This window comes from Emys orbicularis, chromosome 11 (genome assembly GCF_028017835.1).
Source record: "Emys orbicularis isolate rEmyOrb1 chromosome 11, rEmyOrb1.hap1, whole genome shotgun sequence".
Lineage (NCBI taxonomy): Eukaryota > Metazoa > Chordata > Testudines > Emydidae > Emys > Emys orbicularis.
In genome coordinates, this window is record NC_088693.1 from 62,619,855 (window position 1) to 62,764,033 (window position 144,179).

The 144,179-nt window shown below is 44.9% G+C and overlaps 1 protein-coding gene across 3 annotated transcripts; it reads right to left on the reverse strand.

Annotated features, from left to right (window-relative positions):
- Nucleotides 1-19,708: 19,708 nt before the first annotated feature.
- KLF7 (KLF transcription factor 7) lies at nucleotides 19,709-88,616 on the reverse strand. Of its 3 annotated transcripts, none has more exons than XM_065413581.1 (4): nucleotides 88,389-88,616; nucleotides 44,612-45,227; nucleotides 26,948-27,071; nucleotides 19,709-19,907 (listed from the first exon to the last, which is right to left on the reverse strand). In XM_065413581.1, exons 1-4 carry the CDS (start codon nucleotides 88,614-88,616, stop codon nucleotides 19,856-19,858), a joined length of 1,020 nt encoding a protein of 339 aa, XP_065269653.1. In that variant the 3' UTR covers nucleotides 19,709-19,855. The 3 variants fall into 3 exon arrangements, with proteins under 3 accessions (XP_065269653.1, XP_065269654.1, XP_065269655.1); XM_065413582.1 differs by lacking the exon at nucleotides 88,389-88,616 and adding an exon at nucleotides 87,193-87,309; XM_065413583.1 differs by lacking the exon at nucleotides 88,389-88,616 and adding an exon at nucleotides 87,193-87,294 and having other exon boundaries at nucleotides 44,799-45,227.
- Between the last annotated feature and the right edge of the window lie 55,563 nt (nucleotides 88,617-144,179).

The following is a 144,179-nucleotide window of genomic DNA, read 5'->3' on the forward strand; positions in this document are numbered from 1 at the left end:
GAAGGCGAGCCTATCAGCCCTGAGCTGAAGCTGAAATTCAAACATTTTTAAAATAAACTTTTTTTTTTTTTTTTTTTTAACCCGAATGGTTTTTAGAAACTAACATTTTTCAGTTTTTGGTTTTGATTTTTTTTAAATTGAAAAACAGGTTTTATTTTTTAATTTCACACAAAAAATGGCAGTTTCCTTAGTTCCCTTAGCAACTAATTGAGCAGTCCCATTCCCTCAGTTCTGAATGCCCACGCGCGCCAAGCTCCATTGTGGTCACTCTGTCAGTGCCTCACTCTAACCCAGTGGTTCTCAACCCATTTACCATTGTGGGCCATATGAGGCCCACAATGTGTTACGTGGGCTGCATCCAATACTACCTCTATGGCCCTGAGGATGTCACATGGGCCGCAGCTCTGTGTTGATTGGGCTACTGGTTGAGAACCACTGCTCTGTCCCAAGGCCTCTCTCAGCTTGAGAATCTACATGAAACATGAATTCCAGGAGACTATCACAGGGCTTCAGGTTTTGTCGGAAAGATGTCACACAGCTTCACTGAGAAGAAAACCACTCAAAGTAGAGTGAATTAAAAAACATGTCACCGTCATTGTAATGCTTGGAAAAGATGTCCTTCATTATTGCCACATGGAAATATGTGGAATAAAAAAAAGTATGTTCAGCACCATTTTGGAGCATTTGCTACAAATGCACTTGGAAGGAATCTAACTCTTGCCATAAACCATAATTTTGTAGGAAATTCAGCACACTGGGTCACCATCACCCAAGGGAGAAGTCCTTGGCGGATGTTGTTAATTTGTTACATTATTAATGCTGAGCCCTGGCGTGGTCCCTGTAGAAAACATTGCTTTCTGTCTCCAGCTGTGCTTATTAAAATCAGAATTGTGCAGAAGAGCAGAGTCTTCACAAGACCTTGCTGCTTGGGGGACCAGGATCATGGTTGCATACAGAGAGTCAAGTCAAATTAGTTGCTCTTTGTTTCTATTTTATGACCCCCCCAAAAAGCTGGAAAAGCTTGGTATGGGGAAGGAAAGTCTCAGTATTCAGCACCAAGAATTAAGGGCCTGATCAAAAATCAATTGAAGTAAACTGGAGACTTTCCATTGGTTTTTCCCCCCCCCCAGTGGGCTTTGGATCAGGTTCCAGGTTAGCAACAATTCTTACAGACGGGAGCTCTGCATCTGATTCGCACCTGAAAACTGCACACTGTAGCTAGCTGCTCAGAGATGCAATAATTGAGCTTCTCTCTCCCTCTCCTTGCAGATGGTTACACTCCTCCCTCCCCCCCCCAAAAAATAACCCAACAGAGTAATAGCTGCAAAAGTATTCCGCCTCCCTCTTCCTCGCCCATACGTGTGGAATGCCCATGAGCTTTAATACTTGCTACCCAGGATGCTCTAGGAAAGAGAAAGATTGAAGCATACACTGATGTGCTCAAGCACTCCTGAGGCAAGTATGTAGCGCACACATGCTGCAGAAAGCGACTCATCGCTCCTCACATATGTATCTTCTTTGTTACCTAGGAGGGACAAGATGCATTAGTTGATCTCAAAGCTTTTCATGGAAGCAGCCGGGTTCATGTTTTGTTTCTGGTGCAGATTGAGATTTATGAATTCTGCAAAGATCTACTTCTAGATTACAGCTACAAACAAATAGGCATCGAAGCTAGGCTTAGGAATAATGATTCTACACTTGTAAAGCATCCTCTAAGCATTGTATAGACATTAAAATACCCCTCTTAAGCAGATATTCGTCCCCATGTTGTAGATGAGGTATAGAGGCCACATGACTGGCCCAAGACCATGCAGCAGATTGGTGGCAGGAGCTGGGATTGAAACTCGAGAGCTCCCAGCCCCAAAATCAATCCACTGCTCCCTGCTGTTTGTAGCTTTCATATGAGAGGATGGTGCACAAGTAGATTTGTTATTGTGTATACAGTTTGTGAAAGCGTGCTAGGCACGTCACAGAACACACACGAAGATACTGTCACTGCCCAGCAAAGCTTTTAGATGTGATGCAACAAGTGACAGTAACAAACAATAGCGAGCATGAAATGGGGAAGGAATAAGGGTTGTTGAGTTGCGGTATTTGCATACCCTGATGTTTCCATTAACTTTAATCTTATTTTATGGTAAATTAAGTAGTTTCTCTAGTCAACAAAGGAGTAGGTGTTTAGGAGGGATATGAATGAAGCCAGGGCTTGGGGGGAGGGTGTTGCAGGCCAGGGAAAAAGTCAGAGGTGAGTGAGGTGTCATTTTGTCCAGTATATTTATATAGCTCCTCTTGCTATAGCATGTGAACACCTCATGTTGTAAGGTATTTATCCTCATGACACCCCTGTGAGGTAAGATAGTGGTATTATCCCCATTGTACTGGTGGGAAACTGAGGCAGCTGACTTTCCCAAGGTCATGTGGGAAGTCTCTGGTATAGCAGAAAATTGAATCTAACTCATAAGTCCTAGACTAACATAACCACTGGATCATCCTTCTTCATTTGCTGCAAGTAGGAGTGGGGGTGGGAGAATGAGACCGGAAACCAGGCTAGAGGTGGTGTTGCCATCTTACCTGTCTTGATATCTTCCAGGGCAACATTTTGATGCTGTGACATTGCACAATGAGTCCATGATGTTGCATGAGTTCATAAGATTATCTGTCCTGTCCTGTCCTGTAAATGTTAGGACAGATGGCAGCCCCAGAGGAGAGGTAAAAGGATATAGGGATTTTCACAACCATGTCTCCAGTCTGAATCTAGAGTTGGAATGTAGTGACCATCTGTAAACTATCTGATAGCTGATTGGTGTCCTACACCCATCAAATGGATTGGTAACTCCAGTCTGTTTCTTAGACCTTGTCTACGCTCGCCTATACTTGTGGCGGTGTGTACGGTACATTTAGCTACATGCCAGAGTGAAAGTCAGGCTGTGTCCACACTCACTTGTGGACACAAGTGGCAGTGAAAGGCTCTGGCTCAGGGAGGCAGAGTAGAAAAGCTATGGCAGCTTCCTGCTGCTGGAGCCTTTTACTTCTGGCAAGGAAAGACTCTGGCAGAGGAGAGGCAGTGGGGAAAGGCTCTGGCCGTGAGTCGGCAATGGAACGCTACACTGCTAAAAATAGCAGTATGGCCGTCCAAGGTACTGCCTGAGACTGTAGAGAGCCATGTAGGGTACACACCCTGGGGGTTCAGGTGTGTAGTGCACTCTACCCACCTAAGCAGTGCCTCACCGCCTACACTGTTGTTTATACCTGAGCTAGCCGGATGTCTAGTATAAGTACTCTACACACCACCAAAAAAGTAGACCAGGGGTCGGCAACCTTTCAGAAGTGGTGTGCCGAGTCTTCATTTATTCACTCTGATTTAAGGTTTCGCGTGCCAGTAATACATTTTAACGTTTTTAGAAGGTCTCTTTCTATAAGTCTATAATATATAACTAAACTATTGTTGTATGGAAAGTAAATAAGGTTTTTAAAATGTTTAAGAAACTTCATTTAAAATTAAATTAAAATGCAGAGCCCCCCGGACTGGTGGCCAGGACCCGGGCAGTGTGAGTGCCACTGAAAATCAGTTCGCGTGCCACCTTCGGCACGCGTGCCATAGGTTGCCTACCCCTGGAGTAGACCTTCCCTTACTGGACATGTATCTACCTTCACAATTGGCATTGCTTGGCACAGTTGTAGGCAGCCAAAGCAGCAAAGACAAGGACTGAATAGGAATGGAGATTAAATTATCCTTTCAATCCTAGAGGAGGTCGCTCTGGGTCAGGGTAGAGGCACATCGGTGGTGAGGTATCAGGAAGGTTCTTTTCTCTGGACAGGGAATCTTAGCATTTTCACCAGCAATAAATTCACACACACAAAACCAAACCAAACCCTCACAAGAGGGGAGGGTGTGTGGGCAACAGGCAGCTCTTGTTTTCAGTGTTACTTCATCATACGAGAGTTGGCAGTGTAATCAGAGAAAGAAGAATAGCAGAGGTGCATGAAGGAAAACATCCTTCAATTGGAACAGTGAGTTCTCTGTGATTATTTACAAGATCTCTTCAGAAAAACCATACAGGAATGACTGAAATCTCTCCTCCAAAACCGTGTCAGAGGCTGCTATGTAAACAATGAATCGCATTGTAATACATGTTTTGGACTAGGTAGTTAGAGGTGCCTTTCCCAAGCTGCTGTCAAACACAACTCACATGCCATGTAGACTCCAAACTTACCCTTCCTGGAATTTTGGATTCGTTAACACGGAAATAAATTAGAACAAATAAGAGCTCAAAACTTCTTCCAGGCATGGTTGCTCCTAGGGTTCCTCCCTCTCAATTGCTCAGCCCTCACCCTAGATCTTCTTGTTCTAGCAAGTCATTTCCACCTTCCTTATATTCCGGTTAGGTGACAAGCCACCTACTTTAGTGAGGCAGCAGAACCCACTTATCTGCTAGCAGATGAGATGTCTCAGGCAAATATTACCAGCTTGTGACTTTGGAGTTGTTAAATATGAGGGGAATGATTTCATTTAGCTGAGTATGAGCACGTAAATGGAGGAGGGCATGGGGAACTGAGGCAATGAAAGATTAAGTGATTTGCCAAAGGTCACACAGGATATCTGTGGCAGAGCTAGGAACTGACCTCATGTCTCCAGAGTCCTAATCCACTCTCTCACCACAAAATTCTGCTGGGGTCTCACTGTCTCTAAATCTGTGCATGATCTTTTCTCTTTAACTTTCGCTTCGTTCCTCTCCCTGGGCCAACAGCTGCAAAAAATCCTGAAGTCTGAGCTGTGTCTATTTCTCTATTAAAGTAGAGTGCCCCGTGTTGAAAGCATGCTGGACAACCTGTTCTGACACAAACATATAAGCAATTTACTTGTAGCTGTTGACTTCTTTTTAATCTATTCATACCAGCTTCCTCCTGGTTTCTTTTCCAACTGGAAATTAAGCCTTTTAGAGGGGGTTGGCCAAACCTCTTTTGACACAGACTTGCTGCCAGCGATTACTGATTGATTAGGGGTATGTTCTCCCTTTGGTATGTGCGTGATGCAATTCCTACTCACATCAAAGGGAGAAGAGCCCCCTTAGGCTGGCTGAGCAGCAGCTGCCCAGGGGCAGCTTCTGTCTCTTGATAACATATTGCTCTGCCTCCGGATGTTTTGTTTGCCCTCCCATTGTAGTTGCCCCACTCTTTCCCACACCTCCTTCTGGATCTCCCTCCTCTTTGCCTGTTAACTCAAAGTACAGCAAGGCAAAGACTTCGGCGATCCCAAGCCTGACTGCTGGGGTCTGGCACATGCCTGGATGCCATAACAGCATTGCTGAGTATTGTACAAGGCTGTATCTGGGGCACTGACCGGTCATCTTTCAACCCTGGGGCGACAGGTACTGAGGGTAATACCTGCTCACCGTGGCTCGGCTCCCCATACACCCCTTGTGTCCTCCCTCACATGCAGTGGTCACCATTAAAAGGCCAACAATTGCTTCCAATTCTCAGAATAATGGCAAGCCTGTGGAGCCGTGCAGTCCGCCAGTGTCCTGTGTGTGCCCAGCCTTTCAGTAGCAACTACTGTAACTGGTGCACCAGGCTGTGTTGCTGGATATACCAGCTGTGTCCATTGTAAAGTGCTAGCATGTCAGCATGGCAAAGAGACCAGCAGCGAAGGGGTTGATAACCATCGCGGCCGAGAAGAATATTTCCAACTGCAGCATTTTTATAATTTATTTAGTAACCAACCCTGCGAGAGAAACTCGAGACTCAGCAACAAGCGCAGCTGGCTTTGCAGTGGGAACAGACCACAAGAAACTGAGAGGGTGGGGAAGGTCATCAAATGGCTGCGCAGGGAGAGAACGGCATGATTTCCACGTTCTGTGAAAAGATTGGCTTCACCTGTGTTTCCTGTTCAGTTTCCCCTTCACCATCACAGGTCTTGCTTCCTCTGCAGCGATTTCCAGTTAGTTAAAGAAGTGTTCAGGCTTTCCCCAAAACCAGCCATCAGGATCAGGGCCAGCTCCTGCGTTTGAAGTCAGGGAGTGTTGGTTGTACAAGAGAGGCACGATCTGAGCCCCAGGACTCATGTACCATGTAGTAATTTCCCTCCACCCTCAAATTCAATAACTTGCCAGCCGGAGGAAGAGAGGCCTGGTGGTTAAGGCATTGACCTTGGGTTCAATCCATCCAGTTCTGCTACAAACTTCCCTGGCGTTGGGCAGGTCGTTTAATCTCTCGGGCCCAGATCCCCAAAGGTACCGAGGGATTGTTCTGCTCAGCATTGCAACACCTAACCCATAGTGGACTCCTCAGCCAGGTGCCCAGGCTCCCCATAGAATATGTGGGGAGAATTAGGTGCCCAAGTAAGGGATCCTCAGAAACCAGAAAGCTGAGTGGGGAGTTGCCTGAGGTGGTGGGGAGAGGCGCTTCAGCGGCCGACCTCAGATGCCCGTCTGATGGGACAGGGAGAGGCACCTCCTTTCACTTGGAATCTTCCGCCACAAACACTCTCCTCGAGTTTAGGCACCTAAGCCAGGTCAGCTACTTAGGAAGCCCATGTCCTAGCATCTGAAACAGCCTCCGGCTTCTGCTCGATACCCATCTCGCTCTCTCCCTGCATTTTCCAACTGTCTCTTTTGTGTCCGTGCTGTGCTGTTGCCTACGCCTCCTACCCTGGCTACATCTAGCCCTCCCGCTGCTGGGCGAGATAGGTGTTCCCCCCGCCTAGTTTGAGAACCCTGCTTCAGGGCAAGTGAGGGCTTAGAGCTGCTCGTTAGCTGTGGGACGGCATGGGGGTTTAGCAGCCTTTGCAAAAGCTCACCAGCAGAAACTTTCAGGTTAGGTAGCGTGAGGGGTGGTTTTGAAAATGTCAGTGTGGCCTAAATGGTGGACTTTGCTTCCTAAAGAGGCAGATACGTGCCTAAATAAATTTGAGGATCTGGGCCTTGGTGCCTCAGTTCCCTGTCTGTGAAATGGGGGTGATACGTGCCCTCTCCCACCTCTTGTCTTTTATATTTTGAGGGGTGCGATTTAGTATTTTGTTTTCTCTGCCTTTGCCCGGCCCCTGCTATGTGAGGTGCTACAAGGTGGTCCCCGTAACTGGGGAAATTCTAAATGCTATCTGGTCAGGAACATACAAAACTCCTTCCAATAGTTGTGGAGGAAGAGAAAGCAAATGAGCCCTCTCTCTTAATCACTGCCTCACTCTGTGCTGAGCTTCCTGCCCCCTCTTCCTGCCCGTACTCTCCAAGAATCACAGGAAATTAGGTTTCTAATGTGGAAAAAATAACCCCAGCACTTAGCAAAGAAAATTGTAAACATGTCCACCTAGGAGAGGCAATGCTATTTGGCTTGCTGAGAAAACAATTAACTTTATAGAGAAGGGTCTCTGAGCAACAAAAGAATTTTAACTCACTACACTGAGCGCTAGTTATTGTGGGAATGAAGGACAGTGTGTACACTTCAGTGTGGGGAGAGGGAGGAATGCTGAGGAGGGGAGAGAAGATTGACAGCTGTATCACAAATACCACAGCGGAGCAAGGCTGGTCCAGTGGATAAAACACTGGACTGATACCAGGGTTCAATTTCTAGCTTAGCCATGGGTTTCCTGTGTGACCTTGAACAGTTCACTTAAGCTACACCGTGCCTCGGTTTCCCATTTTATAAAGGGGGATGATACTTCACAACATCAGTTTCAGGTAGGGAGGATAACATCCATTAGTGACTGTGAGGTAATCAGATACTATGATGAGGATGAGGGCCATATAAATACATAGGTGGAGAGCGTAGCTGCATCGTCCTAGGGAAGTTCCTTCTAGTGATGTCTAATTACCCAGGCACTTAGAAGAACTCACCATTCATTAATGGCCCATTGATACAGTGCACGTATAGTGAAAATCTGCCTCTCCTTCATTCTTTATTTTTAGGTCAAAGCAGCTAAGTTTTCTGCTTTACCACACACACACACACACACACACACACACACACACACACACACACACACACTTAGGCTCTCTTCACACTGACTCACCAATGTATCGTTCTCTTCACTGAGCTGTGGAGACTGTGACCAGGTCACCGTGCCCATTGTTTCTTGGTGGCCCATGTGCTCCTTGTAAGTAGAGCCTCTTAAACGTGAAGGAAACAGCCTATTGAAGAGGTCAGGCCGAAGTACCAACATGTTCTTTCTCCAGGCAATATTAAAAACCTGAAATTCACTCAACGGCAGCAAGGGATGAGACACTTCCAAGTGAGATTGAGATGAACTTGAGAGAGAAGTTACGTGAGTTAATAAAACTTATTGGGCCAACTTCTGCTGCTGAAAGTGACAAGCTTTCGAGCTATCCAGAGCTCTGTGGAGCTCGAAGGCTTGTCCTCTCACCAATAGAAGTTGGTCCAATAAGAGAGAGTACCTAGCCCACCTTGTCTCTCTCTAATATCCTGAGACCAACACGGCTAACATGAAGCTGAAAAACGTTTGGAACAGATGTAGACAAGCAAAGCATTATAATCTGTTCACCTGAGGATACAGTGATGACTGAGATGATCTGGGCTTTGTGTGTTGATGGAGTTGTCCAGGAGCTACTGCCTTGAATTTATATGGAGAGGTAAAAGGAACCCTTCCTCCTCTCCAACAGCACTTGTAGAGTTCATGAACACATAAGCACTGTTCATAAACATTTCCCACAGTGCTACGCGTCGTTGCTCTGATTACCAGGACTGCTTTATCTTCCCCTTTCCAGATTAGCTCAGCTATTGCAGATCTTTTCCTGTGTCCTCTGCTAACTGTATCATTGCAGGGTCTGAGGAAGGCATTGGAGAGAGATTTGTATTTGGCCTTTCAGAGAGATTCTGTTACTCAAGGCTCTTTTTGCTAAGATTTTGACTCCCAGCTCTGCCGCAGCTTTCTATTTCCTAAGATAAGTGGAGTTTTTTGGAGAGTAAGAAGCCGCCTATTTTCAGAAATCCTTCCTGAGCATCCAAACATACTTTTACACCTCAGTTTTGAAATAGTGCTCCATTTAGCACCTCCATCTCCAGTACTTATGTGACCCTATTACCATAGTGTTCGAGCGCCTCACAGTCTTTAGTGAATTTGTCCTCACAACACCTTGTGAGGTAGGGCAGTGCTATTATCCCCATTTTACAGGAGAGAAAATGAGGCACAGAGAGGCTTTCATGACTTTCTAAGTTCCCAGGGGAAGGGTCTGTCAGCGGGGCGGGGAGGGGTAGGGGAGAGAGAGTAGGAAACTAAACCTTGGTCTCCTGACTTGCAGGCTTCTACTCTAACCACTGGACCATACTTCCCTTCGAGTACGTACTCTGCCCTGTACTATTGTTCAGTCTAGTGAGGACTGGGCTGAAATCACCATAGCTGATTCTTTTCCAGTTTAGACCAGTTTTACACCACTGTAACTCCGATGACTTAGAGATTACCCCTGATTTACGCCAGGGTGAGTGACAGGAGAATCATGCCACCAAATGTAGGCCCTGTCATTAAGCAAATTTCCATCAGTGTCCTTGTATTGGGGAGAATTTCCTAATGTTTCCTAATTATTTCTCTCCGAACCGCTGGATACTAAGGTGGGGATGTATCATGAATACTGAGGTACACTAGTAATGTTCAGAAACTTCATAATGAGCCCTAGACCAGATGAAATCTGCCTGGTTTGGGCTTTCAGCCTGAAGTCAACACTCTGCTGCTTTGGGAACACGGGCTGAGTTTGAGGCTATTCCTCCCCGCCCCACAGGGTAGGTAGAGATTTATGGTTTGGGATAGTTTCCAGATGAAATGCAGCAGCTTCTGGTGAGTTTCGTCAAGTTTCTGAGTGCATTTGGGGGAAGAAAAAACAAATGCTGAGGAGCTGTGAATCCACATGATTAGACCCACTACAGCCTGCGCTGGTACCTCTATAATTTGGACACTAGCCAAGCAGTGTAAGCAATAAAAGAATTTGAATCCGCTCAGTTAGATGCCAAGGAAGGGTCTTTGAACACAGGAAACCTCCTACGTGGTTTGAAGCAAAATAGCGTTATCAGGAAAGGAAGCAAATCAGCAACCCCTTGCCCTAAAGAGCCCCCATGACTCTCCGCTTTGATGACTCTGATTGCCTCCCTACACTGTGGTGAAGACACACACGCCAATGCTGGGTCAGCAGACATGGCTGGAGAAAGAACTGACTTAACTCAGCGATGTGGAGGGTCTTTGGAAAGACGGGGGGGGGGGGGGGGAAGTGGTCAAATTTGAAAAGGGTTTTTTGTTTTTTTATCTTCATTTTTGCCAACAATTTAAAAACGATTAAAAAAAAATCAAAATACTTCAAAACGTTTTCTTTAGTTTTGGTGGGAAAGCCTTCGACTGGAAAAAGGTGAGAGAAAATGAGGAAAAAGTAACACACTCTCTCTCTCATTTTTATAGTTTCTTCATGTTTTCTTTTGCCAAACCATCCCCGCATTTTGTTTCAACCAGATCTAGACGAATTTCTGACTAGAAAACAAATGCAAGCTGGCAGCCTTCTATGACACTTTGTACTGTCCACCAGATAGCCTTATACTCTTGGGGTCATGGCTAGGAAGAGGCTGAGTTCATTCAGGAGATGATTGGATTCCTTTAGCCTGAAGGAACAGCCTTACCAGTTCTGCTCTCACCACACCCTCTTCCAGCTGATGTGCCTTGGAGGAGTATTTGGAGGGAGGGTATCACTTCTAATCTGGGTGGGAAACAAGGGGGGACTGACCATAGCATCAATGGATGCAGATTTTTTTTGTTTTAAATGGAGCGAATGCAATACTGGAACTTGCCCCACGGCAGGAAGAGCACTGGCAGTGGAAGCTGTTGAAGGAGCTTGTTCTCTTTCTGTTAGTTGAGCAGTTTGAGGGGGAAGATGTTTCTTTATATGATCAGCTTTCCTGGCCTTAAGCCCAGGGAAGCATGTGACTGTTGTTCTTGTAGACTAAGTACGTAGCGGCTCCTAAGAGGAAACGAAATATGATAAGGTAAAGGATAGGATTTTCTGACAGTTCCTAGAGAACAAAATTATTAAAATGTTTACCTGTAAGTGAGAGTTATGCATCTGATACACTAGTCAAAGGCTTGGCTCAGTCCTTTATCACAGGCTAAGCAGGCAGAAGTCAGTCAAATTGCACCAGAGGTTTTAGTGATGATGGCTACACTTACTTGACCCAAAATTTCCACAGCACCCAGGGGGAGAGGTAGGTTAAGGATTTGGGCATAAGGTTTGTATGAAAGATGCTATAAAATGCTTATTATATGGTTATAATTCCATATATTGTAGACATTTGAAATAATTATGTACACTGCTATAATTATAGCCACATAATACAAGTATTTCCACCTATAATAAATGGACAAGTGTTTCAGCCTTGTATTTTTGTGGCATGATGTCAAACTACTAAGACTATTTCACACATACTGTAAGAAAATATTTCATTTAAAATGCAATGGCTTTTTTTAAAGCAACATCAGGTTTGGACTAGATGACCTCCTGAGGTCCCTTCCAACCCTGATATTCTATGATTACTATTTGATCAGCAGAGAGAAAGGAATGCAACCTCAACACTTACACTTGTGCCAACAAAGAATGCAACACTTGTTTAACTAATAATATACTCCCAGATAGGACATGTAGTGGTCACCATTAACTATGAAGCATTGACTTGTGCCATCATATTGATGACCAGTCCTTAATTTGTGGTAGGGCTGAGCCCCGGCACCTCTAGGCTTGGCAGTTCATAGCCCCAGCGTCTTTCGGCTTGCTGCATCAGTTATGAATGGAAAAAAATTGCTTGAGCCCTGGCATCTCTTTCATTACAAAGTAAGCCCTGCTGATTATCCACCCAGCTGGAATCTTTGTCGCCTAACCTATGGCGGGATTTTCAGAAGTGCTCAGTATTAGCCGAGCTCTTCTTCCATGAAAGTCGTTGGGAGTTTCACCATTGACCTAAATGGGAAAAAGAGTTAAATCAGTGCTGAGTGCTTATGACATTCCCACCCCCAAATGCCTCTTTTCACAAGCCCCATAAGTCTATGTGGAACTTTAAAACGACAGCTTTTCTCTTACCGAAAACACAAAGCACCCACCATTTTTATGTTTCACCAGAAGCCCTTATTAAAAATGTACGCTTGTACTACAGTGCTCATTCAGTAGTTACCACCCACGGGTATTGGAAATACTGTGGGTACCCTCTTTAGTCTTCCCCCAGATATGACTGTAGTAGACTTACATCAGTTTTGATCAATATCACTGAGATCAAAACCAAGCCATGGATGTACTACCAGCATCGAAGCCCAATGGGGATCTCATAGAAGTCACTGGGAGTTGTTCACACGCAACTGACTGGATGATCAGTTCCCAGGTGTCTAACGCTAATAGTGCTATTAGTAATTCTCTGGGGTAATGAGCTATGCTGTCCCAGGGAGGAAAAACAGATAGATTGCATCATAGGGGCCCAACCAGCCCATCAGATGAGTGCATGCAATTCCTAATGAAGCAGGTGGGTTTGAATATGCACTTCCACCAGCATAAACGTAAAGGGGTTCAAGACAGATTTTAAGAAGTTGACCTCTTTATTTTATGCCAATCATTATTTGTGTTGTCCACAATTACTGTCGTTGGCCATCCAAGTACTTGATTCGTTGGTACAGTCGGGGCTTCGACATCCAAGTGAACTAACTTGTGTCTGCAAAATTGCAGCCACAAAAAGAGGGAGACTAAGTGAGAGTGGAGATGGACATTTTGCTCTATAGTACCTTGAGATGGAATGTGCTCCATAGACAGGAGCATAGGCCTGGAAGTTGGGAGACCTCAATGCTATCCCCACCTCTGCCACTGAGCTGTTCAACCTTTAGCAAGTCACTGAATCTCCTTGTAAAAGGGTATCATCATATTTACTTACCTTTATAAAGTGTGTGGACTGCTATAGATGTAAAGAGCTATGCAAGTGCTGTATGTTATTATAAAAATGCCATGGGCCAGATCCTCAGCTGGTGTCAACTGGTGTAGCTCCAGCAGAGTAATGCTGATTTATACCAGCTGAGGATCAGGAACGTTTTTAATCAAGGGATTAAACCAAACCAGGCATGTAGAGGGCATGTATGTAAATGACACTCAGCTGGTCTAAGGTAAAAACGAAGTAGATAATTTAGTTCCTGATCCTGATTTCAGTGGGACCATTCATATACTTTAAGGCTGCCATTAAAAAAAGATGGAGAAAAATTGTTCTCTCTTGCTCCAGAGGGCAGGACAAGAGGCAATGGGTTCAAACTACAGCATGGCAGATTTAGATTAAATCTCACAAAAAACTTCCAAACTGTGAGAACAGTAGGACAATGGAACAGACTGCCTAGGGAAGTCGTGGAATCTCCTTCACTGGAGGTTTTCAAAAAGAGGCTGGATAGCCATCTGTCTTGGATAATTTAGACCGGGGTTGGCAAGCTTTGGCACGCGGCACACCAGGGAAAGCCGCTGACGGGCTGGGCTGGTTTGTTTACCTGCCGCGTCCGCAGGTTCAGCCGATCACAGTTCCCGCTGGCTGCGGTTTGCCGTCCCAGGCCAATGGGGGCTGCGGGAAGGGCCAGCACATCCCTCGGCCCGCGCCGCTTCCCACAGCCCCCATTGGCCTGGGACGGCGAACCGCAGCCAGTGGGAGCTGTGATCGGTCGAACCTGCGGACACGGCAGGTAAACAAACCGTCCCGTCAGGCGGGCCGCATGCCAAAGGTTGCCGACCCCAGTCTAAATCCAAGACAGATGGCTATCCAGCCTCTTTTTGAAAACCTCCAGTGAAGGAGATTCCACGACTTTTTTACTTCCTGTTTAAATGAGCTGGCGGTACGTGTGCCGAAGGTTGCCGATCCCTGATTTAGACACAACAGATCCTGCATCTTGGCAGGTGGTTAGACTAGATGACCCTTGCAGTCCCTTCTAACCCTATGGTTCTATGATTCTATGTACGTGTTTGCAGTGTTAAGGCCTTATTATCTGAAGAGGTTTCATTCAGAGAAGTTCCGATAAAGAAATAACATTCAGGACACACTGACCGTTTTCAGGCCAAACACATTCTACTGTTTATTACACATATTACATTCTTAAATAAAAATGCATCACATAACATTTTTGCATAGATATCTTACAATATACCAATTTAAAAAAGAATTATGAAACAGACCAGTAACAAAAATAAATTTTTTCTTCATTAATAATTTTGTAACATTAACATACCACCATCATATAATACAAATAATATTTTTTAAATCTTAAGACTTTTTGTACAGCAAAAAAACTGACAAAGTAATATATTTATATTTATATATATATATATTTATAAAAAGCTTAAAAAAAATAAAATGTCAAAAAAAGGCAGAACTGAGGGCTACAAGATTTGGGTACTTCTGTGATATATTAGAAATACCAGAGTAGGCCTGAGAGAATGTGACCGAGGGCATCTCCAAATGCACTTGTTAGACACATCTGGCAAAAGAAAAATTATAGTGCAAAATGAACATCCTTCAAGCTATGTTGTTTGTGTGTGGGGGGGGGGGGGTGTTGTTTTTGTTTCAAATGGAGAGCACTCATATTTATTTTTGTTTTTGTTAAAGGAAAGACTGATATGGTAGGGAGCAAGAAAGAGCTTAAACAAGGGGTGCGGGGGGGCAGAAAGTAAACTTTGCTATAAAAGAAAAATATCTTGGCCTTATTTTTTACTTCCTGTTTAAATGAGCAGAAATACTAAGGCCTTGTTTTATGTGAGAAAAGTTACAGCAGTTCATCTGGATTGATTTTAAAAATCAATCTAGTTAAACCAGAGCCAGCCTCCAATATAAAGGCACCTAAAATAGCTTAGCTGTTTCTTACATCAGTTAAGATTGATTAATTAAAAGTTACCAATGCAAACTAAACAGACTTGAGCAAAGGTTAAGTGCACCTATGTAGTGGCTTTTTTTATTAGTTTAACTAGCTTGATTTAATAAAACTGGTGCAACTTGTCTGGTAGAGACAAGGCCCCAGTAACAAAGTAGTGTTTAAACCAGTGTTTCAAGCTACTCTCAGGGCCTGTAGGGCTCGTGTTCTAAACTACAGGAGAGAGGGGTTAAAATATAAGCTAAGGATCAGCCCCCGCAGCCAACAGGCCTTTCTGGGACTGTGTTGGTTTTTATTTTTCTCTACAGTCCAAAGATAAAGGCTAAAAATGCCATCTCTCTCCATTCTGTTTCACTCTCAGGGTATATAGTCTGAGCCCTCCTTTCCCCCGCCCCCTAGTTTGCAGCCGACTAGCTCACAATACACAGCAACAAATACGGTTGAAAACTTCCTATGTAAGCCCACGCTATTTCTAAAATGCACTGGCAACAGTAAGCACCCTCCCCAAACCAAAGGTAATAGGCACAGTTGGCTACTACACTGAAAATGTCAGTAGCTCAATTTCTCCTTCCATGTAAGTATGTGCTGTACATACCCACCCAGAGACAGGGGGTAGAACCTGTTTTCTGGCAGTATACAGAAGTTGGAATCAAAACACTTAAAGTAAATGCTTTCATTTTGAAAATTATGAACAGTCCAACTTTAATTTTTACATAAAAATGCTACTAATAAGCTTTAAGGGGGAAAAAAACCCAAAACCCTGTTTGAAAACACCTGCTTCTGAATGTTTTCGGTTAGGTAAGTCCACTTTTGAGGTGGTACAGAAGGCAGCCGGTCACCACATTTTTGAATATAACTGACCTCTTTCTCAAAGAAGGGAGAAAAGTTTCACTACATAAGAGACCTTAGTGTGTGGGGGCCAACTCCTGCAGTTCTTACCTGGGCAAAACTTGCCACTGAGATGTTGTGGCTGAGTAAGATCGCAGAATTTGTCCAGGTTATTATTAATGCAACACTTGGAAGATTAACCACATTAGCTTCATTGTGAAATCATCATTCCAAGGGACTAGAAACAATGCTAGTAAGAGAAGGCAAGACTCTTCGATCAAGGGGTGTAAAATCTTATGAAGAAGAGGATTTTCATGTTTTTGTTTTTTCAAGCCAATACTGAATAGAGTTATTTTCACATTCTTTTTAAAATATATGATCTACCAGAAACCAACAAAATGTATTTTAAGGGAGTGTTGGATTAGAGGTTTTGCCCACAAATATGAAAGCTTAAACATACAAAATCCTACTGCATGGGGATGCCCAGCTGTGTTGAGGCATGAATAAAAGCGTGATTTAAAAACCCTGGAGCCACTGGCGGTTGGCCTTGTGAAAGTGAAATTATTTACAAACTTTTTCCCCTCATATTTTTTTTATACGTTGACACATGTAAGGTGGAGGAAAAAAGGAAACAATTAAACAAGCTTGATTTGTTTCTTATATTGCAAGCATCAGTTATGATCTCTTCAGTACATAGAGAAGCAAAGATACCAACAGCTTAAATAGGGGGGCAATCTTTGTATTGAAAACTGCTAAAGAAACGAAAATGCCCAAAAATGGGGAACAATGAGAGAGAGAGAGCGAGAGCTTGCTTCTGAGTTCGCAAATAGTGATCAAGTCATAGAGAAGGTACGTTCAGTCACACTAGCCATCATATTCATCCATTGTCTCAGTTTTAGGCAGGACATCAAAGGTTAGTTGTTGCTTTTAGTTTAAACTAAACACAGAGTCTTGAAAGCAACGAGCGGATCCCACTTTTACATTCCAATTCACCCTCTTCTCCCATATTTGGTCAATGGTTTCAGGGTATCAAGCAAAATGGTGCTTGCCTTTTTAAAAAAAATAAATAAATAATCAGATTCCAGTGAAGCCTGCTGCCAATGAGAAGAAAGATAGTATTCTAATGTGCATATGCACAGTGATGTAAATTACTTTAGATCTAATGGAATTTAACTCCAATGTGTCGGGTAAGGACCCAAGACATCGGGATAGGCTGCATGGTACAGTAATGTCTGCTGACAGAGTCATACTGGGACTTCCATAACTTTTTTCTTTTCGAAGACTTCTCTCCTAATAGAAAAGTCCTATAGAATTTAATATGGAGGAAACTAATAGAGGTCTGTAGAACACCTCTAGACCTATCTGTAGAGACAAGAGTTTCCAAATATTTCAGAAATTTTTGATATTTATCAAAAAGGCCCTTGTTCTGCTATATTTTAAATGAGATGTCAACAAGACCTCCAGTGACCAGAGGAAGCAAATATTTTCTCTCCAATTTTTTTTTCATTTTTAAAATAGAGCCTTGTACTTAAATTGCCTTTAATATTAAGTCTTCTGGACTATTAGTAACATTTCTAGAGGCAGGAGTACCTAGAGTTCTGAAGAGAATATTTATACAGGTTCATAGCCAATGACTAATGTAGTGGTGGGTATGTGCACATGTACTGTAGGATACTATGGGAATGAACTTCTTCTAGAGTTTTCTATATTTTTATCTAATGCACTGAATGGATGCTCTATAGTTTCACGCAACTGAGGTTCAAGTATCCTCAAGCGCCCATGAGACATCCTGGTAAGATGCTCCACATATTCAAACACAAGTTGGGTTGTAGGGCCCTCAGAACCCAATTGAACTCCTGGATGGAATGGCCATAAGAAGTATGCAAATACAGAAGTTGAGAACTACGAGATTGTCAGCAAGCAGTGCTCCAGTCTTTTTTTTTTAATAGTAAAGTTAGTTTTAAATCTTTGGACTAAAACTCAATTTTCTCTTACTTTTTTCACTGTTACATCATTGCCCCCCAAAAAGATGGTTAGATTTTGGTCCATATCTCATGCCGTATGGGCCAGATATCCTATTCGCCACCAAAGTGTCCAACTGACAGTCAGTGTTTGTAAAAACTGTGAGCAAAATAAACATCTTTCAGGTAGATTCAATCTCTGACTGGAACAAAGGTTGCGCAAACGCTGAGAACGCAAGTACCAATGATTCCAGTGACTGCTCTTACGTTTTACAGCTATGGATTTTTTTTTAAAAGTTCAGTTTTGTATCCCAAAAGGGAAATACTTAACAGTCAATGAGTCAAAACAGTCAAAGGAGGGCAGTTGGCTAGTACAGTATAAAAGAGCAGCAACCATTTGTGGACCACATGCCATTTTGTTTCATTTCTAGACATGTCTTGTAGGGAGGGTCCCAGAATATACAAAATATACAACCTGTCCTAATGACCACCCCACCTGCTTGCATAGGCCATTTTATATGGTCCTAAAGGCAGTCTTTGGAGTTAGGGCCAGTGCCAACTTGCTATAAATGCAAGTTGTATTTATATAATATATATATTATTATTTTTTTTTAAACAAGAAATTTAGTCCACTTTGAGCCAAGATGGTCAAATTATCTACAGGATTCAAGGGTGAGCGTGAGGCTTCCATTGATCCTGGATGGTACAGACTGAAGGTCGAATAGGACCCATGCTACCAATACTTTAGACCGATCACTTGGAAAATCCTCAGTGCTGTGCACAAAAGCCAACCCTTCATTCACCCTTTAAATATTCTTACAATTTTTTTATATCAGTGGGCTATACCATCACCTTGATGAATGGGAAAGGAGGACTGTGATCTTTACTTTAAAAGATTAATGCTGAATGAAGCCACTTTATTTGGAAGAGGTTCTCACTTTCCCACTCTGGGACCGGAGTAGTATTTTTGGCTTTTTTTTTTTTTTTTTTTTTTTTGTAAGATGCTTAACCAAAAGTTAGGCTTAGAAAATAAATGTTTGCAGGTGCTCTTTCAACAAATAAAAGTCAATGTTTTAAACTGGTCAATAGAATAACAAGAACACGCAACACAATTTGTGGATTGTAGCCAACATGCTCACATGGTGCTGAAGGAAATCTGTAGTCACGCCTGATTGGCCAGTCCAAGACAGATAAGCAGGTGAAGAAAAGAAGTTCTGAAGATCACTTGTTCATGGAGAAAAGATAAAATGTCTAAGCTTCCACATGAGCTTTTCAAGTTTTCATTAGACAAAACAAGAAGTCCTAGCTATGGCAATAAGGTGATGCCTATGGAGATATAACGTGGTGTTTCAGGGACTCTTCTTTTGGCTGCTTTCCAGTCATGCCAGCAGCTTCCATAATCCCTACCAGTGCATAGGGCATGCAATAGCTTAAAAAAAAGTTAACACAAAAATACCCAAACAAAAATATCATCCTCCATGAAGTCTACATAAACTCAGGCCAAACAGATGATGTATATGTCACAGGTGTCACTCCACAGTCAACTGCCATTAAGGCCATTGGTATTGACTTAAAAGGATCTTAATAGCTCAGTTCTAGGAAGAACCAAAACCAAGACAGATCAAAGGGTCTGTGAGAAGTTTGACGTGTCGAGCATTAGGAATTCTCAGACAAAGAATAAAGGAACCAAGAGGTTAATTTTGGCTACCAAACTGGGATTTGGTTTTCTAGGTCATTATTCCCCCCCATCTATTTAAAAAGAAAAGTTAGTGCTACAAATATGCAACTTGAAGACGACATATTCTCCTATGGAGTTGCATTGAGAAGCGAGTTAAATAAGCCCCTCCTACTTGCTGTCTATCTGCAGAGAAGTCTCTTCCATTTACTTTGATTTCTACTGGCAATAGCTGGAAACAAATCCAAGGGTGATGAAGTACTGTAAGCAATTGTTCTATCTTACTGACTTCACCTCTACCCCATCTCCTCTCCTGCACCTTCTTCCATCCAGCTGGGGCAAGGCATAAAGAACAGATGTATGTATTTAAGTATAGTTGGGTGCATGACAGTGTGAGTGTGTGGTCTGTGTACAGAGGTTTACATGTGATCAAGTTCTCTTCTTCTGCAAGGCAGCGGGTTATAACCGAGTTCCACCCTTCATGCCATGTCTTTTAGCTCAGCTGACATCTATGCCATGCTGACTGATTTTAGGTACTTAGATGTGTCTCTTCATGTGGAGGGCAAGATGGTCAGACCTGGAAAAACACCTGTGAAACAAACAAAATAAGGATTTTACAAAACAGGCCTTTCTGCTCCTCCACCATCATGCACAAGAACAATGTTCACCCAGGTTTACAGCAGCTCCCTTGAACATGCCACATGTGGTCACAAAGTCAAGGTGACTTCTCCTCCACCATTCAAGATAAGTAGCTATGCTGGCTCTTCGTTAGTAGATTATTCTCCCCTTATTCCAACCCCACCAGATTCATACTGTTAGAAACTGGGAAACGGGCAAGCTAACTCATTAAGCAAGTAGCTGTAGTAATAAAATTAAATAATTTTGCATATTTTATAGGGTCAGATTTTTCAAGTGCTCAGCACCCTTAGGTGTGGGCATATCTTCAAAAGACATCAGCACCCACTTGGGCATCAAAATAAGAGGCCAGATTTGAGGGCTGAGCTGCTCATTTTGGTACCTAAATCGAAGCAGAGTTCTGTTGAAAATCTGGCCCAGAGAGCCTTCTCTCTGAGAATGAGTGCAATACAGATATTGATGAAGGTAGTCTCACAACATCCCTGAGAGGAAGCTAGGCATTATCCCCATTTTATAGATGAGGACACTGAGGCACAGCGAGATAAGGAATTTGCTTGAGGTCCCACAGGAAGTCTGGCAAACCCAGCAACAGAATCCAGGTCTTTCACTTCCCAGTTCTGGGCTTTATCCCCCAAGGCCATCTTATTTTTAGTCCACATGCAAAACATGCTGGCACTGGTACAAATGTAGATGCATGTTCGTGCTTATGAAAGGTTCTCAGAATGAGAGCTCTAGAGAATGAAAACCTCTCTCCAATCACAACATTAACACAGTGCTTTGCTCCACCGAAGTGTATTCACTGTGACTGAACTTCTGAGGACAATGGGCAATTCTTTCTTCATGGCCATTCGATCCTTGACCCTTCTGCTAACATTTCCAAAAGGAAGAGAGAACATTAATGCCAAATGTGATATGCTAGGAATTGGACTGAGAGCAGCAACTCATTTCACACTGGCCACCCAAATGCCACTATATACAAAGCAGCCTTAAGCCAAGATTTTCAGAAGTGCCTAGTGATACCTTTTAAAGAGGACTGCTTCCAGAGGGCAGGTCCTTGGCACTTTCTGAAAAATAAGGCCCCTTTCAGATGCCTCAGACTGGGCACTCAAAACCTGAGATGCCCAAAATCACTTGGAACTTTTGAAAATCTTGGCCTTCACTCTTGTCACCCTAACCTGTAAGACACTTTCTAAGTTATATTTAGTAATAATAAAAAGAATCCACCACAAATTACATTTGCTGCTTGTTGCTGGAATCTTAGCGCAGTGTACGTTGTGGCAGGCCACTTCCAGAATTAACCTGTCTGTGATGCTTTGAAAATTCACGCACTGCCACACAAAGCTACATTACAAAATAAACACTGGCACACGCTATTTTTTTTTTTTTTAAAGCTTGTTGCTAGAATTTGTCGTGCACGCAAACAGATTTATGCTGAATAAATTATGATCAAAGCAATAATTGAATTATCTGCATTTCTCAGTAAAAAGCAGGTAAGGAAATTAACTCAGTCATTGTTTAAAAAAAAAAAAAAAAAAAAAAAAAAAAAAAGTTAAACAGGTCCCATAGGTGCCTTCAGCATAAGGCAAAGAAAGAATCATGAAAATCAGAGGGGAAAGACCTGGTCGTGCACTTAGTCTGTCCTTTTGCCATTATTCTCTGATTCTCTGTATGCCTCCTACTACTTGTATGCAAGGGTGAGCAAATATGATAAATGTTTGTAAGAGCAGAAAATCTGCAAGAAGACTACCTTCACCTACATGGCCAGATCCTCAACGGGTGTATATCAGCATAGCTCCAGTGTAATCAATGATGCTATGTTGATTCATACCAGCTGAGGATCTGGTCCATGCTTTCTTTACAAAGCAGAGTAGGAAAAAATTAAAAAGAACAATTTTAGAATGGTATGGAGTTGGAATCCTGCATTCCTTTAAGTTCCAGGGTGAAGTATGTGCATTAAATCTGGAGAGAGAGAGACACAGAGAGGAAAGCCTTACAATGGAGAGTGGGCTCACCACAGCTAGTATTGTCCAGCTGCAGGGTACCAAATATGTCCTTGGACAGCCATCCCTCTCATCAGGATAATGGAGAAAGCAGCATGCTATGGATATTACAGCTGCCAAAACAAGTCTGGGTGCCAGGAAGACAGGCACCAGCTGGCATTTTAGACGATGACCAGCCACAAGACCACCACCTGACCACTGCTTCTCTCAGATGCCTGCTAATAACCAGAAGCAATACTGATTAAAAGTTTGCTGAGTCACTGACGTGGCAAGATTTGTTAATGTTAATAACCGAACCAAAACTTTGTTTTGTATCAATAACCTTATGTTCTGGTCCAATATATTTTTACACCTAATAAAATGATACATAACTAATCCTGCAGGCTCTTTCCCGGCTAGTAATTCAGTTAACTTCATCTACTGGGGAGGCTCCTAGAGGAGGACGACAGTTTCAACTGGAAAAAAAAGTCAAAAAAGAATTAGATAACTTCATGGAGGATAGATCCATCAATGGCTATTAGCCAGGATGGGCAGGGATGGTGTCCCTAGCCTCTGTTTGCCAGAAGCTGGGAATGGGTGACGGGATGGATCACTTGATAATGAACAGAACAGGTAATCCCTTCTGAGGCACCTGGCATTGGCCACTGTTGGAAGACAGGATACTGGGCTAGATGGACCTTTTGTCTGACCCAATATGGCCGTTCTTAGGTAAGTCCTCACAAAATTTTACAGCTAAATCCTACCATCAAAAAGCCCAAGACACATCTGCAGCTATTAAGTTGCTGAGGTCCAGCCACATTTTCCCTTCTTGGAACTGGTGCTGGCAGTAGAGTTGGCCCAGAATGGGCAGTTGTCCTAAATAGGTTCTGAGATAGGGATCCATGAAGGAAAATCCTGTGGATCTCTGGTCTTCCACAGGACAAGTCTCTGTCTCCACAACTTTGCCACCTCTGTAGCATTGCTGCATGTTGTACCCATGCCCAGCACGTACCCCCTCCAGGATTCAGAAAGGCTGCATGTGTCCCTGCATTGTTCCTAGCAGGGACAGCTTGCAAAGCATAAAAATATCATAATTCCTGATGGGCTTGCATGGACATAAACTGCCTACTCCCAAACATGCTGCTGGGTTTCATCTCCGCATCTGCAGAGCAACAAGAGGAGGCAGCTGGGATGGGAAGAGAATATAATGTTCAGCCATCTTTTTCCTCTGCCCAGATCCTGCCCAGTGGGATTTGGTCCTCTGAGCAATCTACCTACCCCTCCAGCTGTGTGGAGGGGAGCACATGGCTCTTCGCTTGCAGTGAAGGAGAATACCTATATATATAATAAAATAAAGTTGAAGAGTTTTACATCACGTTTCCCTCAGTTGAACACATGTGACAGCTGTGGCCATGGCTCACCCAGGTGTCCCGACATAGGGTATGTAAAGTCACCCCTGGTTCTGAAAAGCTTCTCAACTAATTCTTTGGCAGTGCTAATAACCCACACGTTTATGGTGCCTTAGCCACCCTGGGGACTCTTTCATCTCCTTCTGGGCTACTTCAGCTCCCTCTGCTTTCTCCCCTGCTGCCTCCAAAGCACACACCACTCGCTGTACATATGCTGCTCCTCACATCGGTGGTAGTTTGCCAACCAAAATTTACAATACGATCTGTGTCCTGTAAGACGTGGGGGCAAAACTAAATACTTCATTTTAAAGGATCCTGTTTTTCCAGAAGAAACTTCAGCTGTTAATCCCCTTTCATGACAAGGAGAGTTGTGTTTACACCCAAGGCCAAAGGTCCACCACAAAACCCTCGGCACCCCCGTTTACACCAAAGACTGTGTGCACCTGAAATTTCGGTGCTTTAAAAAGACGTCACCAACGTTGTTTGAAAAAGAGAGAAAGTGTGTGTGCGTGCGCACTTGGGGACGGAGAAAACAAAGTGACAGACTTCTAGCTTCTTGTCTCCCCACCCCCACTTCCTTTTCTCACTAAAAGTTATAACACCTGAATCGACCTATATGTGTTGTTTTTAAAATTGTCCTCTAGGCTGATAGCATGAATACAATCCAAAAGGCTAGTGGTGTAAACCCACAGCCCTGAAAGAGGGGTTTTTAATGGACTCGTTGATGGATCACATACATAAACACTCCCCCTACTGGTAGTTCAATCACCATTTTCATGCTCTGCTGGCCAAAGTACTCGCTTTCACCTCTGAAGAGTGGTGTGCAGTTGGTTTACACTACATCGACACTGCTGAAAGATGTACCTAAGGCTACTTAAAGCTCAGAAAACCAGGATGTTTACTGTAGGCAAGGACCCTTCTGTCATTAATGGCGGGTGAAAAGGAAGAAGTTAAAAAGAAATCTAAGAGGCAGCAGTTTAGAGATGGAGAAATGGGATTCTCACTATCTGGGACCTTAATTCGGGAAAGCACCTGTTTAACTTGAAGCACGTGCTTAAATGCTTTCCTGAATACGGCTGGACTGAAGTATGTGCTTAAGGGCATGCCTGAATCCAGGCCTGGAGTAGGGGGCGGTTAGCACACTTGGGAAGCGGGAAAGAGGAAGAGAAAGGAAAGAAAGTGTGAAGTCAAAGCAGGCTCAGCGAAGTAAAGGAGCCATCACTCTGAACCACTTTGAACACAAGTAGTCCCTGAGCTTCCCAAACTAGACCCAGTGAAAGGGTGGTGGGAAATTGATGGACAGATTACACCACATATGATCAGTTTAAACTGGTGAATACTTTTTACCTAGCCATCGATGTGGTCAAAGGAGGAAAAACTGACAATTTTAAGGGAACAAATTCATAGAATAAAACAGCAAATAGACACTGTGATGGGGGCTGCTATAGAAAAAACACTTAGAGAGGTGGTATTCTTCCAACTCGACAAGTGACAAACGACTAAAGGAGATTGTGGTGTTAATAGTAAGTGGTGAGATCTCCTTGGATCTGAATGATCACAACTGTTGCCTTTTTGCAACAGAAACCAAAAAGGGTGGTTTGTTTGTTTGGGGGTTAAGGAATTGGGGGGGCTTGGTTGGTTCTTAAAGAGCAAAGACCAGCAGAAAGCAGCCTCTTACAATAAAAATAAAGAACACCAATGTTCTTCTACTTCACAGAGATGCTTATAAAAAGGCAAGAATCCAGAGGGTTTGTGCTTGGTTTATTCTTTATCATTCTGAGCAAACAAGAGATAATCCAGGGATAAAAGACAGAGGAAGCCCTTGGTTGGGGGCGCGGGACAGAGGAGGATGAGGATCTTGGAAAGACAGGATGTGCAAATGATCAAATTTCCTTCCCATCAAAGGATGTGTCCCTGTTTATGTTCTATGTATCATTTTTCTGTGCATGCTCTTGCCCAGTCTGGTGTGCCCACAGGCTTTATAAACTCTATATTGTATTACAAACCATTTTCTTATCATAACGGAGAACCTTAGTGCTGCATTAAAAAGACGGGTAATTTTCTTAAGCCTCTTAAAAATATATATAAATAGGATTAGCCGGATAACATGTTCAGATGCAAGCACATTATTTGATTATGCCTACACTGGATCCAGCCTTCACCGTGGGCATTGCCATCCTCCAGTTTGGGAGGGGGGTGTTATTGTCTGATAACGTCAGTACTGTCAGATGTGATTCCTTGTGTAGTGTCTCTCTTGCTCCACCCCAATTATGTATTTATTTTATAGAGCCAGATTTTCAAAAATGCTCAGCAACCGCAACTGGGACCAGATTCTCAAAAGAGCTCTGCTTCCATTCAGGCACCTAAATGAAGAGGCCAGATTTTCAAGAGGAATCAGCGGCCAGCAGCTCCCATTGTTCTGGATGACAGATGCTGAGCAGACAGCTCTCTAGGCAAACCCAGTCACCTCATTTTTTAGCTGCCCCAATGAGAGCTGTTGGATGAGGGTTCTTTGGAAAACCTGCTTTGGGTACCTATCCCTGGATCTTGGTGCTTAAAAAGACAGATGACAAAATATTAAATCTACAGTATCACATAAAATGGAGATCGTCAAGTGTGTGATTTTAAAGACAAGAGGACTAGATTCTCAGTCAGTGTGAATAATCATGGCTCCTTTGATTTCACCCAAAATCCTTGTGGTAACATTTTCAGATGTGCCTAAATCACGTAGGCACTTTTGAAAACGTTGCCCTTTGTTTCCCCAGGAACTGTCCCTCCAACTGCCTATAGGAAGAGAGGCAAACATAGGTCTGTGTGCTCAGTTAACTGAACCAGAAGATCAATGATAGATTTAACATGCAGAAAAGGGAAAATGCTGTCAGTCCCCTCGGGTTGGTTCTAGATCTTGGGTGCCTTCGCCATTCACCTGAGAACCTGTGAGCGTCCCACACTCCCCATCTTAGGCTGTGTTGACTCGCTTGACTCATTGGTTTGTGAGGTTCGACAGTCCTCAGGTGACTTCCTTTACAGGGACAGGAAGCCAAGAGGTGGAGCCCAATCACAATTTTGTAAGCGAGGAAGGGCAACTGCGAATTCAGTCTTTTGTTGTTGCCCAAGTCACATGGGATCATGGAGAGGGAAAGCCAAGATGTTGTTGCAGCTAGCAGGTTGGGTAGAGTTTATGCACATTAAAGCGAGATTTTGCTAAATAAAGCTGTGCATTGGGCCAAACCCTGCTCCAGTCAGAGTCAATGGCAAAACTCCCACTGACTTCGCTGGGACCACAATCTGGCCTTGACTCCATGCTTCTGATTTAGGTATCCAGAAGAAAAAAGGTACAGAAATTAGTTGCTGGTCTCAGCCTAGTTGCTAGCGAACAAACTTCCCAAAACCCCCCACCACTCCTGACACTCCTGCTGGCCACTGAGGAAGAGAGGGGTTTCAGGGCAAAAAAAAAACATTGGCGATGCGCTGTAAGGAAACATGCACTGCTGCGACGTATGCTATGTGGAAAACCAGAGGCTTTGGTCCCTGGGGGCTGGCAGTGCGCTGTCTTTCACCAGCAGTACATTTGCTTGAACACTAGATTTAGAAGGCTGCATTACCTGTCACAATGGTTGCATTTAAAGGGTTTTGCCCCTGTGTGTTTCCTGTAGTGCCTTGTGAGCTCGTCGCTTCGTGCAAAACGCCACTCGCACCCTTCCCACGAGCACTTGTAAGGCTTCTCACCTGCAGGGGGATGAGAGATCAATCAGCACTGCAATGAAATTACTGCTGCCTAATCCTTCCCGCCCTTTGCCCCACACCTGGCCAGCTAGCCCTATTCCCCATATCCAGCTGTACTGCCCACCAGCACCCATTTCTTTGCCCCAGCCAGCCAGGCCGTTGCCTCCCAACTAGCCACATAGGGCACGAGCACCACTGATTTTGCCCCACACCTTGTTGCCTAGCACGCAAGCACCAATGACTTGTATTCACTCAGATTCTTCAAATCTATGGCAGACTCCCAAAAGCAATTGACCATTCTGAACCTGTTTCAAGGCCTGCGGAAGTCAATAGGAAACTTTCCATCAACTTGAATAGTCTTTGGATCAGGCCCCAACTTCATTACATCTTAAATTCTTACCCTTCCTTGGTGAAAGAAATATTTCAAAACCGTCAGAATGTTTTGGTTCTTTTAAAAAAAAAAAAAAAAAAAAAAAAAAAACCAAACACCCCCACAGCTGTGTTGCCGTAGGCTTGTTTTCAATTCCTTGAGTCAGAGTTGTGTGCACAAATTTGGTTATTACCCATGCAAGTGGCTATTCCTGTGCACAGATATCATGATTGCCCAGGCATGTCAGGCAAATAGGTGTACAACTGCACATGTAATTAAACCCATGGTGCTTAAAATGCCACTTAACGAAAAGGTATTGCTCTAGTTCTGGCTTTCAGGAGTTGCCTTTCACCCCCCCACCCCCGCACCGGTAGCACTCGCATCTCCTTCCACCCAGACCCCACGTCTTGTATCCCCACTTAGATGCACCTGCTTAGTTGATTATAAAGTGCAAATGATGTTTTTGGTGCTGCAAGCGCAAGAGGAGAAGGGTTCTCTTTAAATCAGTTAATCCCACAGGCGATTGTGACTGATTAGCACCTTTCCGACCATATGTTTATCAGCTGTTATCCCGCATGGAACTCTCTCGCATGCAATTCCCTTGAAGTCAGTGGGGCTGCAGGGGTTGGAAGTCAGTGCAGAATCTGCTCCGCTGTGTTCACTTTCCCCATTTGATACCACAAACCAGGTTCTGGGGGTCAAATGCAGCTCTGGTGTAGCACCCATGACCTCAAGGACGGTACTCCAAGGCCATTAACATTTTAGAATGGACGCTGTCAAGGTCCAAAACTCCCCCCCCCCGACCCCTTTCTCTATAGGCCTGCAAAGTGCGTGCGTGTGCACAGACTTACCACATCGCCTCAGAACAAATGTGTGAATACTCTGCTACTACATTGCAGCCACGGCACTACGCCCAGCCCTCCTGAGCAGCCCAGCAATAAAAAGAGGCTGGATGCATTAGGGGAGGTGGGGATGAGTGAGAACACATTGAGGAAACAGATTTCATTGTTAAGCTTCAAAGGGGGAATTATTAGCAGGGAGGGAGAGGTTTTTTTTTTTTTTTTTTTTAATTCTGAAAATTGCTAAGCAGGCGCTTCTTTAAATCTCTCTCTCACTCTCAGCAGATTTAAATACCAAATATAGCGTGTCAGGTCTCCACATGTCATGTATTTACCACAGAGTATATTCAGCAGGTACTAGAGAGAGATCTGAATACGTTATAGTCCGAAACTGGCAGCGCCACTGTAAGCAAACAGGACAAGTCAGAAGAGTGTGAGGATCAAATTCATTGCTGGTGTAACTCCACTGACTGCAACAGAGTTGCCCCAGGAACTGATTTGGCCCAGTACGTGTAGGAAAAGCTTCTCTGTGACTAGTCATTTACCAAACATTATTGATTACAAGCTAGGCTCTGCAGCTCCAAAGATAAAGTGGAAAGCTGGCACGGAGAGAAGAGGAGAATGGGCTGGGATATCTACCAGAGTTCAGCAATTCAAGCCTTTTATCCTCAACTCAGGTTTGAAAAGCAAAATCCATAAAAGGATGCGTTGCATCGGTCCTATTAGAAGAGGAAACCCTACATGAGGCTGCAGCAGGTGGAGAAATGCCAGGCACGGATTGATCCATCAGTCAAGCCATCACAGGCTACAGGCCCTAAAGAATAAAAGGTAGTGGATGGGGGAGGGTTCGAGGAAAAACAAAAAAGAGGCAGCAGGATTTTCATTTCAAATCACATTCTCCCTGAAGCTCAATCTAGGCAGGTGCTGTTTTTTTCCCCCTTCTTCTCAGAATACCATATGAGAGTGTGTAAAACAGAGCCCAGATATTTTAAGCCAATTATGAACATTCACCACACTGACCAGGTAACATTTCTCTACAGCACTAGAGCACACGATCTTAGAACAGCAGGTCCCTCAGGCGCTGCAAGACTGAGGCTACATCTACACTACAGGGGGGGGTCGATTTAAGATACGCAAATTCAGCTACGCGAATAGCGTAGCTGAATTCGACGTATCAGATCCGACTTACCCTGTTGTGAGGACGGCGGCAAAATCGACTGCCGCGGCTCCCAGTCGACGGCGCTTACTCCCACCTCCGCTGGTGGAGTAAGCGCGTCGATTCGGGGATCGATTGTCGCGTCCTGACGAGACGCGATAAGTCGATCCCCAAGAGATCGATTTCTACCCGCCGATTCAGGCGGGTAGTGTAGACCAGGCCCTAGGCAAAAGAGGCCAATGAAAGACGCCTACATTTGTAGATGCCGTAGTATTTAGGATGCCCTAATTCTCTTCTGATCAGTGTGTTTGTCCTGGCCATTTTGGGGTTAGACCGTAAAAATAAAAGAAATCCTAAAGAAACCGCTGGCTGGTAACAATGAGAAAATAGAACAAACATAGCATAGGCTGGATTGGAACAAGCTAGACCCATTGAGGCAAATTTGTTTAAAAGGAGTTTTCCGCTCAAAAAGCCATTCAAAGTTTTCATTTCCATCAGCACCTAGATCACGGCCCTGGTGGTGCTTCCCATGCCCATCTCAGCCGTGGCTCAGACACTGCCCCCAATGCTGACCCACCCAAACACTGCCCTCAAGTGTGCTACAGCCCACATGCTCTCCCCTAGAGATCCAGGGCAAGTTTTGCATGCGGCCCTGTGTCTCCACTGGCATAGAAAGCGGACACCCAGAAATGACGCCCCATATTCTGGACTTGCCCCTGATGGTGGAACATTCAGCTGCTGCTCTACTGGGACAACTAACACGTTGTTTTTAAAAGCAATAGACCACAGTAACAAATTGTGGGGGGGGGGGGGAGGTAATTTGCATGGTGAAAATCATTTAGTTTGTGTGGCTGCAAGAGAAGAAATGCCTCGCTCGCAATGGAGACAGCAAGACAGATGTGTTTCTGCGTGGCTGTGCCTTTGTTGCATACGTTATGGAGAGAGTGAGAGACGCTAACGCTTATTCAAAACTGGCAGCTACAGACAGCCTAACGTACAATCGTCTACAGAACAGAAGGGTTGTTAACAAATACTGTGGTCTTTGCCTGAAATCAGCGAGCATTATGAGTGAAGCAGGATTTGTCTAATTAACATTTGCCAAGTGCTTTCATAATGTAGCGTGCTGTATTTGGCTTATTAGAGCCCAGCAGTAATTCTGTTAGGCTTGTCTAGAATACACGTTTGGGTGGCATGCTATGTATCTCTGTTGTCTGTGCTCCGGGGCTCTGTCCCCGATGTGTCTTTGCATAGCATAGAGTCCGGTTTTGTTTTCAGATTCCCTTCCTCTGTAACATTAACAGTGTTCTGCCAAATGTCAGACAGCACTCCTTTGTGCTCCCAGGCAGCCTGCTTGCTTACAGTTAGCTGTGTGGCATAACAGAAAGGCAAAAGAGCCTGTGACCTTTAAAGCCATGTCAAAAAGGGATCCTTGCCCCACAGACCTAAAAGAGATTAGCTTCCCCCACCCCCACATAGCAATTTTGAAAATGAGAGTGTGGGGGTAGGGAGAGAGTTCCGTGAGAATCTCTGTGCACAAAGGATAAAAACTAACTGTATCTTTTCATTGCTGCTTTGGTCTTATCCATTGTAGATAAAATTAAACGCCCCTCTTGGCTACTGGTCCCACAAAGGGTGTCTGGGAGTGGGGTGTCCCTCTGATCTCATTAGTGGCAATGGTAGAAAAGAATGGTGAGGGATGAATTCCATGTGCTCTTCTGTTTTAGTAAGAAAGCACATGGAGAAATCCTGGCTCTGCTGGAGTCAATGGCAAAATTCCCAATGACTTCTAAAATAACAATAAATGAATAGGCCAGGAATGAGTGCGCGCACACACACACCCCCCGCAACAGTCAAAATATTTCGGTTGCAACGTCTTTTGTGAAATCATAATGTTTATTTGAAGTAGTATTAGACCCTGATTTGTGCAGGAAGATCCTTGCGTTCATGGGGTCCACATGCACACTCAGGGCCGGCTCCAGGCACCAGGCAACCAAGCTGGTGCTTGGGGCGGCACCTGGAGGGGGGCGGCGCGGCGCTCGGGCCGCCGGGGAGAGCGGGGCCACAGCCGGGCTCGCCGCCCTCCCCACGGCGCTCTGGCCGCCCTCCTCCCCCGCGCCCTCCCCCCGGCTGCCGGGGGGAGAGCGGAGCCCCCGCCGGGGCTCGCCACCCTCGCCCCGGGGCTCCGGCCGCCCTCCCCCCGGCGGGAGAGCGGAGCCCCCGCCGGGGCTCGCCGCCCCCCCGGGCTCCGCCCCCCCCCCGCGGGGGGGGGGGGGGGGGCCGGCCGGAGGCTTTTTTGCCTGGGGCGGCAAAAAAGCCAGAGCCGGCCCTGTGCACACTGAGCTCTTTTCAACATGCAGGCATAAGTCCCTTATGATCTCTCTCAATTCACCCCTGTGAGACAGTAAGGAGCCTCTCTTCAAGTGTTGTGGAGTCTGCCAAAATATTTTAAGAATGGGGGGGAGGGGGAAATAGATCCTTGATGACATGTACATTTTGAACTTCATTTAAATTAAAAAATGATCACTTTCCTTTTTCAATACTATGTAAAGGCCCCTTTAAAACATAAAATTAGAAAACCTCCATAAAAAGTCAGCACATGCTCTTCCACTGTAACTTATTTTCACACAATTTCAGGACCCACAATTGTGTATTTTTCTAACGGGTACAAAACTGGAAATTCTCTTTCGTTCCCTTTTTAAAAATTGGAGATAAAATCAGATTATTTGTGAGAAAAACAATTTCAAAAGCCTGAGCTGCTAAGACATTGTGTGGGCTGAGAGTCACTGCTAGAAATTTGTGTTCCACTGGCTTCCGTGTAGAGATAGTCAAAGGTGAACTGCAAAGCAAAACTGAATATGGAGTTTAAATGCAGGATCTTTCTCCTGAACTCCTCCCCTAAGCAAACTGGGGGGGCCGAGCAGCAGGAAGCTATATCAGTAGGATCAGGACCAGAGCAGCCTCACTAACTTTTTAGAGAACCTTGTAATAGTTCTCCTTCCCACCCCTTCTGCAAAATCCTTAGTACCTGCTGTTTCACAGAGAGTAGCCTAGAATGGGCCATCACACACAGCAGAAGTGCCAATGTCACTGAAACCCATGCAATCCAAGGCCTAGGTCTCAGAGTAACACATTCTGGGATTGCTTTAGTGAAACAGGAAGTAACAAGAGAATTCCAGATGGGGGTGGGGTGGGGTTGCGATTTCAGTGGTGAATGATTCCCAACCCACACTGCCTTGAGGAGATGTGTAATACATGAATTTGGTTTTGCTCGCCGTGTGTCTTAATAACAAAACCCTATTGTATCACAATAAGAAGCCTAATACAATAATCACATTATATGTATCTTACATTTACCTTTCATCCCAGAGAGCTTTACAGCGTACCAGTGAACCAGAGCCTTTGCTGGAGCAAGGGTAGTAAACAGGCAGAATACCCAGCACGCTGCACAACAGGAAATGTTGTTGGTCAAGAACACTAGATCAAACCTTTATTTCTATGAAAGATGCCAAGTGATCTTCAGCATCAGCATGTTGCAGAAAGGATGACAGATTTCAAGGATGCCTCCAAAAGACTCATACCTTAATAATAAGCCTATTTGTGCCCTATGCACCACCACTACCCACCTCTCATTTCACTGTGCACATTCTACTCCATCATGGAGCAGGGGGTTTTGTGAACCCCCGTCTCTCTAGAGACAGATTTGGAGTAGTCCAAGATCCTTTGCTGGCTGCCCAGCCAGAGTTTCAGGTGAGGACACAAGTTACAATTGTATGGCTCACACAGCTGAGATGGAAAAGTCTCCTGAAAAGACACAGACACACACTCTAGAAGTTAAATATACAACCTCTGTGTCCTGCAACTTGTGTGCCTCTCCTCAACTAAGTAAAAGTGAAACTACTTATAAAAATCAATTTCAGCTTCTCTTAAGGTCCTTTCATTCTTCTAATTGATTTTCACTGAGAAATGGAAAATGACTTTTTTATTTAAATATACAAAGGACTAGAGAGTACTGGACAGTATTTAACTGTTTCATCATTCTTTTCTGCCTATACAAGAATTGTTTTATTCATTACCATTTTGGCACCAGCCAGAAAGATAACTACTTCCTCAAAGGTGACAGTACAAAGCAAACGGACATTAGGCAGAATGTGACAGGAGTGTCAAATACACCATGAGACAAGGTTGTGACTCTTTTTAGGTCAATAGGGATGATTACGTGTTAAAATTAGAACTGATTTGCATGTACATGGTATAGATCTTTTCATCCCAAAAGCTCAAAAGTGCCTGTACAAAGGTGCCTATATTCACGCCCATTTTAGAAGTGGGGAAAGAGAAATTAAAGGCCCAATAAGAGTCTTTCACACACAAAGCCCAGCAGTTTTCTGCACGTAGTCATTCAGTGCATTAAAATATATTACTTGGATTCTACCTTATTTCCTATATACATACACCTTGCCCCCCCGCCCACACACACACACATACAGGTATATAACCAACAAGGTTCAAAGCATGTAACTAATTTCAAAGAAAGGAAAACATTCAATTTTCTACCCTCCTTGCAAAGAAGCATTTATTAAATATCCATTGTCCATCGACACGTACGCTGAACACAAAGCAGCCTGAGGAATACCACGTTTATTCTCCCATAAAGCCTTCTAAATTCTGATTTTCTTTTAAATATAGTCTAATAAGCTTAGCCAAGGAAGATGCTCCAGGATTCTGATGTGTGCTCAGAGCAGAAGGATTTAGTTTAAAGAGCAGGACTGGGGACACAGGTGCCAGACGTTGTGTAGAATTTGCACTTATGCTCCATTAATTGCCAACATATCCTCCCCCCACCCCCCGACCCCTCGGGAGAACAGCAGAGCAGCAGGCCCAGACTGGTACCCAGCAGCAACACCAGCAGCAAAAGTAGCCAATTAGCCTCTAGAATAAGTGTGTGTGGGGGAGGGAGGGGGAGTGGATGCAGTTGCCTAGCAACCAGAGAGCAGAAACAGCTGTGTAGCAGGCCAAGGTTGGTACCCTGGCAGTGACTGCTAGCCAATTAGCAGACTGCATTTAATGCTGATGTGGTTTCCTAGTAACAGGCTGTACAAATCTGTCTGTTGCACTCTCCTCCTCCTTTCCTCATATTTTCCCCCAGTCATGCTAGGCATTGCTGTTTGCCCTAATTACTGATTCTCTGCTGCTTCAAGCTGCCATTATTTTTGTCCCCAGAGAGGTTGGAAGAACTTAAAAAAAAAAAAAAATCTCCTCTAATAAGAGCTTTTAGTTTCAAATTCAGTTTAGCTCTAAAAGCTCAAGATGCAAGATGAGGCGACCACAGCAAAATAAACAGATGAAGGGAGAGGGGGGCAAAACCTCAAAGATTTCAATTCACTGTGAAAGATTTTTCCAGGACCCTACAATAGATATATATTGTTTGCAAGTTACACTGAAGAGTCAGTAATGAAAAGGGCTATTTATAACACACCATAAATTTCCACAATGCACAACTCTGTGGCAAAGATCTATAGTTCGTGGACTTTAGTTTTGTGCATATAGATTCTCTGAGAAATTCCAGGCAACACAGGAAGACTTATCAGTGATTAGAGCTGGTGCAAAAAGGGTTAAATATTTTCACAAAAATATGCTAACATTTTAAATTCTTTTTAGTGCTGCAAGTTTTGAAAAGGGAACATATTTTTTGTTTGAAATTCTTTTGTATTAATTTTTACCCCCTTTTTTCCGTTTGCCTCTGAAAAATAGGGAGGAAAAAAGGAGGAGAGGGGAAAAAGGAGACAGGGAAAAATGAAAAACTTCCTAGAATTTCTCATTTTCCAGTTTTATAAAAAAAAATCTGATTTTTAGAAAGTAAAAAGGCCATTTTTGAATGAACAAAAAAATGTGGTTAAAAATGTTGAATCATTCTACTATGATGCCAGGCTGTAGTCTTTTGCTACGGTGTATTGTGCAAGCCAATTTAAGATGATTTAGTTCAACATGCATGAACTCTTGGCTGGGAAGTTTATATCAGGAATTGCATTATTTCATCTGGATTTTGGAAACAGGCATGGTTAAGTCTCTTCAGTTCTAAGGGAGATGAGAACACCAGCTCATAAATCATCTGGAGTAATTAACTCCATCAAGTGTAATTAACTATGTTGTGATAAATAATGACATAAATGCACTAAGAATATGTATCATTTGATGACTTAGAAACTTTACCAGGTTAGTGACCTTATGATATGGGTGGGGGGAAAGAGAGATTTATCTATAATGATAATACCCACTTGCTGGGCCTGATCCAAAGCCCACAAAGTCAATGAAAAGACTGTGCCATTCAGGGTACTCTGAACACTTAAAAGTGCTAATAAAATTGTACTAATTGTATTGCACATGTGTGAAGAGCAATTTTCAATGAATCATAACTCAGTCAATCCAAACCAGTTTTCACTAGGTATGCTTAAAGGTATGTCTTCTACATAAGGGCTATTGCCATGTCCAATACCAACTTTCCAACCCCAGTCCTTACAGTGTTACAATTTTTAAAAATTGTTTTCTAATGGGAAAGTGTTTTCCTGTCCTGTCCCTCCCCAATACTCCTGCCTCTTTTACAAAAACAACGATTTTTGCTCAAACTTTAAAACAAAACAACCAACCACTCCCACTGGGTAAAGACCAAGCACCTGAAAAGGTGAACGTTTTGCAAACTAAAAGGTGACTGAAAGCTTATGCAAGAAGCCATAGTGTCTACTGCTAGTTCAACTTATAATATACTAAACAAAAATATACACGTTCTATTAAATACACAAGCATTTATATAAAATCATCCACCTTTAAATAACATTTTGCTTCCAGAAGTCTCTACTGCATTAATAATCATTTATGGACATGGGAATTGGCCTACTAGGACTGCTCAATTGTCCAGCTATCCCAATATCCTGCTTCTTCTGTCAGAGGTAAAGGAGCAGATGCTTCAGGGAAAGGTGTAAAATCCCTATTATACTTCTGATTGTGCAATATTATACTGTGAGGGGACAGTTCATTCTGTGCCCAGCTGGTGATCAGCTTTTATCTTGAAACATGAGCCCTTATAAGAGTTATCTTAGCTAGTAGAACTGCAGATGTTTTCTACTGTGGGCCCAACCTTCAAATCTGAGTTCAACAGTTAGGTGCCTAACTAAAGGTTTAGATGTCTAAAGTAGCACTTGCATGCCTAAACACAGATTTAGGCATCCAACTGTAAAACTCTAGCCCATAAATATCTAATTTTTTTAATTCGTACTCAGCCATTTGCCTCAAGATCTTGTAGCAATAAGTGGCATGAGTTAATCAGATGTACCAAAAAAAAAAAAAAAAAAAAAGAGTATTCTCTTCTGTTTTAAAATTGATTTGCAAAGCAAAACAATTGGGTTTATGCCCTTTTGGGCTTCTTTGTAATGTATAAAGATGGCTGTGAGCAGAGAAAGACTTAAGCCTGCTAGGCTTGATTCCCCAGTCATACAAAGGTTTTTGCATGCCCTCTAAGAAGTCTGGATAATTTGGGTTGTACTGTATGCTTCTACCTTCTCCATTCCAAACTGACTAGCCTATTATTTAAACTCTCCTTAGATGGAAGCCCCTGTCTCTTAATCGTTTTTAATCCATTACAGCACATGATAGCTTACTCTTTGGCCTGGTCCACACTAACCCCCCACTTCGAACTAAGATCCGCAACTTCAGCTACGTGAATAACGTAGCTGAAGTCGAAGTACCTTAGTTCGAACCTACCGCGGGTCCAGACGCGGCAGGCAGGCTCCCCCGTCGATGCCGCGTACTCCTCTCGCTGAGCTGGAGTACCGGCGTCGATGGCGAGCACTTCCGGGATCGATCCGGGATCGATTTATCGCGTCTAGACAAGACACGATAAATCGATCCCAGAAGATCAATTGCTTACCGCCGGACCCGGAAGTAAGTATAGACCTACCCTTTGGTTACCAACATTCCTTGCACATGGCCTTAAGCAACAGCTTCTTGAAAAGTAAATAAAATGATCCCCACTGGTTCTAGACCCTGTCCTGACCACACGCTCCAACAGCTGCAGCAGGTTAGAAAGGCACAATTATAACTTACAAAAACAATGCTGGGTTGTCCCCATCCTATCCAGGTCCTTTATCTGTCTTTAAATTAATTTTCCCAATGGGTGCGAACGTAAGGTTCACAGTTCTCTGTTACCCTCAGGCTTCTGTTTCAGTGTGGACGCAATACATGGGGCACCATCCACTCCCCAGGCACTTCACTTTCAAGCACATTGTTTTGTTAGTGGCTCAGATGCTTCAACCTTGGTTTCCTCTGAAATGCTCAGATCAGTCACATCCAGTCAGTGATGTAACTGCGACTGCATTTTAACAACTTAAGTTGTTTCCATCTCTGACTGGTTCTCACCTTTGCTAGGTGTGAAAAGCATTCCCAGAGTAGAGATTTCTCCATCATCCTCTGTTGAAAAAACGATGCAGAGAAACAGTTTAGGGCCAGACTCAAATATCCTTACTCCTGCTGAATGGCGCCTGACTCTGCAGGAAGTGCCATTGATTTCGATGGGATGGCTCAAGGAGTAAGGTGCCACCCAAAGGGAATACAGGTATCAGAATCTCCCCCTTAGCTTTGCTGCACAGTGCATTACTTCCCTTTGCTAGGTATTTGATTGTCTAGGCAGAAGTTATTGTACCCCATTACTCTTCTTCTACTAGGTTCAGGAATGTTGTTATCTAGGCCTTGTCTCCTGGCCAGATCATTCTCGCTCATCTCTTCTGCTTTTAAGTTGCTGGTGTTGGTATCTGTATTTTCCATTTGTGATGATGTACCTGGTTCCGTGACCTTATTTTTGCTGATGCTTCTTCAAAGGATTGCTCCTGCTTCTCCAGCCCCAGCTCTTCTTTTGCCAAAGCCAAAGTTATCCCCTACTACTGGTCACATACTTTTATTAAATGCTCCTTGTCTCCTTAGTAGATATCATGCTCTGTCCCCTAGCTCCTATATGAGAGAATCTTGTGAAACCTTAACAGTTCACAACTATGTTTTGTGTCCGTAGAGCCTTTGAATCCAATGATCTCACAGGTTAAGCTTCCCATCACCTCCGTGAGTTGGGTATGTGAACACAGAGGCACCACAAACTGAAATGCAGTTCCACTGCAGGAGAAACACGACAACTCTTTAACAATGCATAATCCCACTACACAACGGGAGGTGAATTGAAACTGCAGGGAGAACTTAGGTAAGCAGAAAGCAATTACCTGAACTTCATTACGGCTGGGAACACAGGGTTAGCATCTCTACCTTTACAGAAAGTGCCATTGGACCTTAGATTACCACTGGAGGTCATCTATTCCAAGAGTCGGCATCTCCAGCGGTACCATGCCCCCTCAGCTCACAGGGAAGGGCAAGGGAATTATCTTTCTTGTCTAGGTCCTGGTCCCAAGCCGTCCTGCATGACAGCAAACAAGGAGCCCCCATGGCATTGCACTAAGCACAACCTAGGGAGTGACCTCCCTACACCCAGTCGCCAGACTTCTATGGAAAAAAACTCATCAGTTCCACACAAGGCTCCTCCCACCGCCCATCTGTACCACGACAGGATTTGGTCCTATCAGAATGAACGTGTGTTTCAGAGAAGTCACTTGCTCAGGAGAAAGTCTTTCACCCCTCAGCCACTATTTCTAATCCAGCTCAGGACAGCGGTGACCAAAAGCAACTATGAGCCAATGGTCATATCGAGATCTATGTGAAATGAGACAAGAGTCTCATTATAAGGGCTCTGTCCCATTACTTGAGAATTGTTGTCCATGTAATTGACCCCTTTGTCTGCTCTGCCTCAGCAGAGACCAAGGACTGAATGGGTATGGAGATAGCTACCCAGGGACACTAGAGGTGGCTCCTGTACCCTGAAGCAGATTGGCATGTCACATGGGGGACCTTGCATGGTGCTGCAGCTGGTCTGTAGAGAAAGTACTTACATTTTAAAACTTTTTCTGTCTATTGGTAATTTAGGTCTATGTAGATATTCTCCTATGATCTAGTACCTTTGAAGGGCCCATTTCCACAGTCACAGCTCTCACTGGCATAAGACTTGGGCACTTTCAAAAGTGAAATGGCAAGGTTTTTCCAAAAGTAGCTGAACATTAAACAGACTCAGGAAGGGAAAACTCAAACTAGGCTCATTTAAATCAGTTTAGATGAATTCTAGTTTCACTTCTATTCAAATTACAAAAAAACAAAAACAAAAAACCCCTTCAAGTTTAGCAATGCAAAAGTACAGCCAACTACTCCAAAGTAAACATAACCAAGAAAGGATTTCGTCTCACTAAGTATTCCCACTGTTTCTGTTGTCACACATAGGGAAGCTTGGAATTATCTGTGACCAAGGTCTCCCTTCCAGCCCTCCCACTTCTCATGTTGCTAACCCCTGCAGATTATCTTCTAAACATCACATAAAGCTGTGAATCTTTCTTTTGGCACAGCAGTAATCCTGGGCCAAAGGCAGGCAATCTCCTGTCTTGATTTCTTCCATGCTGCCTGTGCAGCTCTTCCAAATTTCTTTCCCCAATTTGCTTTGCTTGGCTATTCATATCTTTCTCCTCTTGCTTGGCTGGCTTTCTACCCACTTGTGCTATCTCATTAATACAATGTAGATATTACTTCACACGCTAATGCTATCACTGGTCTTGCTGTCTCATGCTATCAAATCATCTTATTTCCCCGATTATTCCTTGACTTCCTATTCCTTCCCGTTATCTCTCACTCTTCTTACCACTATTCCTTCTTCTCTTGCCATTTCTAAATACTATACTTTTCCTCTTCTATCCCCTACTTTTTGGAAATCTCTTCCCCATTGTCATCTTCGAGCCCATCTCGAAGCCTTTCTCCCTTCCTATTGTTTAATGCTGCTTCTAATGATCTGATGTCTCCCTTTTCTTCTTCTTGTAACTCTAATAATTTGTTCTCATGCAGGACCACTAGTGGTTGGTTTGTTTGGGTTTGTTATTCTTACCCAGCACTTTGGATAAAAGACACTATATAGTAAAATGGGAAGACAATGTGAAACAGGCTACTGCTTAAAGCCCTTAAGATACCCGGGGAAATGAAAGCACTGGGAAGTTAGATCTCACCAGATCCTAATTTAAAAAAAAACAAAAACCTGAAGTCCCCAGAACATCCCAAAAGACACACAAAGGAGTCCCGAGCAGGATCTATCAGAGGGACATCTTGAATAAAATCCCCTACTTAAGGATCTTCCTTGCAAGTCCATCAGTGGTGTTTATTTTTGGCCATAAAGACTCCATCCCATCATTATACTCCCCCCCCCCCCCCCTCCAGCCCATATTAGTACAAGGAAGTCCAATATGACAAGCCTTATCTGTTCCACTGGCCTATGAGCTTAGGGACAAAATGAATCGTGGTCACTAACCCTTCTTTAGGTCATGTGCCAGCTCATTTCTAGATGTGTTTGCATCCAGACCCTCGCCAGCAATATCCTGCCTTCTAATTTAGGAGGCAGCGGATGACTGTACTTTTTTTTTTTTTTTTTTGGCGCATTCCAATTAGCTCCCCCTCCGCTCCCCGCTATATTGGTAATTCAGCTCCATGCATTTGTTAAGACTGGGCTAAAATCCCTGTCTCCCAAAGAGACAAACTGTCGTTGCTTGCGCTGATGTCTGCTATGTGATTAAGTGCAAGTGAATGTGTTAAGGCTGGATTACATCTGCAGCCAGCCCGACTCCATTTATGCCATTTAGATTCCACACCTCACTCCCACATTAGCTGCACGTCTTTCCCCCGACACACAGCTCACCTTTTCCTGCCATTTAAAGTTCTCTGTCACACATGTCTTTCTATCCACTGCTTGGCTTCCCCCATTTCAGTCTGTACAACCTCCATTTTAATTTCCCCATTTACTCCGTATTCCCCATTCCCTTCTGTTTTGTTCAGATTATTCTGTCCCTTCCAAATTAAATTCTCTTCCATACAGATAGTTGTTCATCCCTTTCCAAAGGCTGATGATTTCATAGTGAAAATGTTGCCTCAAGTGTGCCATATAATAATCTCCTGAATCTCTTACATAGGGTGCAGCAGCATAATAGGAGTTTGTACAGCACCTAGCACGTTGCGACCCCGATCCTGACCGGAAACCTCTAAGCGTTATTGCTTATATGAACACACTATATAAGAAAAAATCAGATCTAGTGGGTTGCTATTATTTTGTAGCATGCCTAACTCAGTTTGGATCGTCACACACTAAAGAAAGACAGCCAAGTGTCCGGTCAGTGTTACATACAAACAAAAAGGAATGCAAGCCTTCCTCCAACAGACATGGTTTTAATTTTCAGGGAAAGGAGTGAATCATTTTGATCTGGCATGTTGTCTTTATACATGAGTTGGGTGATCCTCCTTCTGCTCTGTCTGAACCCCATACTGAGAGCTCTTTGTCTGTAAGCGCCATCCTGCCCTTTCTGCACAGAGCAGTAACTGGCAAATGGCTCTTGTATTACACACGAGCGAGCTACCTGCCAAAGTAAAATATCTTGCAATCATTTCAGACCCTCTAGTTCAGCTACCGACTGAGCCAAGTGGCTATTGGCTATTGGCACTGTCGGCCGCATTCACAATCGACAGCAACGTTATACCGAAGACAGATCCAAGCAGGCTGCATGCGAAAACAAAGAACCAAGCGAGATGAGTGCTTCTTGTCTATAATCTTGGGTGTGGGGGCTGGGAGGAGACAGCTTGAACCGTGTACAATATATAGCCCAGAATTTCCCAGCTCACTCCCCTCTAACATTTACGGTCTCTGTTTTGGAGGCAGTTTGACTCTCTCCTTGTGTTAGAACCACTAGCTTTGTTGTTCAGAGTGATCAGATTTAAGCTCTTGATCATACTACACATGCAGTCATGCAAGGAGATCCTGTTACAATGCACCGAAGGTTCAAACCATGCCCAGGCTTTCACACTGCTCTTAAAATGAGGTGAGGTGTCCCGTCGCGATGGCACAACGGAACCGTGCTTTAAAACTGTTCCTGGGGATAGCCATGATGTAACTGAGTCCACCACGAGGGCTGTATCTGTAGCACAGGCAGGACCTTCGTGGAGAAAGTTCCACAGCTGGGTATTCTTCATGCTTTCAGAACCACCTCTGTCCTCGGCCTTTCTCTGTGAAAGCCCAGTAGGACCTCTTCCAAAAGCCAAGAAATAATCTGTGATCTTATTCTGATATCTTTGTTTACACCAATTGGCACTTCAGTCCATGAGTAAACCCACTGAAGCCAATGGGACTATTTGTGGGCTAGGACCTCTATTCAGCACAGGTAAAGGTATCAGAAAAAGGGTCTCCAGATTCAGGGCCATAGTGAGAAACACGTCTCCCCACCTATAAACTATAAAACATTTGAAATACAGATGGGCTAAGGCAATGATGTTAAGATTTTGGTTGGCTACAGGTTGGAGTTCAGGCTTAATGTTGAACCAGGCTGAGGGCTTGGAGTTCAAAAGCATCAAAAACATGGTGGGCTGTTCTTGCAGTGGAAATTTCACAAGATCGGTAGCTTTTGCAAACCCCCTCCCCCCATCACCCCACAATCTTAAATAATGAAAATTTCATGAGGTCAGCCCTTGTGAAATGTGTCACATTCTCTGCTAACCTGTGTGACATCTGAAGTGGATCCAGAAAATAGGTCACTTCAGGTTTTAGAGCAGAAGCTACAGTGGCGTTGGCTCCGGAGAGATCAGGGTTTCAAATCTGAAACACATCTACTCAACTTTCGTGGTTCTGGTGTGGGCACTCTCCAGTTTAAGCGTTTTGACCGATATATGTAGTCTGACAGTGTCTGTCATACTGCAGAGTATTCTCAAAATGGAGCCTAATGCCAGAGGCGGTAAAACATTTATCCTCCTGCTCAAGTGGAGATTGGCTAGGTCACAAGTGAGGTTACTTTTGGCAAGATGGCTCCCACCACTGGGAGCATTTAGAATGACCATATTAATGATAAAAAACAATTCCATTTTTACATTACGATTTATGTTTTACACCATGTAACTTCTTAAATGCTGCTGGGAGCGAGAGGGATGCAGCTCTCTTAACAATCCACAGATTTGTTTGATTTACTGCACTGGTCCAACGTGCTGTTTTCACCTTGCAGGATCAACCTAGCGTCTAGGAATCCGCTTGGATGACAAGATCGTGAATTAAATGTGTAGTTCTCATAAGAGACCACACATTTTAATGTAAAATTGAAGAAACTGATTACAGCAATCCCTCTGGAAATGAGAATAATCACATGATAAGATAGCGCTAATGGGAATTTATCATCCCCATCACATGTGAAGCTTAGAACAAAGCAGTGACACTAGTCGATTTCACAGTTGTTACTGTCAATGAACATTCCAACCAAAAAGCTTCTGGGGACTATAAACAGATGACAGGGGATTGGGGGTTCTGAATCGCCAAATCTAAGCCAATTTGGTATGCTGAAAGTAGCTTAGAGAGTGAAACACACACACACCATTATTAAATATTACCCAAAACAACAACCTAATCTCCCTCTTTACAGCCTAATCTCCTGTCCCCTTCTCCCCATACCCACACACACAGAGCTGAGATAGATTCACCAGTACATTCTGGATGCTTTGCATCACTAGAGCAGCCAAACAGAGCCAGAATTTATGAGTGTATCTAGCCAGTTTTCTTTCTCTTTCACACACACACACACACACACACACAATATTTCAGATTTAGAATACAATCTTTTGATTTTTTTTAAAGTTACCTACAATATTTTCCATTTCAACCAAATAAGACTTGACTAAAATTAAAATTTTAAAAGGCACCTGTGGGAACGAGGCATCCAAATCCCATATTTCAGTAACAACCATTTGAATGGGAATTGGGCGTCCCATTCCCTTAGGCAACCTGCATTGATTCTGCACCAAAACCCAGTAAGCAGATCTCTGTGACACATAAGACAACAACAGGTAAATCATGAATTCCCCCTTCCCTTCAGACACAGATGCAGGCCTACAACATTTTTCCACCTCGGTCCCCATTTCATAGCTAGAGGCTTTGACTTTTAGGAAGAGAGGAAGCCTTTTTAAAAAGAGAAATAAAAGGAGACCGTAATGGCTAGGTGGCAGGAGAACAAGGAGAGAGAGAGGCATCCTACACCAGTACCTGTGTGAGTCCTCTGATGAGCCTTTAAGTGGGAGCTCTTTGTATAAACCTTCCGGCACCCATTGAACTGACAGCGATGAACCCTCTTCTTGTTTTCCGGGGATGCCTCGGCCCCTGCCCCTCCTTGCTCGCTGTCATTCTGCCCACTCTTTATCGTGCCTCCTGCTGCCACCGCCGCCACTCCCACCTTGACTGAGGTGAGCGACGCCTTCTTGGCCACCAGTTTCAACGTCACCGTGCCGTCCACTGCGGAGAGAGTTTGTGGGGTTTTTACCAGATGGCGGCTGAGCTCAGGAGAGGAAGGGGGCGTTAATGAGGTCACTGCGTTGAGTTGGGCCTGGTTGACAGCGGCGTAACCCTCTATGGAAGAGCCGGTGGGCTGCAAGCTGAGGCACGTCTCAGACAGCAGCTTGTCCCGTGAGAGGATAAGGTCCATGTTGGTGCTTTTGTCGCATGTACTCGTCTCCACTGGCAACAGGATGGGGTCCAGCCGTCGGATACTGTCCTCTGAGCCTGGAGGAGAGGAGGTGTGAAGGAAACAGTCCAAATCCTCACCAAAGTTCTCTGAGATCTTCCTTGGCTCTGTCTGAAGATAACGTTCCAATTCAAGGCATGTCTGCAGGGGAGACGGGGAGGGAGGGAAAAAAACCATCATTAGAAACCCATCTCAGCATTAACCCCCAGCTGGGGCAGGAGGCGAGGCATGGTAATCTCTCTGTGTCCAGAACAGTTCAGAGATAGCATTTATACACACCAAAGCAGTCATGCAGAAAGAAACAAGATAGGAGTAGGTTTATGGTACAGACCAGCTTTGGAACTACGTTGTCATGCAATGCATGTGATAAACTGCAGAGCCATAGGAAAAGTGTCCAGTGTACTTTTTGATCGCCTCACCTGCACTCTGCCCACTGATCTGTCTCCACATGGAATTATTCTAACAAGCCAAACCTCTGAGCAGCTTCAGGTAGCCATCAGTTTTTTAAAAAGTAACATTTCCAGAGAATTGTTTATTCTTTCTCTACACAAATGTGGGATTTCACCCCCAAAATTACCCCAGTCCAAAGCATTGCTCAGCTAGGACCCAGTCTGATCCTAAAAGTGACACAGTTTTGAAGTCCACTATCTTGAAACTCTGCAGGGCTAGAAGCAGGTGACTAGAAGAGAGAGATTCCCAATGGGACCCAACATTTGCTGTTCAACCCTGGAAGGTCCTGACCCAATGGAAGATGTGACACGTAGGCACAGAAAAGCAACTTTGGGTCATTTTTAGAGGTTTTTCTGGCTCCCTGTACAGTGGCGCACACCTGACTTTTACTTACACACACACACACACACACACACACTACTTACAAAAGACTTGATTATGGTGGAGTTAACGTGGCCACCACACAAAGATTGCCACCACCTCTCTGTAACAAACTACGAGCATGGATGCAATGCTGGGGTTGCAAAGTCTTTCCCAGCCTGAGGTCGGGATACCACCTGACTTAAAACTGGCCAAATGAGGGCCAGTAAAGCCTTTCAGCACATCACATCGTCAGGTATTCTCCTTATTTTTACAGAAAATAGTTAGAAATAGTTTGGGAAGTTTTACAGAGTTTAATTAGTGCTATTTTTCACACCCCTCAGCCTAAAAAGCCTGGCCGTGTTCGCATCTTGATTCTAAATCTACAAGAGTTGGCATGAGACAAATCATTTATCTGATTCATTTTTGAAACCTCTACAAATTATCCCTGATAGAGTGCTTCCATATTTTAGAATCATAGAAGATTAGGGTTGGAAGAGACCTCAGGAGGTCATTTAGTCCAACCCCCTGCTCAAAGCAGGACCAACACTAACTAAATCACCCCAGCCAGGGCTTTGTCAAGCCAGGCCTTAAAAACCTCTAAGGATGGAGATTCCACCACCTACCTAGGTAACTCATTCCAGTGCTTCACCACACTCCTAGTGAAATAGTGTTTCCTAATATCCAACCTAGACCTCCCACACTGCAACTTGAGACCATTGATCCTTGTTCTGTCATCCGCCACCATTGAGAACAGCCGAGCTCCATCTTTTTGGAACCCCCCTTCAGGTATAGAATCATAGAATATCAGGGTTGGAAGGGACCTCAGGAGGTCATCTAGTCCAACCCCCTGCTCAAGGCAGGACCAATCCCCAGACAGATTTTTACCCCAGTTCCCTAAATGGCCCCCTCAAGGATTGAATTCACAACCCTGGGTTTAGCAGGCCAATGCTCAAACCACTGAGCTATCCCTCCCACCAAAATCTGAAAAGAACCAGAGTGTCTGATTAGTGTTTGCTCTCTCTGCTCAGTGGTATTCCATCACCCCAATGCTCAGATACAAGGTGCACTGGGACTACATCCCTCTCCCCTTGCTGTTTTACAGGGTGCTTCTCCTGCCTGAGATGGCAGTGTGCAGAGCACAGTGTTATGGGGCAAAAGGGGTGGGTTAATTAGCCATTACACTCAGGGAACAATCCCCCCTCACTCTTCTCTTCTGCAGACTAAACAAGCCCAGTTCCCTCAGCTTCTCCTCATAAGTCATGTGCCCCAGCCCCCTGATCTTTTTCGTGGCCCTCTGCTGGACTCTCTCCAATTTGTCCACATCCTTTCTTACCATAGATGGTAAGGTTGGGCTATTAGGGTGAGATGCCCAATTAAATCTAAGTCTGTAAATCCAGTACCTTTCAACACCTGGGCCAGAAACAAAAGCCTCAAACCATCCGAAACAGGAAGAGAGGTGAGAGATTCTTGGCTTGATGGTATAAAGGTCTCATCAGCAGGGGTATAAAGGGCTCCCACTGATAGTTCTGGGAAGTGTCTGAGTTACTTTTAACCCATCATGGATCTAGGAATGCATATTGCCTATTCCACATGTAATTTTGTGGGAGAACTGTCGTGGCTAGGGAAAGGAGGAAACATTTTGCAGGCAATTCATTTTTAATTTGTTTTTAAATGGTAGCTGTTTGAAGCAGCTTAGAGGCCTGAAGTAGAGAGATGGAGCCATGGGCATAGTGCAGGTCAGGCAGTCAAAACTGCATAATAAGTAGTTAGTAACATAGCGCTGCAGTGTATCACGTGGATGTGTGTTATGTGTCACCTTTCTGTGCACAGGGCTGGAGCCAGGAGCTCTGCAGATCAAATCTTAGTTGGTTCTGACCTCTATTCCCCCAGTCTTGAACAAATCATTTCTCTCTCTGCCTCAGTTTTGCAGCCTATAAAATGGAGGTGTTACTTCCTTATCCACCACTCGGGTGTTCTGAGTAACAGGGTTTGTAAAGCACTTTGAAGAATAAAGTGCTAAGCACTGATTCTCCCAGTTTTGAACACGGTGTGGTCCGCCACTAATAACAGAGGGCCAGGATTTTCAGAAGTGACTAATGATTTTGAGACACGTCAGAGAGGCCGGGTGCTCAGTCCTTTCTGCAAATTGGGATCCTTGTGTCAAGCTGGGCACCCAAAAACTGAGACACCCCAGAATCACTAGTTGCTTTTGAAAATCTTGGCCTTACGCTGTATTTTGTAGTGGCCGTGTACAATAGGATACAGGAAGGTTTGAGCCAGTACCTAACACTTTCCCTGCAGCCCCATCAGGGGCTTTGGCACAATGTAGAGCTTCCATTTTTTAAAATGTGGGTTTTCAGCTATCTTATTATTATTATTTGTATTATCATAGTGCTTAAGAGCCTAGTCATGAACCAGGACCCCCTGGTGCTGGGCACTGACCCAAACAGTTTAGAGTCTAATGGTTCAAAATAACATCTTCCAAAGGGAATCTAATCCAATGCTGTCTTTACAGCCCTGTCTATATTGGGCAAGGTTTACAACAAAATATTTCAATTGGTTTTGGCACCAACAGGACCCTGGCATAATGAGGCTCTCGCAGCTGGATACATTTCTAGTCAACATCCCAATTTAGCAAAACCTGCCTCGAAGAAAGTCTAACAAAAAATGACGATAAAAAGGAGGTTGCCCTCCAGAGCCTTGTCCACTGTCAGGCTCCCACCAGTAGCCCTGACTGGAACTGCTTTGTAATTACGCCTAGTGTAGACACAATCACTGAATCGGCAAATAAACAGAAATGCTGAGCCAGACACTCGGCTGACCCCAATCAGTGTAATTCCACTGCAGTCAATGGATGTGTACTTATCTACATGAGCCAAGGACCTGGCCCCAGTGCTGTCTTCTTACTGGGATGCTGATTCTAGTGACTGTTCAGATAGCAATATTGTCAACTGTTTCATTGCTGACTGCAGAGAGGCCTGGCTAATCATATGTGGAGCTTGAGTAGCGCACACCATGTCCCTGAGCCGAGTCCTGAACCCCGAGTAAACGTCTGATCCCATAGGATTGCTCCAAAAAGAGCACACGCCCTTTTCACAGAGATGATTGTACTTCTGTTGACTTTGGTTGCCACCCGGTATGATGGGAAGGGGGAGAGGTCAAAAGAAGAGGATAAAGCATAGTTATTCATAAAGCTCTCTCAGGCCTTATCTATAGGAATTAGCACCAATCTGAGCAACTATTGCAGTTGGACCCATACAAATCATTTCATGCACCCATGCAAAGGCTTTCCTTGTCTACATTGGTACAGCTACCTTGGCTGCTGAAACGGGGGCTAATTCCCTGTGCAGACACAGGCTATTTCTACACGTCTATTTATCTGCTTCCATGGCCTGCGTTACACTAGTACGTGAGTGCTTCATAATCTTTAATGTATTTATCCTCACAGCTATCCTCTTCGTTAGGGAAGCGCTATTATGCCTATTTATCACATGGGCAGCTGAGACCCCAAATGACTTGCCCAAGGTCACATCTGGGGCTTTGTGGTGCAGCAGAAGATTGAATCCAAATCTCCCGAGTCCCAAGCTATTGCCCTCACCTCAGAGCACCTGTCTCTGGAGATATTGGAAGGGTAGCTCCTGGCATACACTGGGGGTCTCTGTTTGTATTGCCACTGGAGGTGCTACATTCCACAAGGAACTGAAGAGACGGCAACCAGCAGCTGATCCCTTTATTTTTCAGTTAGCATTTCAAGTACAGTGGCTGTAGGGTGACCAGATGTCCCGATTTTATAGGGACAGTCCCGATATTTGGGCCTTTTTCTTATATAGGCTCCTATTACCCCCCACCCCCATCCCGATTTTTCACACTTGCTGTCTGGTCACCCTAAGAGGCCGGGAAGCGCTGAAACCAGGCCCTCAAGTTTGATAGTTTGCAAAATCCAAGAATAATGTTACGAAAGCTAATCTGGTATAAGACAGATGCTAAGAACCTGAGACTTCTGTCAGACCTTTCTGATGTGTGGCTCCACTGACGGTCCTGTTTCAGGAGTCGAGAAATTGCTTATTTGTCTTCCCCCCTCCCCGACCCCTTTCAGTTAGTTTCTTTGGAAGGGTTCCCGTTTCCTGCTGCACAATGCAAATCAGCCCCTGGAACATCCGCCCATTTCATCCTCTGAGGTTTCCCTGCTTGTGGCACAGAAGAGGAAGCTTGAAACTCCTGGAGTCGGCATTAAACACTTGGGCAAGTTGTAACAGCGTCACATGTTGCTGTTGCCTAACTTCCCTGACAACATGTGATTGTCGGACATGCTTTTTGCTGAGGCCTTCCCCCTTTAAATGAATGCTGAGGATTTCTTTTGAGGGAAAGGCCCAGTCTGTCGATATTCACATACTCTTCCCCTCCCCCTCACTGACAAATCATACAAGCCACAGCAGAAATGTGCGCTACTAGTGAGAGAGCATTGATCAGCTGCAAGATGAACAACTGGTTCTTGAACCAGTTACAGATCCCACGGATATTGCTGTTGTGGGCACCAGTAACAATTTTATAAGCCTGTCATTCACAGTCCTACTCTGCCACTTCTCTCGGCAAACCGAAATCAGAGGCATCAAGAATCACAGGGAGAATCCGCGGCATTTGCTAGACAATAAGAAGGCAGGGCACCCTTCAGAAAAGAAGAGGCCTGTTTTCTATTTAAACTAGGATCCTGGAACTGCAGGCAGTGGATCCAACTTGGGATCCCAAATCTCTCCAGATGCATGATAACAGGTAGTGGGGGCAGATTTTCAAAAGGCACACATGGGAGTCAGGCACCCAGCTCCCATTGACTTTGAATGAAGTGGGCTCCTTTGAAAATCTCCCCCCTTAGAAAAAAAAAAAAGAAACAAGTTTGTCAGCTCCCCTGCTGCTTGTTTCATTTTGTTCTTTCTCTTCCAGCTACCCACTGTCTCTTGGGAGAGACACAGAGATTCAGGGGTTAATAAATAAAAAGCTCCGGAGAGAGAGACAGAGCATAATCTTAGGTTCCAGCAAAGAGACACTGACAGAGACACCAGGCCATTAAATCCAATGACAGTCACATGAAATTTCAATTGCGCTGACATTAGAGAGGCTGTGTCCTCTCTCCTCATTTCCCACAGAAGGAACAGAGAGGCACTGTCCCTTTAAGTCCCCCCTCCCGCCCATGACAACAATAGTGGTCCTGACAGATTTTCAGCTTCACCATTAATTTTCCATAAAGAGCAGTTTCTCAGTGAGCCCTTTTCAGGCAAGGCCTTACGCTTCAGAAACCTGTAATTATTCTTGGCTCCCCACCCCCTGCCGTCTTTGCACCTGTGTCAGTTCAAGACACCAGCTGGTCATGTCTTGCCTTCTGCCTCTGAAATCCAAAACCAGCCGAAGGAGCCCATCTCTCCACAGAGGGAAAGAAAACAACCACAAGAAAAAGAAACAATATAATGGGCAGGAAAGGGGGGAACCCAACTCCAACCCTCATCCTTCCACCAAGGCAATAGGGAAAAAAAACATTGAGCCAAGAAAGGCCTCCCTCTATTCAGCATTAGAGACAAAGCCGTTAGCAAAAGGGAGAGAGAGAGAGAGAGCTCCAGCACCCTCCTTCCTGTACCCCCAACCACAGTCCTACCTGCTGTTGCCTTTGCTAAGAGCTGGCACTTGGGTGCAGGAACAAAGTTTCTTTACCCCCCGCTCGCCGTTTTCTGCTCATGCTGAATACCTTACCTGACTTTCCTCTCTACCCCGCGTCACTGGGGGAGGTAGGGCTCTGGCTGCTGGGCTCGCTTGTTGTATTGTTAAACAACAAGCTACTTTCCTTCACCGCCCTCACAATGCATTGTTGTTGTTAATTGCTAGGCTCACGAAGTCCAGCCTCTGCCTTCAGCCCTGACCTGGAGAAACACAGTGGGATTGTCCAAGGGACTGAAGGGAGTCAGATGCCGAGCTCCGATCCTATTGACCGGTTCTTGAGGTCAGAAGGCACCTCTGTCTCCGTGCCCACTGAGTCCTTGGCTGCCCTGCCAGCAAGTGCACCCGCTACTGTCGTTTGTGGTGGTGGCTGGTGTGATGTTGACCCGTCCATTGAGAACTGGACTGACTACCAGACTCATCTTCTGAAGAGCCATCAGAGGCGGCTTTCATTCACTATCAAGCTGGGCTGATTTTGAACCTTGGTTGGACAGGATATGGGTGAAGTGTCCTCTCTTTGATGGCCAATCCCTTAAGACAACCAGACTGTCTCCAAATGGCAAGAATGTGCTTTTATGGGACAGAGGGGAATTCAGGTCCTGACTGAATAACTCAGTCCATTATCACGGTCCACGGAGAGGTTTGTCTGGTGTACTTCAGGTTTCTGAGGGGCAGGAAGTCTATTGGACCTCAGCAGCCAACATCAGCAAGTATCTGTAAGATTTACAGCAATAAAGACTCTGAAGATTCCCACTCAAAGAGGAAAATAGCTCCCATCAGGTATGCAATACGAACATACAGGAGACCAGTGGTTGCCATCAGCGTGATTTTTCAGGCTAGGGATAAAAAGTGACCCAAGGCTTCAATCCACCTGCCCCAATGAACAAGGGATCATTTTCTTTGCACCTTGCTTCACAGTTCAGCCAGCTCAAAGTAAGGATGATTCACGGGTGACAAACAGGATGTGATTGTACTAGGCTCCATACTCACGCAAGGAGCTGGCTAACAGAGAATGGCAATCTTGCGTGTGGCCATTTCCTAAAATACCTCAGCCCGATTTCTCCATTGAAATACAATTGCAAGAGAAGTGCTTTCTGAACATCACATGCTAGGAACCCACACGGAGACAGAACCCTGCCTGCCCCCACACAGATGCCTACCAGTGCCAATTGGTTTCTTAAATTACAACGTATCCTAAAATACTGTGTGGCCTATATAGCACCCAAGTGAATGCAGGTGTTGCATACTTTGGAATTCAATTTAAACGTACAGGGCTAGATCCTCAGATGGTGTAAACCAATGCAGCTCCAGTTACTTCACTATACCATTTTACACCAGCGGAGGACCTGGCCTGTATTTTGTGATTCTACCTAAAGATGCTGTATTAGCACTGATCCAATATCAATCCAGAAACATATGCTGTCTAGTTTATATACTGCCTTACCTCTGGCTCTCATTCAGTACAGAACAATTATTATTTATTGAAACACGTCAGTATACTCTGCCCTGTACAGCACAAAGCCAGAAAAGCTATGGTGCTTGTCTCTCTGAGTTGGAACTTACATGAGATATTATGGGGTGCCATTTTCAAGAGTGCTCCACGCCAGCCTAACTCTGCTCCTGTTGAAGTTAAAGGGAGTTTTACCCCTGACATCAACGAAGTGAGGTTTTTACCCACTAAAGCTTATGCCCAAATAAATCTGTTAGTCTTTAAGGTGCCACCAGACTCCTTGTTGTTTTTGTAGATACAGACTAACACGGCTACCCCCTGATACTTGGGAGCAGAGTAAGGTCAACACAGAACACGGTCAAATCCCATCCTATTGCCCCAGTAGCACTCTACAGGTTTGTCTACATGGAGTTAAATTATGAAGAGTTAGTCCACTTTAAATTCATACCCCTTCTTACTCCGGATTAACTCTCATGTGTAGACACAACCTCAGTGACAACAGCGTATATCTCAGATAATGCCAATGAAGGCAATGGAGTTCCTCCACATTTACAGCTGGGTAACGCATTAGAATTTGGCCCATACATGTGAGCCCTCAAAGAAAGTGAGTTCAGTTCAGAAGCATCTAGTTTCTCTGTGGAATCTTCATAATACTTAAAAATTTCTGAGTTGTTTTGGGAATGGGAGCCACAAGGGAGGTGGGGTGGGTAAAGGTCAGTACTGGGTTAACAAGAGCCCAAATACCTACAAGGAATTTAGGACAGAAAATCAAGAAGGGACCTACTCGCTCTGTTCAGCTGATTCTTCTGTTTTATTGATACTATGATATTTTATTACATCTTGATTTTGAATTTTTCTAGCAGACCATGGGCAGTTCTCTCATCTGGAATGTGCTAGTTAGTTACTTTTAAGTGCTATTTTACTGCACATATAATGGGACATTAAGCACTGAACCTGGAAGTTATCCAAAACCTAATTAATAAATTTGGTACTTGGATTAGGCTGACACAGAAAATGAAAATGTTGAACGTGCTGTATATGCAGGTCTGAACTACAGACTCAGTTTACACTAGTTACAAGGATTCTTCCTGTAGGGGAGTTTATTAGAGCATGTCTGGGTAGCATCTGCTCTAGTTAAGGTCGATTTCCAACTCTCCTTCTAATTCCTGTTTTCCAGTAGCATGTAAAAAAGGCCTCGTCTATAAACTACTGCACAAGTCTCATGATTGCAAAGAAAGCCTTCAGAACGTGAAAACCGAGACATCTGCCTGAATCTGCAGACAGCCTGAAACAATAATTCGTAGACCTGTAAAATCCCTGCCACCTCCCCTGCAGTCTGATCACAACAGCATAAAGTGCCCACATACACTAGTTCGCCGCTGATCAGATTGGCAGTAGCATCGAGCTAATGTAGCTCTCTCATTTTTGGCCACAACGGTAGATATTGGAATGGAGTACAGTGGAGCAGCCAGTGGGTGGAGTGGGGGATCAGGAATTCTAGGCAAAGCCCCCATCCCCAAAATGCAAATCTCCCTCTGCTGCTGTCCAAAAGAGGGAGTTAAAAAGATGCATCTCCTCCCTATTACCAAAAGGCGTAACCACCTCCTGAATAATATAAGCCAATACCAGCTATCATGACTTCCTGGGTTCCAAAAACCATCATCTGTTCCTCACACAGCTGCCAAAACCTCCAGCTTTTCTGCTTGGCAGCTCCTATAGTGCAGTTGTTAATTATCAATGCAAAAATCTGCAGCCCATTGAAAGTTTAACATTTGAGAGGGCATAAAATAAATTGAATTTAATATCAAAATAAGCTACCCGGAGTGCATGACACTGATTGGATTGGACTGGGCTAGATGGCAACAAAGGGGGGGAGGCAGTGCTGCATAAGTCTGTGATCTCTGCTGCATAGTTTAGATCTAATGTGTCACACAGGATACAGGGCTTATTGCTCACAATAAGTTCCTTTTGTGCTGAAAATTTTCCCTGCGTGGTCTCCACCCCAAAGGCGAACTTTCAAGGAAATATATTTGGCAAAAATAGCCACTGTGTAATTCAACTGCAAAAACACATTTTTTACTGATCTGTTCCCATCACAATTAAAATACTATACTTTTCCCAGGTGTTACAAACAGAATTTTTGGCATCTATGAGAACATAAAGAGGCTGAAACCAGAAACTTCAAACTTGGCTTGTTTTGTAGATCTCCTTGAGACTTAAGGCAGTCAAGATAAATTTTAATAAAACCAGTCCTGCAGCTTTAATTAATGCAGAGAGTCACCATTTTACACATTCACAATACAGTTTTTCTGTCACTTGTGGGGACATAATTTCAGGATGTAACCAAGGATATCCCAGGTTCCAAGGATCCTAATAAACTCAAAGGACCAGATATTCTGCTGTCACAAGTTGGGAAAGTTCCACTGATTTCAGTGGAGCTACACCAACTTATACCAGGGAAGAATCTGGCCAATGAGTCCTAAACCCAGGATGCTCCAAGTGTCTCAGTTAGAAACCAGTCAGAACCTAGATCCTACCAAATGCAGACCATCCCAAATCAAGCCATATCCAAACCTGGTCATTGTTAACTCAGTCTAACAAACCTGGTCCCAAATGGCTACGCCAGTTTTGCTCATTAAAATATATATAACATTTGGGGTGTGACCAAGCATAGAAGATGCTTTGGTTTAGGATGGCTGAATTCCAAAGGTATCTGGATAAACAGCTTTGGATTAAAGAAATGGACAGACTCCAAACAGAATAGAGGAGGGTATTTTTGTTGATTTTTTTTTTTTAAAGAAACCAAGAAAAATTCCATGCAAAACCAACCATGCAAAAAACAAAAACAAACAAAAAAATACCAGTAATGTTAGTACAACAAGCATTCAGAAGTAAAGAACTTCCAAAAGTTACACCTGAGCATTCCAACTTAATGCTATCCTTCTGCATAAGCCAGAAAAACCATCAAATAGCAGCACAGAAATATCATATCATACAAACGAGAGTTTCCTACACAATCTTACATACCAGCACAACTAACATAGATTGCAGGTAGCTAGATAAGGATAATATAAGAGATAGGAAATACAGTGTTAGACTTTTTATGACGAGTCCTCTTATTTGCGTAACAAACCAGGATGGTTGGGACCCAGTAGAAGACATGGCCTTAAGCTGCAAAGTTGGGCCTAACTGCAAACTTTCACCTACATTTGTTAATTTTTAGATTTCAGTGTTGTTTCCTGTTTGGGCCCATCTCTCGTTTAGCGTTATAAATAGTCAGAAAAGACAGTTAGCTTCTAACTCTTGCTCAATCCAGCTCCCGCTGTACTCAATGGATCAGGTTGCCAGAGCTCCCAGCGAGCACAGTAAAAATGCCATAAGAAGTGGATTTGCAAATAAATAAATAAATAAATTAAATAAATGGTGCTGATGGCTGAGAACTTTAGAAAGTGGAGCCGTCTTCCAGGTCCTGATCCCACAATAGGATTTACCCACATGGAGCATGGCAGTGGGGCAAGAATCCATGCTGGTGGATAGCTCTGGACTGGCTCACAGACTCATAATGTACTATTTAGAGCTGGTTAATTAACATCCATGAGTAGCTTAAATTTCCTCCCCATCAACTGACATACATATGCGAATTGAGATTTCACTCTGTACTGTATTCAAAATTGCGAATACTCAAACTCAAGCCATAAACTAAAAACTGAAGATGTTTGATGAATAAACTCAAAATATGAAGCGTTACTGAAGTAAGTTATTAGTTATGAATCATTTCCTCTGCTCTAGTTTTAAGGTGTATCAACAAGGAGCAGCATTAAATTGAAATTCCTAACCCAAAGGTTTGATTTCTCAATCCTAATTCTGATTTAACAGGAGCCTGAGCCCAATTAGGCCACTGGGTGACACCTGGAGGGGTGTCAAGCACAACTGGTGATCAAACCCAGCTGGGGCTTCAGAAAGGCAGAAGCAGAGGGCAGTGGAATGAAAAAGGCTAGGGAGGAGGCCCAGGGGAAAGGTAGCTAAAGGCCAAGAGAAGTCTGAAACTAGGAATAGTGAAGCCTGGGGCTAGAGGTGGGTTGTACTGAACTGTGAGGAATCCAAAGAGGCAGGAACAGTAAAACCTGAGGAGCATTTGGACTGGAGTTTGAGGGGCTGCAGAGGGAGAGGGAAGAACTTTACAGTCCCTCTCCGAGCACTAGAAATTGGAGCTGTCTGGAAGACTCAGATTGGAGTAAGCGCCTCTGGCTGATCCTGCTGCAAGGGTAGGAACTGGACCCCTGAGGAGTACCCTGGAAGATGCTGCTTCTTACCAAGCACCCTGGAAGGGACTGAGGGGAAAGGCCTAGGGAAAGATGAATGGTAGGAAGGAGTCCAGGGAGGCAGCAGCAAGGTGTCTGATGGTGCGGACCTTTGCTGCTTTCTTAGCGTCCCTGGACTGGAACCCAGAAGGTGGGCCTGGGTTCCCTCACCAGCCATTGGGAAGGAGGTATGAAGCCCCCTGATGTAATGGGGACACGGACAATTCAGAGCCTGGAGAGAGAGGGGTGTAAGGACTGCTGCACCCAGAGTCAGGGGCCAGAGACCTGACACAAAGTCTTGTGGAGTTGTTTGGACTTTCTGTTACCATGAATGGGGCATGGAACTAAAATGTGACCCAACTGGAGGGCTGAGTCGCAAGATGAGGCAACCTACTGCAGGATGACATTACTGTCAGCAGGGGGCGCTAGAGCAGACAGAGCTGCTACACCAACTTTGCCACCAGGTGAGTCCTCTCTTCCACAATGCCCATTCACTGTTAAATCTTATGGCTCAAAAAATTGTTCACTTCTGTATTATTTTTGGCTGCTGAGAGGAAGAGGTGGGGGGGACCTGCCTGGGAAGCAGGAAGCAGGGGGAAGGAGAGGAATGTGTTGTGGAACACAGTCAGGACAAATAGAATGAAGATCATTTATACTATTTCTAAATCATAACAAACACATGGGAGCTAAACTATAACCCCAGTTACACTAAGATCAATGGTCTGAATTCAGCTGAGAGGTTCAAACAGCCCAACAACTCTTAGATCAAAATCAATAAAAAAGGTAATTATTTGCCCTTTTTGTTTTATCTGTTGGGTAATTTGTGGTGGTAATTTTTTTGAAAGCCATTAGCTATCTCACAAATGCAAGACAATGTGTGTTCCATGGGGATAAAACACAAATCTCAGTGAAGAAAAAGCAGATTAGTTTCAAGCTTCCAACTTGCTTACACTGAGCAAAAAAATCAGATTTTGTTTTCTAAAGGATGGAAAAGGTAGCCATATCCGTAGCTGGTGTAACTTGGCAACACCCCCCGGCCTCCAGTTGCTCCCACCTACGCCAGCTAAGCATCTGGCCTCTAGTCATTCCAGACCAGATCCTGCCCTTGGTTAGACCCAGACAGAGTCACTGTGGTTGGGTGGATCTAAGTGAGGGCAGAATTTGGCATGTCCTGTAAAAGAATGATTCTACTTGATGATAAATCTCCCATATTTTACTAATACCAGTGTTACCAAAAAGGGGAAACAGGAAATCCATAAAAGCAGCCACACACTGGTTTTGAATGTTATGGCTCCCTTCTATCCATCCCCACAACTACTACAGGCACAGGGACCAGTTTGCACGTCCTGATTTCACAAGGTGACCTGCACATGCACATCACACACTGTCACTTGCCAGTCATCGATTTAATCACTTGTGCATGGCCACCGTCTAACTGATTCTTCCTTCTCTTTGTATGGCATGTGATGCTAGTTGTTGTACAGGTTTGTTTTTCAAGTAGTTCTCTTTTAAAATTGCTTTATAAAGAATTTGCCCCTGAGTTCCAGGCCTCTGTGAATACAGCCCAATTATTAAATCCTGGCGGTGGTGCACCCACAGTGCAGGATTGGCCTGCCAAGCATTTGACTAGGGATCGCTTAATTCTCAGTTGTGCCTCATCACTATTCTGTTAATGTACTGTCTAGCAGGCACTGCAGCCAGTGGCTAAAGCATGGGACTTGGAGTCAGGAGACCCACGTTCCACTTGCCAGCTCTGCCACTCATTTTCTGGATGACTTTGAACAAGCCACTTCAGCAATCTGGGCCATATCATCAGCTGATGTAAATTAGTGCAGCTCCATATGCCATGTGACACTGCTATTGGTGAAATGGGCCTGTGGGGCCTTACCCACGTTTATAAAGCATTTTGAGATCTACCAAAGAGTGAGTGCTATTTAAGTGCAACGTGAATAGCAGCAGTCAGTAAAAACAAAACCTAGAAGGGATGCAACGTCTTGTTGCTGGAAGCCAGCACTTCATGGTGCCCATGTTGCATACCCTACCACGGTTCTGACAAGACATCTCGATGTGCTGGTGTTTTGTTAGGTCGTGTAATTGTGATAAATCCATTATTACATGCCTTCCCCAAAAACGCTCCCCACTTTCTCTGCCCCTATAAGAAATACAATATGAGAGGCAGCAGACTAGTGCACGGAGTCCTTGGGTTTATTGGAAGCAGGATGCCTAGGAGAGAGGCCAAGTGGTGGCATATCCAGGATCAATGGAGCTCTGACCAGGGCCGGTGCAACCTATTAGGCGACCTAGGCGGTCGCCTAGGGCGCTAGCATTTGGGGGGCGGCATTTTCTTCGGCGGCGACCACAGTGGCCGGATCTTTGGCCGCCCCGGTCGTCGTCGGCATTTAGGCGGAGGGAGCTGGGGCAGGGGGGCGCGGGGAGGGCCGTCTGCAGCAAGTAAGGGGGAGGAGGGCGGCACGCAGGGGAACTCCCTGCCCCAGCTCACCTCTGCTCCGCCTCCTCCCCTGAGCACGCCGCCCCGCTCTGCTTCTCTCCCTCCCAGGCTTGCAGCGCCAAACAGCTGATTGGCACCGCAAGCCTGGGAGGCGGGAGAAGTGGAGCAGCAACGGCGTGCTCGGGGAGGAGGCGGAGCAGAGGTGAGCTGGGGTGGGGAGCTGCCGCGGGGGGGGCGCCTCAGGGCGGGGGGGGATGAGGAGCTGCCGCGGGAGGGGGGCGCCTCAGGGCGGGGAGCTGCCGCAGGGCTCGGGGAGGGCGCAAGGTGGAAATTTTGCCTAGGGCGCGAAACATCCTTGCACCGGCCCTGGCTCTGACACTAAGATTTTAGAGACTTCTCTCCTAATGAGCACAGCCATGTCAATGAGGAGACCTGTCTGTCTCCAAGTCACAAGCTTTTCCCCCCTGTGTTTTCATGACACCTCCCCACCACCGCCAAAAAAAAGTCTTGCTCCATTCTACCTCTCTGATCTTATTTGCCACCTCCTCCCTCTTCCCACTCGCCGCTCCCATCATGAATCTTCACTTCTAGGAATGACCATATCTCAAATGCTGCTCTACTGGAAGTCGTACGTCTAGGTGAGGGTCACTGCATCTCTTAAACCCTGCCACCTCTGCTTGTTCTTATGCTTATTGCAGATTATCCTTGCAAAATATATTACAAAACGACATAGCTGCGCACAATAGTGCCGTTCATCCCAAAGGATCCCAGAATACTTCACAAAACACCTCTGAAAACAGAAACGCAGCCACTGGATAGCACGGAGACAGCATGGGGAGGAGGGTCTGGCCAAAGGCAAACCTCAACTCTTAGATCAATCTCACAGGCTCTTTAATGTCCATGCAGAGCACAAAGATTCTCGGTCACTAAGGTCCCGAAGAAACCTGCTCCCAGCAAACGGCCTGGAACTCAGTGTGTCTCTTTCAGGGACAAAAGGCTGAGCTGATGCTGCTGGAATTTGAACATGTTGCTCTTGGGAATCCAAAATCTTGCAGTTTGCTGCTTAGGCAATTAAATCTTCCCCTCTGGTACTGAATTCATTTTTATGTGCAAGAGCATCGTCGCTAACCGTTGACCCTGTACAGATGGGGATGGCTGCCTTGTTCTACCGTCCACGGTGCTCCCTCACCGCTCCCCAGAAAGCAAACCTATGCAACCCACTTCTCTTACTTACGATCAAGGGAAAGAGGGAGAGTGTGTTGTATATGTTAATATCACGTATACATACATCATAGTCTATAGTTGCAGGAGCAGGATTTTATAATTGTACTATGAGAATTAATGTATGATTTGATTTCATCCTGCCAGCCACCCTTTTTAAATAGTTCTAGTCCTTCCAATTGTTGTAAACTTCCTATCTAAATTCTGCATTTTCCCCTAGTTTTCCATTTACCTCGGTTTATTTCTGTATAGCCTCCACTACACGAAGCCTGCTTTTCCCTCTTTTGGTTTTGCTTACCCCTCCCCTTTGTCTTTCTGAGACAGGGCCGAAGCCCCTGATGTAGTTGTGAGAAGGATACAAGGGGAAGAGTGGAAGAGCATTCTCTCTCTCTCTCTCAGCAGATCTAATCTATAGTTTGGGGAGGGGGACCTCTTCGGCAAGGTATATTTCTCTGACACTCTGTTTATCACCAGTACTGCCCAATTAAAGCCATTTTTAGTAGCCCCAAAGCAGACTCTGTTGTCATCACAAAAGTTTTCAGACTCCTGGTAGTGCGCTGTTGTACAGCCCCTGCAGTAGCTAAACACAAACGTTATTTTCTCCAAGTACAAATTGCAGCTTTCAAGAGCTGCAATTTTATTTTGGATATAAACATACAAAAGTTACCTTGACTCCAGCAGAATCACCGCACAGAGACCACAGGACAACCACCTACCCTTTGCATGTACAATTTCTGGAAGCCCGTAATGCTTTAATATTAGCTGGGCCCAGCTTCCAAAAACACCATTACAATGTTGGAGTACTATGGAAGAATTAAAGTTCTTAAATATTCATCTCCCCAAATAGGGATGAAGTAACCAAATTAGGCACAGGAGGTGTGGGAAACCCCAGAACTGCAAATAAAATAAATGCATTTTAAAATGAAAGGCCGAGATCAGAGTTCATGGGTTCCTGTTTCTCTAGCTATCGTTGTCCTACGTGCTCAGCTTGTTAAGCTGGTGCCTGGAGCCGGCCCTGCACAGTAGTCACTAGACTCATAACCTCGCCTACTTCATATAACAGGGGCCAGAAATAAAGATCAGTCACTATCCAGCCCTCCTGTGTGTCACAAGAGACTTCACATCTGTTCTCAGGCTCCCGGAGGCAGCACGTTAAAAGTCGCAGCAACCATAACTTACAACACTGTCTCTCCGTAGACATCAAGGACTTTCCAGGGTGGAACAATTGTAATTATCCCCATTTTACAGATGGGTAAACTGAGACACAGATAATGGCCATTTTTGGAATGTTTGGCATGAGCCTAATTTTGGGTGCCTCTAGTTTTAGGTGGCTAGCTTGGGGCACCCAGAAGAGCTTGATTTTTTTTTCACAAGCAATGAGCACCTGCACCTTAATTCCAACTGGAATGGTGGGTGCTCAGCACCTATGAAAGTCTGGGCCCAAGTGCCTCAAGTTGGGTGCCCAGACTTAAACATTGGCTTAAGTGACTTCCCTAAGACCAAATGTGAGGCAAACAGCATCATGATGTACTTAGCTAAGGCAAACCCCAGAAATATATAATTATTAATATATGAGCAGGGGACAAATACATTCCCTTGCTGGGAAGTTACGTATCTTTTACGGGAAGGAAACAGGTAGTCTGGGGGAGGATTTTGGCCAAAGGGTAGGAGAGCAAACATCTGCTCATATGAGAAGTGCCATGGAAGCTGTAATGTGCATGCAGAGTGCATCGCCTTCATTTTTAATGTCTCAGCCATGCTTTCCCTTCCCTTCCTCCCTCCCACCCCCGCCCCTCACTTCATCTGCCAAAGCAGCATCAAGAGTTGTCTAGTGCCAGCCTCCCCTTACAAAATCATCCATTCCTGGAAGCAAGATCCTGGCTGGAGACAAAAATCTGCAATAAAGCTATTTTTATGTGAGTGTTAAGAACTTTAATTCTCATGTCATTTTTCCTCATAAATACCCCCTCAAGGTGACTGCGTTCTCCAGAGACAACTCAAAATGTACTGTAAGTAAAACCGGCGATTGGCAATTTGTCATATGGAAAAATAAAAGCCACATTTGGTTTCTCCCTACACTTAAAACTACCACTTACGCTGTCTGAGGCAGACCAAGCTGCTTAACAAGGTCATGAATAGCAGCTTGGGGAGAGGAGGGAAAGCCCCACCCTGGGCATGTTTTTCTTGCACTCTGCTTTTCTGACTGCTTAGAAAGGGAGCAAAACAACAAAGAGGAAACCTCTCCTGTTCCCGTAACTCGGTGTTTATCCATATTCCAGCAGCTGACAGTGCTCGCTAACAGGCTCCTTGAGGAGCTTCTCAAGGGCACAGAATCAGAGTTGGTTTTAAAGCGTTCCTCGAGTTGAGACGTGGCCAATTCAAGTAGGAGCAGCCTCAGGAGTTACCTGAAAGTGTGACTGAGAAGGCCAATGGACAATGGGGCACCCCGAAGTCCTCCGCACCCCCACCTTATTAAAAAATAGAAGCTCAAAATGCCCCTTTACCAAGAAAAGGCTAAAAAATGCATTTGAGGAAGCACAAACCCAGGGTTATGAGTTCAATCCTTAAGGGGGCCATTTAGGAAAGTGGGGTAAAAATCTGTCTGGGGATTGGTCCTGTTTTGAGCAGGGGGTTGGACTAGATGACCTCTTGAGGTCCCTTCCAACCCTGATATTCTATGACTCTATTCTATGACTAAAAACAATTTCCCCCCTCCCTCCCCCAACCGTCCCCAGTGGCAGCGGAGCCTGACTCAATCAATACAGCAGCAACATTAACACTGCAATACTAGGAGAGAGGACAGGAGTGCTTGCTGGTGTCTACTGAACCTGGGAGGAGGGGAAGAAAATTACTATGGCTATTCTCCAAGGAAAAAGCATTTTTAAATTGTTAGGTTTTTCATAATGACAACATTTCCCTCCCCATCTCCATACGCAAGTTCCTTTTTGAGAGAGCCCAATTTTGCCAGTACTGCTAAGCCCCAAGGGTTCCGAAATCACGAGTCAGGTCCACCAAATATCACAACATTGGCTTAAAAATCACCAGGGCTTTAAAAATTATATTATCAGAGAGACAAACTGGGAGAGGTAATATCTTGTATTGGATCAACATCAAGCTTTTGAGCTACACAGAGCTCTTCAGGTCTGGCAAATGTACTAATGTCAGGGATGGTCTAGCTCAGTGCTTCTCAAAGTCGGGCCGCCGCTTGTGCAGGGAAAGCCCCTGGCGGGCCAGGCCGGCTTGTTTACCTGCCGCGTCTGCAGGTTCGGCCGATCGCAGCTCCCACTGGCCGCGGTTCGCTGCTCCAGGCCAATGGGGGCTGCGGGAAGGGCGGCCAGCACATCCCTCGGCCCGCGCTGCTTCCCGCAGCCCCCATTGGCCTGGGACAGCGAACCGCAGCCAGTGAGAGCCACGATCCGCCGAACCTGCGGACGCGGCAGGTAAACAAACCGGCCTGGCCCGCCAGGGCTTTCCCTGAACAAGCGGCTGACCGGCTTTGAGAAGCACTGATCTAGATAATACTTAGTCCTGCCATGAGTGCAGGGGACTGGACTAGACGACCTCTTAAGGTCCCTTTCAGTCCTATGATTCTAGGATTTTAATCAGTGTGTCACAGCTAAATACAAGGTGGAACAGACTGTTTAGCATAAGGAGTTAACACATGTTGCAAAAGACCATTCAAGGTGGAATGGGCAGTTAACACTTCTGCAGTTGTAGGGCAAAAAAAGAGGGGGTGGGGGGGGATTAGTGGGATACAGATTGGTGTAATAACCCATAAATCCAGTGTCTTCGAGTCCCTGATTTTGAATGTCTAGCAAAATTATGAATTTAAGCGCCCAGGCTCATACCGGAAGGTGGTTTGCAGGTTTCCTTTGAGGACAAGGGCTAAGAGGTCAGATACAGAGTGATCGCTTTGTGAAAAGTGTTTACCCATGGGTGACGTGGTGTTCTTGTCTTTATTATTCTGTGTGAATTCATGCGAAAGCGTAGTGATTGTCTGTCACTCACATCATTGTTGTTTGGGCATTTAGAGCATTGGATGAGGTACCCCATATATGACAGGCAGGTTTAGGACCCAGGGATATTGAAAGGAGTGCTGTGGAGGGGGTATTGATCATTGTAGCAGTGAAGATATGTCTGCAGGTTTTACATGTTATGGCACAGGCTGGTGCTGCTTTGACTTGGTGTGTCTTGGTCAGTAGGGAGCTTGCATCTGAGAATGAGTTGGGGGGAGGGGTTCTTCTAAAGCCAGAGAGGGAAAGATTTCCTTCAGGATGTGGCCCCCATTGAATATTGGTTGTAACTGTTTAATGGGTTCCAATGTGGGGTGGTAAGTGGCAACTAGGGGTATGCAGAGGGTTTTATTCCTGTATTGAAGCAGGTTCTTTGGGCATATGTGGGGACCAACACGGCTATCACAACACTGTAAATAATAACATTGTGGGGGTTTCTGTTTCTTTTTTTCTTTTTTGCAACCATGAGAGCTAAGAACTTACTTTTTGTAGGTGTGGAGGAAATGTGTAAGACTGAGAGTCTTGGGGAATCACATGATTCCAGGAGCTGGGGCTTTACGACATACCAAATATCACTAGACTCACAATAAGATCATGACAGTTGGCAACAACTCCCATTATGCTGGAGGGCTTGGGTCAAATGCAACAGGGATTATTATTAGCAGTAAGCATATTATAGTAGCGCACAAATAGTGCCAGCCTGGATTGTGGTGGGCACTGCACAAACAAAGATAAGAGACAAGCCCTGTCAGAGAGGGCTTACAGCCTAAAAGACACAAAACAGCTGATGGTGACATCATACAAGCAAATGAATATGTTGGAAAAACAGCACTGCTTTGTAAGTTACATGTCTTGTTGTTGTTTTTACACTTCCTAACTGCAGATAGGGAGAGGAATGGAGAAATTAGTAAGAGCATGGCAAGGGAAGAGAGACAATCCTTCATAATCAGCAGCAGGCATAAAGGTTTTGTAGGCTTCAGGGCCCTGGCAAGTCTCTGAAGGAGGATAAGGAAGTGGCTGTATGGATTATACCAGGGAATCTCCCTTCTCTTGCACCTCCCCGAATACACAAGGGTCAGTGTAGGAGGAAACACTCAAGGTGTTTAAAGAAGAAGCTGACTGGTGGGTGGTGAGTAGTGAGACTGTTGGTGGCGTGAAGGTAGGGGTCAGGGTCACGGTAAACTATCAGATCAGCAAGGTGTGAAGAGCCTTAAAGCCAAAAACAGGAAAGGTATTTCATCTGCTCCTGGAAGGAGGCATCATGCCAGATGTCAGAAATCGCTAGCTGTGCACCAGCCCTAGGGTGACCAGACAGCAAATATGAAAAATCGGGACGGGGGGGTGGAGGTAATAGGAGCCTATATAAGAAAAAGACCCAAAAATCAGGACAGTCGCTATAAAATCGGGACATCTGGTCACCTTTGCCCTCCTTGTTTCAGACTAACTTGGATAAAAACTACAAGGGGGCTGTGATAACCAGTTCCCTACAGGAGGCAAATGAATCACACCCAGAGATCCCTCCCCAGAGAAGACTTTCAAAACCCAAATGAGAAAGTAAAAAGTCTAGCTAGTGTGTGCACACATACATGCCTAGCCCTGCCTCTAAGCAACACGTTCATTAAGCACCTTTCACCAGACCCGCATGGTACTTTCATGCTGCTGCTGGCACCTGGTTACTCCAGCGATGGGGGGGCTTCAGAAGTGTCTAGACAGACAAAAATTAAACACAAATTATACGAAGCTGCCCCCAGTTTATAAATTAGGGCCGGATCCTTAGCTGGTGTGAATCAGCAGAGCTCCACCGAAGTCAATGAAGCTATGTTGATTTCTGCTGCCTGGGGATCTGGCCCATAACTGCCAAAACCACAGCCACAGTTTCATCCACTAGCCCACGCTTCAGCCACCAAATTGCCAAGAATGACCACTACAAAAATAATTGAATTACAATTGGGAGTCAGGAGACTGATCTGTTCCCAGCTGTATCACTGACTCACTGTGTGACAACAGAACATAGAGGTTCATGAGTTGCCCCAGTGTCCCCACCTCTAAAATAGGCAAAATGAAGCTTTCCCAATGCTTTGAGATCCATGAATGAAAGGCATGATGTGAATGCTAAGCATGATCACTAGATCAAACAAGAATGCCTGGCATCTGAGGAGGAGCCATTTCCAAAAGTGGGAGCAGTGGGGGAAGGGGGAGAAGGGTCTCGCTACTGAGACAGCTGTCACTGGTCCTGCAAAGTTTGATTCCAAAACTGACAGCAAGAGCATTCCAGCCAAGCTTGATTTGTAAGATTACAAGGTAAAAGGCATAGGTGCTGGGGGGGCTGCCACATCCCCTGGCTTGAAGTGGTTTCCATTATATCCAGGGTTTACAGTTTGGTTCAATGGCTCTCAGCACCCCCACTATACAAATTGTTCCAGCACCCTGGAGTGCTCTCTGTGGTAATCAGGTACTAGATTGTCACATGAGGCGATCACATGATTTCCTTGCTTTGCATTGTTGAACCAAACTATAAATCTAATGGAACAGCTATGATGAAATTCTGCTTTGCTACTAGTCCTAAACTGCTGTAAACTGAGCTACCTATCCAAGCCAACGTGCATCTTAACTTTCAACCACAATTATGTTCTTCGCATTTTACCTTTGGATCTGGCCTTTCTTAGTAGTTACTGACTGGCTGGATTATTGGACCTATAGCATCTTCTTGGGTCTTCATCTCTCCCAGTCAGTAGTGAAATAGTAAGAAACATCCAGTATTTGGACCAGGGCAGTCATGCCAATCAGTTCTGAGGATGACACATGCTCCCTCTGTGTTTAAGCCACTTTCTTTGTTTGGCATCCTCAGTGCTAACAAATCATTTTGCATTGTTTGCACGATGGTCCTGGTCTATAGGAACGGTAGCTGTGACTGTTAGGTAATTCCGACACATGGCATGTCGTTCACGAAGTGTATTCACAGAATCTCTGTGCCTGGCACAGATAAAAATCCAATGTAGATGCTCTACGTGATTACAAGATCATTCCCTGAAAGAGTTTTCTGTTAGATTAACATCTCAAGTATAAGTATTTCACATTAGACCTGCATTAATTTGCCCTCATCACCAGGAGACCCACTGAAGAGGGCTGAAGTTTGCAGGTTAGTAGGGGACTGCAAACAAAACAAACCCAAAGGATAATCCGTTGCAGGATGTACTTTAGCTTTGACTCTGATAATACTTCCCAATATACCGGTATCCTTGTGATCTCCCTAGAATAGAGGACTCACTCTCAAAGCTTTGCTGATAAGAGGGAACAGACCACAGTTTGTGTGTCCAAATTATATAGGGCCAGATCCTTAGCTAATGTAAATCTGCATCGCTCCACTGATCTAGCCAAAGGTGTGCACTAATTTTCCAGTGAGGTCCTGCTGCTTTGTTACAAGCATAAGATGCCAAACCCTGTGTTATCTGGTTGCACCTCACACAGGATAGACTGGTACTACACGTCTTCCTAAAAACAGGGAAGATCTTTTTTGCAAGCCTCCATAGCAACCAGCCCAAATTCAGAGAGAGAGAGAGAGAGAGAGAGAGAGAAACAGACAGACTAGCGTGTCAGGAGATTCTACTGCCTGCAGTTGGTAGCCAGCCTCAACAAAGAGTGGCTCAAAGCTCAAAACATCTGGCACTTTATGCTGTCAGCAGACTCAGACGTTTCCTTAGGGCTGCTGGATCAGGATTAATCTCATCTCTGTCAGGCCTGATCCAAAGCCCATGATTTCCACTGACTTCAGCAGCTAGGGTGACCAGACAGCAAGTGTGAAAAATCGGGATGGGGGTGGGGGGTAATAGGAGCCTATATAAGAAAAAGCCCCAAATATCGGGACATCTGGTCACCCTATCAGCAGCCTCTGGATCAGGTCCATAGTGCCTATCTGGCAATAACATCCAAAGCGCTAGCTTGAAACAGCGTCTTTATCGTATTCTGTTTGTATTTTAGGCTTAGCAGTGCCATGCGGGGAGCCTTTAGTAGTCCACGCAGGAGCAGCACTCTCGGAAACAACAGTAGCCCAATGCTTTCTTGGGGCCTTACTGGTCTAGGACTCTGGAGGTTTAATATTCAGGCAAAGGTCATACAACATCCTCAACTCCTGGGTCTGGATTTTCTCCTCTGCCCTCTGGTCAGCTAGGAGGGCACTTTAGCAGAATTAAAAACTGCACCCCACCTCCACCCTCTAGATAAAGTAAAAAAGCAGATCCACTCAATCCTGGCAGGGAGATTCAGGTATCCTACTCAATAGTCTAGTTTAAATATATATATTGCACCTGTCAAAAAGGCCAAGCAGAAACATGCAAAACAGAGGGGTAGGTCCAGTGTCAACTTGCTGATGTTGGTATGGAAGGAACAAAAATTCTAGCACCAGGAACCCGGCTCCTCTACACACTGTGACTGTCAACCAGACACAAGTCACATTTTTAGGCCCTGAGATTTTCCACTATCTGCCGTCAGTGGTCAGCATTCAGAACTGGCTATTTGCAAGGACGTTACAAGAGATATCATCTGTACTAGATTTGACTTTGCTCTCCTTATGATCTTTTCTGTCTTAAAGGGGGGGAGGAGGCAACTGACATTTTAAAACAATTCAGTTACTTTAGTCCACATCACTAAATTTAACAACAAACAAACAGAGAACACGTGTGAGTCTAATACTCAATACAAATTAAAAACCCAAGGAAGATAATATAAAGCTCTCTTTGAAAACAAAGAAAGCAGAGAAAAATCTTAAAAGGCAAAGTGTTGTCTTTAAACGATGCCAGTGAAGGGATTATATAAAGGGACCCACAGAGTGAGCAGAGACATGAGCAGAAAATAAGTAGGTGAGATTCAATTATGAAAAATGCAGACTAATACATCTAGGAGACTCGGCGAATCTGAGCCACGCATACTCAAGGGGAAGGAGAGAGCCAGTCAGATGCTGAAAGGGACCTAAAAACCGAAAAGACGTGAGATTACAATGGGAGATGGCAATAAAAAGGCCAGTTTAATTTTTGGGATGCATTCTCATACACGTTATGGAGCAGGATCCATCTCTAGGACAATGTCACCTAGAAATATTAGATTCACTTCTGTGAACCTCACTACAAGACCAGTATATAGACAAATTGCAGGAGCCCAGAAAAGTGCAACAGGAATTATTAGGAAGCTGGGGAGAACACTTTATTCTTTGTATTGCAATAGCTACTTCACCAGTCAGGGATCAGGGTCCCAATGGTGCTAGGAACTGCACACTCCTTTAACAAGAAGATTTTCTCAGAGAGCTAATTTATGTATAGCAACAGCTAAGAGAATGGAGACATAAGTCTATAAAGATTTCATAGAATAGCAGGGTTGGAAGGGACCTCAGGAGGTCATGTAGTCCAACCCCCTGCTCAAAGCAGGACCAATCCCCAACTAAATCATCCCAGCCGGGCTTCATCAAGCCTGACCTTAAAAACCTCTAAGGAAGGAGATTCCACCACCTCCCTAGGTAACCCATTCCAGTGCTTCACCACCCTCCTAGTGAAAAAGTTTTTCCTAATATCCAACCTAAACCTCCCTCACTGCAACTTGAGACCATTACTCCTTGTTCTGTCATCTGGTACCACTGAGAACAGTCTAGATCCATTTGAATGGTCTGAACTGCAAGGAGGCAGTGGAATTATTTAGAGAAGTTAAAGGAAATATAAATAGGAGAAATTTGATTCAATTAAGGAAAGGGAAGTAGTCTTTTCTGATATTCAGCCTGTAACAATGAGGTCTATTAGACCGGATGAAGTATTGTCAGTGTACAGTAAGGAATGGCACATTGGCAGGAAGACTAGATGATTGTAACAGGGATTTTCCAGTTCAATTTCTATGATCTGAATAAAAAAATTATACATGTGCACCACTGTTTATGGGCCCAATTCTGCAACACTGGCACACATGACCTACGGATGGGTATGCTGTTCACTATTGTTGACTGAAGGCAGTGGACAATATGGCCTTCACATTGCATGCTCCCAGCTCATTTGCCTTCAGAATCAGCCAGGTGGATTCTCAGACTGAACCCTCGCCTTTTCCAGATACTTATTGATCGTCTGGGCCAAACTCTAACCATAGGCAGAAGAGGCCCTTGGGCCTGAACCAAAGCTCACTGTGATCAACGGCGTCAAGTATCAGGGGGTAGCCGTGTTAGTCTGTATCCACAAAAACAACAAGGAGCGGTTCTCCACTTGTGAGGTAACTCCCTTCTCATGTCATTATATAATGCCTAAATCTGTAATTTTCACTCCATGCATCTGAAGAAGTGAGGTTTTTTACCCACAAAAGCTTATGCCCAAATAAATCTGTTAGCCTTTAAGGTGCCACCGGACTCCTTGTTGTTTTTGTGATCAATGGCAAGATTCCCTATTGACTTTAAAGAATTAGGATTTAATCCAAAACCCATTGTGTATAAACGTGGGCTTTCCTTAAAAGGTTTTCTTCTAGATCCACTTCAGATGCTATATACAATGTACTCTCTTGACACTGATTTTAGAACTGAAACATTGTGTGTGGACCCACACGTGCACATACCCACCATCCCCTACATCTTCTGAGAATAAATCAGGGTGGATTTGATTTAAATCACTAGTCAGGAAGACTTGATTTAATCATAGATTTCTACATAAAAGTGCATTCTTGTTGGTTGTTATAACCTTAATACATATTCTTCACCACTCAGAGATAGATGTAGGTTTCATTTTTAGAAGGTACACACTATACATTTTTAAGTGATTTATTTTGAAAACTTTTCAGATTAGTTTTATATCTATATCAGAAAATGAATGATTGTTTGGTTATTTCATTGACCAAAGGTAATTGAAGCAGATAGTTCACCTCCCAATGACTTCATAAATATCTCCAATTCAACAAGTTGATCATTAATATTTGGAGGGTTTTCTTGCCATGCTGTATTAGGAGGAGAACATCACCAGACAAACATTTAAATTGTTTTATTTAACTAAAACAACAACATTATGTATTCTGGATTTTTTTTCTTCAACAGCAAACATATAATATTTTAACAAAACAAGCATATGAATTTTTGAATTTAGTTAAACATTCAAGTTTTTTAAAATCAGGTTTGTTTTTGTTAAAAATGTTTTTTAACTAAAATAGTTAAATGAAATATTAAAAAAAAATTAAATCTACTATGTCAGCCAGGTCAACATAAGAAATTTAAAATATTGGCTTCTGCAGCTAACTCAGTTGTCTTCATCTCCGTTTTCCTGTTTGTTCATAATCTGGAAAAGAAAAACAAGCGTTCCTGCTTTTTCAGGTCCCAAACCATTTCTCAATTTGGAATGAATTAGTCCAAAGGAAGAAAATATTCTTTCTACACTGGCAGAAGAAGCTACTGCTGTTAAAAGTGAGATTATCACTTCAACAGTCTCTGAATCCAAGTGCTTAAGTGACTTCCACCAGTTCACTGGTGTGACTTTCTTTAAAACATCATCAGCAAACATATATTTCTTGAATGGTTCACCCTTAGCTCTGAAGTTTATTATAGTTGGCATTATGGAGGGATGATTGCTGGATGCATTTTAAAAAAAAAATAACCAAAAAAATCCGATTTTTTTTTTTTTTTTTTTTAAACCATTGATTTTTATCCACCCGGAACAAATCCAAATCCTGATTCTCATTTACACTAAGGCCCCTTTGCACCACACTCGCAGTGCAGAGGTGCCTCCACGTGGGCCTGACTCACCGACTGTCCTGCATATCCTGCCGGAGAATTGCAGTAAGGCCCATGATGAGGTGTGTACCCCACACAGGCAAGGAAAGGGTTAAGGTTTTATAGCTATATCATTTGTTAGCATATCGTTATGCTACCTGGCCGCATCTGGACAGTGGGCCAGGTTTAAATAAAGTTGAAACCCAGCTGGGAAAGGAGCTGGGTGAGAACTGTGGAGAAAGGCAGCACCGATTAGAAGGGCCATAGGGAGCGAGAGGAAACAAGTTCTGCAGTTTGGGGTTTGGTTTTGGTTTTGATTGCACAAAAATGTATCCCTTTGTGAAGGGACGCAATGTACACCCCGGATAGCTCCCCACCCTTCCAACGTGGGAAAAGGACGTGGTTAGGCTGTGTGTACGCTGCCCCTTCCCCCCCACACACATTTTCGTCACAGGAAGAAGAGCTACCACTTTTTCCCGGAAAGAAAATTCCTTGCTTGTATGTATTTCTTCCCATTATTTGTTACCTAAAAGGGTGCGGATGATGTTTATAGAATTCCTAAGGCCATACTCACTAGAAATAAGCCCAAACAGTCAGATGTGACTTAAAGGTCAATGGACAGTGTTAAGTTATTCTCTATTTCCTTCCAAAATGCCACTGGAAATAATAGTTATGGAAGACCAGGAACTGCTATATTCTTTATCAACAATCATTAAAATGGGCATATTATTTTTGCCCTGTTTCTATTTACTCCGTGTCTTGCATAGTGTGTCGAATGAAAGTACCTAGTTGCTGTGCTGTGATTAATTATACTTTGCTTGTCTGTAGAACCTTCTACACAGAGGGCTCAAATGCCTTGACAGACGTTAGGCCAGATCCTCAACTAATGTAAATCAGCCTAGGCCCATGGAAATTGATGTAGAGTCACAGTCGTCTATCAGGACTTGTCTATGTGGGGCAGCAATGAGCATGGTCTGCATGGGCCAGCTCGCCCGCAGCACGTTGGTGCACTTTAGAAGTCACACCCTTCTAGTCCATGTAGACAAGCTCTTAGTTGAGGATCTGACTGAGTCAGACAGACAAAACCCCAATGCAGAGCAGGCATTACTATTCTCATGTTAGGTGTGTGTGGGGGGGGGGGCGGGGGGGGAATGATGCATAACTGACCAGCCCAAGGTCTCTTGACTGCATGAGACTACTTTCCCCTCAAATATATAGAAGGCAAGAAGAGATGAAAATGTGCCACCCTTTATTAAAGTCTCTTCTGGCCTAAAATGTTGAACAAACTGAAACAACTATGTAGAGGCAAAAACCTGAACGAACAAAAGGATGTGCAATTGGGGCGGAGCTCACCAGATGAAGATGGAGAGCCAGCAAGAGAGAGTGTCCCAAAGTTGAGGGTCTCCAGATGACAACGTCCTGCTCACTCTTGAAAGCAGTGTTCAAGACACTAAGATGAAATGTCCCCATGGTGGCAGTGGACATTAGAAAAGGATATGGTCTCAACACTAAGCATGTACTTTCAAGAATAGCAAAAAATGGAGTTTTACTACAAGATGTACTCTCCTGCTAAACCGCAGTAGACTAGTTTACAAGATTACAGTAGGGAGGTTAGGTAACTCAATGGATAATTTAGCTTCATGGCATTCAGCCTGCACCTTGGGCCACTGTAGTCAAAAGCCAAGTATAAAGCCGAATATGCTTTCAGTTTAATGGTCCCACCTGTGTAACTAGCAAGGTTTACACTCTAGATTGATTCAGGAGAAAATACAGATTAGCTGAAAAGGTAAATGGAGTTTGAGTTGAGGATCCCTGCAAATCAAGGTTGAGGTTGACTGGACAAGAAGCTCAGGCAGCAACATTTTGCAGTGAAGTTATCAATAATTTCTGTGTCTAATGCTGCAATGGGCTTTCCACACTCAGTCAGCTCCTAAATATTATGACTGTGGTTTTCCAACGACATTAGCGATTTTTGTTAATACCCAACTGGAGACAACTTAAAAATGGCTCCTGCTTTCAGAAAGTGGGTGGTTCAGCCCTTTATGAAAACAATGGACCTTTGAGGTGTTTCAAGATGAAAACCTCAGCCCATCTTCCTATCATTCTCCCCCAAAATTCTTATCTTTAAAAAGAAAAAGGCATTTGGAACGCCCTTCTTCATTTGCTAGTAGTAGGAAAAAAATATTTCAAAAACCATTTTATGTAGATCAGCAAGCACTCTTTGCCTTTCCTTCAGTACCTAGAGACTATATATTTGGAGTGGTGAACTCCTCACTTCAGGATTCAACTTGGCATTCTGATTTCTCTGCTCTTTCTCAAAACACTTGTGGCTTATATCAGATATAAAAACAAAATAGAAAAACCTACTGCAAGCCGGCACATCTAACACAGAATATTTAATCAGGGTACCCTAAAACCTATCTATCTTTCAAGAAAGATCAATACAGGAGTCACTCTTTGAAACCATAAAGCCGTCTCGTGAAAGTGGAAAATCAGGGCTGAATGAACATAGAGAATAAGTCATCCTAGCCAAAGGAGTACCAGAGAACATTGCTGTAGAATAGCCAAAACTGAAATTGAGGCAATTAGCATAACTTCCTCACATGGCTCTATGTGGACAGAATTCTTTAACATGGAAGTATCATAATTCCTAGGGCTCCAATTCAGGGAAACATCTCTATTCAGGAAAGCACTTAAGCACATGCTTTAACTCCCACTGAAGTCAGTGAAATTAAGCAAGTGTTTTACTGAACTGGGACCTAAAGGGTTGATCATACATTCACTGAGGTCAATAGCAAAGCTGCCATTAACTTTGTGCAGGATCAGTACCTAAGTGACTGAGGGCATGTCTACATTACATGCTGGATTGACGGGTAGTGATTGATCCAGCGGGGGTCGATTTATCGCGTCTAGTCTCAATAAATCGACTGGCGAGCGCTCTCCGGTACGTCACAAGAGCGAGAAGTGCAGTCAGAGTCGATGGGGGAGTGTCAGCAATCGATTTACCACAGTGAAGACACCATGGTAAACAGCTCTAAGTACTTCGACTTCAGCTAGATAGATTTCCCCCGCCCTCCCCCCAGTGTAGACCAGGCCTTTCTCTGTATGGAAAGATCCCGTAGACCCACACACTGGTGAAACCTGTAGGGTTCTATAGATATTACTCGGAAAGCCTACATAAGAACATAAGAAAGGCCGTACTGGGTCAGACCAAAGGTCCATCTAGCCCAGTATCTGTCTACCGACAGTGGCCAATGCCAGGTGCCCCAGAGGGAGTGAACCTAACAGGCAATGATCAAGTGATCTCTCTCCTGCCATCCATCTCCATCCTCTGACGAACAGAGGCTAGGGACACCATTCTTACCCATCCTGGCTAATAGCCATTTATGGACTTAGCCACCATGAATTTATCCAGTCCCCTTTTAAACATTGTTATAGTCCTAGCCTTCACAACCTCCTCAGGTAAGGAGTTCCACAAGTTGACTGTGCTCTGCGTGAAGAAGAACTTCCTTTTATTTGTTTTAAACCTGCTGCCTATTAATTTCATTTGGTGACCCCTAGTTCTTGTATTATGGGAATAAGTAAATAACTTTTCCTTATCCACTTTCTCAACATCACTCATGATTTTATATACCTCTATCATGTCCCCCCTTAGTCTTCTCTTTTCCAAACTGAAGAGTTCTAGCCTCTTTAATCTTTCCTCATATGGGACCCTCTCTAAACCCTTAATCATTTTAGTTGCTCTTTTCTGAACCTTTTCTAGTGCTAGAATATCTTTTTTGAGGTGAGGAGACCACATCTGTACACAGTATTCGAGATGTGGGCGTACCATGGATTTATATAAGGGCAATAATATATTCTCAGTCTTATTCTCTATCCCCTTTTTAATGATTCCTAACATCCTGTTTGCTTTTTTGACCGCCTCTGCACACTGCGGCAGAGTGATCACCTTTAATAAAACTTCTAGAGAAAGAATGAGACACTTAAATTCGACAGCATGGTTTAAAGAGAACCTATAGAAAGCTTGTCACTTCCTATTCTATAGGACTTTCCCATATGCCCTATTTTTCACAGGAAACTAGGTAGATTCCTCTTTAGACTTAGTTTGTACAGAACCATGTGACAGCCACTTATCCCAAAGCGCCCAGCCACAGAAGCCATTAAAAGGGCTTTTATAAGCTATTTCAGTCAGCACATACATCATTGTCACACTAACCCCATACCCATCCACCTCTCTTCTCCCCACCCCGAGACACAGGCAACCTCTAAGCTGCATTGCTGCCTTATTGCTCTCCTACTGAGCAGACATGCAGTATTGCCAACGCTGGCAATTTTATTGCCAATCTCACAATACATGATATTTCCCTTAAATTTCTCAGAGGTACGTGGTTATGTGAGAATCTCAGCTTTCATGTTTCTAAGAAATGAATACAATTCTAGCTTTCATGGCTGTGCAGAAAAGCCTGCAAATATGACCCAGTTACACACAAAGGGCTCAGAACCAGAAGAACCTCCCATTTTTAATCTCATGATTTTGTGGGGCCCTGACATGTGATACAGTATTGGAGTGGGAGGTGAGTTTCTGGTAAGAGTAGAGGGGTACAGAGTTATCTAAACTGGTATTAATTTCTTCTAGGCCCTAGGCAGGGACGGTGGTGTAACCTGTCTTGACATGCTCAGTTTTTATACCCCCTGAAGCAATCTTATTCAATCTTATTCACTGCACTTTGCTTCCCCAATTACTTGTTTTCAAATGCACAAAAAGAGAATAAAAGCCACTCACACCACACCTTTCTACCCATCCAATCCACACAACAATACAAAAGGTTTCACCAAACAGGCACTACATAGGAATTCCATTAGACAGTGAAGGCAGCCTCTCCACTGGTGACATGTCAGAGACAAAGCAGTTTCTGGTTTGATGCTTTCCATATGAAGCACCAGCTCATCTTCCTTCCCTCACCCCCCAACCACCCTTTTTCATACTTCCTTACTCACATGGCAGCTCTTAGTAGCTGCAGTTGAGGGGGATGGTTTTGCGGAGCAGTGTGCGTTTTCCAGCCTGACAAGGAAGGCAATATATGGCTACAAAAAAGTTTCAACCAGTTCATTGGCTGAATTAAGCCTTGTAGGGTCAGCTATGCTTTGGCCAATGCATTGGTAAAACCACTGTGCAATTGCAGGAGAAGAACAAAAACAGGGAGCTTTTCATCTCCCTCCATACAGTTGAAAGAGGAACCAGCATGAAGGTTCTAAGTAATCTCAAACCATTCAGGGACAGCAGGTTCCTAAGTTAGGGACAAGAAGGAACTGGCATGAAAGCGGAAGCCTCATGCAGAGCCAAGCCTTACACTTGTGGCAACAGACAACTGGGTCCAAGCTTCCAGGAAAAGGGGTAGGGGGTCAAGTGAGACAATCAGCAGCCTCTCTCTTCATTCCCACCAGCAGAAGAAAATCTGATGGGGAGTTGATTCCTGGCTATCTAGCGTGGGGGTGAGGAACGGTCAGTGAACTGCAGAACCTGGAAGGGACGGGGAGCCCAAAAGAGCAGGGCTCCAAGTGGTTGCTTGCACTTGGAAAGGGACGCTGTCCATTTAAATGTCACATTATTAAAACCAAATGACTAACAGCGCATTAGCTTATTAGAAGCAAAAGCATTTTTGAAAATCGAATTTATTTGTCATGCTCCGTGCATTTCTCCCAGCGGGGCAATCAAAACCAACAAAGGCACTTTCACTTTCATTACTAGTCACTTTCACTTTCAGTTAACAGCGCTGGAATGCTGTAGCATTGGCCCTGCGAAAACAGCAGCTGGGCTGGGTTCATTGTTTTGTTTTGTTTTGTTTTTTCCTTTAAAATCCTGCTTCCCATGGAAATATTTCTATCGATAGTAGGCTTTGTAAGAGCTATACTTATTTGCAAAGTCTAAATTTGTGGCCAAACAGACTTGATGGCATTGCCCCTTTGACGTGACCTTGAGATACTTGTACATAAGAGAACAGGAGTACTTGTGGCACCTTAGAGACTAACAAATTCATTAGAGCATAAGCTTTCGTGGGCTACAGCCCACTTCTTCGGATGCATATAGAATGGAACATATATTGAGGAGATATATATACACATACAGAGAGCATGAACAGGTGGGAGTTGTCTTACCAACTCTGAGAGGCCAATTAAGTAAGAGAAAAAAAAAAAACTTTTGAAGTGATAATCAAGATAGCCCAGTACAGACAGTTTGATAAGAAGTGTGAGAATACCTACAAGGGGCTGAGCCATTACAAACATTGAATCTAATGGCTCAGCCCCTTGTAGGTATTCTCACACTTCTTATCAAACTGTCTGTACTGGGCTATCTTGATTATCACTTCAAAAGTTTTTTTTTTTTTTTTTGTGGACATATATATATATATATATATATATATATATATATATATATATATATATATATATTAGGACCCAGTTCTTCAGTTGGATCCACAGCTGCCCAGAGCTTTGGCGATTCAGCTATGGGATTGGAGCTTTAAACTCCTCACAGCATGGAATTTCTACATCAAGATTGGATGTTTTTCTAAGAGAGAAGCTCTATTCAAACAGGAATTATTTCAGGGAAGTTCTGTGGCCTGTGTTAGACAGGAGGGCAGATTAGGTGATCACAGTGGTCCCTTCTGGCCTCGGAATCTCTGACTTCGGTGATTTAAGTATTTACCCAAAGTCCTATTTTTTAAAAACGACTTTGGCATTTAGGTGCTTAATTACTGTTGACTTTCAATGAGATTTAGTGACTTAAGCGCTTTTGAAAATTATATCCTTTATCTTTTTGCATGTTTTAGAGAATGCCATACGTGCCCTTATGGTTCTCTCTAAAGCAGGGATAGGCAACCTATGGCATGCGTGCCAAAGGCGGCACGCGAGCTGATTTTCAGTGGCACTCACACTGCCCGGGTCCTGGCCACCAGTCTGGGGGGCTCTGCATTTGACTTTAATTTTAAATGAAGTTTCTTAAACATTTTAAAACCCTTATTTACTTTACATACAACAATAGTTTAGTTATATATTATAGACTTATAGAAAGAGACCTTCTAAAAACGTTAAAATGTATTACTGGCACGCGAAACCTTAAATCAGAGTGAATAAATGAAGATTTGGCACACCACTTCTGAAAGGTTGCTGACCCCTGCTCTAAAGCAATATATGCAGTGCACAGACAATTGCATACAAGAGTGTCGAGGTGTGGAATCGTTCTGGATTAGAAGGGGGTACCTTAGATTTACAGAAAAGGGGAAAGTAAGCACCCATCCCAATCAAAAACTTTAAATGCCACAGCATGTTGAAAGATCAATAGATTGTTTTCTTTCGGGGTCTGACATAAGTTTCCTACTCACCACCTTCCTTTATACCTCTACCTCTGCAAAATTTAGGTCAAGTTAGTTCTACCTGCTGTTTCCTCTAAGATGTCATAGACTAATTACATACATTCTGGGAGGTGGAGCAGTGAAGGTGGGGGATTAAGCTTACATGTAAGAACAATTTTTTAACCAGAGGCAAGATTGTGAGCACTGCTGAGAACTATTAGAGACGGGGAGCTGTCCCACAGTTTCAGCAGATCTCAGTCCAACGGATGTGGGAAATTAAACACCGGGAATATAGTGTAGTAAGTCTCAGAAGGAGCTAGCTATCTTAGGTCTGCATCACTGCAGTGTCTGAGCATCTCCCAGTCTTTATCCTCACAACACCCCAGGACGCTAGAGCAGTGCTGTTATCCCCATGGTACAGATGGGGAACTGAGGCACAGAGAGATTAAGTGACTTGCCCAAGGTCACATACAAAGCCCGTGGTGGAGCAGAAATTGAACACAGGCCTCACACAGGCTCTCACACACATTCTCCAGCCAAGTCAAAATCAGGAGAGGGAGGGGGAGAGAAGGAGCTCTTTCCTCAACAGATTTTAGTTACTGGGCCAATTGAGCTCCTTAGTCCTGCCCCCAAATACGCACTCATTCTAACCAAGATGATGGCTGATATCATTAGCAGACACTAATGCACTAATGGAGGCCTAGGAAATGGACACTTTCTGGGGGCACCTGAAGTTTGAAGGCAGGGGGTAGAAATCACAGAAATGACGCTCGTCGTTCCTGGGCCGTGCCTGCCCACTCCTATTAGAAAGGATGGACGGGGTAAGTTTTGCAGGTTTCTAGAAGAAGCTGTAGCATAGGATGATAGTCATAAGGCACCTGAAAGTACCGGGGGGGGGGACGGGGACGGACGAGGTGTGTGAATGAGAGCGAGAGAGTGCAGCACCATTCTTACAAAACTCCATTATCACCTGCTTGGTTTGGCTTTATGGTCCTAAGCCAGTATCCATTGCAGTCAATGGAAAAACTCTCACGGATGCCAATTGGCTTTGAATGACCCTCTTTGTGGGTGAGGGCCAACTGTCCAAGTGCGACAGGCTTAACCTGGAATAAAATCTGTATCTTCTACTCTGACACTTAATTTACTGAACCCCAATGCCGTACTCTCCTGAGAAGATGAACAAGCTGCCTTCTTCTCTATAACAAAGAATTAAAAATAACTTAATATAGTTACAGATTTAAATGGAAGCTGCTTCCTCCCCATGCCCCTGTGAAATATGTGCTAATGGAGAACCATGTAATAAGGCCTCAAAGGATTCAACGATATACAAAAAAATATTAAAGACAATTCACCTCCACCCTGAAAAGCCAAAATGTGAAGCTATAACTGCATGGAACTGAAAATCTCCTGACATTTCAAAATGATAGTACCTCTATGTAGTCTGTGTATATTGTGTGTGTGCGCACGCGTGTGTGTATTGAGAGAGAGAGAAAGAGACAGGGGTATGTATATGGCGGGTGGGCTGTATATATACACACATGCACAATCTCACATTAGAATAGTTTTTATATATGTGTGTGTGTGTGTGTGTGTGTGTGTGTATATATATGTGTGTATAGACTCCATATTATTTTTTTTTAAAAGCACAAATGCTCATTTGATTTCATGACCATGAGCTTCCACTATAAAAAAAAATGCATTTGGTAATTGTATCTTTTTAACTATACTAAATAATAGAGAATATTTTCCCATTTAGTACCGACACTATTAAAAGAAATACATTTACCCAATCTGAAGATCACACACAAGTCACACATTAAATCAGTTCTTTTACCCTTATAATGGAGTTTGCAGGTCTCCTTCGGGTCTACACATTTATACCAGCAATACTAAGTGCCAAGAAGTGATAACATAAACAAGATTTTCTGTAAGTAAAATGATATGATTTGAACAGTGGCTCCAGTTTCCTGATTTGATTTTTATTTATTTATTTATTTTTGAGGGGTGCCAGGAGCCTGCTTTCAGTTCCTTTAGCAGACAGCGAGCCTGTGTGCGGGTACTGAACATGGCTCCCAGTCCCAGTACATTGCATCACACATGTGGCTGTTCTTGGAAGTCAACCATTTCTGCAAGTTATCCTCAGGAGGCCTGATGTACTATAAGCACTTAGAAATGTGTTTCACTGTGACTGGAACCAAGATGAAATAGCAATATTAGAAGAGATGGTTTAGTTTATGTAGTGGCCAAGTATGCCATTAAACTAGAACAATGAGGACAGTGAGGAGATAGGAACATTCTCCAATGTAATTTATTCCTTTCCAGTAGCAGTGGAAATTTTTCCTTCAGGCCTGAAACTGACCCCATCTGCCAAATAGAAATCAGAATCAACTAACAGAGTTCTTCTAGATTAGTCACATCATAATAACATGCTGCACTTACACTGCACAAGGATCTCAAAGCACTTTCCTGGCATTAAACTATTTAGCCTCACAATGCCCCAGTAAGTATTATTAAGTATTATCATCACTCATTTAACAGAGAGGAAAACATTTGCACAAAGATTTGCTCAAGGACACACTGGGGGGCAGAGGAAGGGTGTCTACAGCAGAGCCAACGCCTCCGCCGCCCCGATCTCTCGAGTCCCAGTCCAATGTCTCAACTCATCCTTTCTTCCTGTTCTAGTGTAAGAGGAACCAAAGCTTAGTTCATCTAAGAACTAATGAATCATCCCAGAGAGAAGGAATTCAAAGCAGACTATAAGCATCAGCCCCTATGTTTGGAATCATATTTCTTTTTATCAGAAGAAGAGATCCTGTTTCCAGTCCTCCCGGCCAATAGGAACTATGACCCCACCCCTGACAAAACTTGGGAGAATGGGAAAGGCTTGACACCCAAACTCCGCTAATTTCAGAGTTCCCCTGGAAGAGTAAAAAGCAACAAAGAGTCCTGTGGCACCTTAAAGACTAACAAATGTATTGGAGCATAAGCTTTTGTGGGTGAATACCCGCTTCGTCGTCACATGCGTCTGACGAAGTGGGTATTCACCCACGAAAGCTTATGCTCCAATACGTCTGTTAGTCTATAAGGTGCCACAGGACTCTTTGTTGCTTTTTACAGATCCAGACTAATACGGCTACCCCTCTGATACCTGGAAGAATGAGGCCATAAGCATGGAGACCCTGTGCCTTGGCCCATCCTCCAGGGCAGGCTCCCCTACTCTGACAGCAGGGGTCCACTTTAGTCGCACTACCAAAGTCTTCCATGCCAGAGGCTATCCCTTGGGGTCCTCCTTTAAGGGGATGAGGGGCCTTGTAGAAAAAGGAATGCAGCCCGAGGCTGTTCCCTGACCCTTTCCCACTGGTGGATCCTGCGCCCTGGGAAGTCCTTCCTAAAGCCCAAAGAAGGGAGGGGTGGTTGTCATGGGGCAGCGGATGCCTCCCTCCTATGGAGCTGCACATCTTCAAGTGGATGATCCCCTCTGCACACAGCTCACCTAGTCCTGTGTCTGCAGAGGATCAGGCAGATCCCTCCGAATCCCTGCCCTCCACTGGGGGTAACATGCTGTGGATCAAAGGCACCTCCTGGCCTTTTATTGGTTGAAACCCGCTTTTCACACCCTCTACAGGTCTCGTTCGATATTCCCAGAGTGCCACATCTGGTGAATACCTCACAATAACAGGGCACGTGAACCCGGGGTTCTTTACAGCATAGGACAGGCAGGGAGGATTCATGCCGGCTCGGGCTTCCCCCTCTGAACAGGCTCCTAACATGTAGTCAGTTCATAGGAATGGATACCAATGAAGATGGTTCAAATGAGAGCCACAGTGATGCACTGGAGGGCCATTTCCAGAATCTGTCTGAGCTACCGGGCAGTCGAAATACACCCTGGGCCTGGTTTTTAAACATTCTGAGTCCCTACCACATCTATTGTCGATGAAATAGCAATATCGTGGTGAATTGTGGTCCAGATCCTGCATTCCTTGCTCAGGCAAAATTCCCACTGATCTGAGGGGAGTTTTGCCTGACAAAAAATCAGGCCTTAAGGAACTGCAACATTAGTTAACAAGAATTAGGCACCAAAGATTACACCCCCACATAAAAATGTACATGAAAATAATCTAAACACACAGTGCCTTCAGATTCCATCTTAAATTTCAAACACACAAGCCTTCCCATGTTTACAATTTAAGCTATGTTCTCCCCCTCACCCTTGAAATCCACACATATAAATACATTTTTAATCTCCTCCTACCAAAAATCTGTTCTCTTTGCACTTACAGGTTGGGCTGTCTAATGACGGTCTTATTTAACTTCCAACACTAATTAAGAGAAGCACAGATATTAAACTAATAAGAACAGATACTACACTTGACCAGAGCACTTCCTCTCACTTCTGTTGCGGGGGAGGGGAGGGGAGATCAGTTGAGTGCATGCAAGTGTTTAGCAACCAGCCTGAGCCATCACTGCAATTAGTGATGCACATTTCATAATCGGAAACACTAGCAGTTGCATGCAACTGTCCCTACTACACACTTCACCAAACAGCCACAAAACAGTAGGCCAAACTAGGGACAAAAGGAAGAAGGTTGTGTCAACAATTTCATGTAGCTTTAGGGTAAAACTATCAACAGCCCAGATAGTATAGAAGGAGATATCACTCACAAGGAGTTTTTAAACTGGCACACACTAACCTCTCTACCCCGAGTGTTATAAGCATGTTAAACAAGAAACAACTTTTACTGACAATGTGATAAAGAATCTTACTCTTCATCCTCACAACTATACTGTTGCCATCTTAAAAGATACTAGAATAATCTTCCAAAACACTGCTGCATTGCTGGTGGAAGAGGTAGTATTCTGGATCATTACTGTAGTATTTATATTGCACCGGGTTTTCATTTGAAGAGATGTTAGAATGATCAGTTCAAGTGCTTTCACTTAAAATTAAGGTGGCTACTTTACATTCTTGGGGGGGCTCCATGTAATGGATTACTGCCCGGGAAGAGGAGAGGCAAAGACAGACTTTACTAGTTAGCTGTCTCCCAAAAGCATGGTCTCCAGATTACCACTTTTAAAGGGAAACAAATGGAAAACACACACATCCCTGAAAGCTTTTTAACCTAAGATTATGACAACTGAAAGAGATTAGGAGGAAAAAACACCTCTGTTTTTCAGTTGGTTTATTTTGTACATTTGACAGCACCTTGTGCACCAGTCAGATTCACTGTTCCCTGTGTCAGCCAGTTTTCCCCCTTGCTTGCATGGAGACTTCACACAGCAACAGGGGAGGAAAACCATTATAAAAATAGGATGTATTATAAAACAACAAGAATTGGCCAGGGGACTGAGGAGAAGAGGTAGCCTGTGAAAAATGGTCTTAGCTCCTTTTCTAAAAATTAGCTAGATTTTTTAAGTGATGGTGTTCCTTTAAAATGTAGCTCTTACAATAGGATTGCTTTGATACACTATTGCAGAAAGTGAACTGCTTCTCTTCCTTGTATGAAGTCAGGCAGCAGTAGACAAAGTATCACATACAGTATCTGCCTTAGGCATGCTGGCTATGTCAACAGATTATCTCACATTGAACTGTCTAGACTGTTATTAATATGCAACTGATTCAACAGCAAGGACAATGCAGAATTAAATGGGGATTCTAAAATGAAATCATATTAACCGCTTCAGTTTAATTTAGCATGTTAAAAGTCTAAAGGAAACCAGATGTGACCGTCACTGAGGTGCAGACTGAATATTGATAACAAAAAGTGTTTCTCCCTTTGGAGTATTAAGCAAAGTTGGACTGTCCAGTTGCAAATGAAATCTGAAAATGTTTGCCCTGTGGCTGCCAGTAAGCCTTTCATAAAAGAAAGCTGAAGCCAATATAATTTTACTAGGTAAATCTCCAAGTATCCAAGCACAGCCCAAGTAGGTAACAATGCCACAGATTGTCCTGGAGTCCTATCATCCACCCAGAAACAAAAACAAAAAATCCTACCACCCACTTACTAGAGAACTAACACATGCTAGCCTTGCGCTGGCAAATATTGCACTGGATCAATGCAAAATGAAATCCAGCCCTCATTAGTCTTAACCTGCTTCTGTCACGGGGCATGTAAGTTACATGAGTGCCACATGCCATTCTACCCACACCTGACTATTCTTATAGACTTGTCGATTTTTTTAAGAGACACTAACTTACAGAATGTTGACAATCTGACGAACCTGTAATCACATCAAGCAACACAGTAGCTTAGCTTGTATCCTGCTATAATGAGGAGTCCCCTGTTTTTTCCTCCAGTATCCCAGTTGATAGTTATTTATGGTCAGTTTGTATTTGGGCTGGTCATGACTTTTACACACCGCGCCCATTTCTCTATAAACTACTCTTCCCCTTGATATTATTTAGTCATGTCACCCATCATTTTTAATGCATTCACAATACCAGATTTCCACCTTTAGAAGTACTCCAGTTCCTTCTGCATATTAACCCTATAGTGTCTCAATACACCCTGGTGGTTGAAACCAGCCTGAAGTGTTATTGTCTTAAGCCAGTTTAAGATACAAAAAGAAGTTTCATCTGTCCAGAACAATTCAAAAATAAATCATCTTTCTTATTCCAGATTTCACTTACTGTCTTTTGCTATTGATACCATTCCCACCCCCACCACATCTCTAAATTAAGGTAGGATTTTTATTGACACATACTAATTACCTGGAAAAAAAAGAATGATCTATTCCGTTTCCACCAGCTGCCAGTTGTCAACACTGGCTGGAACAAGTGATCAGCCTTGTTTCAAAGAACAAAAAAAAAATCACTAAGCTTTACGAATAATAATAAAAAACAAAACCCAAAGAATTTCACCGGATCTCAGATACTGCCTGGTGTGTTTATACGATTGAATGCAGACAGCTTTGAATGGACTGCTCTGTTTCTAATTGCAAAAAAGATATATTAAGGTGTTAGCCCCGCACACAAAAAAAACCCTCCAAATTAAGTATGAAAGAAAAATAAAATAAAATCAGAAATGCAGCCTCAACGCACCGACTGTCTGCACTTAAAAGATTTACAGGAGTAATTTAAATGGTTCACCTGCTGCCAGTTTTCCTCCAAGGATGGCAAAGCTGAGAAGTAGCCGGTGTCGTGGACAAGCTGTAGTTCCTGGAATATACTATAACTAGCCAACACATCCATGCTGCTGCTGAACAAAACCCTTTTGTTTTGTTTTGTGTTTGTTTGTTTGTGGTGGGGTTTTGTTTTTGATCATAAAAAACAACAATAGATCCAATGTCCCTTTTGTTTTGTTTTGTTTTGTTTCTGTCACACTGTACCCAAAAAAATCAATTCAGGAAAGAGAGGGAGGGGAAAAAAAACCCAGTGAGAATGGCTAGATGCACCCAATATGTACAGTGCAAACAGCAGCCAGCAAAAGAGGGGGGACTCTTCCACTTGTAGTAAATGCAATTCCCTTCCAGGGCTCTAATCACTCCACTTCTTGGACCAGGAAGGGGGAATGCAAACTCACTGACACGAAACTGCCATCTATTTCTGCATTGCTGCTCGCTGCTCAGCGCAATCTTTGCTCTTTATTTTTGGGAGGTTGCATTTTTTTTTCTCGCGATCGCTTTTTTTCTCAGCCCCCATTATCCCCCCCTTTCAAAGCCAATCCCCCCCCCTCCTCAATCCTGCAAGCTCAGAGCCCCCCCTTCTCTTCGTCCCCCTCCCCTCCCATCTTTTCTCCGCGCAGCCGTCAGCTCTTGAAGGAAGCTGTCCATTAAGACAACGCGTGACCATGTAAGGCGAAGAGGGGGTGGTGGGGGGAGCCCATGAAGTCACTGAAGCCCAATGAGGGCCAAAGAGAAGGGGTCGGAGGCGGAGCCTGGCACGGAAGGGCCGTGCGGATTGGATGGGGGTTGATCTCCCCGCTGCCTTACAAGGCAGTGTAAGGCGAGCTATTTTTAGAGGGCTATATAAGGGGCGCACGGCTGCGCGCGCCTGCCTGGGGATGGGAGAGGGGGTGATGGAGAGACACGGGCCCTGGCTGTGGGCAAGCAGTGTGGGGAGGTTTGCAAAGAGAGCCCCGTAAAGAGACACGGCAGGTAGGCGCTCTCCCCGTACCCGGCTCCCACGCCGAGCTGGGCCAGCAGCGTGCACACAAAAGGACCCACAACATCACCCTCTCCCTATCCCACCAAGGGTGCACCAGGGCTCTGAAAGCTGCAGCCTCCGGTGGCATCTTAATTGCAAAACCCAAATGTTTCGGGGAGAAGGACTTGCTCGTTATTTACCAGTGTAAGGAGAAAAACGCCACTCTTAAAATACAAGGCATAGCCGGGAGGGGAGGGCAAAACTCCTATTCCGAAGGAAGTAGGATCTCGCTTCTGGTTTCTTTTATTTAGCTGTCTGTTCCGCCCCAGCAGGAGAGTATCAGCCTTTCTCTGGAACGTGCCACCGGGAAAAAATCTTTGACTGGAACAAGGGGAGAACGTGGTGCAGAGGTAGTGGAAGAAAGACATTCAGTGTAATCAGAGAAGGAAAGCAGATAGTTAAATCCAGGCTCTCTGATTTAACCCTGTTCTGCAGACTTAGCTACAGCTAGTGTTCTGCTCGCCAGCTCCCTAACGCAGCTCTGCCCGGAGTACCATGTGAGCGCCCCTGCTTGTTTGCTTCCCATGTTGATCACTGAAGGGGGAGGATCTGTAGAAACATTCCGATTCCCAGTCAACAGTTGATTGAGAGAGGGCACGTCAGACTGATGTGTAAATTGTAAGGGGTGAGAGGGGAAGACTAAATCGCGTTACAGCAGGTGTGTGAGATCTGTTGGAGTATGAAGGATTTGGGAGTGAGTTTTAGACACGTGCCCAGTGTCTGTGTATATTGTGGGTATCTAGCCCAGACAAGGCTAATGCAGCCCCTGAGAAGCAAGAAGTGCTGAATGTTAATAAGGCTGGACTAGCTCCATAAATGTACATGTATTTATTAAGTCAATAGAGATTCATCAAAGCATTTAACCAGGCTTAGCTGTCACCTGATCCTCCTGCATACTAGTTTGGGTTAGCTAGTGAGCTGTTTGACCGTAAATGGTTAGTGTGATGGCAGCTTCCCCAAATTGCTCTTGGAGCTGGGCAGAGTTGCATTTCTGCTTTTGGAATGATTGCAGAAGTGTGACTGTGCTAATTTAAAGATGATGGTTTTTTTCCAGTAATAGAAGAAATAGGTTCTCTTTGCCTCTCTTAAATTCAAAGGGCCCATGAGTCCCATCAGATGCGCAGCCAGGGCCATATCCTGCCGTCAGTCAGCGTGCAGAGCTCCCTCCAGTGCCCCTTTGCGAGGGACCCAGGAGTGTGAGAGTTGGAATGGTTATCAACATAAACAATTTTTGCCACAGATGCTGCCATGTGCTCTCAGGCCGTCTGGTTTTGCAACAGTTGCATCACCGCTTTTCTGCCCCTACGTGAATAAGATGAACACATTTAGCCACCATCTATTTCTGCAACCCAACATGAGTTCCTGGGCCAGATTGTCAGCTGATGTAAATTGGAATAGCTCCACTGACTTTAGCGGAGCTGTGCTGATTTACACCAGCTGAGGATCTGGCCCCTTAAGTGTCGCTCACAGTAATGTTCAGGTATAAAGTAAACTGTCTGGCAGTAATGATTTTTGTGCGTGTTTTGTCCCCTTCCGAGTTTTTTTGCACAGAAAGAGACAATCAGGGCCAAATTATGGGGAATGCTGTTTTCTAGCACTGACTTCATATTAAATGCAATAATTCTGTAGCTGAAATTTGTGTTTGGAGGAGATGTAACTTTGGATTCTGTAAATAATCATCAGGAGCGATGGGTTTGGGGGGACTATAAAAATAAATGTCTTTGGCACTGCGAAAGTACACATTCTTTTAGAGTGTGGGTTTGTTGTGAAAAATAGTTGGATGGTTCGTGGGCTTGATCAAAGGGTGCTCAGTCTTTCACGTCTGCAGCCTGCACAGTTCATTGGTGATGGTGAGTTACAGTTTGTTGGCAGTTCAAAGGCCTGTGTGGCGAAAAAAAGCATTGCCTTTCTTTTTCTCTCCATTCACTAACCCATTGTAAAAGAACTACCCCATTTGGCAGAGGAGAAGAGAAGCTTTGCACCGGCTGTATCTGTGCTGTAGGTGTTCTGAGGATAGACGTCATCAGTTTCCAGGGTTTATTGGTCTCCCAGAGTAGTGACAGATTTTCTGAGCACACGGAATGACATGTCAGGTAAAGATCCTAGTGAAAGGACAAGAAAAGAGAGAATCCCAAACCAAGCGGGTCAAATATGATCGGAAACAAGACAAGGCAATTGTTACACAGCTACTGTACCAAGAAAAACCTGTTTTAGAAAAAGCTTTCAGTGAGCATTTGTCCTTCACAGATCATCTTTGGAACATGATTTCAGAGCAAGAAACTTGTAATGAAGCTGTCCTTGACCTGTTTAAGGGTACAGAAGATGAAGACCACTGAATTTGCACAATTTGGACTATTTAAGTCTCCATTTCTATCTACTGATTTAAGAGTTTCCCAGGGCTGAAAAAGCACTTTACACCGCACCTCTAGCCTTGAATCAGGTGTGGCTTTTTAATAATTGTGAGTATCTACAATTTTAATAACAAGCAAGGTGCTGAGCAGTTGGACCCCAGAGCTAAGGACTTCCTCTTTCACAATGATTAACCTGTGGCTTTGTTTCAGCACTTTCCATTTCTAAAAGGAAGAGAGGATCTTTTCCGTATTCCAGGCCTCCGTTTAGACCAGTTTCCCCTCTCACATACAGTCATGCCCATCTGGAGTAATACCATTGATTTCAGAAAGGGACGATTTCCATTCTCACTTACCCCAGTGCAGATCTGTAATGGAGTTACTCCAGATTTGTATGGGTGTAAGTGAGAGCAGAATTTGGCCTTTACGGCTTGGGGATAGATTGCTCTAAGCTCCAGGTTGTCAGTCCCTACTGACAGACGACCTTATAGGAGTCTCCTGTGATACGGTATTGATCAATTTCACTTTCATGCCCTACCTGTCATCAGAGATTTCTGCTTTGGATCGTCATTGTTTGTTTTGATTTTATTTCTTTCAAACTTCTCTGGCTAATACTGCACATGGAGAAATTACTATATCTCCGTCCTCCTGGAAAAGGCTGCTCTCAAGTAGGGCACTACACTGCTGGACACCAGCTGAGAATCTAGCCCGCAGTCTTTTATCAGGCCGCATGGTTACTAAAGGCCAGACTTTGCCATTAGATATATGCATGCAGCTCCCGTTAGTTTCAGAAGGACTGCATGCTTGTAGCTGAAGGCAGAATTTGGCCTTAAGCCTTGATGTGAAGTTCTGTGCTAAGATTCTGGCCACCTGCCTGGAAATGATTCAAAGGGCATCACTCCATGGTTTCCAGGAAGGTGTTTAATTTTTATTGTCTGCAGCGTTGTGGATATTCTGCTTAGACGTTGGTTCAGAAAGCAGGCTCTGCCTTTCTCTTAAAGCTGGATGGGGGTTATCCTTTGACAGTGTTGGAAATGTCTGAACCTGGAACTAACATTTAGCCTACACAAGCTTCCCTGTGCAAAATGCACCATGCAACTGTGCTGGCTCAGGAGCAGTGAAGGAAGGAGTCATTGGAGAGCGGTGAAGGAAGGAGTCATTTCCTGCGCCACCCTAGCTCCAGGGGTGGTAATCTGCTACTGGTCACTACCATTAGCAAAGTGCAAAATTTGTCCTTCCTCCACATCTGCAGGGCTGCTGTCTGCATCATTAATCTGCCCTGCTCCATCCCAGAAGTGGCTGCAATTCAGAGATGCTGTGTGTATATCGGCCCTGATACTGCAAAGGGACCCACAGGCACGTATTCCCTGAAGTCCGTGAGTCTTCGCATGGGTCTGCACTTGTGGGTGCCTTTCCAGGCTTGGGGGCCATTGGGGGTCCATTAGGATAAAAAGCGCTCTGTACACACTGTGAGCTTGATTCTCCGCTGGTGCAGCCATTTCCTGTTTTGCAAAGCAGGTGTAAAATTCTGTCATCAGTCAGTGCGAGTGGAGAATTCTGATTTGGCAGCTGTTTACAGCCTCTTTGCACAGGTATAAGTGACTGCCCAAGGTGCAGTGCAGGGGGACCAGACCCTGGGAAAGCATTGCTGTTTTGATTAAGCGCTATCTGATTCCAGCGCGGATGTGTTCCACATCTCTAAATCTGATCCTGAACAGCTGCAGTTTTTACCAAAATCCTAATAAACAGTAAAGAGCCATAAAAGAGACAATTTCCTTTCCCAGAACCAAACATTTTTCTTCAGGCCCTTGAAGTCCCTAATTTCCTCTAAGTTTTGATAGCTTTCCCCTTCTTGTCAGAAGGGTGATGGACTTTATAGTTCCCACCCCCCACCCCTTAGCATTTCAGTGAATGGGAGGATAGTTCAGTATGTCAAGTTTCCTAACATGTTCTCTTAAAACGTGCGCTGATTTGAATGACTGCACGGCCGAGCTAGACCAGACCAAAGGTCTACACTACGGGGGGATGGGGGGGTCGACCTAAGATACGCAACTTCAGCTACGTGAATAGCGTAGCTGAAGTTGCGTATTTTAGGTCGACTTACCTGGCTGTGAGGACGGCGGCGAGTCGGCTGCTGCCGCTCCCTCGTCAACTCCGCTTCCGCCTCTCGCCGCGGTGGATTTCCGGAGTCGACGGCAGAGCCATCGGGGATCGATTTTATCGCGTCTACACTAGACGCGATAAATTGATCCCTGATAGATCGATCGCTACCCGCCGATCCGGCGGGTAGTGAAGACATGCCCCAAGAGGGAGTTAGCAATGTTGAGTGCTGGGATAGAATTCATGCTCTTCTCTTCTGACCCTTGTCTTTGGCGCAGATGGTAGGGTGGAGGCAGAGGGGGCACAGTGAGAAATCTGGTTTTCTAGGGCACTGAACTCCTTGTTGGCCCATAATTTTTAACCTTCTGCTTTTTAGTTGAAGGTATTTCTCCAGGATAGCTCTTTAAACACCATTGTGCCCTCTTCAGATGGCCCTGTCCCCATTCTGATTGGCGGAAGGCAAGATTGTATGAGAGAGGAATCTGATTAGGCCCTCGTTCTGTGTCCAAAAGGGCCCCTGAACTCTCCGATGTCCGCAGGGAATGCAAGACTTCTGTTGGACCAGCTCCTCTGAAGAACAAAGCGTGCAGGCTGGACATATGTCTCTGTGCACATGTGTCGTCTCACTTGTTTGTAACCCAGAAGGGCCGATCTCGCAGTCATAGAATATCAGGGTTGGAAGGGACCTCAGGAGGTCATCTAGTCCAACCCCCTGCTCAAAACAGGACCAATCCCCAGACAGATTTTTGCCCCAGATCCCTAAATGGCCCCCTCAAGGATTGAACTCACAACCCTGGGTTTAGCAGGCCAATGCTCAAACCACTGAGCTATCCCTCCTGACTGGGGAGCATCTCAAATGAACATCAATGGGAATTTTGCCTAATCAGAGGAAAATTAGGAAGTGGTGGGGCCCATTGGATGGAACCATGGTGTAGGAACCGGGAGACCTGGTTCTATCCCTAGTGCTGACCTGCTGTATGGCCTTGAGCAAGTCTCTCTTTTTCCCTCCTGCCCTTTGTCTTGTCTCTGTAGATTGTAATCTCTTTGGAGCAGAGACTGTCTCTTACTATGAGTTTGTACTGTACCTAGCACCAGGGGGTCCTGAGCTTGGTAATAATAGTATAGACTGCTGGATTGGGCTCATCGTGGGGCACAACACAAGAGTTCATCTGGAATATGTCATATCTGGGGGGATTCCAAGGGGTGCAGTTAGCATTATTCTCCAGGCACAACTTTGTGGGGAATCACACTGTAGAATGGCTACCCTTTTCTAGGATTGTCTAGGTTGGTGGTTTTTGAGGGTCCCTCACTGCTGCTTCGCAGGTGAACAGCAGTGGTGGCTGATAGTGTCTTCGTCTCGTGTGCAGCTTGCCAGCAGACTGTGATCTTTTGCAGCGTTACTTTGCCACTTTCAGATTGGGGGACTGGAACGTGCTTTCCTTGGGGTGGCCCTCGCGGAACCTCTAACAGCTGAATGCAGTGGGTTGGGTTGCCGTGAGCACGCACAACACCTGTGTTCTTTGTTCTTCGCTGGCTACCGGTTCTGTTCCCGATCCAATTAAAGGTGCAGGTGACAATCCTTAAAACCCTCTGGTCTGGGATCTGGTTACCAAAGGGATTGTTCCTCCATGATCCGCTGTCACAGTGGAAGTCCAGAGAGATATCTGTGATACTAGAATTCCGAAGATGGCAGAAGCAGGATATTTTCAGCGGAAAGATCCCACCTTTGCAGCTCACGTCCTGGTAGAGCCCCAGACTGTTAGGTTTGATCAGGCTTTTGACTAACTATTCTTTTGTTATCAATTTGGGGCGGGAGGGTTGCTTTGTTTGCTTTAATGGAAAAATTTCAGACGGTTTTAACTAAGAGCAGGACACTTTGTAAATGAGTTGTCATCTCCCCTGGGATTTGGGACTGCATTCCTATTGGCCACTCACTTTCCTCACTTGCACTGCCTCTCTACCAGCTTTACCCCCTGCCATCCACTGCCACTGGGTTTTTGCATGAGATCCCTTTCATGTCTGAGCTAGTTGCTATGGCTACTGGCAGTCTGCTACCTTCTGGGTCTCTGGGAGCCATAAGTGAAGGTGTTTTTGCAGCATGGAGGTAAACGTTGCCTCTTCCTTGTATGGCGCATCCAGCCTCACTCAGTCAACACACACCGCTGGTGTTTCACCTTGCAAATGGGCCTGGATTTGATGGGATGAGAGACTGCAGTTTCTTCTTTCCTCTTTGAAAACAGCTTTTTCCTTTGTATAGCTTTTTACTACAAAGGGGAGGCTTCCTTCGGTTCTAGGTGTTTGCTTGCTTTGCATGTATTTGTGTGTGTGTGTTCTCCATATACCTTTCGTTGCCCTTTCTGTTTAAAAAAAGTCAGTTTCATCTCTGGAATTGTTCTGCGGATATGGAGACTTTCATCTCCTCATATTCTCTGGGGTTCTTTTCTTGAGGATATGTTTTGTATCCTTGCTTCAGTCTTTGCTAAATTGCCAGAGCGATACCTCTTTAAAAGGATTAGTGTGCACCCTGGGGCACAACCTTCGATGGAAAACAAACTGGTTCCACTTTGCATAAGCTCGTCTTTGCCAGCCCCTGATTTCCCTAACCGAATGTACATGTTCTGACCCAATGCCTACGCAGCTGTTTTGCCTTCGCTCTCCCAGGGAGAAAGCCTGCTCAGCTGCTCTGAACAAAGGCTGAGATAGGAAAGGGAGAGAGACAGTGACGTTGAAATCTTGGTGTGTTGACCCTCTGTTCTACTTTGCTGAGAGATCAGGTCCCAGCTGGAGACTTGTTAAAAAACAGAGGCTGAGATTCTGTCCTCCCTGTCCAGCAGGTGCTACCCAGAAGGCATAGCCCAAGGGAAGGAAGGTGGATGGTAGCTTTCAGTCACCTTTGTGCCCTGGGATGCTTGGCTGCTCTAGCTCTTAGTGTGACCTTCAGTATAAATTGGAGCAATCAGGAGCTGCCCCACTCCCACCCCAATCCACTCTCTTCTGCCCCAGCTCCACCTACGGTATTTCCTCTGAGCTGGGACTTGCTTCCCAACCCCATGCTGCCACATGATGTGTAGGGGCCAGAATGGTTGGCAGAATCCTTCCCAGACTGCAGGTTACTTCCATTCTGTGGCATAATGAGGTTCCCATGTTTTCCCTAATTCCTAAAATGGGCATAATTGGTTTTCTGTACCTTTCAAATCATTGAACCATGGAAAATGAAATGGCAAAATAACATTAAGGCTCTAATTGCTATGCAGCGAATGAGCACCCTTCAGAGGTAAGACTGAACGCACTTAACCCGGCAATCTTAGCTCAGTTCATCCAAAGAGCTTAACAGACTTTGCAAACTAATCACAAATCACTGAGTGTGCCCATAGGAGGTGCAGCCCAGACCAGAGCAGGGGTCCATCTAGCTCAGTGCCGTCTGTCTCTGACAGAGGCCAGGCACAGGTGGTTCAGTGTAAGGTTAAAAACAACCGTACTGTGTGGGCTTGATCCTGGAAGGGGGTGAGTTCCTTTGACTCCCACTGTCTTCAATGGGAGTGGAGGGTGCTGAGCTCCTCATAGGATTGAGCTCTTACAGAATAACGTTCCCATCTACTAATGGTTGGATTATATGCCCTAAAGTGTTTATATGCCTTATAATTGCTTTTTAGCTCATCTAATTGTAGCTGTTCTCGTTATTCATATTAAGATCAGCCTGCGTCTCTGTGGCTGCGTTTGTATCAGGGACATCAGAACATGGCTTAAAGTCGATCTGACTCAGGTGCTCTTACCATTGTGTTAGGTGACATGGGGGTAGCAATAAACTGAGCCCTGGCTAGGCTACATCCTTCACTCTGGCTACCGATGGAGGAGTTGCACCTCTGGGGGATCATGGGTTCTAATTTCTTAATCTAGGCAGGAGCTGAAATGCAGCCACTTTTGGAGAACTGCTTTCACTACCCCAGTGTCTTGGCCAAATTCCAGCTCAGCTAATGATGTTCCTACACCCTAAGATTGTCCCCTCTCACTTCAGTTGGATATAGTAGTCTTCATTTTGCGTCTGCTCCATAGCGTGGCTTTGCGCTATTTTGGTAAAACGTGTTTAACAGACATTTGACTTGTCCACACTGACCAGGCAAGCATCTTAGGCCTGCGTTATTAAATAACAGACTCAGCTAAAGCACCTTGGGCCAGAGCCTCAGCTGATATAGGTGAAGGTGCAGCTGCTTTGACTGCAATGGAGTGACACCAGCTGGAGATTTGGCCTGATATTTTATGTGAGATAGACGGGGCGATGGAGGCTCTCACAAGGGTCTGAAACCCTCTCTGGTGGGGTGGATGAAAAAAGGGATTTCTCCCCCTTTAAAAACTTTTAGCCAGGCTGAAGCTGGTTTCCTGCTTAGTTTGCTCTTGGGTTTTTAAATCACTTGCAGTGACTTTGACTCCTAAGTAAAATGTGTGAACCAAGTGGCATCCTGGAAGGAAGGATTCACTTCAGGATTGGCCTGATCCTGATCACATCAAAGTCAATAGGAAAACACCTGTTGAGTTTAACAAATTCTTAGTTGGAATTTTGCAGATTTGGGCCAGATTTGATGCTGATTTATAAACCCACTGACCTCAGTGGAGGTTGCAATGTTGTTGTAGCCATGTTAGTGTCAGGATATTAGAGAGACAAGGTAGGTGAGGTTCATTGGACCAGTTTCTGTCTATTTCAAGTTTTTTTTTTTTTTTTGACTTATGACTGCAGACATATTGATGGGTCACTTCACCTTGAATTGTCCCTTAGAATATGCATTAACTACTTATGCTAAACAATCTGTTCCACTTTGTATTTAGCTGTGACACTCTGTATATGTCTACACTGCAATTAAAAACCCACAGCTGGCCCATGCCAGCTGACTCAGGCTCGCAGGGCTCGGGCTGAAAGGCTGTTTAAATTGCAGTGTAGACGTTCGGGCTCAGCCTGGGACTTAGGACCTTGTGAGGTGGGAGCACACCAGAGCTTAGGTTGCATCCAAGCCTGGACATCGAGACCACAGTTAAACAGCCCTTTGCTTGAGCCCTGAGAGCCCAAATCAGCTGGCAAGGGTCAGCTGCAGGTGACTAATTGCAGTGTAGACATACCCTCTGACTACCATTCCCAGAGCTCTGTGGAGCTCAAAAGCTTGTCTCTTCCACCAACAGAAGTTGGTCCAATAAAAGATATTACCTTGCCCGTTTTGTCTCAGGGGAGGTGTAAGTTAGCAATGAATTTGGTCCATTATGTTAAATTATAAACTTCTTAATATGGGTTCATTCCAATGCCCATGGAATTCAGTGAGGGTCTTTCCATTAACTTCAGTGGGCTTTGGCACAGGCATTCTGTGGTTTTGGTTTTAGAAATGAATGCAGGCAACCAACGGATGAGATTCAAAAAATGGGTTAGAATAATAATATAATAATAGTTTGCATGTATACAGCATCCTCCATCCAGTCATCTCAGAGCACTTTACAACACCGATTCGTGATGGATTAAATCTGTCAATCGGTAACGTGGCATTAGCCTATTTTGCAACTGGGGAAACTGAAGCACAGAGAGCTTATATGGCTTACTTGAGGTCCCCAGTCCTGAGCTTTTAACCACTGATCTGTTCTTCCCCACCAAAAGGTTCGCTCACTTATCTGAACCTTATCTTACTATCCAAACCATTTGGGTCTGTAAACCAGGTAAGGGCAGGCTTTTTCCAGAGATATCAAGTAGTTCCTGATTCCCACCAGACCAGAAGTACTACAAGAACATCGTTCCTTGCTATACGTCTACCTCCAGCCCAACGCAACACTAGGAAGTACAAGGGTGAGCAAAAAAGTCAGAACTAAACTGTTTATCCACATTATCTGAATGTTTCTGGCTCTCCCTGGGTGAGGTAGCAGCTGTCTTTGTTCTACGTGTGTCCAGTGCCAAGCACAATGGGGCTTGGAGCACTTCCTTAGGCCCCATAGGTTCTACTGCCCTACGAACAATAAATAATAATAACTGCAAAAATAGTTGTGTTTGAGTTTTGGGGGATGGTTCCAATTGGCTCTCCTGGTTCAGCCATCCCCGCTGCAGAGTCACTGTGATAATTGGTATTGCGGCTGTGCCTGGAAGTCCCTGTCAGCAATTAGGGCCCCATTGTGCTAGGCGCATAATGAAAAGATGGTCCTTGCCCCAAAAGAGCTTACAATCTAGGTAACATATGGTGTCTGATATGGCAATGCCGTGATAGGTTCATAAACAGTAGTTGTCTTACTGCCGGGCTGATCCTGCTCTCGCAGTTTGGGTCACTGTTGAATTCAGTGGGAGCCAGATCAAGTCCCTTGGCAACATTCCTGGCCGCTCATTCCCATGTTGCAAAGGTGGTGGAAAATAATGCATCAGGAGGTACTGTAAGGTAGTTCTCAAAGAGGAGGTGGAATTGTTTACATGGTGCGTGCCTGTGATTTCATACATTTAACAACCAAGCCAGCTGACTCGCAGATAACTTATAGGAAACGTTGCAGGAAAATCAAGGAACATTGGCAGGTCCCAGTGGATGGAGTCATGGGACAGCGCCTCTGGTGGATCACACTTTTTTGATCATCAGCCCAGGCCTTATGTAAAGTGGTGGCATTACTCCATAGATAGGATACGCATCGACCAATGTTTGATGTGTGCGGCTCTCACCACAGTGAGACAGTAAGCATCCGTGTGCCGCTCGCTGCCTCCTGAAAGGCTGGAATTCTCAAGGAAGCAGAGGTTAAAACAACGCTGCTGTTTTTTTCTAAACAACTCTCAGATGAAGGCTATGCAAAGTGTTCAGACTAAAACCTGCCTTCCAGTCGGGAGCTGCCAGAGTCTATTACTGAGCTGTTTCCACATCCTCGGGAGGCAGGGGGGGGGGGGGGGTTTCTCTCCTCTGCTGTCCCTTATAACAAGCTGCTGAAGACACGGCTCTCACAGTGCGGCATGGAAGTATGAATTAATGAGGAGATTTTCGAGTGCGACAAAGAAAGTAGAGGCTCCCGGCTTGTCTGTCACAGCAAGTCACGCTGGATGCACCCAGGTTTAATAGACGTGCCACTAGCCTAGCAAGTCTTTCTTCAGACTTCCTGAGGGAGAGGTGTGGGGAATAAAATACCCAACCTGGCCAAAAATGCACCCGTGACGAGGGCGCCCGGGCCCGGTATCAAGGGGGAGATGTATAAGGAGGAAAGGGGAAATCCACATCCCTTTATTCAAGCCACAGGCCAGATCCTCAGCTGGTGTAAATCAGCACAGCTCCATTGGCTGCTCTGAGGATCTGGAGGCTCTGTGCTGTGGGGTAACAGGGTGGCATTCCTCAAAGTGCCATTAATGTCAGCCTTTCGAAAGTGCCATTCCAAGTGTAAGGAGCAAGCTGCATTCTGCCCCTTGTACCTAGCCGGCCGCACTGAGGTGGCTAATTACCAGCACTGAAAAGGGGATGGATCTGTGTGTCTGTCTGCCTGGAGCGCCCCATGCTGGAACATGATGTGTTTATATGGTTTATTTTGCTCTGATTTTGTCCTGTATGAAGGGTCAGAACATAAGAACGGCGATACTGGGTCAGACCAAAGGTCCATCTAGCCCAGTATCCTGTCTTCCAACAGTGGCCAATGCCGGGTGCCCCAGAGGGAATGAACAGAGCAGGTAATCACCAAGTGACCCATCCCCTGTCGCCCATTCCCAGCTTCTGGTAGTCAGAGGCTAGGGAAACCCAGAGCATGGGGTTGCATCCCTGACAATCTTGGCTAAAGCCATTGATGGACCTGTCCTCACCTATCCTCTGCCCACTTATAGAGCCCAGCACTCAGCTCCAATGGGGTGTTCTTCAACGGTATGTGGTGGGGAGAGAGATTGTCTCACTTTCAAGCTACAGAGCTCCTCCACACCCCCTAGTGCAATCTCGTTTGCAAACTCACGTGTTCAGTGCCTTATTTTACACTGCCCTGCACCTGCGGGCAGAAACTCTGCCTTGAGCATAAAACACTCTCAGGAGAGTGTATTGCCCCTGTTTAACCCTGAAAGTGGAGGGGACGGGTCTGATTATGCTGATGGATCCGTTATTATTGGTAAAACTACAGTAGTACCTAGACGCTTCTGCTAAGATTGGGGCCTGATTGTGCTGGGCACTGTCCAGACACAGAATAAGAGACAGGCCTAGCCACGAAGAGCATAAACCCAAATCCTCGGAGGTATTTAGGCACCTAATTGCCATGGCAATCAATGGGAGTTTGGTGCCTACATTCCTTTAAGGCTCAGGGCTTTGCAGTCTAAATGGACAAACGCTGGGAGAAGAAATGGAGCCTTACCCAAGGTCACTGGTAGAGCCAGGAATAGCACCCCGCTCGACCAAGTCCTAACCAGTGCCCCAGCCATTGCACTACACCTGTTTGGCTCCTCCTTCACCTGGAGCCCCAGACTCCCATTCACTCTTTGATGGGGGTAGACTCTTGATTTCTAGTGTCAATTTGCCAGTCGGTGGAACTCGGCTGAGCTGTCGTTTCCTCTGGGGCGATGCTCAGACGGGTAGCTTGCAGTTTGTCATCCCTGCCCTTTCTACCAGTAGCAATTGCTGCCATCAGTGAGTAATTGGTTATTACTATTAAAGCCACAGGGAATGTTATGAGATTATTTTACAAGGGAGGGGGCCGGGAAATCATTTTATAAAATGAAGGTCACCAGCTTCCCTCCTGCTCTTTAACAGGAGGTAAATATGTTAGCCTGACGGTTGTTCTTTCAGAGGAAAAGAGACAAAAAGGCAATGCAAGTGATATGTGGTAGCCATGATCCGATTCTTGCTCTGCACTTCCCTGACTTGAGAGTGAGTTTACAGAAGTGAGGCTGGACGTGTTGTGTAATCATTCCCACTGGAGCTCTATAAAGTGAAAGAGAGATCTCAGTGTGCGTGGTGGATTCATATTGATTTTTGAAATCAGAGATAAAACTAAGTGAGGCAGAGTCCAGGAGAGAACAGAGAGAGACGTGTCACCTCATATATTCTCCTAGATTCTTGGAAACAGGTGACCTTGTGGTTGCTTTTATCTCTGACATCACTTTACTCTCCATGGCAACACATCATGATATCACACTCAGGTGGGCTGGAGGTAAAAGCAGCCGGTAAAAACAAACCTTTCTGGCTGAGAGGAGAAATATATTGATTCACTTTGATTTGCACTCAATGCAACACCATTGAGAGTCTGGTCTGCCTCCTGTACAAGTCGAGAGGAAGACACCCATTGACTTGAATGGGAGTTGGATCAGGCCCTGACCCTAACCCCCCAACTCTGTAAAACAAGGTGAACTATCAAATGCCCCAGGAAATGAAACATTGGGATTCAGAATCTGATAGGGAGCCAATTTCATTCTCCTGAGAAGAACAATTGCTTTAAGAGCCACCTCTCGTTATAGACCGTGGGAGTTTCGCCATTGACTTAAATAGGATAGGAGCAAGAGAGGGGACAGCTTTCTGATTCAGACAGTTGAGGAAACAACTAGGGTGTTGTCCATTTTGGATTGGGTTTTGACCAACAGGGATGAATTAGTTGCAAATGTGAAGGTGGTCGGGAACTTGGGAGGAAGTGATCATGATCTGATAGAATTCAAGATCCTATGGAAAGGAGGACGTGAGAAATAGTAGGCAATCCCATGGCAAGACCAATTAGGAAGAAAAGGAGTCAAAGGGGGCTGGCAATTCTGAAAAGATGTAATACTGGAGACTCAACATCATGTGTTCCAACGCAGAGAAAAGAGAAGAAGATCTTCAGGAAGCCAATGTGGCTGCACAAGGAGCTTTTTTAGCGATCTAAAAACCAAATGGGATACATACAGGAAATGGAAGGAGAGGAATGTCACCAAGGAAGTATACCTGGGAATAGCGTGAGCATGTAGGGACAAAATCAAAAAAGCCAAGGCAAAGAATGAGTTACAGCTGGCAAGAAATGTTGGAGACAACATGAAGGGGTTCTTCAAATATGGTAGACAAAAAAGAGAGATCAAGGATGGTGTGGGTCCACTGCTGAGTGGAGAAAGTGAGCTGGCTCCATGCCTACTTTACTTCAGTCTTCTCTCAAAAAAATAACGTGTGATCGGATGATTAGGGAAGTTACCATAGACAATAAAGGGGAAAGGATGCGGATTGGGATAAGTAAAGAACATGTCAGAGATCTTCTGACCAATTTGAATGAATTCAGATCAGTGGGACTGGATGCTATTCACCTAAGGGTGCTGACAGAATTAGCTGAAGAACTCTGGGGGCCACTGGCAATAACATTTACAAACTCATGGATGACAGGAGAGGTTCTGGAAGACTGGAGAAGTGCTAACATAGTGCCTATCTTTAAAAGTGTGTGTGTGGGGGGGGGGGGGGGAGCTGGGGAGTTATCGATCAGTTAGCCTGACTTCAATACCTGGGAAGCTACTAGAGCAATGTATAAAACATTCAGTTTGCAAATAGCTGGAGGATGAAGGGGTAATCACTAACAGCCAGCATGGATTTACCAAGAACAAATCATGCCAAAACAGCTTGATTTTCTTCTTTGGCAGGGTAACTGATCTGGTGGATGGAGGCATGTGGGGGACATAATATACCAGGATTTCAGCAAGGCTTTTGACACAGTCCCACATGACATTCTGATCAGTAAGCTGGAGAAATGCGGGCTCCGCAGAACTACCATTAAGTGGATACATAATTGGTTAAACAACCACAAACAAAGAGTAACTATTAATGGAATGATGTTGGATTGGAGGGAGGTCTCAAGTGGGGTTCCACATAGATCTGTTCTGGGTCCAGTTGTTTAACATCTCTGTTAATGACCTGGATGTCGGTATAGAGAGCATACTGATCAAGTTTGCAGATGACACAAAGGTGTGGTGGGGGAGCGGGGGCGGGTTTGTCAATACTTTGGAAAATACAGATAAAATTCAGAGGGATCTTGATAATTTGGAACTAGACAACAAAATGAAATTCAGCAAAGACACATGTAAATGCTACACTTAGGGAAGAAAAGCCAACTGCACAAAAGTGGAATGGGGAAAAACTGACTTGGCAGCTGTACTGCTGAGAAGGATCTGGGAGTTGTGGTGGATCACAGCCTCAACATAAGTCAGCAACGCAATGCTGTTGTAAAAAAAGCAAATGCAGTTTTGGGTTGCATTAACAGAGGTAGCGCATGCAAGTCACGGGAGGTGATAGTACTGCTCTACTTGGCACCGGTTAGGCCTCAGCTGGAGTACTGTGTCCAGTTTTGGTCACCAATGTATAGAAAGGATGTAGAAAAACTGGAAAAGGTCCAGAGTTGAGCAACAAAGGTGATCAAAGGGATGGAGTGCAAGCCATATGAGCAAAGGCTGAAGGAACTGTGTATGTTTAAGCTTGGCAAAGAGGAGATTAAGGGGGAGATATGATAGCGGTCTTCAAATACTTGAAAAGCAGCCATAAAAAAGATGGAGAAAAGTTGTTCTCTTTTGCCCACAGAGGGCAGGACCAGAGGCAATGGGTTCAAACTACATTATAGCAGATTTAGATTAAATCTCAGGAAAAACTTCCTAACTGTAAGAATAGTAGGACAATGGAACAGACTGCCTAGGGAGGTTGTGGAAGCTTCTTCACTGGAGGTTTTCAAAAGGAGGCTGGAGAGCCATCTGTCTTGGGATGGTTTAGACACAACAAATCCTGCATCTTGGCAGAGGGTTAGACTAGATGACCATTGCGGTCCCGTCTAAACCTTATGGTTCTATGATCTGGCCTTAAACCAATCATAACACTTTAAAATTGAGAGGCAGTGTTGCCTAGCAGATAGCGCACTGGACTGGGACTCAAGAGACCTGGGTTCTATTCCCAGCTCTGCCACTGGCATGCTGGGTGACCTTTGGCAAGTCACTGCCCTGTGCCTCAGTTTCCCCATCTGTAAAATGTAGATAATGATGCTGACCTCTTTTGAAAAGTGCTAGGAATTATTATTATCGAAGAACTGCTATTTTTAATAGTAGCTGCTATAGGTATTATTAATTATAGGGATTGCTTTTGTAATCTATCAGTTATTTTCAAGTTATTGGCGTTGGAGAGGGTGTATGTCAGGACAGGTTTTGTCCCTTTATGTTTTTGCAGTTTTTGTTTTTGTTTTGGAGAAGCTATTTGCGAGGCCAGTGTTGTCAATCATAGTTGGAACTGGACAAGGTGATTTTGTTTCGGTGACCATCCATCCATCAACAGTGAGTCAAGGACACATACCCTGTGTCGCAAAGGAAATCCATGAATATAACACAGTATTTCCAGTAATCAAACCCAGAGTCCTGCTGCAATCCTCAGCAACAGTTATATAGAGTCACACAAATGTTAATATCACCCTCTTTAAAACAGCCAACAACAAAACGCTTTCCCCCCACTTCCATTGTCATTGTTATTACATGGAAAAGAACAGTTCCAGGATTTCTTTTCCCCTTCCACACTATGAGTTCACTATAAAATTTTCTAGGAATGTAAAATGAGGCAGCCCACAGAAAGAAAATGCACAAACACAGCCTTCCTGAAGAAGCCATTATGTGGCATTCAGAAACGAGGAGACAGCTAATAAAATTACATTGACATTATTCCAGTAGCTTGGCGCTTAGCGAATGACTCCCTAGAAGTACCTAAGACAGATAAGACAGGGAGATAGATTAAAATTTACTGGATGCTTTTGCCTCTACTTGAGTACAACAAGCTAACTAAAGTACAAAAAAATGCCCTATTCAGCATATGAGACTTTTTAGCATCTTGCCCAACCCTGAAAATTACAAACTATACTGTAGGATTTTCAATCAATGTTGGTTTATTCCCATTTGTCTGTAAGTGATTAACATAGATCTCAGTCACACATTCACTGGGGAGTGTCTGAGTTCAGGGGTACTTAAACAGTGGATCGGGAAAGACTCCCAGATGTACAGAAAGTCTTTGCTTTTATGTCTCAGAGCATAAAGTGCTTTCTGTCGGGGTATAATATGGGTTATCTTGATTTGCCAGGAGGCAGTTCAGGTTTCTAGCTCGGTCTGATTCCTCTGAGTATTTGTTTTAATAAAAAGGAATGGTTGTGATGTCCAGGTTTCTAAAAACGTCTGCTATCAAACATACAGAATACTTTCCATATAGAGTTTTTAGTCCATATGGTTACTGCACAGTAAGGATAGCACATTCTTTGCATGTAATAATTATACCTACCTCTCATATACCATTTTTCATCAATAGATCTCAAAGCACTATCTGAAGCTCAGTATCATTATCTCTGTATTACAGATGGGAAAGGTCTGGAGGGGGGAAGTGACTTGCCCAAAGTCACATAGCAGGTCAGTGCAGGACTCAGAAATAGACTCCTGAGTCGCAGTCTAGTGCTCTATCCAGTAAGTCACGTTGCCTCTCAATTTTTAAGGTTAAAATGCCCCGTCTTGGCAGTAAAACCATAACCATTCTGAAGGAGCGGCTAGTACAGTGGATCCTTAGCGGCATGCACGGATGAATTAGACCATGGGAGTCAAAGGATCTGTCCTGCTTGTTGTATTAATCTGGCCTCCCTGGACGATGAAGAATTTGTGGAATGTAATATTAACATATATGTACATATATTTACGTGTTCAGACCTTATGATTGGGAAGAAAATCTTCTGGATGTGGCACAGTACAGTGCTGTAGGCAGCCCAAATGGGACTATGGCTCTAAGAGAGACGTGAGTTGCCCCTTTCGTCTCAATGAGATATTGATGCTAAGTCACTTTAAATAGCAAGATTGGTAGCTGTCAAAGGCCTTGTGTATACTGGGGGGTTGCTCAGATTCCATCCAGAAGCCAGTGTATCTGCGCCAGTGAGAATCTCTAGTGTGGGCAGGCAAAGCTGCTCTTCGCACTGGTGGAACTTCTGTTTGCACTGGTGGAGCGACTTTGCCTGTCTTCATGCAGTAGGGGTTTGCCTGGGTGCAGCTACACCAGTTGCAGATGGCAGGAATCAAGGTAAATCCCCAGTGTGGGCACGCGCTGGCTGCTGATCACATCCAGCTAATGTGCTTATCCCAGGAGGTGGGAGGTGGTTATCAGGAGCGGCCACTCGCCATCCCAATCAGATTAAAGGAGTTCACTTCTCCAAACTCTGCAATGCTGCTTTGTCTGCCCCTGTCCTCTGCCTGAGAGTAGGAGCCAAGGAAGGAGAAATGTGCCACTGTTGGGCTTCCCCCACCGCTGTGCTCAGGACAGGTGGTCAGGAGGGAGTGGAGGGAGGGAATATAATAATTTTAATATTATATTTAAGTCTATATTATATTGTAAACGTTTCACCTTATTGAAATGAAACATTTTGACACTATCAAAAGGAACGATTTGATATTATTGAAACAAAAAGTTTTGTGTTTCAAAGTGAATTTTTTTAGAATTTCCATTCCATGGTAAATTTTGACTCTTTATCCCAATTTGGAATGAAAACAAATTTTAAAATGGTGAAATTTCCCCCGGAACGGTAATTCCATTTTCTCACCATGTCTTCTCTCAGGCACTTGAGTTAAATTGGTGCTAACAATTTAAAAAAAAAAGCAGTCTGAACAAAAATAACTTTCCCTCTCAGTTGATCAGGCTTCATTTGTACAGTGTCACGAAACTAGTTCTCTGGTCTATAGGGTCTTTCAGGAAAAAGAGGGTAGACAAGACCAGAATTTCTAATATAAGACAATAATCATTTAAAACGTTCCTGGAAAACTCCTCTCAGTCATAAAGAAGTGAAATAGGACACAGACCCTGTTTTTTGCTTCATTGCAGATCATCTTTAACCATCTTCCATATTAGCTATGTCACCCCTTTACTTCTTGCTCCTCTCCTCACTGCCTTTCTGAGCCTGTAGTTTATGCATAACATCCACACTACTCGCTGCCTCACATGGCCATTTCCTCATCCACAAGAAAGTCTGCAAGCCACATAGGCGGGCAGCGTTCTCCCCTTATGGTGCCTGTGCAATCTTAATTTGGCAGCCTCATGCATGTCTTTAATTACATGATCACATACTGTTTTCCCCCCCACATTTCCTAACTTCTGACTTGGCAGCTTTAAGTGTCATTTTTAATGTAAATTTGTAAGGTTTTTTTTAACCTTAAATATTTTGGGGGGAAATTCATCATATCGAACCTTGTTGCTCCCCCACCCCCATTGGTCCTCAGGAGAGTTGGAATCTTTAGCTCCACAGAATAGTCCTCTACCACTTGAGCTAACAAAGTAACTGGTAGCAGTAGAAGGCTGTCATCTTCTACATAGATCTGTGTAGAGGGGCATGTGGGTTTCACAGCTATTACCTACACAGCGAAGGATTGTTGTGATTTGGGAATAATGGGTTTAAAAATCCAAGTTCTAGAGAAGAGTATTACAGATCCTTCTGTCCTATTCACCTCCTCCTCTCTCTGTTCTCTTCTGCTTCTATTTCCCACTCCCTGCTCCTGCCCTGTCCCCTAACTTTCCTGGTTCCTCTCTCTGTCACCAACTCCTGCCCAGTATTCTTCACCCCTGCTCCTATTGTCTCCCATTCGTGGCTCCTACTCGTGTCCCTTCTCAGTTGTGCCTATCCTCTCTCTTTAGCCCCCCCCGCCCCCCCGCTCTGCTCCTTCCCCTGTCCCTGCCCCTCTCATAGCTTCTGCTCCTATGATAAAATCCTATAGGTTTTTAGAGTAGTAGCTACAGAACCTCTCTACATTTCTGTGGAACCCTCTGTTTATTCAATAGAACTAAGGACCTTTTTGGTCATTCCTAGCTTCTGGCTGTGCCACTGGGTCATTCTGGACTGAAGTTGAAAAATATTAGACGAAATTAAGAAATGTTACCTCTCTATATCTATCGCTGAGACCACATCTGAGAGTCCAATAAAACTTCAGTCAAAAATTGCTGGGCAAAAAGGAAGATGGGAGGAAAGACACTTGTGTGGCCTGTAGTGTGGATGTTGTCATCTATGTTGCTCAGGAGGAGACTGAAGGAGTCTGATACCTGTTGACGCTCACAGGAATCACCTGGATAACCTATAATGCTTATAAGTTGTGCATGTAAATACCGCTCAGAAGCAACGGTGCCCCAGTTTTTGTAACCATGCTGATAATTCATTGGATGATGCCATCAAATTATGCCAAGTTAATGGCTCTTATACATCACACTTTGAAGATGCTTTTTATTGACTTAATGTGAATATTATTGCCATTGTTTATTACTGAGAAGTATCTTGTAGTAATTGAAATACAATATGGTGCCATTAATCACTCTGAATGCAAAATGTTAATTTTAAACTGTTCATCATGCATTAAATGCTCTTCTAACCATAAAACAATTTGATTTGCAATAGGATATTTTATAAATGTCTGGTGTTTAGGATTTAATAGGACTGGCATTTGTGTTGCAGTGTTTGGTGTTTCTGTGCGTGTGGGTGACAATTTCCTTTTGAATTTCTATAAAAGATGTGGTAGTAAAGTTTTTTATTGGTGCATAAGTGTAAGTAAATGTAAACAGCTGAAAGCATGGGAATTTGCTGTTTAAGAGCATCTCAGATGATGTGGTCATAGTATCAATGAAATTCTAAATTGTACAGTAAACTGTATGCAGTACGCTTACCTCCTCAAACATTACAAGTATTTTATTCCCAAGACTCCTTGTAAAGGACTGAAGTAATAAAGCAGCAGTAGAAAAGATAAGTAAAAGGGAAGAGAAATACTCAAATTGAGAGATTGTATGTAGAGCTGGATGAAAAATAGCAATTAGTTTTCACAGGAAATTTTTAAACAATTCAATTTTTTCCTAAATTTCCTGCAGAAAAATAAAATTTAAGAGGAAAAACCAAAAAGGATTTTTATCATTTTTGAAAACCATCCTCAGTAAAACAAAAAAAGCAAAAACAAAAACACGGAAAAATTAAAATTTTAACTTCGTACTGAATCTGATTTTTTTTCTCCATTTTTCATCAACAAACAAGAAAATTGTGGACAACATGAAAATTTTCCTTTTTTGTTGCAAAGCCATTTTCGGTTGGGGAAAAAAATGTTTTTATGTTCAGCCAGGTCTAATGATAGGCCATACAGGGCATGCTCTTGCAAGGTGCAGAGCACTTTTGCAACCTGCTTTTGGTTGCAATAGCAGCTGAGTGAGCTCAGCGCTGCATAGCAGGTGCTAAACACCTTGCAGGATCAAGCCCACAGAGTCTGAGATTTATGATTCAAATTATTCCTGTGCTTTGCATTTCACCCTACCTACTGTCTGATCCTGCTGTCATTGATATCAGAGTAAAAATTGCCACTAACTTCAGTGTTCAGGATTAGGCCATTGGCAGTCTAGTATGGTATCTAAAGACAAGAGTCACTTAAAACGTGTATGGAATTTGAGCCCAAACCCTTATTTAACCTAATGCTTCCAGAGAAGTTAATGAGAATCTTGCCAAGTATAGACTGCAAGATCAGGCTCTCAAACTATTTATAAAAAAACTATTTGTATACTCTGAGAGTAGCTGAGCACCTGGCCTTCCACTCCCATAGATGTCATTGGGAGCAGTGGGTAATCCACATCAGGCCATGGCTTTTCATTTATTTATGTGTATGTATGATCAGTACATTCACAGTATAGTCATGCCTGTTATAGGACTGACCTTGAAGGGCACAACCATTCAGTTGCATGCAGGTGTATTATATATGCTACATAAACAAAATATATGGCCTGATCCGAATCACTGATGTCAATGGAAAGATTTCCCCCCTCCTGCTGCCCAATTGACTTCAATACGCTTTGGATCAGTCCCCTGGTGTTTTTCCATAATAAAATACTCCAGAATGCTAAAAATGTACATCATGCAGTGGATTTAATAAACACTGATATTAAATATTTACAAAGATCCTCACTTTTTACTATCTTACTTAAAAAGCAAATTTAAATTACATTTACATGATGTAAAAATACATATAACTTCAATTTTCTAGACCGATCTTTAAAGATTTGCCAGAAATACAGGATGAGGTTGGTTTTTGTTGTTTGTTTGTTTCTGAGTTGGAATATTTATTTGTGAGATGTATTTTTAATAAAAGGTAAATAATAGACGCAATAGCATCCGACTTCGCACTCCGCTGCTCAGCTGGTGACATTTATAAGGCAATGCCACATCTTTTCAAAACCGTCTCTTCTTTGTAGTTACTGTATTGATGTACACATTTAGTTTAGCACTGGCAGCAATGAGATGAAAATGATAATGTATGAAAAATCCCACAAGGCCTGGATCCATGGATTTGAAATGCAGCTCAGTTGCCTTTGGCATAATTTGGGGGATAAGGGTCATAGATGAGTCATTATGAAACAGCACAGGCACTTCTTTCATACATACTCAATACTGTCTCATTTTTCTCAGTGTCTGTTGACACCAGCTGTGTATATCTTAATCATCTCCGCGAGTTTACATTTCTTTCTCAATTATATGTAAACAAACCATAACAATTACATGGCAGGTGATGGCTAGGGAGAATTGGTCAAGGGTGAGATTGTGTCGTGAATGGGGACAGGAGAAAAGAAGAATAAATATACGTGGGGTTATACAAAGCTCCTTTAAAAATATATCTATATAGCTGCCTAACTAGCATCATATTGGAACACAATACATTTACTGCATACAGTCAATAGAAACCACGGGCCAGATTAATCCCTGGTGCAATTCTATTGACTTTGGCACCATGTGTTTCTATTCCAGTCCCTTTAAGACCACAATTCAGGAAAGCATCTAAGCACAATGGGACTTATGCACCTGCTTAAAATTAAGCATATGCTTAAGTGCTTTCCTGAATTGGGGTCTAAATGAACGCCAAGTTGACATAGGAAGTATTTTCACTGCTTAAAGGCCCAGCCCTGCAAATCCTTGCTCAAATGGGTAGATTTTGCTCATGCAGGTAGTTCCACTGACAGCAATAGGTCTAACTGTGTGGTTAAGGATTGCTCCAATGAGAGGATTTTCAGGACCAATGAAATCAATACAGCAACATTACAAGCATGCTTTTATTTCCAGATGAGAAAATAATCATAAGGAATATTTATGTCTGTAGATATACAATTGCATATTAAAATAATATCTTTAGTGTGTCTGGGCTTTATGTCCGCCTCCTTGTCCATCAGTTTACCAGATGGGATGGGATTTGTTTTTAAACCTGGGGGCAAATTCTGCCCTTTGGGTTTAAAATAGGATTTCTCTGAATTATTGAATATATCAATAAATAAAGCCAAGGAGACAGGCAGAAGAAAATCCAGAGGACCTTTGAGGTTGTAAACTCTGGCAACAGGATGTTAAAGCAGTAAAAAAAATAAGGAAAACAAAGGGTCTAAACTAGACTTCTGTGTCGTTCTGGTTTTTATTGAGTTTGATGGCAATTGCTGGTCAGGGTTTTTGGTTGTATTTTTTTCCCCTGTGGGTTCCATTTGCTGTCATGACAAAGGAAACACTAGAAATGGTTAGATAAATAGCCCAGGCAAATGGAATAAGGAAAACAAAAATCACATTCAACATTTCCCATGGCTCTGCCCTATTTGTAGAGCCAGGGTGTAGTGCTGTGGTGCAGATTCTGGGAGCTTGAATGGGAGTGCTGCATTCAAGTGTAGGTACCGCAGGTGATGGTCACATTTCAGGAGAACACTAGGACAGGACAGATGCGAAGATATCATAGGAAGCCTGCTAATGCATTTAAGAGTAGTGTTGCATTTTCTTTCTCTTTCTTCTCTCAACATAAATTCTCTTTAACACACAATACACAAACAGAAAGGGGGGGGAAAAGGAAAGGAAAGGAAAGGAAAGGAAAGGTCATCCCTCCAGAGAGACACTAACTCAGTGGAGGATGTGACGTTTCAGGCCATCGTTGCCATGTGCCTTGCAGTAACCCATAGCAACAGTCATTCTCATAGCAGCTGTAAGGTATTGATTCAAACAGATAATCTAGGTGCTGGCCTTTAAAAATAACCCCACCGATATTTGCATACTATGATAATTTTGCATGCGAGGTGTGAGATTTCTAGTGCACAAAGCAGAACAGCTTTGATGTCAACACATAATTAAGTAAATAGAATGAGGCAATTTCAGTGTGACAGTGTCATAATTTTTGAATGGAAGAGAATGTTCTGTTTAGGTTAAATATGTTTTCATTTAAGCAAGTAAAGTGTTCTTGGCTTATTGAGAATCATAAATAAAACAGAAAGGTGTTTCCTTAACTCTGCATAGGACAGAGGGGAGGGAAATTGTGTCCCAGACTTGTAAGAGCTTGCCAGATTGACAGCCACAAAAAATAAACTGCCCTGTTTATCCATAGAATAGGTACAGCAAAGCTGCTCAACCCTGACATAAACTCCGTACTTAACCCTGATCTAACCGGACCCTATCTAAGGAGTGACACCTGTCATATATTGAAACAGCAGCTGATTGTGAATGTCATTTTTAGACCATACAGCTTTTGGAAATATCACAGAGGAGTGATACAGAATAGCTGACAAACAGTCAAATTCATCAGGGAGGTGATTAATAATACATTGCATCTTACAGCACATGTGCAATCCTGTCCCAAAAATTAAGACGCCCCTTACACTAGCTCTCAAGAGATCTTGTATGAGGAACAATTTAAATGAGTGTTACATTATTTACAAGTTTCATTATTATTAAATCACTGTTGCTTTTTTTTTTTTTTTTTGAGACGGAGCTATAATTTGAACAACATACTAATCAAGTCTGAAATTGTGGCTCCAATTATTTTACCATTAATTTGCCCATTCAGCCTCCTCTACATCTGTTGATTTCTTCCATACTGTCTAGAATCTTGAAATGTGTTCCATGAAAGCAACTACACAGAGATTTTGTGCTGTTAAGCAGCAAAATCACCACAAGGGAAACAATAGGAGATGTTTAAGCCAGACACAGCTGAGGCCACCAAAAAAACTGCTGCAAAGAGGCCATTAGATGTTGGTTTCAAAGGAAGCACAGAATTGTATCTGAATATCGCTTATTTGCTAGCAAATCTGTGGTTTCTTGTGATCCATGCAGCTTGTGAATGTAACTCAACAAACTTTTCTAGTCCAGGCACAATATTGAAAGAAGCCGCACAGCTGTGGGAAATTCTCTCTGCAATCTTAGGAGTGAAACTGTGGGTGTACAATACAAGTTAAGCCAAAAGTTAAGCATGAGAATACACTTTGCATATGAAGATAATCTATCTGAATCTAAGACAGTCAAAAGGAAGGTAATGATGACAATATTAGCAACCCTAACAAAGCTTCAGCAGTGTTGAAAATAAGCCAGAGTCGCTAAAAATGTTTCATTATTTAATGCTGGAAGAGCAAGCTTTCCTGACATGATCTCAAAGTCCTATAATTTATTAATGCCATTAGCTTGGAGAATGGCACCTAGTATCTTTCTTGTGTCTCTGCCATTTCTGGTCCACATTTGCAAAATGTCCTCATTCTGGCCTCTTAGGCCTTCATCCTGCAAACGCGTATGCATGAGTCATTGTGCGCGTGCAAGACGACCAATGCCAAATGTTCAAAAATCATGAGTTAGGCTTAAAACAAATTGTGATTGGCTTAAAAATCATGAGATTTAAACAAAGAACGAGTGAGGTTCCTTTTCTTTGTTATCTGGTTTCTGAGCCTGTAGCGGGCACTCAAGCTTCCCTCCGCAACCATGAGAACTAGAAATGTACTTTTAAAAAAATGAAAGCTGAGATTCTCATATAATCACTGGCCTCCAGGAGACAAGGGGCTAAGAAAAACACCAAGTTGCGTGAGATAAAATCCCAAGAGCTGGCCACACTGAATAGTCCTGCCCACACGTGTGTTTGCAGGAGTGAAGCCTAAGGCTCTTCCCACTGTTTTGCTCTTGCAAGATGTTTTTTGTGTGTATGCAATTTTCAGCCGTTTTCACACATACAAAAATTCAGATGTGTGTGTGTGCATGTGAGCAATATTTGAATATGCAAATCAGGTCATTAAAAGCAAAAAACACCTCCACTGCCATCTCTTTCCCCTTATTTCACAAGTAATTTTCAACTAAAAGTGGCTTTTCAAGCTTCACAAATATCCAGAGAGTGGGAAGAAACGCTATTAAAAATGACATCACATTGCTCCAATTCTGAGAGTTTTGCAAACTCAACCCCTCTCCCCAGTCTTTCAGCTAATATTTTGCTGAATTCTTATATTCAGCTAAATTATCAATAAAATGAAGAGTAAAAAGCATCTTGCCCCCTGATCCTGCAGTCAGATCTGCTAGCACAGCCCCCTGTGCCCATGTGAGTCCCTGTTGTGAAATCAATGGGAAAGCTGTGCTAACAGATCTGATTGCATGACCTGGGTTTGAGCTGCCAGGTGTCCTCGAGGATTCTGGGAAACTGATGCCTTGTACAAGGGCCTGATTTAACACCCATTGACAATAATGGGAATTTTCCCATTAGTGCACGGGCCCTGCTGTTGATATTTCACAGGGCACAGCTAAAATCACAATAAAATGCGTATAACAGCATGCATGGGGAACAGCGGTGCTTATGAAGATAATGAAATGTGGGTATGAAAAACCCTTAGCGAAGCCTCTTTAGATGTGCCTAAGCTCTGTTCATTAATCTGTGATAATTAGACATATTTGCAGAGGTTAACAGCAGTGGCACATGGTAATTAACCACTCATTCCCTGCCTAAGGAATCATAGATCTTCTCATATGACACATGTCCAGCTGCAGATTTTACTGACAAGGTTCAGCTACTTGCATACCTGCCTGCAGAATAAAGATTCCTTTAACAATGAGTGAGGTGGTTGATTTATCCCTATATGGCTGGGTGAGTGAAAGATTTAAATTGCTGCCAATCCTCTGCTACTGGCTTGTTGCATAGTGGTATATAATCCATTGGCAATTATGGGGATTGAGCATAGACACATTGCGCTAGTAGGAGCCTTCAGACGATGCGGCATATGCCCCCTCTCTCCAGTTCCAACTTCTCTGTCCTGTCTGTGCAAATCAGACCAACTCCCAGCCCTGTCCATCCCTGCCAGTCTGGCACGACTAGCCTCAAATGGTCTTGACAGTCCCGGGGTGCAAGTAGTAGAGTTGTGACTGGCCCCTGGTGCAGAGGGGCAAGGGGAATGGATGGCTTGTGGACGCTTGTCTTGCACTAAGTGCATCACGCTGCTCCACAAACAATGTGTCCTGAGGCATTTTGATTTGAATCAAAATAAAGAGACTAGGGAAAAGCAGCATGGTCCAGTATGTTGGGGGCCGTGGCTCATAATCAGCAGACCTGTGTGCTAGTCCCTTCCCCTTTCAGTGACTCAATTGCCCTGTTTGTAAAATAGGGTTAATATGTTCTTGCTTCTTAGCATAGGGGGAGGGATAGCTCAGTGGTTTGAGTATTGGTCTGCTAAACCCAGCGTTGTAAATTCAATCCTTGAGGGGGCCATTTGGGGATTTAGTTGGGGATTAGTCCTGCTTTGAGCAGGGGGTTGGACTAGATGAGGTCCCTTCCAACCCTGATATTCTATGAATATTGAGATCTATGGATGAAAAGTATTATCATTATTAAAAGGGCTGATTAGATCTGCCAATCCAAGGATTTGCTGTGAGGGAGATTTATTATTGTTAAAAACCAAGAAACGCCCAGGAGTTCGATGTGGTAGTAAGGCAAATTTCCCTGCCCCAAAGAAATGACCATCTGAAGGTACATAGGTTAGTGCTGGGGACAGAGTGAAAGCAGGTGGTTGAGCTGTGATATCGAGCGCTTGTCTTGCTAGTTCCATGGGGGTTTTTTTTTGTTTCTTCCCTTGCAGTTTATCATTCAGTAAACACTGGGGGTGAAATCCTGGCCCCATTGAAGTCCACGGAAAGATTCTCACTGACTTCAATGGAGTCAGGATTTCACCTTTTGCGTCTTGCCAGGCTGGCTGTTGAGAATGTGGTCCTGGGGCTGGCCAGAGCAAGAGAGGGCTTGTGTCAGGGCATTATCCCTGCACCTGTTTGATGTCAAATGTATTAGCCTTGCTGCCGCTTCTTGTTGGTTTTGAGGCACTATCAGACGATGCTCTCAGGCAGCCTGGGCTAAGGATCCAATTGGCAAAAGGAGAGCCCAGAGGGCTGGTCTTGGCCAATTTTCGATACACAGCTGGTGTATACATTAGCAGCTCTCCTCTCTCTTACCTCCTCATCTGCTGTAAGGGTGTGAAATTGGGCTGCACAACACTTGTTTTCACAATCCTCTTCTCTCCCCTCCCCTCCCCCGGCCCCCTTTGCTTTTGAAAGACAAGTGTTGACACTTCCTGAGGAAAAATAAAATTCCTTGCAGTGCTGAAGAGAGAACTGTAATAACACAGCAGGGTCTGAACACACACACACACACACACACACACACACACACACACACACACACACACACACACACACACACACACACACACACACACGATGAGTACAGAGGAAAGTCAGCTTGTTCTGATCTATTATTGGCTTCTCATCTCTCTCACCACCTCATTCAAGAACTGACCAAGTTTCCTCCCTAGATTTCTGCTTGTCCACATTTAACTACCTCTGACCATGCTGCAGCATCCACAGGGCTGTTTTCAGCATGCTTGCTCAAGCAGAGCTAGCGTGAATCTGTCTGCCCTGGGCTGGGAGGCTCTCTCCCAGCTGCAGTGTAGACACACCCTTTAACACCCACCGCCACTGTGCTGCTTACAGTTATTCTAACTGACCTGTCTACAGAATTCCCTATTGTTAGTTCCTCTTCCCCTAAACCCAGCCTACCTGGGGCTGGCTGACTGCCCTAAGCACCTCAGGGCCAGAACCATCCCCTATGGAAAGCACCTAGCACATCTCAGGCACCGTTGCAAACAAACAATAACTAATCCTCCTACTTTCAGAGCCAGTGCCGTGTATCTGGGCAGCCTCAGTACGGAATCAGGATTTGGATTTTGTCAAGGATTTGAGGGACGCAGGGTCGAGCACAAACCTAGGCCCAGATCTTCGCTGGCGTGAAGCCAGGTGGCGCCGAAATCAATGGAGCTTCACCAGTTGACCCCAGCTGAGAATCTGGCCCCTAAACTTGATTTTGGACCCCCCGTTTGAGCAAAGCCATTGTTCAGCGATTGACCTCTCTCCCTTCGTTGGTTGAGTCTCCGGAGTGAGGTCTGATTTCTATTCCGGTTTCATTCACAACGAACGAAAACATTCAAGAGCGAATGGAACCCGTCAGTCACTTCATCTCCCTTCCACCCCCACACTTTTTTCCTCGCTAGAGCTGTGAAGTTTATGACAGAGCGAGAGTAAGAACCCTCCTCACAGCATGGAGGGGCTGATCCAACACCCATTGAAGTCAGTGGCGGTGTTGCCATTCATTTCAACGGGGGTTGAATCCGGCCCTGTGATAGACTGATAGTATCATATCCGTCGCGGGTGTAAATTGGTCTAGCTCCATTGACTTCAGTGGCGTTATGTTGATTTACGCCAGCTGCCGATCCGGTCCTGTGTGTCCAGGGCTCCAAATGCCAGGGGCAGAGGGTGGAGTTTGGATACCATCCCCCTTGTGAAAACAAGCTAATTAGCTGACTATATGAGATGAGGACTGACGGGAAGAAGCCCCGTTGTGTGTCCTATATTAGTAACTCATGTGGGAGTAACCAGATTGGAATGAGATTGAAAGGGAAAATTGCAGGTGTACATCTAATGATAAGTGGGCTAAGTTCCTCCCTCCCCCCACCGTTCCCCTGCACGCCTCAGTCCTGACATGCAAATGATGTCATCTTTCTCGGTGGCTGGCTAGCCATGCGGCATCAGTCCCCTGCAGCGTGATGGCCAGTGGGAGACTGCTTAAGGGACTTCAGCCCTGTGAATAAATGATGACCCACTGGTTAGAGGGAGGCAGTCCAGATATATTCAGGCTGCATTAAAGCAATTAGCCAGGAGAGAGAGAGAGAGATTGCACCATTTTCAGTCTCAGAGTCTATTGGAATAGGAACATCCCAGAAATAACAAAAGCAAGATCAAGTGAAAGCAAAATAACCGACACAGGCGTGTGGCGTGGAAAGCAATACGCCGCAGGGTGCGACCCTCGCCACGGAAAGTTGGAAAATGCACCAGCTGTGCTTGCCTGAGCTGCGAGGTTGCAAGAAAACCAGGTGCTACGGTAGCATTTTTGTTGTGCTATTAAATAGGCACTGGACTCCAGCCACCTTTTTCTCCTTGCTTGTCACAAGCTTTGGCTATGTTTTCCCCCTATGCAGGACGATGCACTTCCATCCCGATTTCATTTGGAAAGTCACACGTGCCAAAAATAGAGAAATCCTCCCTCTGCACCTCTCTCTGTCTGTCAGTTGCTTTCATGGTTACAAGGCCTGATTCACACTGGGGGTAAATCAGGGCAACATTCCATTGACACCAGTGGAGAAGTTCCACTGGTGTAAAACTGGTGCAAAGGAGAAGCGAATCAGGCTACCTGCCAGATGCACAGCTTCCATAAATCGCCAGTTTACACTGTCTGATCCCATGCGTACATCTCTCTCTGAGGACCTGATTCACCGTTACCCACCACCTTTACACAAGTGCAAAGGACCATTCAACTGAAGGGTCCTCAGCTGGGCTCAGTTGGTGTCACGCCACTGAATCCAATAGACCATTGACAACACCTGAGGATCTGCCTCTGATTTTTGTAGTGCTTTGTACCCACATTTCAACTCTAGCCAGCTGTGCAATAAGAGGACAACCATTTTCAGGAAGGAAGCAATGGCTGAAGTTTTACAGCAAAGAAAAGTTCAATCCTGTGAGGTGCTGAGATCTCTCAACAAACACTGAAGTCAGTGGGAGCTGAAGGAGCTCAATACCTTGCAGAATCAAGCTCCAAACAGGGAGGAGAGAGAGGAAGTGTTGCACCACCAAGGCAATACAACAGAAACTTATAGAGTAAGAAGCTAAAAATTGTGTTGTTAACTCCCCGGTATCTTCATTATATCAGCTGGGACAGGTATTGAATGCAGCTCATCCCAGGCTGTGTATTTTCAAGGGGCTGCTTATGGATAGACTACCGAGCCAAACTACTACCACCCACTGAAGCATGCTTATAACAGGCTACTGTGAGGGTAGAGGAGTAGTAAGTAAATAATTCAGTAGCTGAGGTGAGTTTGAATTAACCTTGACTTTGCCAAGGAAGACTCGTCAGCTTGGAGATTTGGTGTGTCCTTTCTCCTTCCAAGGAGAGTTACTCCACTGGGGAAGGGGGAGTGGAGGAGATGGCTGTGGGCTGAATTCCTTGGCGGCGCCTCCATCTCTGAGTGCAGGTGGGACCCAATCAGTTGGGAAATTCCTCTCAGGGAGCCTTTCCCTGTGCCTTCAGCCTGATAACCGATGACAAATGAGAGTTGTTCTGAGTGAGATGCTACCCCTCAGATTCCCCCAGGATAGTAGCAAGCCTTGTATCTCCAGGAAACGATTCCGGCTAAGGCATACAGGAGCTTGTGAGCTAGGAGGCCAGAGTTGTGCTATGTTTCCTGGTGAGGGGTTTTGTGTCCTACGATACAGCAGCTGAGTAATGCACTCCAGGTGAGTTGTGGAATAGCTCCTCAGTCCTGATTTAGACTCAGAACCATATGCTGCAGCAATGCCCTTTCCAAGCTCAGCTGGTAGAGCAGAGGATTGTAGTGGGCTTAAAAGACATCCTTAGACTGCTGGCTTGGAAGAGTGCTCGCTTTTAGGCACTCGGATGCCATGGTGATCGGCTGGGCATACGAACCTGGAGAGAGCAGAGAATTAATAGAATAATGACTAGCTCATATAAAAGGTCAGTTTTCATTAAAATATACTGTCAGTGTACACTGATAAGTTACACTGTTTCCTTTTTCCACTTTTATCTCCCTGTCTTCTGCCACACTGCATCCTATCCCTGGAATATCATCCCTATTCAGTTTGCAAGGCATCCACCCTTTCTTTATTCACGTCCCTCCTGAAAACCCACTGGGGTAGATCCTCAGCTGGTATAAATTGCCCTCGCTTCAGAGACTCCAGAGGTTTAGTTCCAGTGGTGGAAGTTCCAAACTCACTGGCTAATAAATGATCCTATTTACTGAGCCTTAGGAGTGCTTCACCTGTAAGATCATGGGCCAGATTCAACTCTGGTATAAGCAGGTAAAACCCCAGGGACTTTGATCTGTTATATCCACTTATGCCAGGTCTCCTCAGATGCCATAATGGTGATATTAATTATTATTATGGTAGTACCTATCCAATCAGGATCCAGACCCCATTGTGCTGCCAGCTGAATATTGAGACAAGATGTTGGGCCACAAAGAGAAGGCCCGATTCTGATCAGGGCCGGCTCTGGCTTTTTTGCCGCCCCAGGCAAAAAAGCCTCCGGCCGCCCCCCCCCCCCCCGCCCCCGCGGGGGGGGGGAGGGCGGCCGGAGCCCTGGGAGGAGGGCGGGCGGCCGGGGGGAGGGCGCCGGGGGGGAGGGCGGCCGGAGCCCTGGGAGGAGCCCTGCTATGGGGTGGGATAGGGTAGGGGACAGTGGGTGCCTTGTTGCTGAGCTGTTGGTCTTGGAAATGGGGGTGGGATCAGTGGGGCGGGGGATTGGAGTGCTGTGGGGTGGAACAGGGGCCCTGCCGTGGGGTGAGCAGGATGCCTGGGTCTATAGCAGTGGGTGGATGGGGGGCACACTCAGAGGCGGGGCCGTCCAGGAGAAGCCCCGCCCCCAGTCGGTGTCTCCCACTCCTCACAGGGAAAGCCCAGCAGGTTGGAACCGGAGCAGGAGCGGCGCCGGCAGCTGGCCCAGGGCGTGGCCCGCCTGGGTGGGGAGCTGCAGCAATTGGACCCGTTGGCCGGGGGAAGGGCCGCCGGAGCCCTGGGAGGAGGGCGGCGAGCCCCGGCGGGGGCTCCGCTCTCCCCCCGGCAGCCGGGGGGGAGGGCGGCGAGCCCCAGCCGGGGCTCGGCTCTCCCCTCCCCCCCCCCCCCGGCGCCAGAGCAGCGAGCCCCGGCCGGGGCTCCGTTCTCCCCCCGGCGTCCAGAGCGCAGGGGGCAGGGCGGGGAGAGGGCGGCGAGCCCCAGCCAGGGCTCGCCGCTCTCCCCCCTGCGGCGGGGGGGAGGGCAGCCAGAGTGCCTGGGGGAGGGCGGCCAGCCCGGCCGTGGCCCCACTCTCCCCGGCAGCTGGAGCGCTGTGCCGCCCCCCTCCAGGTGCCGCCCCAAGCACAAGCTTGGTGGGCTGGTGCCTGGAGCCGGCCCTGATTCTGATACAGTTAAGCACGCTGAGTAGTACCTTACTCCAGGAACAGTCCCATTGGTATTGATGAGCCCACTTATGGAGTTAGGTGCTCATCAACATGAATACGGGTATCAGCATCTGGCCCTAATCCCCAGCTCCAGATACCTTCAGATGATGGAGGAAGTTCAGCTCTGGATCAACACTTTACAACTCAAGCCCGTTTTGTGTTCAGAAGTGTTACAACAAGGGCATGGAGTTTGACCATCTCCAGTGATGAGGCAGAGTCTGCCCAGATAAAAGTATTTCATTATGGATCGGGGCAGAGTTTTTTTTAACAGAACAAAGTCTCTTCCTCCCCCAACACACTTCTATCCCTGTTGCCATGAAAAGGGGCAGGCAATTCGCTAGCATACAGCTTGCTTTCTGTTGGGCTGCTCTTGGGAGCCAACTATTTTGTATGTTACAGGGAAGCATGAGCTGTAACAATAGAGAATGGACTCCACTGAAGCTGAAGTATGGGAGCTTTATAAAGAAGAGCTTTAAAAAGAGGCACCATTGCATGAGATACTGGGCACTTGATCCAAAACATTGTGAGTAGCTGGCTGACTAGGTAACCCAGGCAAAGTCAGTATTTTGGGTACCCATGTTAGGAAGCAAGTATCTTTACTACCCACTCATTTGTAGCCACAAATATGGTAATGAATCCTTTTGATGAGGAGGAATTTTTCATTCTGGCAGCCTGACTGCTATCCAGCAGCTCCCTAGAATGCAGTGTTTATTTGTAATTAGTGCCTTTGCTCTGGGTTTGGGATCCTGCTTCAATTATCAGTCAGGCAAGTGCAGCTGGTGGTTTGGAAACTGCAAAAACCGAAGCATCTCCTGAGAGAGCTTCAGCCACTGTCGCCGCCTGGTATAATCACGGGACTGAATACTATACTGCTGGCTTTACGGGGGAGCTTGCAGGTTTGCCCTGCCTCCTGACTGCTCCTTTAATGCAGGAAGCCGCGTTCTGCTCGCTAGTTCACGCTGGCAGTTTTCAATTTCTACACCAATGGAATCTGAGGTGACAAGTTCAACTCTCTGTTCTGTCAAACCTACTTTCATGACCTACTTTTTCACTCCGCAGTGCTGGAACGGTGCCTTGCCGAGTTCCCTGTTCAAACATATTTTTACTTGAGCACAGAAGCCCAGTTGTTTGCTCGAGATGGCCTGTAGTTTTCCAATCCTGGCTGAAGGCTCTTGATAAGGCTTGGTAATGAAAACCTCTTGAAAGATCTGAGTCAGCTTCTCCCCGCTAAGCATGCGAGTCTCCCCAAATTGAAGCACACATCAGCTGTAATGAAACCGTGTAAATATCTGCAAGAATTCCAGGCACACTTCCCCTTGCCCAGTTTCTCTATTTACTATTGCATATGAGCCATTGGTTTCAGTGGGAGTTCTGCCTATTTACACAAGGGCTGGATTTGGGCCAAGATTTCCACTGAAATGAATAGGAACGTCAGAAACACAGAGGGACATTCCAGTCTTAGAAAAGGTTCCCAGTTCACATCCTTTCATAGCAAAAAGTTTCTTATTCTTTTGAGTGCCAGTGCTTAATGCCACATGGAGGGCCAGGTGCTTGGTAGGTTCAATTCAACCAGAATGGAAGGACCATCCAGGGATTAGGGTAGTTAAGAGACCTGGGTGAAATCTTTGCTCCTCACAGACTTCTTGTGTGACCCTGGACAAGCCACTTACTCTCTCTGTGCCTGTGTCCCCAATCTGTAAAACGTGGGCTCAATACCTCTTCCCTACCTCATGAGTGTTGTGGGGGTAAACACATTAAAGATTGTGAGGTACTCAAATACTATGGTGACGGTGACAATAGATAGGGGTAACTCCCTTGTAGTCAGTTTTTGCCACATGGTCACTAGAGCTCTGCTCATCTACACCAGCAGCAAATCTTATCCTCAAGGTCTTTTCCCAACCCTGGATAATAATAATGTTACCTGTGCTCTCAGGGAACTCCATGTCCTGTGGTGTTAGTGCTCTGGTGGGGGTCAGTATTGAGTCAGTGCCTAAGCATGTTGCTAGCTAGGCCAGGTTTCATGAAAGATACAAAACTAATGTGCTAACCACCCAGACCATCACTTCTCTGTTGGTGTTTTTGAAAAGATAGAGATAGAATCAGGGCAAGGCTAGGGGGTTTCTGTGTTACTCAGTTTTTACACAAAGGACCATGTTCACAGCTGCTGTGAACTGGTGTCGATCCATGGCCCTTTGGGTCGGCACTGAGGAAGAGAGAGACCCTGTGGCAGGGTAGTCTGACCCATTCAGGGTGGTGGGGCAGCCCCTCCCCAGCAGCATGTGGCACGGCCTGTTGAGATTTTGAGAGGTCTGACATATACAAGGACCTAGGAGTTATTGGTAGAGAGGAGGCGGTCTGGGAATAAATTAGTGTTTGGGAGGCAATCCTATTACTGTTTCTTTAAGGGCCTGGGACCAAGAGCCTTACAGAGTGGGTGGGGCAAGACTCCCCTCTTTCTCAGCCAATTGGGGTGAGCTCTGGACAGGGGACCAGTATCTATGCCACTGCCTTCCTCATAGCAGGATTGATAGCACCAGGAGAAGCCCTCCTGCCTAAGGACTAATTGGAGAAGAAACCAGCTGAAGTTGAAACTGGCTAAGGTCCTACAGTTGGCCTAAGATATAACCAAGTCCCAGGTAGGAGAGGTGGGGGATTCCTGTCTTAAGGAGGGAAACCAGAGGGACTGTTTGAAGTGCAGCCTAGCTGCTGCTAGAGAGGTTGGGAGATGCTTTGAGGAAGCTCCTCAATAACCAGTTGAGAAGAAGTGGTGACCAGCCACAAATCCAGAGTGGGAACAGCGGAGTCCAGAGATCCTGGGGGAGACACAGACAAGCAGGGAAAGGTAGGAGCAGCCCCAGGAAGCGGTGAGGGACTGTAAGGAGCAATCAGTCTAACACAGGGTGCCTGGAGACGGCGGACCAGGGCTCCCCTTCCTCTCCCCCAGCAAGAAGTGAAGGACAGGCCTCAGGGCTGAAAGAGGCCAGAAATGGTGAGTCCCCCAAGCTGAGGATCTCATCCATTAGATTTATTTGTACAATTTATTTTGATGATGGGCATGTAGAAGGAGAGGAAGGGAGGGAACAAGTTGAGTTGCATCCTCAATGGCATCTTCACTGCAGGTTCCATCACGCTGCTTCATTAAGGGTCTAGCCCCAGGTCCTGAAAGGTGTTTCGGCACCTAACTTCCATTGATTTCCGTGGGGGTTAGGCACTGGCCCCTAGGGCCATTTTTCAATGGCTGTATTTATCGTACATGTTTATCTGCAGGTTCTCTGACAGCCAGCACTGAAATTTTCTCCAGGGGCTACAGCATTGTTGTCAAATAGGCCAAGTAAAATGACAGCTGGCCACATGAGACAATTCTCAAAACTCAGGCTTTTGGGGCGGGGAGGCAGAGTTGATGAAGGGGAGGTGAGGATCAAATCCTAATTCTGAAATCGGGATTGAGAGAGAATGGTGGTTTAGCACTAAAAACTTGACCACGAGAAATGGCTTTCAATCACCACCTATTTTCCCCTTATCCAAACTGGTGACCTAGCGTGACATGCTGGTGCCACTGAAGTCAATGGCAAAAGCCCCATTAAACTTCAGTGGGTCCAGGATTCTAGTGGTAAAGGTTCCATATCTGATGACCACTTCCCTGAGTTCCCTTAGGCTGTTCTAGGTCCTGGTTGTCACCACATAGAATTTGTAGCAAATCTGTGTTTTAAAAAACAACCCGAAACATGATTATAAGGTTCTTCCTTGGAGCTGCCAGGCAAATGGCAGTCGTAAGAGTATTGATGGGCTATAGTCTCAGTGAGTCCTTCCAAAGAAAATTCATGTCTGAGTGTGAATTCATGATAAAGCTAAAAGAGAAGGCAGGTAAAGGTGCATTGTATTGCATCTGCTCTAGGACTGAGTGTGTGTTTTGCAGTTATGCAAATAGGATTGGCAGCTGGGAAAATACAGAAAGGGGTGGGGGGGAGGAATTAAGAGAAATTACTGAATGAATGGAGGTTAAGAAAACTCTTTCTGCAGCACCTGACTTGCATTATTACTGTATGTCAGACATCAATGTGCTGATAGACAGTGAGAGAAAATAATTGGCACAAGCTCCTTGAAATCTCTGACTGCATCCTCCCGAAGGAGGCATGAGGGAGATTTCTGATCACCTTTGAATAGCTAGCTTTCTGTAATAAGTACTGACAGCCTGAGTGTGTAATACAAGGAAAAGGTCCCTCCTGGAATCATGAAAAACATGGTAATTGCTAATAATTCACGATAGTAACACCTATTTATTTCTCTTTCAGTTTCCACCATTAGATGTTTTTATTTATAGAGTGCCTTCCACGTCCATCGGTGTGTATATTCATACCGGAATTGCTTCAGCTGTTACTGAAATTAAGCCATCTCTGTTTAACAGCACTCTATACGGCAGTTTAGGATAGACATTTTTAGTATAATGGATGGCTCCTTTGAAGTCACTTTGCCATTGTATCTATTTGCAACTGAAGGGAATATTTTAGGTACGTAGATCGTGGTTGCTTGAGGTGTAATTTGGTCAGGTGGACAATCAGAGCAACATTCCAATCAATGCTTGTAAACAGCATTTGGGGTCCTTTAATGACCTCTTGTGGTCAAGACTTCCTTATACTGTGCACATCATTAAAAAGATGGCACCTATCCCAGCATGCTGCTCCCCAACCTCATGCTCTGATATTGGCTTAATATTAACTCTCAGGGGAAGGTTGTCACACACTGGCACCAACATCCTTTCCCTCACCTTAACGGTTTCAAGTCTCCCTTGTAGGTATCAAACCAGCCAGACTCGGCTTAGCTTGGGACTCCTCAGAAGGCCCCAACACAAGGTACAGCTGGAGGCTTCAACACAATGGTGTGGTTCCATTTCTGTCATCAAGTAAAGTAGTGTTAATTTTCTTTACACTAATTTAGCTTAAATCCACTGTGATAGCTATTTATGGCAACAGCATCATTTGACAATGCAGCATCACAAACACGTTCTAGCATATAGCAAGTTTGCAGGAAGACACTAGAAATGATGGCTAGCTCCATCAAAGTCAATGATTTTGCCCACGGAAAACAGGTAACTCCCTTTGAAATCAATAGGCCAGCTCCTCAACTGGTGTAGATTGTTGCAGCTCCACTGGCGGCAATTTATATCAGCTGAGAATCAGGCCAGATGGACCTGATCTTGCATCCTGTGGAGGAAGAATCAACCCGATGGAGTGTCAACAGCCTCATCCACTTGAAATCAGCCCTCTGCATCTTTTTCGGTCCCTCTGGAGGTGGGCAATAGATCAAAATATTGTCACATTTTTGGAGTCTAAAAATACATTATGAAAGTTTCTAATTTTGAAAAGGGGGTATTTTTTTTCAAAAAGTTCCCCTTTTTTGAAACTGGAAGTGTGTGTGTGTGTGTGTGTGTGTGTGTGTGTGTGTGTGTGTGTGTGTGTGTGTGTGTGTGTGTGTGTGAAATCTAGGGGAAGCTCCTTTTAATTTTTTTCTTCTCTGCCCTCCTTTCTCTTATTTTTCAGTGGCAAAATGGAGAAAAGGACAAAAATAGTTAAACTGAAAGACTGAAGACATGAAAATAGAAGGGGAGAAAAGGAAACTGAAAAGATTGAAAATGAACCTTTTCAAAGACAAAGTTTCCAGTGACATTTTTTTGGTCAGTTTGAACAAACAAAAGAAGATGGCTCCTTTTTGAAGCTGGCAGAATGAAAACAACTTCAACATTTTGAAAAATGTTCATGAAAACTGTTTTCCCTTTTTATTTCTCCTGACCAGCACTAGCAATAGGGATGGTTATCAGTGACAGAAGAAAGTTCACATCTGGTCATTGTTTTGTCACCAGGCATATCCGAAGGACATTAGAAGGGCATTAAATGTAGATAATGGATTATGAACTAGTGGAGGGATGGAGGAAGGCTGGCATCACCTGACTGAGGTGAAACAAGACATCTGGTAGGATAAAGAATCTCTCTAATGATTTGAATGTTGGTAACTTGTATTCCTTCCAGGGGGCATCACAGCTCTGCCTGAAGTCTACACTGATCCAACAGGGCTTCATATACACTGTGTCCAAGAGAGGCAATAAAATGAAACTGGTTCTTGCTCCCAATCCTGCATTGTGAAGAAGATGAGTGCACTGGGAGAGAGAGATTGGTGGAGTGGAAAGAACAGCAGGAAGCCAAGCAGAATCCAAAGTGATACATTATTCGTGAGACTGGGGGCATGGCTACACTTGCAGATGTAGAGTGCTGTGAGTTAAACCAGCCCTCGGAGACCACAGCAGCTGCAAGCGCACTGGCGTGGCCACATTTGCAGCACTTGCAACGGCATTGGGAGCGGTGCATTATGGGCAGCTATCCCACAGAGTACCTCTTCCCATTCTGGCGCTGTGGCTTGTGGGAAGGGGGCAGGAGGGTACAGGGCATTCTGGGTCCTGTCCCAACGCCCCGTGATGCATCGCTTCGCATCCCAGCAATCCCTGTGTTTCCGTCCACATTTGGCACCATCTTTCAATGTTTTTTATACTGCACACTCTGTCTTCCCTTTCGGTCTGCGGGAATTGATCCCGAACTGCTGAGAAATATGCTGATGGGTCTCGCCAGCACGTCACGAATTGCAGTCGAGTTACTCCTTAAGCTACAAACTGACAGTGAGGAGTCCGACGATGATGTCAACTTGCATAACGCACACAACACGAGATTGCTTGTGGCATTCACGGACGTGCTCACCACAGTGGAACGCCGCTTTTGGGCTCGGGAAACAAGCACTGAGTGGTGGGATCACATCGTCTTTCAAGTCTGGGATGACGAGCAGTGGCTGCAGAACTTTCAGATGAGAAAAGCCACTTCCATGGGACTGTGTGCTGAACTTGCCCCCACCCTGCGGCGCAAGGACACGAGATTGAGAGCTGCCCTGCTGGTGGAGAAGCAGGTGGCTATTGCAATCTGGAAGCTGGCAACTCCAGAAAGCTACAGATGGGTCGCTAACCAGTTTGGAGTGGGAAAGTCGACTGTTGGAATCGTGTTGATGCAAGTGTGCAGGGCCATTAATCGCATCCTGCTCAGAAGAACTGTGACTCTGGGTAATGTGCATGATATTGTGCCTGGCTTTGCACAAATGGGTTTCCCTAACTGCGGAGGGGCGATAGATGGGACGCATATTCCAATTCTGGCACCAGCCCACCTAGCCTCCGAGTACCTAAATCGGAAGGGGTATTTCTCTGTGGTTCTCCAGGTGCTTGTGGATCACCGTGGGTGTTTCATTGACATTTACGCAGGCTGGTCCGGAAAGGTGCATGACACACGCATCTTTCGGAACACAGGCCTGTTCAGGAAGCTGAAAGCCGGGACTTTCTTCCCAGACCACAAGATCACCGTAGGGGAAGTCGAAATGCCCATTGTGATCCTTGGAGACCCCGCTTACCCTTTAATGCCATGGCTCATGAAACCCTACACAGGGAGCCTTGACAGCAGCAAGGAGCGGTTCAACAACAGGCTGAATGACTGTGGAGTGTGCTTTTGGCCTTTTAAAGGGCTGCTGGCGCTGTCTGTATGGGAAGCTGGACCTGGCCGATGACAACATCCCCACGGTTATATCCGCGTGCTGTACCCTTCATAACATTTGTGAAGGGAAGGGTGAAAGATTCACTCAGGCATGGAACTCGGAGGTTCAACTTGAACAGCCAGAGAGCAGGGCTATTAGAGGGGCCCAGCGCGGGTCTGCAAGGATTAGGGTTGCCTTGAGGGAGCAATTTGAGGCTGAAAGCCACCAGTAATGTTTGGTGCCCTGCACGGGAGTGAAGTGCAGTGGTTCCAATGTTAGCAGGAATCCGTGTTTGCTACGTATGATGCACTGACTTGCAGTGCCTGTTGCTTTCCTGGGCTACGGTATCTTTTACTTAATACAATATTAAAGAATGTTTTCAAAGCCAAAAAAATAATTTATTGAAAATAAAATTAATTTATTGAAAAGAAACACAACTGCTTGGGAAACAGAAAGGGCATGACACATCTGTACTGTTTGGGACGAGGAAAGGGGGGGTGGTGGGGAATGGGACAATCACAGATTTGTGTATGTCCTGTTATCATACTCAGCCTTCCTGTCTGGAGTGCCGTGCAATGAGTGCTGCACTTCAGGCTGGCTAAAATGCATGGTGATGGGGGTTGAGTGCAGTGAGTAAGGGTCGTAGTTTGCAGGGCTGGGTGGTGAAGCTACAGGTGTTGGAGGCAGCTGGTGGCGATAAGAACCCGGATGTTGTGGAAAGTGGGTTGGCAGTGATATGGGGGCACAAAGGAAAGAGTTTTGGAGCAAGGGCTGCAGGGGGGGCGGGCGTGGAAGTGCTCTGCCAGCATTGCTACGAGCGCCTGTATCGAGTCTGCTTGGTGCTCCACGATGCTTAGGCGCCGCTCCGTGCTTTGGTGCCGGTGATCCACATTCTGCTGGCAGACCCTCCTTTCACTATCCTGCCACTCCTGTACTTTTTGATTTTCATTAAGGGTCTGCTGCATTACTTCATGCAGCATGTCCTCTTTGCTTCTACGTGGCCACTTCCTGATTCTTTGGAGTCTTTCGGTCGGTGATAACAAGGACGGCTGGGATAACAAGGTTGCATCTGTAAAGCCAAAATACAACACTTAACAGAGGCAGCATTGTTCACACCAGACAGAGCAATGATTCAGCTGTACTTAAAGACAAGCACAGTGTACACAATAGCAGAAATTGCCCGTCCCAAAGCGAGTGCACATAACCCACAGGAGCCCCAAAATGGTGAGTAAGCACAGGGGCAAAGGGGACTGATTGTTTCACGGCCGTACTGTCCTCTGGGGTTCTGTGCCTTGGGGAGAGCCAACAGCTGCAAGGGGCCCCTATACTGAACACTGTCCCCACATTTTCCACAGGATGAGTTCGTCCTGGAAGATATCTCGCTGCTGAGGGTGACCTGGGAAGCAAGGGAGGGTCTTCTATTACAATGCGGCTTCCGCCCTGGCCCATATGCAGCTTGCCTGTGTGCAGCAATGGTCCCCCCACCCCTCACGGCACAGTGGCGCAGACATGTTAGCCTTACTGGGACCAGGAGCACAGTAGCTCTGCCAAGAAACCTGCACAAGCGGATTGCCCAGCTTCTGCATGAGACCTTTGAAGAGATCACTGAGGCCGATTACCACAATGGGAGAGAGCACATCAATGCCCTATTCCGCATCTAGGCATGCATGCAGCCCTAACCCTCCTCACCCCAAGAGCCCGCACCAAAGAACTTCCTTCCCAGAGAATTTAAAGGGCGGGTCTGACGGTTGGTCACCTGAGGGCAGGGCAGTAGAGTTCAAAGTGATGACCAGAGTGGCTAGAACAGGCATTGTGGGACACTTCTGGAGGCCGATCAGAGCGCATTAACAGACCAGGGCGTCCACACTGGCACCGCGGCACTCCAGCCGGGGTGCATCAAGTGTTATGCTTCTCGTGGAGGTGGATTACCAGGGGCGCTCCGGCCATGGAGTCCGAGCGCTCTACGTGCCTTGCCAATGTGGATGCATCATGAGTTACGGCGCCCGGGGCTGCTTTAATGTGCTCTAACTCGCAAGTGTAGCCAAGCCCTGAGTTGCGTGGTTTTCAACAGCAACTTCCACAGAGGCATGGGTGGACTCCTTCAGGGTGAGGAGGAGCAGCAGCCTTGGTTAAAATTAGAAGTCCCAAGAAACTACTTTGGTGGCTGTAGATCGTGGCAGGAGGATTGAGGATGAACGAAAAGAAATTTAGATGATGATGACATTTAGGAACCCATCCGAAGCAGGATGATTTGGTGAAAACAGCCAAATCAAGAAGGGATTGTGGCTATTTATCAGTTATTTGTATTGAGGTACTGCTGAAGACCCAATCATGGACAGGAGCCCATTGTGCTAGGCACTGTACAAACAAAGAACAGAAATACTGTCCCTCCCCCAGTGAGCTTACAGTCAAAGTAAGAAAGAATTGTCCAGCACTTGGGAAAAGGAATCTTTAATGAATGTATTGGATATGCAAGCTGGCTATTGGCTAACTGCCAGGATTGAGCATTTGAGCCAATGGTCTCTTATTGGCTGTAGTACTACAGCATTAGCAAACACGTAGGTAAGATTGTGGTTGGTCATGTAGGGTTTGTTTTTTTTTAAATCACTTTTATTCCAGCCTTAATTCTAAGAAATGGATTCAGGGAATAGCAGTCAGATGGGGGGGGGGTTTAACCCTAAACACAGAGGGGCAGATCCTCAGACAGTGTGAGCGGTCATAGGTCCACAACGGAGTTATGTCAGTTTACACCACCTGAGGATCTGCCCCAGAGCCCTGATGGTTTTTTTTAAAACCCCTAATCTCCAAATTGTGTTCACCATCTATGGGGTACAGTCAGTTACATGGGCTGACCTGTCCTAGGGAGCTGTATCCTGTCTTGGACATGACTGAACCTGAAGAAAGCTGTGAGACCTACCAGTACCAGAGCGATGCCAAGCGTAACACACACACAAAGGTGAAACTGCGTCCCCCAACTGCAATCTCAGGCCTGTGGGAATGGCCTGGAAGCCCAGCAGTACAGACAGATTCCACTAGGCAGAACCACCTTAGGAGAATAGCAAGCTGTAAGTCATGAACAAGCGAGCAGGAGGGAAGGCTTGAGTGACGCTGCTGACAACCAAGAAAGCCCTGAACCAAAGAGCAGCTAGCAGCAGCCCCAGGAATCTTCGGGAGACACCAACCGGGCCTAAATTCTAGGGGAAGCAGGTGCAGGTGCAGACAGAGGGCCTCCAGCTAAAATGACTAGATCCAGGGAAAGATGCAGCAACAAAAGAGAGAAACTTTGCAGCACAAGAAAGACAAGCAGCATAAAGCCCTGCGGAAGGGAGGCAGCAGTGGCAGGAGCAGCCAAACTCAAAGGAGGCAGCATCACAAAAGCAGGCAAAACAAAGGACAGACCAAAAGTATGGACTCCTTCCCTCCCCCCCCTCCCCCGACACACATAAGGGAAATGAGAGTGGGCAGAAGACCAGTAAAAACAAAATGAAAGGCAGGGCAAGAACAAAACAAACAGGGGCAGGGACTGCGAGGTAGCAAAGCACACACACAAGCCCAAGCTCTAATGATACGAAAACATTTAGAAAGAGCATTGCACAGTAAATATATTTAGAGCAACAGGAGAAGTTATTTGAGGGGAGGTTGCTCCAGAAGTAGCAGCCACTTTGCAGAAACAGGGGGCTAGATCGTCAGCTAGCGTGGATCAGCCCTCCTCTGCTGCCATCAATGTCTGTGTGTTGTCAACACCAATTTAATGAGCTGAGGATCTGGCCTCATGTGGTTTGCCCCCATCACAAATGTAACATACAATCTATTAACATCGGTCACTCAGTCCTCACAGATACAGCCATCCATGGACTGTGAGATCAGAGATACGTGATTTATAAAACATGGCAGTTCAGCCAGGGATGGGTTGTTTTTAATTGCAGGGATATTTCTCACCCATGATGACACACACACACACACACACACACACACACACACACACACACACACTCTCTCTCTCTCGCTCTCTCTCCCTATCTGAGAACTGGCAAGGATTTCTTTCTAAGCTTGTCAACACCACTCCTGAATAAGACAAAGGTGAAGCAGCATGAGGCACTCCTTTCCGGGGCGAGGGAGGGACAGGCGGTGTCTGGAGCACTCCTAGCTTGGTTGAGCAAGAGACTTGGTGGGGGGAAGATTGTCAGTTGAAGTAAATTCTCACTGCTCCATTGAAGTCTCTGAAATCTAGAGGGCTCCATGGGAAATATACTCTCTTGTACGGAAAGGGAGCGAGAATAAGCTGTACATGTGTGGCCAAGATTTTCAAATGTGGCTAGTGATTTTTGAGTGGCCAGCTTGAGTCACTTTAAAGAGGCCTCTTGGGGGAGAGGGATGCTCTGAAAATTGGGCTCCTTCAAGGTGTCCCAACTTGGACACCTGAAATAGGCCATCTATGCCTTTTGGGCACAAGGATCCTGAAGCATCTTACCTATTGGTTTTTGTAAAAAAGAAAAATACAGCAACCACTTAGCCCCCCACTGAATGGAGCACCTTCTGGGGTGGAACACAACAGCTGCTCATTAGTGTATAGTGTTGTTATGCACTAGTTTAGGGCAGAATGCAAAATAAAGTGTATATAGGTAAAACTAGAGTGTGTGGGGGGGGGGGTTAAGTAGAAAAATATACTTCCCCAAGCTGGAGTTTGGCTAGGACCCCAGGGACAGCACCTCAACTCTTGTGAGCATAAGTGCCACAAACGCTCATTGTATCAGCTTTACATCTCCTCTGACTGATGGATGGTCCGTTGGTTATGGTACTTCCCTGGCTAGGACTTGGGTGTGAGTTCCTGTTCTGCCTGGGCATGTTACAGCTTGTGAGGTGCTCTGATACTGTGGTGATAAGGGCCACATAAATACCTAAGCTAGATAGATACCCTGAGTGGCACTGGGCCCCAAGATGAGGGAGCAGTAGTTCGGTGCTGACTCAGAGAGTGCTGACTCAGAGAGTGCTGGTGCAGGTGTAACATATACCCCTGAGGGCACACAACGGGTTTGGCTGGTCCACGTTCAGTGAGAGGGGCGGGTTGCTTACAGGAAGTGACATCATTTGGCCTCTCAAGGGTTGGTTTAACAGTTTCCGTGAACGTCGTTTAAACAACGGAGGCAGCAATTGAGAGCTGCTGCTCAGCTCATTAAATGAGTCAGTCCAAAAAAACTTACCTGCCTTACCAAGCACACATCAAAATGTTCTATACAAATCACAGGAGAGTAAGGGAAATAGCTTGCTTTACACAGTCCTCAGTTGCAGTGCTTTACCTGCACTCCTCGTCTTGGTAGGTGGGATGAAACCACAAACCAATAGTGGGGGAGAAATTTAACCAGAAGTATCTCTGAGAACTACACTTACCATGAATTGTTTGTATTCCAGTGTGCCGTGGAGGCTCCAGCCAAGATCAGGGACCCATTGAGTTAGGCACCATGCATACTCGTAGCAAGAAATATCCCTTGCCCCAAAGAGCTTAGACCCAGATCCACAAAGGTATTTAGGTTCCTAACTCCCATTGAAATCAAGACTGGCCCTTACAGTCTAAATAGACCAGATGGACAGAGGGTGAGAAGGGAAGCAGAGGTGCCGAGAGATGAAGTGACTTGTCCCAGGTCACACAGACTCAAACCCAGATCTTCTCACTCCCAGTCCAGTGCCCTACCACAGGAAAATGAGATACATGAAGTTCATCTATTGAAGCAGGGTGGAGTTTTTGATCAGCCAGGGATCCAAAATCTGTTGAAGTTAGACTCAATACATTTCCATTCCACCAAAATACCAGATTGGTTTACAAGCAACCCCAAAGGGGAGGAAGGATGGTCTTGTTGTTAAAGCCCTAGACTGAAAATCAGTAAATCTGGGTTTTTATTTACAACGTTCCTACAGACTTCCTGTGTGACACTGGGCAGCTTTCCCACTTTGTGCCTCCACTTCCCCAATGGCTTCGAGGGAGCACATTTTACATGTTGTAAAAGTGTCCAGAACCTGGGATGGGCACTGACTCAGTGACTAACAGCTCTTTATAAATCAAAAGAAATAGAAGTTAAAGAATGGAAACGACATTTCCCTCTCAGGTGTGCTGTGAAGCTCACTGCATTAGTGCTTCAATATTCCAATAACAGGCGCCACCAAAAAGCCTATAATAAATAAACGACCAACCATGGCCCTGAGTCAGAGACTACAGTCCTACTCCTGCTCTAGAGCACGGGATGCTGTGGATGTGTCTGAGAAAAGGCGAAATGTAAGGGACTCTCATGTTGCAGTTTAATAAGAGATGGAAGAGCAGGCCATTTTATGGCGTATTTGCAAAACCCAGCTCCAGATCCCATTTTATCCAAACCATCACAGTGGAGTTGAGAAAGGAGGGGGGCACCAGATATAGGTTTTGTCACGTCTATAAAGGGCAGATTAAAGGCGATTTTAGTTTTGTAGAAACCTCACCAGTCAGCATTTGCTTTTCCAAAACTAAAGCCAGGATTGAGTTGGATTTGGGTTCCATTTTATCCAAACCACCTGCCTTATGGGAGGGTTCAGACGGAACACTTAGGTTTTGTCCTATCTTTATAATAGACCCTATCCGGATCCCACTGAAGTCAAGAGGAGGTTTTCCATTGACTTCAATGGGAGCTGGCTGAGAGGTAGCTTTGGTCTGGCAAGACCTCATCAGTCAGGTTTGATTATACAAATCCAACATCACAGGTGATTTAGTATCTATGTTAGATACTTATTTAGCCCCCATTATCACAGCATCTGAGCACTGCACACTCTTCAATCTATTTATCCTCACAGCCCCCCCCCGGGAGCAGGGCAGTGTTATTATCCTCAGCTACAGCACAGAGAGACTAAGGGACTTGCTCAAGGTCCCACAGGAAGTCTGCAAGAGCAGGGACTTGAATCCAGGTTTCCCAAGCCTGAGGGTAATGCTCTAATCATGGGACCATCCTTCCTCTGTGCCCTAGCCACACCACCAAATTTTAGCATTAATAGTGTTAGATGAAAGGTCCAGATTTGGCCTCTTTAATTTTACAGCCCACTGCCCCTGCATACATCTTGCCATTCTCAGCAGCTCTACCAATGGGTGATGTTGGGCTGAGAAGACGTGGAAGGGTTGAGCCAGGTTATTATTTTCCTCTTGCCTGAGACGAAAGGTGGACCCGGCAGATTACAGCACATTTGTGCGTACAGGAAAACTGCACCATGAATAGACAGGCAAGAAGTCAAACGGAACAATGTATCGGAAATCGGGAGTACCACCCAGAAAGTATCCAGGTCCTTCACCCTAATAACAGAAAAACACTGGGCCTTGGGGCTTTCCTGGCAAGAATTAGCAGCATCCCTGGGTAATTTCTGAATTCGTTTCTGAAGCTGGTTTGGAGCCTTGATTGGCAGCCTGGGGAGCCTCAATAGGCAGAAATTGTGTGCCTGGAGAGCACGAGAGACTTCACTGCTTCTCAGCCCTGGTGTCCAAATGGCCACTTGCCACTCACAGCCAGAGGCCCTGTTCTCCCACTGCAGGATATAGGTAACTCTTGGAATCCTGAGAACACTTCCCAGTAGCAGCAGTGTGTTCTCGTGCTAGCATGGTGCTGAATGAGTCCGTTTGGTTCCATTTCCAAGGCTAAGGTGGCAAATCAGACACTTGGCACGCCTTAACTCATTTAGCCTCACAGCACACCTGTGTGGGATCATTATTCCCCCTCCCCCACTTAACACATGTGGGAGCTGAGGCCTAGAAAGAGTGAGATTTCCAAAGGCACATCTATTAGCTCAGTACTCAGCTCCCATTGGAAGCCAGGGGGATTTTGGTACATAACTCCCACAGGGACCTTTGAAAAACCCAGCCTAAACCCTGTGCGTAAGGGCGCACAGGGAGCCTATGGCAGAGCCAAAGATGAAACCCCAATCTCCCCCATACTATGCCTTGACCATAAGACTATACTTCCTTCTTCTGCAGATCTGCCCCCTTCGTTGGAAGAGCGACGAAGAGTCCAGGCCTGCACACTTCCCTTTGTTTTACTATTTCCACCCTCCCCATCCATCCCACGTAACGTCTCCTTGTTGGAGCCAAAGGAACCCCTGCTGGAAACTGCGAGATTACCATGCTCTCTCAAGCTTCCCGTGGAGCAGCGTCATGATAGGACTGGCCAGCAGTTGGGTGCCATCCGCCCGTGCAGTGGAAAGCCAGGCAAGGGATACGAAAGGTCTGATTTAGACACCTGGGAGTAAATTGTTGGCTCAGTCTGTGGAGGCTTAGCTATGTGCCTTTCCCATTAGTGATAATGAAGGATAATATGCCTCTTAATAGCCATGCTCTGCACTGTCCATCTGCACTGCTCCTGGAGTGAGGCTTGAAAGAGAATCATGCCAGGAGAGGTAGCACAAAGATCACCAGGCCAAAGGGTCAGTTATTGAGGAAGAGGAGAATGGCAAATGGATTTGGGTGTGTTGCCAGCAACTCTTTGGCCCTCTCCCACACTGCCCCATTCCCCCATCGCAAAACCCAGCTGTCTCTGCTCTCCTCAGAGCTCTCCACCACAGCATTGCTTCTTGACCCTGGTTTGTTCAGCAGAGCCCTGGAGGATGATTTTGGGACAGGCGGGAGTGTGCATGATCCCTACAGTCTGCGTGCTACCAGGTACGCAGGGTGTGCCCCTGCTCTGACCCTTACTGCGTTTTCAGGCTGTGACTGCTGCCCTCAGGAATGTGTGTGTGCAAAGGAACCATGGTGCAAAGAAGGAATGGGAGGTCTGCAAATACGGTGGGCTTTTGTCTTTTCTTTTCTGTACTGAATTCCTACAAGCCTAGAAGGACTGTTCTGTTTGCCTAGCAACAGGCTCTGAACAAAAATATGAAGTCCCTTTCTCTCAGGCTTCCTCTCCATATATTGGTCTGTTTTTTCCCCAAAGTAAATTCAAGAATGCACTGCCAATTGGAGGAGGTATTTTGCCAAGGGATTCTGCAAACTAAAATGTGAAATTCAGTGTGTTTTTATTTTTCCAGGGTGGGGTGTAGACTTGCATTTCTGTGCATTCAGCAATGGCATGAACTGATAAGAGACCTGATAGACATGTTTGTTATTCTGACTCATGGCCAGACAGCACATTTGCCCTAAACTTTATGAGACCTCAGAATACAGACTTAGAGCAAAGAATGTGCACTGCTAAATATGGCCCTAACTCTGCTGTTTCTACACAGAGGGCCTGTATTCACTGCAGAATGAGCTTGGGCACTTACTCAGATATTGCCCTGAACCAGGCCATGTTATTTAGCTAAAGTCCAGGGACTGCTTACACTCAGGCTGATTACCTTCCCCACCTGCTTTGCAGTGTGGACCCATGCTAAACCATTTAAGTGCTAATAGTCCTCCAGTGCCTTCCCACGATTGCCTCCTGTGTGCCCAGGACAGACAAGTTCTCCCACATTTCACTGGGAACAAATCCTACAGCAGCTCAGTTTCCTGCGGTGCTAAGAACCATGGGATGTCCCCCAGAAGTCCTAGCGACACACAAGGGATTGGAGCACCGGGGAGCATGCAGTAATTCAGGTAGGGCTTTGCAATGTGGCTGCTCACAGCCAGGCACTCAGACCCAAGTGCTAATCACCTGGGTTAACTCTGCAATGAAGCCATACCCTGAAAGAGTGTGTTTCATTGCAGTCCAGGTAACAACCCCCTAAAAATATACTTCCTTTGCCCAACATCTATAGCTTCCAAAAACCCAAGGGCTAAGAAATGTGGGGATGAATTGATGATTCAGCTAGCTCCCCACTGCCATATAACCCTTCGTCACTCACTCTCACCCAACCCTAGCTTTGCCCTTTTTATCATGTACAAAAAATAATGTGCAAAGGGTTAAAATAACAAATTATGAGGCAATTATTGGCCATGGAGCCCTTGCCTAAGGAACTAATTTTATAATTTCCAAACAGTGCACGTTATTTTTCACTTTTTATGTACTTCTGCAAATTTTAGGGATGGAATTCAGGTTGTGTGGGGAGAGACTAAATCATGAAGGATTATGTGCCGGTGAGAACAGGCTGGCTCCCTTAGCTGTTCTTAAAGGAGCTGAGCACTTCTCAAAATCAGGCCATGGATTGTTGTTGTTTGTTTGCATTACAGTAGCCCGCACGAGTGCCCAATAAAGATCAGAGCTGCGCAGTATCCTGGTAAAAAGACAGCCCCAAACAGCTCCCAGCCTAGGGTAAGTCAAGATGCAATAGGTGGTGGAATCAAACAATTGGGTGTGAGGGGTTGGGGAGGACAAGATAATAGTGAAGTGAGAAAGTTGTAGTACATTGAGCAGAGATGTCAACACACCACATTTTGACCCGTTCCTGGATAACTCCCAAGGGTTTTTGTTTAAATCTAGACAGACAGCAATGAAGGGAATTTGCCTGATCCAGGGGAAATTGGACCTATTGAATCCATAGGAATTGTGGGTGCTGGCTCAAATGTAAACCCTTAGACCAGACTTATGCTGGGGGAAAGAAGTTCTAAAAGTGAGAAGCCTAATTGGAAACAGTTACTGGGGACTTCACATGTGCACAGAGCTGGACAGAACCGGGTTTAAGAATTGGACTTCTGGGATTTGACCAAGAGGCTTGGGAGGCAGGTATAGTGGATGAAATCCTATCCGGTTTGGATTTCACTAGGGCTAGTAACTGTGTAATAAATGCCAGTGAGGGTGTCCTGTAAATTCAGCATGGGAAAGATGGGAAACACATGATGTGTAGGAGGTTAATCTGGAATGACCAAGTTGTCCTGTCTTTCAGGGGCTGGAATCAGAATCATAACATGTTGGGGTAACTTTCCAGCAAAGGAAGTGTGGGGATTTGTAGAAACTGTTGTGAAATATAGGAGGGTGACTCCGCACATGGTGGGTGAAAACTCTTACTCCGGTTTCTGTTCACCCATGTTTCAAAACTCTTTTCATATCCGATACAGAGACCAGGGCTGAGGGATCAGCAACAGCCATGTCCCAAACAACAGGGACTTAAATTTTGCTGTACTATGCCACTACCTTTTCAAGTTCTTCAGAGAGCAGCACTTGCACCCTATGGAATGAATTTTTAGCAGTGATTAAATCTACTTACCATTTTCACAGTGTCTGTATAGGAGGAAACCTGTGATCAGAACTGATCATGCATTTTAATGGTAGCTCTTGACATTAAAGAAACCCAAGTGAGGGTTGGCCAGGTGGTTACAGAAATTATGGGAATATGATCCTCAGGGCACTGATGGATGAATATATTTATATATATTTATATATATATATAAATTCAGGGTCCTGATTGTCCTATCCGTACCATGTCGCTTAGCAGAGAAAACTGTCAGTGCCGCCCTTGTTAAAAGAAGTGCATTGTACACCAAAGACCTAATCCAAAGCCTGTCGAAGTCGGTGGGAAAACTCACATTGGCTTTAATGGGCTTTGGATCAGGCCTCAAAACAGAACTGCTCTGTAGCACAGAATTATGGACGGCTCTATACACAACCCCAGTACGAGGTCGCAAGACAATCAGGGGTGAAGTGAGGACGAAACCTTGTATGACGTGCTCCTCCCTCCAGTGTGTGTATGGATGAGGCACGTGGAGAGCAACATACGCCGTGTAGATCAGAATTTGCCAGAGGCAGCTTGAACGTGTGCTATAAGGTGTGTGTGTGTGTGTATGCACTGTAATGGCCTCAGGACACGCATAGCAGATTGCAGACCACGGTCAAAGAGACTGACCTCCACTGAACCTTTCCTGCAGGTTCTACGCTCAGCCCAGTGCCTGCCAGGAGAGGACAGGGGAAGTTTAGTCTGTGCTGTGCAAATACTCTGACAGTCCAGACATGGCCAGTGACGCTCCTAGTTTGTCTAACTCAGTATCGAGTCCCAGTGCCTTCATTTAACGAGCTCCCAGACTAACGGTACAGCACGCACAGTGGTGGATATAACCTTCAAATTCAGTGGGTGCACTCTGCCACAACCACCTCCTCCTCACCTGGCTGAGGGAGCCCCAACCACCCGCAGAAGTACCCTCTGCCCTGGCACCACAGCCCTAATCCTGGTGCGGAGGGGAGAGCGAGGCCAGGAGAGAGAACTTGCCCCACACTCACCCCATGGAGGTGGCTCCTGTCCCATGGGGCTCGGCCTTGCTCCGGGCAGTGTGACCTTGCATACAAGGTTGCGGCGCTGTTCAGGTTTGGCCCAGCCCCCCTCCATCATGACGGAGGGCTGGCTGGGCCAAACAGGAGTGGCGCTACTACCCTGCATGCCAGGTCACAACTCTCAGAGTGGGGAGCTGGGCCCAGCCCCCTGGGACAGGAGCTGCCTTGCTAAAGCCAGTCTAAATGTATACCTCTGTAACTGTGCTAAGAGAGGATCACAAGGGGGGGCAAAATGATTGGCAGCAAGTAGACATGCCAGGAGGGAAGGCTCTAATGAGTAGGGTGACCAGACGTCCCGATATTTCGGGGTGTGTCCCGCATCTGTGGCCGCAATCGGTCGGGACGCAAATTGTCCCGATACTGGTATTTTTTTTTTTGCTCCCCTCCCCACCCCCCCATGTGTCCCAATTTTTTCTTTCCCTCATCTGGTCACCCTACTAATGAGGCCCAGCAGTACCATTCCGTACCCTGGATGCTATTGTCCTGGCAGCTGTAGGTGAATTGGGGCTAGGGTGACCAGATGTCCCGATTTTATAAGGACAGTCCCGATTTTTGGGTGTTTTTCTTATATAGGCTCTTATTACCCTCCCACCCCCGTCCATATTTTTAACACTTGCTGTCTGGTCACCCTAATTGGGGCTATCCAGAGACACACACGATATATCCTCCTCTTGCTACACCATGAATGCGACACGCTGTGGGCTGAAATTGGGGCCACCAGACTCCATCTCTGAGCCAGGCACTCGTGATGTGTGGAGCACTGGACATGTGTGTGGAGGCCAGTGGGAATCCGGAAGGGAGCTGGTCCCTTGTCCAAGTTGACTGAGTTTGTGTCGAGTGGCTCAGCAAATAAAGAACAGCCCTTTGGTCAGCATGCTGACATTTTCTCCCAGTGCTTGCATAAAGTAGGACAATGGGACCCACAGACACAGTCTCTCTCTTTCTCAGTGTCAGCCATTTTGTCTCTGATTTCCTTTTTCTTTGCCCCTTATCTCTTGGGAAAGGGCAGTGCACCTCTAGCCTTTCACTCACTAAAACTCCTTGGTCACAATGGAGTCAATGGACAGCACGTCAGCTGACAAGAAGGAAACACATCCTGATGTTATTTTTGAACCAGGATGTTAGCTTATAGGAGACTAGGAAGAAGAGTTTCCTTACTTTTCGCTTGGGTTGATAGCCACCTTCCTAATATCTGGACATTCTGGTCACACCTATTGTCTTGTTTTGAGCCTGCCTTGATGCAAGGGAGATTTGAACAAAAGATTCTCTTTCCTTATGCAGCTCCCTCAGTAGCTGATATACATCCTTTTCTCATATTTGCATATATTGCTTCCCAGAATAGCCACACCACTCACGTGCTTTATACTTGTAAAACATTATTTCAGCATCGACACCTCTTTCTCCCTCTCACTCAGACACGCACAAATCCTTCTCATCCACGTTCCTCCAACCGACCCCCACAGAGACAAATGACTGCATTTGATGTTTTATGTTTTCACGCACTAAACATTCAGACCTGATTTTACTGAAATTTAAGAGCAGCCAGCAGACTGATCCAGATTCATTATCAGTGCCCGGGAAAAAAAAAAATCAAATCAGTGGGAATTCAGCTTCAGTTATTCCATGCTTGGCTTAATGCCATAGGAGCAAAATAAAGCAAAACCAGCCTTCTCCTCTACACAGAGACCTATCAGTCACTCTATTTTACAACTAAATAAAGACTTAGTAGAGAACATTAAAAATACAGTGGTACTTCATTTCTATCTGTCAGACCATTATTGGGCGAACAGAGCTCATAGTTAAAATAATGGAAGCAAAATGCCCCATGGAGCAGTTTAGTCCTCCAGGGTGTAAGACAGACCCGCATGCGTTGTAACATCCTTCATCTCTAAAATTCTCCCAGAGACACAAGAAAGCTAAAAGGATGCGCTCTGTCTCTTTAAGGGAAGGGTATCTTGCAGCTTGTATCTATCAAGTATGTATGGAGGGTAGCATATAGAGTTCCAGGATATAAATAATGCAAAAGCCATGAAGAGGGGTTTTTTCCCTTCCCCCCATCTCTGGCTTATAACAAATGTTAATTTAATCAATTGGCAGTAAATCTGGCTGGTTGCTGACTCATGCCAGACGGCGCCCCTACGGGACTGTAACAGAAGCTTTGCTATCTCATTTAGAAATGAACAATGCGGGAGCCAGTTTCATTGCTCTTCACCTTCTCCTTTTGTGGGATTTCTTTTTTCTTTACGTTTGTACAGTCGTGAGACAATCGCCAGGCCTGTCCAGTGCTGAAGGCAGAAGCGCTCTCCCAGCAGGGCAAATGGAATTCAACGTGCTCTTTACACTATGTGGTGATTCCTGGCTCCAAATAATTTCCAGATAGTAACAGTAAAACACCGATAAGGATAAAGTAAAGAATAATAGACAATGTTGTTGGAACATTGTAAACAATATTTCTAATCACAACAAATATTCAAAAA

Excerpts from the sequence above, each read along its gene's own strand:
- KLF7 (XM_065413581.1), bottom strand. The coding sequence starts at position 88,616 with ATGTCTTTCTTCCACTACCTCTGCACCACGTTCTCCCCTTGTTCCAGT. Across the intron at positions 45,228-88,388 it reads GCGTTTTTCTCCTTACACTG|ACATGCCTTGAATTGGAACG; the intron begins GTAAATAACGAG and ends TCTCCCCTGCAG. Across the intron at positions 19,908-26,947 it reads AAATGCAACCATTGTGACAG|GTGTTTTTCCAGGTCTGACC; the intron begins GTAATGCAGCCT and ends TTTGTTTCACAG.